This window comes from Camellia sinensis, chromosome 2 (assembly GCF_055761805.1).
Source record: "Camellia sinensis isolate YWXY chromosome 2, ASM5576180v1, whole genome shotgun sequence".
Taxonomy (NCBI): domain Eukaryota; kingdom Viridiplantae; phylum Streptophyta; class Magnoliopsida; order Ericales; family Theaceae; genus Camellia; species Camellia sinensis.
Genome location: NC_138962.1, coordinates 123230163 through 123374341, shown reverse-complemented (window position 1 = coordinate 123374341; position 144179 = coordinate 123230163). Strand labels below are relative to the sequence as shown.

The window sequence follows — 144179 nt, the reverse complement described above, 5'->3', positions numbered from 1 at the left end:
TCCCCTAACTTCTTCATGTGATAATCAACCTCCCTATTTGTCCTAGCCTTTGTAGCTTTCCACATCAATTCCTTTAGCTTTTTCCTCTTGAACTTCTGTTTCAAGTTGGTGTAGAAGTGGCTCAAGCAATACCTATGCTCAACTTTAGGCAAAACCTGTGTAACAGTGTGCACTAATCCTTTTTGTTTGTCTAAAATGAATGTCTAACCAATGTCAGTGCCATCTCCTATGTCCTCTATTAATTGGGTCAAAAACCATATCCATGAATCCTTACATTCAACCTCTACTGCAGCAATGGCAATGGAAAACATGTTGTCATTTCCATCAAGACCAATGGCTTGGCCTCCATATATGCTTTTCAAAAAACAACTATCTAACCCAAGAACAAGCTTGCAACCTTGGAGAAAACCTTGCTTCTGTGCATCTAGTTTGACATACAACCTCTTCAAAATAGGCCTAAGTTGTCTGTTAGGCCTTTCTACTTGATCATCATCTTCTTCAACTATAGGCTTGTCCAATTTGATCACTAAATAGCTATTTGGATTATAATGTTTGACTGTCTCACATAGAAGTGTAAAATTAGCCCGTGGTCTGTGGCAGCCTGAAGCCTGTCCACGGCCTGAGGCGGGCCCAACCCGTTTAGGCCCGAGTCCAAGCCTAGCCCGAGGCCTTGGGCCTGGGCCTAGGCCATCATTTTGAAGCCTGGGCCCGACCTAAAGCCCGTTCAATGCCCACTCAAAAGCCCGACCAGCCTGACCCGCCCAAGGCCCAGTGTTATTTTTAATGGAAAATAATAAATTTTTTGTGGAAAAAATAAAAAAAATAAAAAATATTGTTCAGGCCCGCCAAAGCCCGAGCCCAGGCCCAGGCCTAGGGGCTCTACCCAAGGCCCTACCCACTGGCCTACCCAAAGCCCGAATACCCCTGGGCCTGGGTGTAACGCCCCAATTTCCTATGCCCAACTGATAACACAACCATCATGTCTCCTTAAAGGAAAACATAAATAATTCTCCACACTTGCATTACATGATACAATTAATTCTTCAATGCGATTATACGTTTAATCCAAAACCAAATAAATAAACAAATAGATACCCCCAAGGGTTTACAAGTTTCCAAGGCCTAGGCCCGGTTACACAGAACGGTTATTCAAACCCACACAAATACAGCCCTTGGCTTACAAAACAGAGTCACGCAAAATGAGAGCATTGTACTCCCAACACATATACTTCCACGCCCTTAGTTGGGTGGAATCACCACATCTTTTCCTGCACAAAAATCCCGTAGGGTGAGCATAAAGCCTAGTAGGAAATTCTTAACAAATTATATACATTTAATACAAGTTTCAAGAGATGAAATGCACATGCCATGCTATGCCCTTTTTGAAGATAAATCACATTTTTATCTTTTAAAAACCATCATGCTTAATGATGTCATGCAATTTCAATTGTTCAAAACTTAACAATTTATTTCAAGGGTGGTAAATACGACTCTGGTAATCCCTAGGTCGGTGTCTGCAAGTAGACTATACAAGTACTACCAAATTGTCATTTTTACCAGTATTAACCGGAAGGCTCGACACCTATCTGCGCAGGTTTTCGGTCTTTCATCCCGGAGTCTCAAGCCAACTTATTCAATATCATCTACACCCCCTATCAAGACTTACCAACGTATTTACCCTAAAACCATTTCATGAAAACTTGTTTCTCAACATTCTTTTCTCATTGCCAGTTTCAAATCAACTTTCAAAGTTTAATGTAATCAAATGAATTGATATGCCAATTTCACAAGATGAATATAAATACTTTTATTCCAATTCATCATCCAAGGAACAACACAATTCCATCTTCACAAGTATCCTCAACAATTAGTCATTTCAAGACTATTTCAACGTTTTGAACAATAATTTCCAAAATGAACAATAATTCTCATATTCTATGAAATTCATCGTTTACATAAATATAAATAAGAAATTTTTCAAACATCCATTTATTTTGACACACAAAATAAATATAACAATATTATTCATGGATTTTCAATCTCTTTTTAAAATCCTCAATTTCTAGGTTTTCTCACCAAAACTATAAAACCCAAATTTTTTGAAAGAAAACATTCCAAAATCATCTTTTCTTCAATTAATGAAGATCAAGACCCATAAGATCATTTTAAAAGAACAAGAGACAAACCCACTTTCAAAATTACTCAACTTCTTGAATCAACAATCAATTTTCAAAAACTATCAAAGGATGATTTCGAAAATCATTTAGATCGTGCAAAAATATATATATAACTCAAAGAAAATTCCTATCTCAAGTTTGAAGAAGAATAGATATGAAACCCCAAAATCAACGATGCTTAAACTCGATCTTCACCGCACACAATGAAGCCTTCGAGATGATAACCCACTTTGATAAAGAAGTAATAGCAAAACTCAAATGGATCTTGAGAAATCAAGGTTTTTGATCTAATTTGTGTAGAGAACTGTAGAGAGAAGGGAGATGAGATGTTTTTAGAGAGAGAGAGATATATAAAAATGATCTGAAATATCAGATTCACAAAGCCCCGCTCAAGCGTCAAATACACCTTCCCAGTACTTTAGCAGACAGGTCAAACTCCTGGAACCAAACATTCTCCGCTCAAGCGCATAAACGGCCACTCGAAGCGGACAAGAAACTTCGAATGCATTTTGCATTTTTGCTTCGGGGGCGCTGCCTCTCGACCCCGCCAGGGCGCTGCCCTCGGACCTGCCAAGGGGCGCTGTCCCCTGGACTCCGCGAGCTGACCGAGCAGCTCTATCCTCGACATAGTCAGCGAAGTGGCAAAACATGAAAGATACGCTACAACCTGATACAAACATGAGACATTACCTGTTCCAAACACATCGTTACAAACCCAATAACCAAAATAAGGGGAATGTGGGAAACTAGGATACGTAACACCGTTCAAAACCATACTAGTTTGAGCCTGGAACACCACAAAGAGACGGGTCAAAACTGGGATCGCTATATTGGACTTGGCCTGGGCCTCGTTTTTTGGCCCGTGGGCCAGGCCGGCCCGATTTTTGGCAGGAGCCTACAAGGCCCAACATGGGCCGAGCCGGGCCAAAATTACACCCCTAGTCTCACAGTAATCCCAAAGTTTAGCATACTACTTCCTCAAATCCACTTCAATTGTTTCCTTTGCTTTTCTTTTTGCTTTACACACTTGACTCTTACTTACATCAACCATTAGTTCTCTATGAATGTCCTTTTGCATGGCTAAGATATCTATATTAGGAGAATTCCTCAATCTTTCAAGGTATTTTTGTGATAAATACCTTAAGGTAACTAGATGGTTGTCATAAGTCCTACCACATGAATGAACTGGTTGTAAGCTTTTGACCTGAAATGTGCTTTCGTTTTGCATTGGGGATGCATGAATTCTAAAACCACACTCTTGTTTACACACTGCAGTAATCCTTTTATTTTCATTTCTAACCCACTTCAAATCATATCTCTGGTGCACTTGCCATTCCTTCAATGCATTCCTAAAAACTTGTGCATTCTTAAATTTCATCCCCACTTTTAGTTTAGGTTTTACCACATCCACATCCTCATTAAATTCTGCAAACCTATCATCCAATTTCTCTTCATCTGATGATCCATACAAAGTATGCATCTCAAAATATTGATCTGAACACCATTCATTAGAACGTGAAGCATTTGGTTCATTTTCTACATTTGATTCAACCCCTAAGTTTGTCTCAACATCCATATTTGATTCTACTCCCACATCTTTATCAACATAAGCAAATATATCTTCATCTTCACTCCCTTCTAGCCCATCATTCATCCACTTTGGATCTGTGCTATCACCACAATCAAAGTCATTCATTTCCTTATCACCCCCTCTTTTTCTTCTATTTCTGTCCAATTTCCCCATTCATCTTCTTCCATTTCAGGCCCATTTATCCCCTATGCATCCAATTTTATTTGTGCTTTTATTTGTGAAATTTGTGGCCCTTTTATGTCTTCTCTATTTGGACTTAAGACCTGAAGTGCCTGATGACCTTTCTTCACATATAAAGCAACCACATTCAAACCCATATAATGGAATAACATATCAATTGTATCCCTATCTGAATTCATCTCCCTAAGACCAATGTCTGGTATTTCCCCAGGAACTTTGTAATACAGTTGGCTAGTAGAGGGATAACCTAGGCTCAAGTGCAACTTCTAAAAATCAAAAAACACAACTTTATCTGGATCAAAGTACTGAAAGTAATTAACTTTTCCTTCCTTATACACTATATTTGGAGGGTTAGTAAAGTAACCTCCATGATGTAACTCAACACTAAAATCTGTTGCCATCACCTCACCCTAATTAATACATGACACAAAAGACAAAAATAATACATAAATAAATCAATGCCTGAACATTACAAAACACAAAAGAAAAAAAAGAAAAAGAAAAAAAAGAATACATAAACAAATAAAAACCTAACAATAAACAGATATATTATCTCCCAATACACAATAAACAGTTAGGGGACCACTATCAACCCCGCCTCCATACACAAAAATCATAAAAACCCAAATATTTTATATCCTAGTCATGTATCAAAATCAACAAAACCCCAAATTTGTAGCCATTTTTGCATAAAAAATAAAAAAATCCCCAATTTATTATTCCAGATATATCTATCTTCATATACTTAAGTAAAAAAAAGTTGATAAAACACTTATACCCCATAACTTTGTCGACACACACAATACAAACTCTACCAAAAAAGCTAACAATAAGACAACAACCTTAACAAAAAGCTAACAAAAAGCCAACAAACATACATCGTAAAGAAATCCCTACCAATAAAGCCCCCCCACTTTTTTTTAATTTTTTTATTATTTTTTATATCCGCAAACATCAAACATCAAACAAGTCATTTTCCAAACAAATTATACAATAAATTAAAAAAATCGTAACCAAATCAACAAATAGTCACAAAAAACATCAAACATTCAATAAATTTAGGGTTCGTCGATTATTACCTGGAGTAAAATTTCCAAAAGCAGATTCTTTATAGTCTCAATCGACTGTTACTGATTCGATTTGCAAATCCTTTGAAACCCTAACCCATGTGTGTGTGTGTGTGTGTGTGTGTGTGTCTCTCTCTCTCTCTCTATATATATATATATATCTATCTTACTTTGAAAATCATAATCAAGCAACCGAAGGGACTGTGACATGTAAGCAATATAAATATCTAAGGGTATTCTAGTCTTTTCAATAATTTTGTTACGTCCCGTCAGTTTTTCACTACAGTCAAAACTACAGTGTGCTTATGAGTACATTTATCAACGTCAGGGAGGTAATGTGAAAGCGCTTCAAATCACAGGGGGTAAAATGTAATTATCCCTAGTAAATATTAATTCAAAGAATTAATGTTATCAAATGACAAATGCGATACAAAAATTAATTTCTTCTTGTACAATTGCAATTGCCACTTAGAAATAAGACTTGAAAGTTAATTGAGAGAATTGAGAGATTTGTTTGCGAAGGAAAATGAAATGGCAAGGGGTGTATTTATAGTAAAAAGTTGGGGTTAAAATATATAAAAAATGAATTTTGTTAGTTTGAATTTATTTTGACTGTTTGGCATTGGTCAAATGACCGTTTGATTCATTTTTTAAAAATTTTGACTGTTCGGGAAGTGGGAAATTTTTAAATGTTGAGGACGAGGCTTGGGGTTGAGCCAACCCGGCAGATAGGGTAGAGGAGTCAAAATTGGGGCCAATCGGACCAAAAAAATGTAAGGCCCTAGAAGGGAAGTTCGAGCTGGGCTTGAGCTTGGTCCAGCTGGGTCTGGTTCAGGTTGACGGGTCATTTTTACACCCTTAATTCTACCCAACAAGTATAATAGGAAGTTTTTGTTTTAAAATGGCAATCAAACACCCCAAAATAAAAAGAAAAATATAACTTTTATGTAAATTAATTTACATGAAAAATATCTTTAGGTGTAAAGTATTTTATTTCGAAACAATCGGAATTTAAGAAACTTTTTTTTTGAAGAAATCATTGTATACATCTAAGATTGTGTAAAATACTGTTAAAATTGTCAAAATCATTCAAACTATACCAAATCATATCGAACCGTGCAATTTTAAAGCCTAGCAAGACGGAGTGGGTTGAAGATCATCGCAGGCTATATCTGTGTGGGTGGCAGTTTTAAAATGGCAACAGGCGGTCAAGCGACCCACCTGCCTATATATTAGTGCATTTCAACTAGATATATTTTAATAATGCATTTCAACTAGATATATTTTCATGGCAATAATAATACATTCCTCTAAAATTAAAGCTTCCCTTTTTGGGAAGTGGGTTATAATTCACTTTTCAGATTATAACCCACTTCATCTCTAAAAGAAAAAATTATTTATAAACAGTTTTTAATCAAAAAATTAATTATAGCCATCTTTCCAAAATAATCCTAGCAAGGTCAAAAGTCAAAAAAAAAAAAAAAAATAAACACACACACAAGACCAAAATAATACACCAGATGGACCCCATATACACGTTTGAGCTGACAAATTAAAACATTTCCGTTTAATAAACATGAACTCACACACACCCAATCACTTCTCATTTGAGCCTAGTGCTCCCTCTCATATCAGATCACGCCTATCGCCTCCCCCTTCCTCACTCGCTGAGTCGCTGCCGGCCCACATCCGCGATCCCGATCGCCGCCTCTCGCCTCGCCGATTCGCACCGCCGCTCGCTGCTGGTGCACTCTCTCTCTCTCTCTCTCTCTCTCTCTCTCTCTTAAATCTTTGTGTATTGTATAGTTTTTTATGGGACTTTGTATAGATTGCAAACCTCCTACTTTTATTTGATTCAATCATTTTATGGGTATCTTTCAACTCCTTTTTTCAACCTTTCTTTTTTATATTTCATCTTCTTATTCTTGTTTTTGTTTTTTGTTTTTTTTTTTTTTTTTTGTTTTTTTTTTTTGGGTGCTAGTTTTGTTTGTTCAATGTCATAAACTGATGGTTATTGCTGGTTTCTGATTCTTCATATATATATTTTTCTTATTTACTGTCTGTCTTTGTTCATTCCTAATTTATGTTTTTTTTTTTTAGACCTGTTTGTTTTGCTAGTTTAGTATTTGTTGCTTTATTGGATTGTTATTACATAATTTGTTTGGATCGTTGGATTTCTAGTTTGCTGGTTTGTCAATGTTAAATGTTAGATGAATGGACAGCTATTTATTTTTGACCATTTTAGCTAATTTATAATCAAAATTTTTTTTTTTGAAAAATATTTGATTCAAATTTTTTAATTTGAATTAGTTTTTTTTTTTTTTTTTTTTTATAATCTGCCTGAACCGCCAAGTCAAAACTGCCATTATTTGCTAACCACTCCACCAGTTTGTGATGGAAAAATGTTGGTTTCCAATGACAAATTTGCCAATCCACCACCCGTCAAGTAGTTTTTCTTTTAGCCTCAAACTGCATCGAATCGCACTGCGCACACCTCTATGTATATCATCATATCTCAAGCTCAAATGAAATTGAGATAAAGGTTTGTGGTTGGATGTGGTTATTCCCAGTTGAAATCATATGAATTATTCTCTACGAAGCTATCTCACTTGTTTAGCGCATTTCAGGAAATATTTCATCACATTTAGGATAACACGATAGCTTTACACCCTTGCATTGATCTACCGTTGTTCCTGAGGCACCCGGCATAATGTGTGGGCTTAATATAGAGCTATTTAGTTTTGAGTAAGCTCAACAAAGTACGCCACTTTAAACTACAATGCTCTCTGGTATGAAAAGTGCAAAATTGTAACCCATTTATTGATCCCAAACATTATCAATGTTAAAGAAAAGTTCGAATTCCAATTCTTAATCTTTAACCCAGCCCATATTACCTAAAACACAGCCCACCTTTAACCCAAGCCCAACACTTTGCCATCAAACCCTGGATCCTAACTCTATATCCTACCCAACAACCTGACCCAAAAACTTGAGCCACGAACACATAACCAAGCAAACCCAGCCACAAAATTCCTAGCCCCAATCCGATTTGGCCCACTTACCATTATAGCAGTCCATAATTCTCATTAACCCATCACATAAACACAGGTCCTTTAAACCCAACTCGCTATAACCCAACTCTTACACTTAATCTAGCTACTACCTACACCTAAACCTGCTATCTAGCTCCAGCAAAAATAAAAAAAATCTCTTACAAATTTGCTCCTTCATCTTCATGATGACCCTATGTTACCTGGAACGTGGATTGGTCCGGTAAGTGAAACGGGAACGGGAATGTGGTACGTCACATGCACTAAAATGTGGTACGATAGGGGTAGATTTGTATATATTACACTTAAGAATTTAAGGTACTTTTAAAGTAATTTTCTTTTGATTATTAAGCATCCAATAAAATGTATTTCTTTTTCTTTTTTCATTTTTGATGTTTTTGTTTTGTCAAAACTTAACTCACCTTAGATTTTAGTTCATTATATTTGATTTTTTTCCCTTCTAAGGTAACATTTAAGGAATATATTCGAAAATTTTTTTGGAATCGTTTCGAATCACTAAATTTATCGATTTAGAATAAAAGTGTACCATATTTCGGAACGTGCGTACCAATACGTAATTTGCTATGGTATTAGCATTTTCTGGTACCATAGTGATAGAGTTGTATTCAAAGTTTGATATCTTTTCTCAAGGCCAACTCTAAGCCGAAGCTATAAGTAAACAATGGTTTGGTATGACCAAAAGACAAAGTAGATGCGTCAAATGCAAGCAATTTTGAATAAATTGTTGGTCCATGTTTTGGGAGATGTTGTGGGAATTTCTCAAATGGGATGTAAAACTCCAATTGACGTAGGATGCCTTAAGAAAGAAAGAGAAGAAAAAAGGGAAGAAGTGGGCCATAACCCTAACACAAACGGCCACAACCTAATACTTAGTATTTCATTAAATCAAAGCTAAATAGGGAAATGCTATGGTGTGGGGTGCATACCATATGCACCCTACCACAAAAATTCATAACATCAACCACAAAATGCGAAACCTCGCCACAAATTGGCTTAACAAAATGTCCAAAATTTTGTGATTGATGTTGCAAAAAATTTGTGGCTTGGTTACAACATTTTTTATTACGCCAATTTGTGGCAAGGTTACGTATTTTGTGGTTGATATTATGAAATTTTGTGATAAAATAACATATTTTTTGTCGTAGGGTGCACATGGCGTGCACCTCTTCCTAGCTAAATAATACAATTTAAACCCTAATACTTATAAGTCAAGAAACCTAAGCAAACTAGGAAACTGAATCCTAATAGAATAGGAAAACAAATATTATTAAAATCCTAACCAAACTATAACTCTAATTAAAAATAAACTAGTTAAATAAATTAGGCAATAAATATTAAAGACAACATTATAAAAAATCCATAATGCACACGTGCAAGAAAATTTCCTGCAGGAAGCGGTTCTGCCAAAAAAGGGCTGCTACTAAAAAACAAAAAAGCTTGTACGTTTGGATGCAACAAAAGTGTTGGATCTTATTGACGCCCCCACCTGATTATTTCATCACAAGAAGAAAGATAGATTTTGGTAGTGTTGATAAATTTCTTCATGCATTCAATCTCACTTTAGTGGATCCTGTCAACCCCTTGGACACTAGAAGTAGATGGTGTGGGAAGAAAATAAAGCAAATTGCATATTCGAAGTATTTGATTGTCTAGCATGGACGAGTTCAATACTTAAACGGGAACTCGAGGTCGAGTTCTTTTTCTTAGCCTGGGAGAGTGATGAGCTATGATGCACGGACACATGATACGGCACGGACACATGATACGACACGGACATGCGGACATGCAAATTTTCAAAAAATGAAGGACACGACACTCTGGGACACGTTTAATATATATAATTTTATTTATTTATTATATATCTAAAATTTTTTTAAAAAAATCATCGGTTCCTATAAAATTACAATAATAATAAAATTAATAAACACATTACCTAAATTTTTTTTAATAAAAATTGATTTTTTTCAAATAAAAATAATTTGTTGTATAAATTTTAATAAAAACATGGATATAAATAATAAAACAAAAGAAAATAAAGGAAGGAAAAGAGACACATCGAGGGGAAAAATAAAAGGAGAGCAGAAAAAAAAGGAAAGGGAGACAGAAAAGGGAGGAGGGAGACATAAGAGACAGAAAATGGAGGTGAAAGATAGAATAAACGAAATCAGAAGAGAAGAGAAAAAGAAGACAGAAGAACAGAGAAGAAGATAAAGAGGAGAAGAAGAACAGAGAAGACCAAGTCGAAACAGGTTAGGGTTTGTTCTCTCTTTCCTCGATCTGTCTGTCTCTTTCCTCGATCTATCTCCCTCAAGCTCCTCTCGATCTGTCTCTGGCTCTTCTCTCTTTCTCCTCTCCAATAGGTCTAGGGTTTCTTCGATCCACCTGCGTGTCTGAAACTTGTCATCGCGTGTCCACTGCATGTCCGACAGGAAGAATTCCAAAAAAAAAGGGGACACATAAGGGAGAGCGTCGGACATGGGTCCACAGTGTGTCCGACGCGTGTCCGACACTCGTACGCAGGCCTCAGGGATGTGTCTGTGCTTCATAGGTGATGTGGAATGTGTGTGCACCGTGGATATTTAATAATTCTATCTTTAATATTTATTGTCAACTTTATTTCAGTATTTTATTTTTAATTATTGTTTAATTAGAGTTTTAGTTTGGTTTGGATTTTAATAATACTTGTTTTCCTATTCTATTAGGATTTAGTTTCCTAGTTTGTTTAGGTTTCTTGACTTATAAACAATAGAGTTTACATCATATTATTTAGCTTTGATTGAATGAAATACTGAGTATTAGATTGTGGCCCTTTTCTTCCTCTTCCTCCTCTTTCTTTTTTAAGGTGTTCTACATCAACATGTCTTTGATGTCCTCTAATTGTCCATTTGAAACTTGTGTAGCATTGATGCTTTTGAATTAATGGACATGTTTTTGAATATAAAATTTTTAATATGGGTACTTGCTTATTCTAACATGACCCATACATTCTGTACAAGGTACTGAAACGTTGTTTCAATCAAATTTCAGTGCCATTTGATCAAGCATGAAACCTTGATACACATTATCATTAGGATTGTTATTTTTGTTGATTATTAATAATACACTGAATTAATAATAATTTTTATATACTCTATTGGCCTCTTTATTCTCAGATATGTGAGTATGAATGAGAAAAACACTACTTCCGTGCTCAGGCGCATTTTAGTGAATTGTGCGGCCCAGGTTTGTTTTCTGGCAGCAATGTTCCTGACATGACCCTTTTTAGGCCTTAAACATTTTTTATTCTTTGATAACACACTTATTTTATGCTTCACCAATATGCTTGAAGATGGAAAGGTGAGCGAGAGCTTAAGTAGTCCAGGATTTCTTTTCCTTTTCCTCTGATTTGGATGCATGGTTGCTGTTGGGATATAGAAAGAATGCTAAACTTGTAGTGCACACTAGGGGTACTCACGGACCCGGCTGACCCACCAAGACCAACAAACCCGATCCAGCCCACTCACTTTTAGGTGGTTCTAACAATATGAGCAAACGGAAGTGGTTGGAGATTTTCAAAATCCACTCATGTTCACAAATGGCGGATGGGAGGTCACCAGATCTGCCCACATTCCCCCCCCCCCCCCCCCCGCCCTCCCCAAAAAAAAAAAAAAAAAAAAAGAAGAAGAAGAAAGGAAAACGATGTTGTGCTTTTATTCTTTGGATGTTAAGAAAAAGCCCTTTGATTTAGTAATAATATTAGCTATTTGTGAAATATGAAAATTGAACCTTTGTATTTAAAGTAAAAATTGAAGAATAAATAATTTTGGACTCAAACAAGGTCCAAAATAGTAAAAAAAATTATTCTAAAATAGTTCCAAAAAAGGCCTAAAACAGTAGAGTCCAAACACCACATTGATCCGCTAATCTGTACGGCCTGCTCAATCTGCATCCGCTAACTAAGCGGACGGATGCGGATTGATTTTCTTAATCCACCTAATTTCGGACGGATGGTGGATGGGAGGCCACCCATCCAACCCGATTTGGGAGCACCCCTAATAGGTGCATGTGTTATGGGTGTGGAACAAATGCTAAACTTGACCCATTAGTGGTATATTCACTCACTACAGATATAAAAAGTAACACGAGAACATCTAAACAAAGTTATAAATTTGGCTTTGGATTGACTATCTATAATTTTTTTGTTTAACGCATGGAAAGATTTAATATTTAACAGTGTTGATGATGTTATCTCTCTTTTAAGTTCATTAGAGTGACTTGAGTATTCGAAGTTTTTTAACAGTCATAAGCTATTAATTTTCAGACTCATTTTATATAAGATGATTTACCAATGGAATCAGAAAGGATTTGAGCACTTGAGTTGAGCTATTGAATCATAATGAATTTCATCCAATAGTAATTTTTTTTTCTTCTTATTTCTGTATTTTACTCATTGTAGATTGCTTATGTTTTACCATTAGACATAATTAAGTGCAATACAGGAAGAAACATAGAACCTGGGAGAGAATGTACCGTGTAAGCTCTTAGGACACTCTCTTTGTTGGAATAGAGACATCATACTATGATAAATGAATGCCTGACTGTATGTATGGCATTGAAAGGATAGTGGAGAAGAGAATTTGGAATAGAATTATCGAAAATGAAGTTACTTTTTGACCAGGGTGATTTTAAGTTATTATTATTATTATTATTATTATTATTATTATTATTATTATTAGTTTTACTTGGCTTGTCTGTGCTTTTACTCCTCACCAAAGATATTTACCTGGAGTTGTTGTTAAAGAACTGCTTAGTACGGTAGTACCTCATTATTGTAATGATAGTTATATCTCTGCAGGCAAAAGAATATGGGAGATGTGTAGCAGAAAAGGTTCCACAAGTTGAACAGGACATGTGTTTGAAAGAATTCCTCGCATTAAGGAATTGCATGCAGAACACGGTATCATACACTAACGGGTGGCATGATAGAGTGCCAAGGAAAAATAATGTTTTGCTATTCTATTTTATGCATGCATTAATTTATATGTACTTGAATTAATACATTTTTTTCTTTCTTTTTGCTTTATAGCTCAGAAGAAAGTTTTAAGTTTGTGGTCTTTGTCGGTAAGGTTTATATTGATACAGCAAGCACCATCAGTGGATCTCAGAGATTATAGTAGGTGGAGCACACAAAAAAAAAGGTTTGCACATATCAGTTGAAGAAGAATCTACCATTATTTATTGGGAACGAGATCCTTTTTAACTCTCACATATTTGCTGCTTTTGACTGATGCCCTTTTTCTTTTTCTGGTCAAATTCTTTTCTTTTTTCAGCGTGATTGTTGCTTTATAAGCTTCCTTGGGACTTGTATGCTATAATGGTTCTTTTACCCTGCCAATTCCTGTTTCAAGTTTGAAAGGAAAGGAACTACGAAACATGTTTCGTAAAGCATCAAGTTCCCAGTTTAGTACTGGTTTTAGTGGATCTGGTGCTCTGTCACATGTTTATATTCAATATCCACCTTTAAGATGTAGCATTCCTGGAGCAAGAGGTTTATTTTATGATGATGGAAATAAATTACTAGTCTCACCAACATCTGATCAGGTACATGGTAAATAAGAAAATAATAATGTTAAGTGACTTTTGGTGTCCAATGTCTATTTTTGCAGTAGACGATACATTTTTATTTTTATTTTTAAAGTGATATATTTAGTTTTCTGTATTCCTATTTGAACAACATTGCATTCTTTTGTTTTCTAGGTCTTTACATGGAAAACTTCCCCCTTTGCTCCTCTTGTTGCTTCCACATCGTTTCCAGTAAACGAAGGGCCGATTATATCAATTCGATATTCTTTAGATGCAAAAGTTTTGGCTATTCAACGATCAAACCATGAGATTCAGTTTTGGAATAGGGAAACTGGGACCACTTTTAGTCAGATGTGCAAGTCAGAGTCAGAGAGTATACTGGGATTTTTTTGGACTGATTGTCCTACCTGTGATGTGGTATTTGTAAAGACCAGGTATGTGGTTGAAGAAATTTCCTTTCTACTTTACTTTGGATGTGATTTTTTGAATCTATATTACATTGTCAATGTGATTAGAATTGTTACATCCAGTAGATATGGTTTCTTTACATGTGGTTCTTTCTACTGCTCAATGGTTTAACCATGTGTCTAAGTGGTTTCCTTGTCATGTTCCTAGTGTTGCTTTTTTGCTTCTTGGTGTTTGCAATTAGCACGGTTCTATTATCTGGAAGGACCCTCCATTTTGTAGAGGCTGATTTGCCTCCCATAGTTCTGATTCTGTATAGTGAAATTACAGAGTGTGGGTATCTAGTTGCCATGTGTTTGGCCTCATCAGTGCTACACTATCAACTACATTGACAAATGGATCTCTAAAGTGGTGAGCCATCATGGTGCCAAGTCATCTCCATAGCATGAATAATGGGGTCTAAGCCTAACCTAAGCGAGGGCATATAAACCACTAATGATGGTTAGCCTGGTGCACTTGGTGTCCTGGTCTTGATCCATGGGGCCAAGGAACGAGTCTACATCACCTTTCAGTTGTACATCTGCTTTGAAAGATAATAAGACATCTTAAGGTATCTTCCAGGCATGCCCAAAGAATTAGTAGGATGGACCAATTATTCTCCGCTTGACCACACCCACCTTGCTTGGTAGTCAGTACCCCTCAACTCAACTAAGTAATTCTCCACCAAGGCATGTTCCGCTCTATGCCTCATTCTCCAATGGTTATCTCCAGGAAGTAGCATGGCCAGATATGACCTAGCTTGGCTCCCCACGTCAGCTTGGTCAACTGGAATTCTTCATTCCCAAACCTTAGGCATCTCTAGAGTTCTTTAGACTTGCACTTTGATGTTGTATTGTTAGCCTAGGTTTGGAGGACCCTCCTACAATTGGTGTTGCAACATGAGGGCGCCTTGAATGTACACATGATGTACTCACGGGATCACCAGGGACTTGTGGATTGGTGGCTAAAGTTGAGGGTATCATCAACGCTGCTTGGCTCACTCCTTTGAGGTTTCTTTTCTTTGACCAGTCTTTGAGAAGAGAAAGGCCTCCACATGGAGTCAAGTGAGTTGAGATTGTCACATCCCAATTTTTCAAAGATTAATTATTCGGAAATTAATTAACCTAAGCGTGATGTTTTCAACAGAAAACTCATTTTCTTACTTGGTTCATTCTCAAAATCATTTTTTCTTAAGTTAATTTTTAATTAATTCTCTAACTTTTGGTTTACCTCATAAAATGTGTCCAAATGCCTATGATTGAATAACATTAGAAAATGTGTCCGTTTTTTCTTTATTAATCTTTCTTCGAATTTGTCATAGAAAGTGTTTTTGGGATTTAATTGACTTGTGGGAAATGTGCCCAATTCATTAAGAAATAATGGTAAAATATTTTTGAAAAGCATGTGAAACACTCAATTTCATGAATCAATCACACTGGCATGCATTCCCATGAAATGAAATGTAACATAATATAATAGAGGAAATGTTTAAGTTACAAATCCAAGATTAATTAATATAAATAATTTGACAAAAAGGTATAAAGGCACCTAATTAACCTTGGGTCTAAATTTAACAAAATAAACTGTCCTGTCGCTCTAACAGGCGGGGACGTTCATTAGTACCTGCACAATGCAGGGTGGTGAGTAATGACACTCACCCAGTGTTATTAAAGGTGATAGGCGCACTGAAGCACCAAGGTTCCTAGGGCCTAGGCAAGGTGTGGGCTTCATCGAAGTGAGTCTTATGTTGACGATAAAAAATAGATAATTTAATATAAGCAAATAATTCAAGGCTTAACATAAATAAAATGTAATATTACATATTTTAAAATATAAATACCAACAAATACCAATATATTATCATTGACAAATAATTCACGGTTTCACAAAAACACAATCATCTAACTCATAAATCATAAACATTTGAAAATAGCGATAAATCCGAAGTGTCTTACAAGATAAGTATAGAGAAGAAGGAGATGGATATTGAGGAGATGAAGAGAAAGAATAATGACAACTATTATTATGGATGAAGGGAAAGCTCTATCCAACCAATGTCTTTGTATAATTAGGCCTCAAAAGTGTTGGGTCGCAATGTATGTTTAACGGTTTAATCCCTTGTCACAACATGTAAACAAAAAAATAATGAGATTAAGTGAAATTTAGGCCTCAAAAGTGTTGGGTCGCAATGTATGTTTAACGGTTTAATCCCTTGTCGCAACATGTAAACAAAAAAATAATGAGATTAAGTGAAATCAAGGGTTGTAATTGTAATAAACAAATATTTTAAAAGAAGTGCACAAGTTGTGCTTCTTGAGCCCAAGTCCAAAGCGCACGCTTCATGTGCCTTTATGGGGCTTGTTTGGCCTGGCCTGAGATGTTCCGAAGTGTTTGATTGTGCCTTGATGAGCCTTGGGCCTAGGCGCACTCCTAGGTGCACCTTTACTAACACTACACTCACCCGACAATATTCTCTTATCTTCATTATTAAACATTCGGGTGTAGTGATAGAATATATATGCAATGCACATGCCTGGCTCCCATATTCTTTTACTTAGTCTCATTAAGTTCATTTTATTTAATTAACTCACATTGTATAATTAAATAAAAGAAATAAGCTGAAATCAATAACTGCCAACAGGGTGTCATAACTTGCCAATAGGGCAATAAACCTGGCCTTGCCAACACATGCGTGTCCAAGTCGTAAATAAGTACACACTAGGTCTTACCCTAACCATGCGTTGATGAGCCTTGGGCCTAGGCGCACACCTAGGCACGCCTTTAATAACACTGCACTCACCCAATAGTAATCTCATGTCTGCATTATTAAACATGCTGGTGTCGTGATAGTATTTATAATGCAATGCACATGCTTGGCTCCTAGATTCTTTTGCTTAATCTCATTAAGTTCATTTTATTTAATTGACTCACATTGTATAATTAAATAAAAGAAATAATCTGAAATCAATAACTGCCAATAAGGCATCAATAACTTGCCAACAAAGCATTAAACTCGGCCTCGCCAACACACAGTGTTCAAGCTGTAAATAAGTACATATTAGGTCCTACCCTGTTCACGCTCCAGGGTCCCTTCGAGCCGCGTGTCAAAAAATCCACAACACCCTCTTCACAAAGGCTATTATTCCTCTCAACTACGCGGTGTCCAAGGGTCTAATCTGCCGATAGTTGGATTCAATATCTCCCTCAAGCATACTGGACCACAATCTAGGCCAAGCTCGTAAAATCAATAATACCAGGGCATGCCTGAAAAAAAAAAGTATAGTTACCTACACCGATTATTTAATACTTAGTTAGATTCCCATCTTTTCCATACTTAGAATTTTTTTTCCAACATTTGCCATTTTCTCAACAAGTGCTTTTTTTAGCAATTTTTTCAAATTACACTTATGGCTATAATGATAGTAATATATTCCAAGTGTAAAAAGATCAGCTTGTCCAGAATGACCCAAATTTTCAATTTACACTAATAAATGCCCCAAATTCATTCAAATTTTCAAGTGAGTCATTAAAAAAACTTGTCATAAAATAATCATTAAAACATATAGGCCCTGTTTGGTAGAGCTGCGGGAAAGTACTTATAGCTTATGCCTTAACAGCTTATAGCTCATAACTATGAACATAAGTTGATTTCTGACTTATAAATTAAGCATCTTCTGCCCACTCAAAGAATAAGCTGATTTCTGACTTACAAAAAGCTATAAGCTGCATTGTTAAGCTAAACCAAACACATCAAAATAGCTTAAATTAAGCTGAAAGCTTAAATAAGCAGCTTTTAAGCTGCACCAAACAGGCATATAGTTTCGTAATACTAGTTTAAAAATTATAGCAAAAATACTAAAACTAACTCAAATCAACCCGTCTTTTAAACTAAGTTAACTCAACCCATGCTTAATCTAACTAATTTTTACCAGTTTCTCACACTTTAAATAATTACCAAAAATTCAAAGTTGTCCCAATCACATGTTCTTTGTAACATTAGTCTTCTAATATGCTATAGGTTACACTTTTTGAGGTTTTACACGAAAGCCCTAAAATTAATTAAATAATTACTTTCTAGATTTCAAACAAGGTACAACAACATTTTACCCAAAACTTACGAAATCATGCAACAGTAACACTTTCAAGGGTTTCATAGTGATATCTTAACTGTAGCTGAATAATGGGTTAATAAGCATCTAGGAAGCATGGATACAGATACAAGATACGGATATGGATACGGCGATATGACAATCTAAAAAAATTGGATACGGGTACATCTGGGATACGTTTGTAAAAAAATTGTTAGCATTGAGTTCTACATAGATTGTTGAGAGACCACATTGTAATTTTATAATGCAAAACACTACCTTTAAGAAATAAGTATTAATTTAAGGCAGTAGCTTCTTTACTTTTTAAATTGTCAATAGGTGTTCCAAATATTTCATTTCAATATCAAATCTAATATGTTTGTATTACAATAATAGAACAATCCACAACTTGTCGTTGTGCTTTTCCTTTTGGCACTGGTAAAAATATTGTATTACTATTGTTATATTCTTTTGTTAATCCTTACTTTTTATGTAGTTACAGGGGACATGCACGAAAAAATAAGGATACATCAATTGGATAAATTTTAATAATAGAACAGTATGATTAGTTGATAATATTAGTATTAGTTAATAATTTTTTGAAATATTCCTGCGAAAAGTTTCATTATTACGTTAATTATATGTTCTTCTTATCAAAGAACTAAATAAAGTATTAGGAATTTAGGAGTAATACGTGACTTGGAGTATCCGATACTTCAAAATTAAGTATCAGATACGTATCCATGAGCATTGGTATGCTATACGGATACGTTTCCCTTTTTGAAGTGTCCGTGCTTTATAGATAAGCATGGATGGAAATTTAACTTACCACACTCAAAATTATGGATTAATGGGGCATGAATCTCATGGATTGAAATCGATGCAAAACAAATCATGAATATAAAACTGACACATACTTTTCATGCTTAAAATCATGCTATTAATTTTAAATAGAAACCTTAAGCATGCTTCTAATGCAAACATGAGAGGACCCCTACCTCTTGAAGAGAAGATCAACAACAAAGAGAAAAAAAAAAAAAAAAGAGAGAGTTAATGGTTGGAAAAATGAAAGCAAGTCTTATGCTTCAAGAACACAACAAATCTTCAAAGTGTTCTTTAATTTTCTTCCAAAACTCACTCAAAAACTCTCTATTTAAACTCACAAGTGTATAACTAGAGGCATAAACTCACTAATTTTTCACAAGATGCAACAATAGGAAATCAAGATTTAGGTTTTAAGCTTGTATCAAGCAACAATGGAAGAAAGAAAATAAGAAAGATTGAGAGAGAGCAAACCACGGGTTTGGTGTGAATAAGGGGCCAAAATGCTCTCTATCACACCCTAGATGGAAGACTAACATTAAGATTAACTTATGGTATTAACCTCCATTAACCACTAATTAATTTTCTAATCTAATGTCCAAAATTGATCTTGAATTATGAAATCAATCTCAACCATACAATTCAAACTAAACAAGATTATGTACGTATAATCCTACTCATACAAAAGTAAGTTTGTTTAGCACAACAATTAAGATGCCACGACCCCATCTCGCTCCAAATGGGACATTGTGGTGACCAACCAGTGGTCATAGACCACCAAAGCCTAACTAGACAAAACATGTAGGGCTTGTTTGGTTTGTGTTTGTAGAGTAGTTTTTGAGATAAAAAGTACGAAAACTTGTTTGGTTTATCCTTTTTTAGAAATGGTTTTGGAAAATTGTTTTTTGGAGAGAGTTTTAAAAAAAGTGATTGATTTGATGTGTATGAGAGAGAGAGTGATTTTGGAAAGTAGATAACCAAACAAAATTTTGAGATTTTTTTTGAAAAAATTTGTTTGGTTTGATTACTCTTGAAAATTTGTTTGTAGAGAATTTTTTCCCAAAATCAAACCAAACAAGCCCGTAGTGTTCTAGTGGCAATTGGGGAAAACTTAGTTTCAAGTAGCAGAAGCCATTTTTTTCTATGATTTAGTCCAATCGAAACATCCATTCCCCCCCCCAAAAAAAAAAAAAAAACAAAAAAAAAAAACCACCCATTCAGAGCAAGTGCATAAATATATAATGAAACATGCAACATTCTTGATTACATACTTAATTCTTTTTCTATGGATACAACTGCTCATAAAGGATATTTCTTCCAAAGCTATGTACAACCTCTCTAAACATGACTTCTGGTTCACTAACATATACACATAAACTTCAACAAGCAAAATCCTCCATGTCACGTCTTCTTCACCTAAATACATGTACGGGAGGGCGGGTGAGCCAAAGTCCAGTGAATTATGACAAAATGGTAAGACGTCAATAGCTTTTTCAAAACATTAACTTGTTGACTAGAGTTTTATACAATTCAAAAACATATATTTTCAAGAGCTTTAATAAAAAATTTATATTTTATGAAGAGTTTTAAGCAAGCCAAAGTCATATTTTATCGAGAGCTTTAATCAAAGCAAATCATGTCTTATCAAGAGCTTTAACTTTTCAAAGCATGATAATGTACATCCAACAGAGCAAACAAGACAAGAAAAAATAAGGGAACTAATCGGCCGAGAACCGATTAGACATACCCACCCCTAGGTGGCAAGTAAGATCTCTATTACCACGCTACTAGCACGCTTAGGGTCCCCTAGTAGCTAAAATCAATCTGAGGATGCCATCTTTATACATTTGGTACAAGAATATAGGATATTTATTCATAACAAAGCATTTCAAGGTTTTATTCGGAAAAAAAAAAAAAAAATGCATTTCGAGGTATACAAAACACAACATAATTTGATTTTCAAAACAAGAGTTTAAACATAACTTTGAAATAATACTACTCACTAATAGCTCTAAAGAATGGGATAATCTTCAAAGATTCAACCTACACGAGTACAAATACAATCCTCATTGAGATACAACTTAAGCCAATGCAAGACTAAATTACTTGAGCCTAATCCAAGTGTTTCATTCCTAATTCGATTTTCCTTCCTTACTTCACGATCTTTAGGTTCATTTCTAAGCCTTCTTTAAGTTCATTTGATATTCTGAGTGCTCAAATGGAGGCGCCCGATACATTGAGATAACAAAAAAGAAGTGAAATAGAGCCATCCAGTCAATGCCACACGTGCAGATTGGTACATGCCCGTTAGGGCATTGGGTCCCATGTGTGAGGTCTAGAGTGGCATGTGCGGCCGCATGTGTGGCAAACTCCTACTGCACGTTTAGTTTTGCGCAGTCTTGCCCACTTGTTTCTATTTTGTGAAAAACCAAACCCCTTTTGTTTTACGGCATGTATACAATAAATTTCTCACTCCAAAACCCTCAAAAATCATATGAAACTTATGGACTTCAATATCTTTGCCAAACTCTAGATTTAATCTCTCAAAAACATGAAAACCTCACCAATTCCTTCCTAACTTCGGTTCCTTTTATCTTTTCCCACTTCTTCCATTCAATTTCTATTCAAGATGAATCCTAGCTTAGATTTTATTAGTTATGAAAGTATTACCATGAAATATTCAAAGAAATCTTATCTTTTTGTTGTCTAGAATTGATTCCTATGTCAAGAATTTGAGCCTTCCTTCCCTTTCCTCTTTTCTTCCTTCTCTTCTTCTCCTCTTGCTTTGGCAGATATTCTTTCTTCTCTCATATTTTGTGTCTTATGTTAGGGAGAGACAAGTGTATTTCATTGGTTGATCATCATCTTCTCTAGTAGGTGTAATTTGAGGTGTATGCTTCACCTCTTTGTGTGCTTCACTTGCTTGCTTCCTAATCTTTGCCCATTAGGTTAGTTAATCAAGTTTAGTTCTAATTAATCAAGGTTAGTCTCTAGTCTTCATTAACTCAATCTTGATTAGGTTTAGTAAATCCGACTTAATTAGCACTAATCTTGGTTAAGGTTTGGTACAATATATAGAAACATCCTTCACATTAGACTAAAGTCATTGGGCACCTTGGTTAGGACATCTCGTGGCATCTCAAATTCGAGTTAAAAAAATCATTCCCTAACTCTTTTAACACAACTTAAGGATGTTTATCTCTAATAGCCTTCTAACTAGAGTATGCATTTCCTAAGTTTTCATCTAAGCAATTCATAGCAAGACTACCAAATGCATAATGCAAGGCAATTGAACAAGGACAGGTCATTAAAGAAGTTCTTATGCATAAGGCTTCTTAATTATACTATTTCTAAGCTCCAACTTGGGCATTTCATAACGAGGTGGCTGGTTCGACTTAAAGCATTCAAATATGATTATGAATACGATTATGACATGTGGTATTAATTTGGGGTGTTATAGATGAACCTATCTTGTTCGATGATTGTGTAAGAATGATTAAGGAAGTACAAGAAAAGTGCATCCCTCAAAAAAGGGAAGTTGACCATAAAGAAAGAGAGAGTGGGCTGATGTTGGAGCTCCTCTTGGACTCTAAAAATTATATATATTGCTTTCTTTAAGGGTTCTGGGCTTCCCCCCCAAATTCCTTGCTCAAATCTATGCAATATTAATACAGAAAATATATATTTTTTGTACTAGAATTTTTTGAAGTTTGCAGGTCAAATAAAATAAATAAAATACACTTAGTTAACACAAAAATAATAATTTTTGGGCTCGGAGTCCGTCTATTGAATCTCAAATTGGATCAGACCCATGTGTGCACGAAAGCATTGGGATTCCCAATTCAAATTAACCAGTAACACTTTATTAACATTCAAACGTCTAATATTGGGCCCGATGTCCATTTTTCGGATCTCATGCCAGTTGGGATCGAGTGCATGCAAAACGAGGCAGTCGTTGCACTGCCTTTCACAATAAGAAAAGTAATTCTAATTTAACAAGGTTGACCCTATGATTATACTAACACATTCTACTAGGCTTAGAGGGTTTGTCCCTCGGGTGTCGGGTTGGCTGGAGAATTGGTGCATGCAAATCGAGGTGACCAGATGCACAAAAGATAACTGACAAAAGTCTAAACTTAAATGAATAAGGAAACTTGTGGGTTTAATTATAATTAATTAGCCAAGGCCCTTGTGGCAAGTTGGTGTGTAGCTTCACCTTAGGGTGCAGTGAGGAAAGGTTAGAGATTCGAGCTGATGGACCAGCAGCAACTCCTTTAAGTGGTACACTTATGTACACTAACTTTACTAACAAATCTAACTACCTAGCTAGAATTTTGACCAAATATATATATATATATATAAATATAATTAATTAAACTTAATTGGAGTTGCATTAAATTAATTGGAAGTTCAAATTTTCCCTGGTCATTACAACCATAATGGAATGATGCTCACGGCAACCTTCTTGTGCTTGGTGAGCATGCAAAACATGCCTTCTTCAATATTCTACTTGTTAAGGACATGCATGGGATCCCATATCCCCTTGTCCATATGCTTACTTACATAAGTGGGTCATGCCCTCCATAAGGGGATAAATATGCTTACCATAATTCCCCATGGGCCTACAATACACAAAGAAGAATGAAATATTAATTAAACTTCACATTTTTGACATTGTAGCATTATCTATTATGTTAAATGGACTCTTCCAAGTTGTGTAGCTAGGAAAGTGGCTTTTGAATATGGCTATCTTCTATTGACCTTTACATGGGCAAAAAATAGTCCCTCTCTCCCCTTGTTTCTCTGACACTATAAACTATGATGCAGTTATTAATTTAAAAACAATTTGGACTTCTCTAACCGTGTGTATGAAGCTGACTCTTTTGTATAATGGGTGCTTGTATGTTCTGCTTGAGCAAGAGAGTCTCCATCATAGTTTGTGGGATAAAAGAGTACAAGAATGTACCTCATGTAAGATTGGTGTTTTTTTAAACAAAATCATTTGTTAATGCTTCATCTAGCCTTGAGCCACATTCTGGAAATATAAATTTATGGTAAGATGCAATAAATACTCTCTGTCAAGTGATGTATCATGGTTATGTCGCTTTGCCAAACCTAATGTGGACCAAGACAACACCTCTGACTTTTCAATTCATTAGGGGAAAAACAGTAAAATAATATTTCAGCGAGATTGATGAACCTTTTGGATCTTATAAATAGAAAAATCATGGTTAAAGGACTGTTTTAGTGAACCCTATTGCCATTGACGAATTTTGTGTTATGTAAAGATCCTATGTTCATCATTTAACAAAAAGTATTTATCTATTAGTGGAAGCAACCTTGTTAAGGAATAATACAATTGCTTTGCTTATTGATAATTTTCCATTCCAGTTAATTATGCAGTATTTAAGGAGTTATTACATGGAACCTGTCATGACCCCATCCCGCCCCAAACAGAATAGCAGTTGTGACCGGCTAGTAGTGCCTAACTACCGAAGGCCTAGCAGACGACAAGACAAGACTGGACTAAAAACATTGGGGCTTATGCGGAAACATTTGTCTATCAATTATCAAGAGTCCATTCAGAGCATGTGCATAAGTTGTATGAAAACAAAACAAGCAAGCTTCTTATTTTATTTATCTTGACAATTACAAGTCCGAACAACTAAAGGAGAAGTACAACATTTACAAACATACTCTAAACAAAAACCAAAACATATATACAAGGCTATCGTCTCTAAACCGTGTCTCTCAAAAGTACAAAACAAAAGAAAAAGGCATCTAACTTGACCTCTCGTCTTGAACCTATTCTTCATCATCATCTACATACATATAGGGGAGAAGGGTGAGCCAAAGCCTAGGGAACAGTAATATAGTAAAGTAGTAAATGAATGAACATCGATGATTTTTAACAAAACCAAGCAAAAGATCATGTTTCCAACATAATATAATTTTATCAAGCCAAAACAAGCTCAACTTGCAAGCATATACATAGCGATGAACATTCTATGGGTTTCGAATCAGGAGTCCACATCAGGTGACAAGAGGAGCTCAGTTAGCTAGAGGTTATTGGCATGATTCCCAATAACAAACAAGATCCAAGATGTCATCTTAATACATGATGCAAAAATATAGGATGCTCATTCATAACAAAACAATATTATAGCTTTCTTAAACATATCATAGGTTTGCATTTCGAATCATAGTTTTAACAAACATAACTTTACTACACTATTACTCACAAACGGCTCCTTGAACACTAGGTATTCTCTTCCGAAGCTTGACCTACATAAAACAAGAACAAAGCATTGAAATATCTAACTTAATATGCATAAACATAGTAATCCGAGTGTCTAAGCTTGGCTAGGTGTTTTCCTGAACTTCTCTCAAGTGTCGAGCATTATTCTAAATCTAATTCAAGTCATAAATGAGTGTCAAACAAATACAAGGAGTGTCCAATGTGAGAAAGGGTCATAAAACACAAAACAAAGTATTTTGCGCATGTGCGGGGCTCAAACCGCACGTGCGGGACAGGCCGGGCATGTGCTTATTTCAGAATTGAATTGGTGAGTTGGGACCTAGCCTACGGGGCTCTCAGCTACACGTGCAGAACTAGGCAAATCAGCCCTGTTCGAATTTTCTTCATGTTCGAAGTGTTCTCTCTTGGTTATAAGGCTAGGGCTCATGCAAATTCAACCTAAAACATGAGAATTTAATGATAAATATAGAAGTATGATTGTTTTCCAAATCAATAACTTCAAAACATGATTTAGTTTCAAAATTTATGGATCAAAATCGAAGTTTTATCAAGAATTTCATGAACATGAGTTCTTACTCAATTCTTTCTTTCTAAATTCTCAAAACATGAAGGTAACTCATAAAACTTCTTGGAAATCACATGAAAATATGGCGGTGGAACTTCTCAAGGGATAAAAATATCAAAACCTTAGCATGAATCAAGATTATTAAACTTGTCTTTCATGGTTTTCATACTTCTCCTACTCTTTCTCTCATTTCCTCTTCATTAGGTCAAATTAATCTTAGTTTCTTCTCAATTTCTACTAGTAGGTAGGATTACTGCAAGATTTAGAATTCAAATTTACCTCTTGGATGATCAAAAATGATGATTTTGGTTGAAATTCTTGAAGCCCTTTTCTTTCTCTCTTGTTCTTGCTCTTTCTCTTCTCTTCTCCTTTTCTCTTCTAGTTCCTTCTCTTTTCTCCAGCAGAATTCCTTTCCTTTCTTTTGTTTTGTTGAGTTAAAACAAATATTGGTATTAAGGACAAAAACTAGGCAAGGCAAAAAGGGTGAGGTATATGAAAATCACACTTAATTAACACTAATCCGGTTTAGCAAAAATTCATATACCATGAAATGGACGAGCGCATTAGACTAGGATTTTTAAGCTCCTCAATTAGTGCAATAGCACATCCTATGATTTTCAATTCAAGTCTAAAGTCATCCCCTAACTCAATGGGCAAAACAAATAAGTCTTAGACATAAGGTTCCAAACTAACTTCTTCTCATTTCCAATTCTAATAAGTCCTATTTCACATAAGCATATAATACAAGGATAAATGCAGTAATAACATGATATGCATTATGCATGAATGGTTGGTTGTTACATTCTTCCCCCCTTAAGAAGTTTGGTCCTCCAAACTTGCCTTACCTTGTGTTGTAAACAAATCCTAATATCTCATTCTCATTTCATCCTCTCTTTCCCAAGTACCATAGCATCCCTTCCAAATTCTCCTTGCATTCTACTTTCACCATCAGTATTGCTTTGTTCCTCAATTGTTCTACTTGGCGATTAATGATCTGAATAGGGCGCTTTTCATATTCCAAATCTTCATCAATAACCAAGTGGCCATATTCTATCACGTGGGAAGGATCCCGAGCATAACCTTATAACATGGAAATGTGAAATACATTGTGAAGTTGCTCCATCTCTGGCGGTAATGCTAATCAATAAACCATTGGGCTAATCTTTTCCAAAATCTCAAACAGCCCTATGTAATGTGGAGTCAATTTTCCTTTCTTCCCAAAACGAGTCTGGCCCTTCATTGGAGTAATCTTCAAAAACACATGATAACCAACTTCAAATTCTATGTTCCTCCTTAAATCAGCATAGCTCTTCTGACAGCTCTAGGCAGTCTTGAGTCGGTGTTGGTGTAGCTAATGTTACTTTCTCGATCTATACTTTCTATTCTTCTTGAGAAATTCTCTATCTTCCCCCACTCAAATTTTCTAGCTTTCAAAAGACAAGTGAGTGGTGGGGGAGGGGGATGTTACTTTTAGGGATAAAGCCCCTATATTTTAAAGTTCAACCCTACCCTATAGGCTATAGTAGAGTATCTTTTCCTTATTTAAGCTATATCAATATAGCCAGCTAGAAAACTTATCCACTTGTTTATTCTTGGCATAATCCTTGTAAATAATTGGTATCAAATTTTCAGTGATCAGGTGTGATCGATCTCATCTGTGTAAGATTACAAATTTCTCTTTCAACATGTCCAAGAATGGGCTTTGTTCTTTAACTTGAAAGGAAATTAAATGCAGCTACTCCAAAGTAAATAATTTTGTTCTCTGCTTCAGTTTATCTTCAAAGTCTAATTGTTTGATTTGGTCTGTCTTTTAGTTCCATGAACTTTGTGAGAAGCGCCGCCCCCCCCCCCCCCCCCCCCCCCCCCTTTTTTTTTTCCCGTCCAGTTCCATTTCACTAATGGTGTTTGATTACAGTGGGCTCGATTTGTTCTCTCTCGATTCTGAGTGGAAATCACTCCATTTGGTTGAGACAAAGAGATTTAATGTTAGCTGGTATGTCTATACACATGAAAGTCGAGTGGTTCTTCTTGCTTCAGGAATGCAATGCAAGAGTTTTATTGGATATCAGGTATTGCTATTTGCTTCTTTTGAAACTGTAACTTGATTGCGGAACTGTTTATTAGATCCAAATGTTCTTAAAAAGTAAATGCAAACTTACAGTATGCTGTTTTATTTTTATTGGAATTTTTTCTTTTTAAACTTATAATTGCATATGGATTATCTGAGGTGTGAGCATGATGTGTCAACTGGGTTTGAAAAATTAGTGGCTGAAAGAAAAAAAAATCTCTATTATTAATTTCCTGCTGGAACAGATTTTCATCTTCTTGTTAAATAATGAATTTCTTAGGTGAAGATTAAATTTCTTGGAGTAGTATGTTCATCTATTATCACAGCCCTGAAGCCTGTTTCTTCTGTTAGTTTGACTCAGTTTATTTTTTCTGTTTAGCTTTCATCTGCAGGGATTATTCGTTTGCCAAGGTTTGAGATGGCAATGGCTAAATCTGAGGCAAATAGTAAGCCCGTCCTAGCTGCTGCTGATGTCCATATTGTGACAGTGTAAGGTTTCAGTTTTTGTTTTTTTCATTGAGTTCCTTTTGAGAGTAGAGTTAAGTTCAACCAAAATTTAATTCCAAATTCTCTTGTCAATTCACAGTTATGGTAGAATATATTGCTTGCAAGTTGATGGAGTTGCAATGTTACTCCACTCATATAGGTTCTACCGTGATGCAGTTGTACAACAGGTAAAACTCTTGCTGCGGTTCCTCAATCTTTTGGTCCATTTAAGTTCAGCACCTGGAAATTGATCCAGTGGTGAGATGGTAGCGTTTTGAACTAATGTGTGTTAGGTACATGTTAACAACAAGCATTAAGCTTTACCATTTCAGTCTGTGCATGATAAGAATTATCAATTGAAAGAAAATTCCAGATGCTGTTCATGAATTTGAGGGACGTGCTTCTGTATAATTTTTAATTGATGAAGAACTGAAATCTCATGATGGGCTTGGTTTGCTTGCTGAAGAATATAAAGGCAAATGCTTCTTGTTGATACTAGTTAAAATGTAAAGTATGAAAGATTAGAGAAGTAGATGAGAGGAAAGGGAAACTAGACATAATAGGTATTAATTAACCCTACACTGTAGCACATTTATATTAGACTAAAAATATATCCATATGACAAGAGTACCCTCACTAGTATAAAATAGTGACAACTATACTATTCTAACACTTTCCCTCAAGCTGGAGCATGGAGGTCAAACATGCCCAGCTTGGTAGACAACAGCTGAAAAGAGGGCCGAGCCAATGGCTTGGTGAGAATGACACCAAACTAAGAAGTAGAATGACGATTGGAGTGGTGTCCGTGCTTTGTAGACTACCTGCCCAATCAGTATCGCTAAGGCCAGTGGTAGACAAGGATGAAGATGGATGATATAAGAGGTCACGACCCGGAGCACTTTTCAAGTAAAGCAAAATACGACACACATCATCAAAATGCGGTTATGGGGAGCATGCATAAACTAACCAACCACACTAACAACATAAGTAATGTCCGATCGCATAACCGTGAGATAAATAAGCTTGTCAAGAAGGCGACGATAGCGACCAACATCGGGAAATAAGTCACCATGCTTGCCATCAAGTTTAATGGAGGACTCCATAGGAGTGTCATTCGATTGAGCACCCAAAAGATAAAGTCTCAGAAAGGAGGTCAACACATTTCCATTAGAGGGAGAAGACCTGTGGCAGAACGAACAAGCCGCCTCAATCCCAAGAAAATATCGAACATTACCCAAGTTTTAAGCAAGTGCTGACTTAAATAACGTTTTAAGTTGGTGATACCAGCAGAATCACTACTAGAGAGAATGATATCATCCACATACACAATCAAAACAACAGTACTGGCTAAAGAGTGTTGAAAAAAAACAGAGTGATCATGGGTATAACGTTGAAACCCATATGCAAGGACGACACTTAAACAATCAAACCAAGCACGAGGCAACATGTTCAACTCATACAAAGCCTGGAGGTTGATCCATATAGACCTCCTCTTGCAAGTCACTATGCAGAAAAGCATTTTTGATATCTAGTTGAAATAAGGGCTAGACTGACTAACAACCAAACGAGAAAAAGTTTAAAGATAATCAACGCCATAGGTCTAAGTATAACCTTTAGCAACCAAACAAGCTTTAAGGTGCTCAACAGACCCATTAGATAGATACTTAACAATAGACCTAACAACAACCAACAGTAGGTTTCATAGGATGAAGAGGTGTAAGTTCTTAAGTCTGATTTTGGTGAAGTGCAATCATTTCCTTATCCATCAAATGTTTCCACCCAGACATGGACAAGGCATGTTGATACGAGGTAGTAAGAGCAACAGAGGACAAACTACAAGCAAAGGAATAGAAATAAGGAGAAACTTGAGCATAAGAGACAACACGTCGAGCTTTGGACCGTTGATAAACTTGCCAAGGAGACTTAGAAACCACATCAAGAATTGACAAAGGAGACTTAGAAACCACCTCAGGAGATGAAGACTCAAAAGGAACTGGAAGAGTAGGAGTTGGAAAGGAACACTCCTTCACAAAAAGAGAGAAGATCCGAGGACAATTGGGGACCATGCAACAAAAAAAAAGAAGCAAGTAGACTTAAAGAAAGTGACATCAACACTGACAAGATATCAATGAGACTCAGGATAATAACAACGATAATCTTTTTGAGCCCGAGAGTACCCTTAAAAGACATTTCCTAGCCTAAGGGGATAACTTATCTTGACTAGGGTTAAGGATATGAACAAAGGCCACACAGCCAAAGGAGGAAGAGGAAATGGTGATTCATTAGGATAGAGTAGGGAGAATGGAGAATGATTTTGTAAAACCACCAAGGGCATACAGTTAGTTAGAGAACAAGCAGTAAGCATGGTGTCAGCCCAAAAATATCTTGGAACCTGCATATTAAACAGTAAGGTATGAGCAACATCCAACAAATGTCAATGCTTGCGTTCATTAACACTATTTTGTTGTGACGTTTGTGCACAACTAGTCTAATACATAGTACTACGATCAACATAGAATAATTGAACAACAAACTATATGTATTCTTGAACATTATCAGATCCAAAGACCTTAACACATTTACCAAACTAAGTGCAAATGCCATATAAAATTTGAAAATGATACTAGGTAAATTAGATCGCTGCTTAAGTAAAAATAACCAAGTCATCTGAGAATAATCGTCTACAAAAATAACAAAGTAAAAAAAAAATCATTAATAGTAGAAGTATGAGAAGGACCCCAAATATCCATGTGGACTACTTCAAATGACGCAAACTCGCAACTAATAACTCAATTAGGAAAGGAACTATGATGATGCTTGCCAAATGGACAGGCTTCACAATCAAGACTAGAAATAGGACTCAAATCAGGAACTGCCAATTTAAGCTTTGCCAATGATGGACGACTTAAATGGAAATGCCACTGGAAAAGGGATACAACGGCACTCAAAGCTGATGAAGAAGCATGAGAATGATTAGAGTCTAAGTAGTATCAGAAGTAGTATAAACTGCCTTTCTTATGTCCCAAACCAATCTTCTTGGTCTTGAGGCCCTGCAAGATACAAGCAGGAGAGAAAGTTACAGAGCAAAGTAAAGCTTTGGTCAAGTGACTGATGGAAAGCAAATTAAAAGGAAAATGAGGAACACAAAGATTAGAGGGTAATGAGAAAGACTCGGTGGGTCGAATAGTACCCTTCCGACTAACAAGATAAGACGACTCATCAGCAAGAACAATACTGTGTGTAGCAGGATGTAAATAATTGCAAAGAGACGCTTACCAGACATATGAGAGCTAGAGCTAGAATCAAGGATCCAAGGTTGACAAGAATGAGCTGCACAAGCAATATTACCAGAACTAGCTAAAGTGGCATTGGAAGAAGAAGGCAAAGTAGCACGGAGAGACTGGACCAAATCAGAAAGCTCACTGAGGTGAGTGTTAAGTGCACCAAAATCATACAGAGGAGCAACATGGTCAGATGAAGTAGAAACCTGGTGAGAGGATGAAATTGCATTGGTAACTTGATGTATATAATTAGGCTTACCATGCTTGTGCCGACAATATGGCTTGGTATGGCCATTAACACCATAATAATCACACTTCCGATCACTGTGGCATGACGAACCACCACCACGAAAATGACCTCCATGAGAGGCACTAGAAGAACCATCATAATGAGAGATCTCACACACACCACTATGTGAATGACGACCTCCAAAGCCACCACGAGAACCCCCATGAGAATAACCACGACCTCCACTTTGGGGAACCAAAGTAGAGGAAGACAAAATGAGTGGTAGATTCTAGTATAGAAGAACTGTGACCCAACAAATAACGCAACAATCGAGAGTAGGCATTGGCAGCGGTACGCAAAGTTTCAGTAGCAAGAATTTGGTCATTGATTAGAATCCAATCCAGAGAGCAATGAGGCAATCATAAACGCCTCTCAATTACTCTTTTGTTGCACTAAGTGAGTAGTAAGAGGCCGATGCTACGATAACTGATCCCACAAATTTTAGAAGTACTATAATATTTGGATGACGAGCGCCCAGATTGCTTAGTGGCAAAAATGATTTAGGGAGCAAGTTTCAAATCTACCTCGAGGTTTCATAAAACTTGACGCTAGTCGCCGCATGGGGTTCAAACTATGCCAAAGCCAACCCATCACAACAAAATCTTCACTCAACCAGTCATCATAGGACTCATCCTCGATGGGAGGAGAGTTGGTAATAAATTTCAACTTAAGCTTCCCACGCAAAAATATCTTCTTTACATGTGCCCAGGCCTAGTAATTCTGCCCAGCTAATTTCTTTGTACTAATGGACTTTGGCACCTCATCATCTTTAAGGATAGAGGGTTTTGTTTCAGCCACGAGTTGAAGAGAGATCACAACTCACAAACAAATAATACGAACTAAAGAGACCCAATTAGGACGCAACAAGACAAAACATTGGAAGAGCTAGAAATATAATACAACTCCAACAAGGCAAATCAATTTTTAAAAGGCTTTATTGAGGCTTGCCTCAATGTTCACCTTGCCTCGAGGTTGAGGTAAAACGCATCAAGGCTTTGATTTTTAGACTATACTGCCCCAAGGCTTGCACATCACAGTTTGAGATATACGCCTTTTGTGCATGAGCATATAATGAGTACGCACATGAAGTGGTTGCTTAGGCTCTTGTTAAACATAGTCTAGTAGATGGTTTAAACACAAAAATTAAAAAATAAATAAAAATAAATTAAAAAGAACCCTTTTTGCAACTATATGCTATAGGAGTAAATGATCAATCAAGAAAAAAACACCAAGTTAGGCTTCATTTGGCAACATGGGTTTGTAGCCAAAAAACCACTATAAATTGTCACATCACTCTCTCTACTTTCTATACGTCTTTCGTAAACGGCCAAGAAGCCAACTAGAATAGTCAATTCCCAAGCAAGGCCTTAATGCTCAAGTGAGAAGCTCAATCACTAAAGTTAAGGATATCAATTTTACTTTCGATGAAAGTTTCATTCTTTGCAGTGAAATGTTCAATGTCTTGAGAAGACAAGTATTTATACCTTAATATTTAATTTTTACTTATTTATTTATTTAAATTTATTTTGGTTTCATTGGGTTATTTTACTATTTTGAAATATTGAACTTATTAAATATTAAAATTTAAAATTTAAAATTTGAAATGCTTACGTCTCGATGCCTTGAGGCTTACGCCTCACCTCATGAGGGGTAAAGCATCTTGGGTTACGCATTTGCCTTTAAAAACTTTGGGGCAAACTAGCATCAACGAATGCTAGAAGAGCCAAAGAACCAAGCAAAAAGCAGCAACTTGCTGGAAGTGCAGTACGAACACAAGGAGAGAAGAACCCTTGTATTGTTGAAGTATACATACGAATTCAACAAAAGGGCAAACGAACCTCCAAAATGTACTCCTACATCCAGTCGGCACCTGTAGGTTGGTTTTGAGCAAAGAGAAACACCAAAAAACTCCTCAAATTGCAGATCAAAAATATTGGACTCCTTAGGCCAAAAAATTTCAAACAATTAAAATCATAATCAAACAAACTCCAAACAATCCAACAAAGGTCACCATAAATCTTAGAAAATCAAGACGAGTCGGATCATGTGTTCAACGAACAATGATGTCTGTACCAGCACTGACGTCACGGTACCAATGATGACATCAGCACTACAGTCACCTCACTGTGATCTCCAGATTCTATGAGTAAGTGCTAGGAAAGGATCGGTTACTCTGATACCAAGTTAAAATGTAAAGTATGAAAGATTAGGGTTTGGAGTTAGAGAAGAAGATGAGAGGAAGGGGAAATTAGACATAACAGGTGTCAGTATTAATTAACCCTACACTGTAACACATTTATATTAGACTAGAAATATATCCATTTGACGAGTACCCTCACTAATATAAAATAATGACAACTATACTATTCTAACAATACTTATTCTAATTTAATTCAGACAATGCCTTTAAACTGCACCAATTAACTCTGCCAGAACATCAGAGGAAAAAAAAAAAAATGAAAATACAACAGCAACAATAACCGACTTAAGATAGTAGGTTTTTTGGCTAGTTACCAAACATTGTTGAGTAATATAAGAAAATGATAGATCTTCCTATATGACTCCTCATATGCTTAGGTGTAGCATTAGCTTTGTTGGTATCTCGTGCCACATTCTAAGGCAAAGCTGCAGTGTAGAGTCCGGGTTGGTACATGCTTATTTCGGTGTCTGTGTGTCTTATCCATGAATTGGTAGGATAATAATGGAACTGATGATTTGGTAGTAAACAATTTCCAATTTGAAGAAATTTGAATGTGATCTGCACACTATTGGAAGATTTATCTAAGATATGGCAGTGTTGTTTTTGAAACTCTCCTTAATTTGTTTGAGAATGTTCCTTTGATATGCTTGTCTTTCTTAAATGTTAGTGTGGAGAAAGTTGTCCAAGTTTTGTTAGTAACCAAGAATTATGGATTTTATTACCATGTGACTAGTGTTGGTCTTTTATTTTTGTAAAAATTTATGTATTATTGATTGATGTTTATTGATATCTATTACAATGATTCATGATTCCTATATATAGAAGAGGGTGAGTGTGTAGTAGGTAAGGAGTAGGTGAAGTGGAGGTGGTAGTGGTGTAGTGGGTTAGGTTTAGTGGAGTAGGTGAGGTGGTAGTGGTGTAGTGGGTTAGGTTTAGTGGAGTAGGTTTAAGTGGGTGAAGTAGGTGGAGAGTAGGTGGATTTTAACAGCCCCCCGCAAACTCAAGGGGGATAGGAACTAACCAACTTGAGTTTGGAGAGAGTAACAAAACAAGAAAATACATAAAAATAAAAGAGGATAAGAGATACTGTATGGTCGTGTCAGACCATTGGTGAAGACACTGGATGGTGGTGTCATAATGTTGTAGAGGACACTGTATGGGGGTGTCATAACCATGTAGAGGACACTGTATGGTAGTGTCATAACGGTGTAGAAGACACTGGATGATTGTGTCAGACCAATGTAGAAGACAGTTTATGGGGTCATGTCGGACCGTTGTAGCAGACAATGTTGTGACAGTTGTTGTGACAGTTTACGGAGTCTTGCTGGACCCTTGTAGAAACTAACCGGAATCAATGTCGGGACAGTTTACAGAGTCTTGTCGGACCCATAAAGGAGCTAACCGGAATCAATGTCGAGACAGTTTACAGAGTCTTGTCGGACCCATGAAGGAGCTAACCGGAATCAATGTCGGGACAGTTTACAGAGTCTTGGCGGACCCCTAAAAGGTCGCAACCTCAAAAGGTGTGCCCAATCTTTCAAAAGGCGTGCTATCAAAAGGCGTGCCCAATCCATAAAAAGACGTGCCATCAAAATGTGTGCCCAATCCATAAAAAGACGTGCCATCAAAAGTTGCGCCCTCAAAAGGCGCGCCCACTTCATCAAAAGTCGTGCCCGACAGAAAGCGTTGAGCCATCAAAAGGTGAGCCAGAGACGCGGCGAGGCACGTGAGCGACAGAGTGGTGTGTCGGCCGCGTCGTCAGTGTCGATATAAACCAATGCGGAGGCGGAGGAAACCAAACTAGACTGATACCTCTGAACTTGTTATTCTGAAACAATCTGTAAATACTCTGTATCCAACCCTTCTCGGAAACACTCAGCAACCCAAAAAACATGGCCTCTTCTTCCCGTTCAGCTACCCAGAATATGGCCTCTTCATCCCGTGGTCTACTCACTCTCTTTCCCGACCTCAATGAGTCAACAAGAGAGAGAACTGGTGCGGTGGCCAGTGAACCTCAACCAAACACCTCTGTGTTTGCTCCGTTGAACTTTCCGATGCGGTCGGTGGAGCAAAAAATGGCGGTGCAAACTGATATTGAGGCCAATCAGTATACTCTGAAGTCATGTGTGGAAACCATGACTGCGGTTACAAATTTGTCGAACCGGCTGCAGAGTAGGACAAATGAGGTGCAGCAGTTAAACGCCCAACTGGCTCTGCTCCAACGCATGTATAAGGATGCGCGAGCAGAGTTAAGTGTGCTAAAGGCGGAAAATAAGGAGCTGAAGCGGAAGGCCACCGTGATGTTCCGATTTGGAGGTCCACCGTATGCTGTAGTGGAGGAGCAGGGAGGAGGCAACTTGCTTGGTGGTCTAGGAAGCACGGAGGCAACACCGGCAAGGACCACCCAGGACGGAGGCAAGAAGAAAAGACCGGCGGCTGAGTAGAGAAGAAAAATCCCACTGTGGGTATGGTAGTTTTGTTTTTGTTTGTGTGGTTTTTTTTTTTTTTTTTTTTTTTTTGATGTAAAAGTGTGATCGGGGTTGATCCCCTGATATGAATAAAATGACAAGGTTGTGGAATGTTGTTGGTGTTATTTTGTGGTGTTGTTTTGTTTAATAAGAAAAATAAAATAAAAGAAAATAATGGATAAAGAAAATAGAGAAAAATATTTGTGGATGGGTGATAAGAAAAACAGCAGTGTGATTTTATTATTATTATTTTTTTTTTTTTGGTGAAAGAACGTGGATGAAATAAATTAAGAGAAAGGAGAGATATGATTAAAGTGGGTTTGAAAGTGGGAAAAGATGAGAGAGAGGGAGATAGAGTGGGTGCATGATGATGATGTTGGGTCCATGGAGAGAGAGAGAGAGAGGGATGTCCAAGAAGCTTGTGCTTTTGACAGTTACACATTACCCAAGCTGTATGTGAAGATGCATGTTACTGTCTTACACTTCTGCAGGCTTGGTATTCTTTGTGGGGCACTTGCAACACGTGACATTGAAAATTGTATTCGAAAATGATGACATCTCCAACATGAAACGTCTTGGAAGCAGCCCAGGCCTTGTAATCAATATTCCCAATGATGGTTCAACCAGCGGAGTCCCCAACCTTGTACACTGCTGCCATTGAAACCTTCAAGCCAGCAAACATGACTACCAACAACAGAGCCACAGCTCTACACCCCACACCCAAATCCATGGCTAAGAGAGAGAGAGCAAATCGGGAAAAAAACAGCAGTGACGAGCAGAAAAGCAGCGCCAGAAACGCCAACGACGACGACGAGTAAGAGTACAACCACGGATATGTGAGAGGCGAGGTGAACGGCGATAGAGGCTAGACGATGATGCGGGTGCCGCCGCCGACATAGCGGAGGAGGGGTGTAAGAAAATGTTGAAGAAGTCAAGGTATGTGTAAAAAATAAGCGGAATAGGTTGAGGTCCGGCGGGCGGCCAAGGCGAGGTTGCCGCCCGCCGGTGAAGCGAGAAATACTAAGGTCTTAACCTTGCTCTGATACCATGTAAAAATTTATGTATTATTGATTGATGTTTATTGATATCTATTACAATGATTCATGATTCCTATATATAGAAGAGGGTGAGTGTGTAGTAGGTAAGGAGTAGGTGAAGTGGAGGTGGTAGTGGTGTAGTGGGTTAGGTTTAGTGGAGTAGGTGAGGTGGTAGTGGTGTAGTGGGTTAGGTTTAGTGGAGTAGGTTTAAGTGGGTGAAGGTTTAGTGGAGTAGGTGAGGTGGTAGTGGTGTAGTGGGTTAGGTTTAGTGGAGTAGGTTTAAGTGGGTGAAGTAGGTGGAGAGTAGGTGGATTTTAACAATTTTCTTTAGCTAACAAATGCTACGTTGTCAATATTCAACTGAACTATCAATAAATAAGTAAAATAAAATTCTAAATGCCAACAATTGCCAACAATGAATCAATCTCTGGCCAGCTCTATGTAAAAATGCTATAATGCTCTTTTTTAACTCAAACAATAAAGGTGCCCTCCTGCAGTTATCATTTGTTAAAAATGATAAATGTATGCTTAGGCAAACCTGTTTTAGGTACTTGCATGGGAGTTAGAAGGGAGGAGGTGTAATTAGGTGTTTGATCATGTTGTTGATCAAAGTAATTTCATACTTCTCTACACAGTTGTCATTGTCTGTCTGAATGGTCTTATATTCTCATTGCCAGCATTTTTCTGATATTAAATAGTTTTCATGTCTTTGGATTACCTAATGTAGTGGAAAAACTTTTTTCTTTTTTGGGTGGAACCACAAGGTTAATGGAAACTATATTCGAATTCCGTTTGTGTTACAAATAATTTTCTCATGCATGCTTGTGTTTTGTGTATTTGTACTTGTGGAACCAAAGTAGTGAAAATATTTTGACTTCACATCCAAACAGGGGCTTTTTTATGTTCTCTGTCGATAAATAATGAATTTTTTATTATTGCATTTTCAGGGTTCATTGCCAATTTATTCAAGCAAGATTGCTGTGAGTGTGGTTGATAATGTCTTGCTTGTTCATCAAGTGGATGCAAAGGTTGTCATACTGTATGACATATTCTCAGATTCCCGAGCACCTATTTCTGCTCCACTTCCACTCTTGCTAAGAGGTTGTCCTAGGGTCGCCACTTCATCCTCTCAATCAATTAGTAGAGATGCAGAAACTTTAGAGGCTAAAGATTTAAGTGATACGGAAGCAATCGTCTATGGAGATGGCTGGACTTTTCTTGTTCCTGATCTTGTATGTGATGCTGCTAATGGACTTTTGTGGAAGATTCATCTGGATTTAGAGGTAAATATTGGGTTTTTGTTTTGGCATATTTTTTGTTACTAGTTGGCGTAAGTGGGGGTTGCATTATCATTGATAGAAATAATACAGCAACGCAATATACAATGTTTTTTCAAGAAAATCTCCAACACGAAATACAAAATACTACTACTTTTCTATTCTAGCAATCATAAACACATCTTACATTTCATGAACCAGCAAACAAATTGGCCCCTTGTCTTGAAATTGAACTCTATGGGTTAGCCGGTTAGAAAGATTGCTTTTTGTCGTCTCTCGTTTCCTTCTCTGTAGCACCAACACTGCCACCACTTTCAAAGCTGGAACTGAAAACAAATCCACCTTCAAGTTTTCCCTGCGAAGTTAATTGAAAAATAACATTAGTAATTTGTGTGGGTACAGTACATATGATTCTATACAAATGTGAACATCTTCGCAAATAGTGTTTTCCATAGTTCATTTTTGAAATAAATATTTAACCGCTAGAGAGTAACCAACCTTCTCCACAAAGCAATCCTCCGCAACAATGTTTGAAATGTAATTCTTTTTGTAGTAAGGAGATAATTAGTGTTCAAAACAAAATGTTCTTTGAATCCTTTCTTGAAAATAATTCTAAAAATTTTCATCTCACTTGCATTTGTGTTTTATAAGATTAGAACAAACAAATGAAAACTCAGAATCTATGAAGCACGAGCACAGACACAGACATGGATACAGACACAGACATGGTGATTTTAAAAAATTGGAATACGAACATGGCAGGGGACATGACAAATTATTATTATTATTATTTATTATATATATTTGATATGTAGATTAATATTATGTTACCAAATAATCAAAATTAATAACAACTAACATTAATTCAATATATATAAACCACTACATTTAAACAAATTGATAAATTATCCATATTTGAACAGGTGTGTCCCTATCGTGTCCCTTGCAAAAAATAAAAAAAATTTATTTGGTGTCCTTGTCGTGTCCCCAGCGTGTCCTTGCAAAAAATAAAAAAAATAATAGTGATAAATAAATAAATAAAGGGACATGCCATTTGGCGTGTCTCGTACGTGTTCCCTTGTCTAACACTGCTACAATGCCTATTTTGATGTATTTGTGCTTCAAAGCTCTAAATACTTTAAATGTTTCATGTCAAACAAATGAGAATAGGACAAACATATGAATGCTGTTACATGTGACAGATTTAGAGATAGATCAATCTGCCACACTTCTTATTGGAGTATAAGAAGTTATCTTTAATGCATTACATCCCTTATTTTTGTAAAAATCTTTTTTATTTTCTGATGAAGCATACACATACTGATCAAATATCGTAAATTGAGTTACACACAATAATGTCTTTTCTTTTATTTGGGTGAATTAAGTCATAAAATAGAACAAGAAAACTATACACAGATACAAGGGGCATACCCTAGGCCCTAAAAAAAACTATACAAATGCCAGAGGCACAAGCAAGAACTAAAAGGCCAAAAGAGAGGAAAACCAAAAGAAAGAGCAATAGAGCTACCAAAGATCAAGGCTAAACCAGGGAAATGTTCATAGACCACATGCAACTACATTTTTTTTTTTTTTTTTGGGGGGGCGGCTATCAACACCACAAAACCTGGATAGACAACCAACAAACAAGGCCATAGGTAAATTCAGCACTGCAGCAGCACATCTATAGTATTACCATGAAAACCTCTCCTGGACTATGACACTTCACCAACAGTGCTAGAGCAGCCAACTATGAAAGCCACGGGAACAAAAGAAAGAAGAGGCAGCTGCACCAGCACACTAAACAAGCAAAAACAGAGATTAATAAATGTTTTGATCTTGACAAGATATACACATTATTATAACCAACAACTTTCTTTGACTGAATATAATGATATTCAGATAATGTTGACTCCTAACCCATCATATATACTTGTTTAACACTACAAGAAGCGTCAATTGTTTTTGCAGCTCCTAATGCCAAGCAGTGTGTGCTCTCATTACAAACAAATGACAAGGGTAAATTAAAATATATGGACAGTTGTCTATGGCAACTGTAATTAGAGAGAATCATGCTTACCAAACAGCAGAACAAAGTCAAGCCAACTGCAAACAGGTCTTTTATTGTGGTTGATGCATTTTGATATAATATTACACAAGCAACAATCAAATTGGCAAGGAAAAGAAATCACAATGAATATTGTGAGGGTGCACCGAAATGATACAAGGGTAATAGTATGAACATCCAAAGCCGTTTTACGAAAAGGTGTAATCAGCCATTTTGTCAAACAAATTGAGTATATAATAGAAAGGGCTAAGACTTATCAATAAACAACAGTACTTTGGTCATTACACCGTATAATTCATATCAAGTGATTTCAAATAATCTTGGTATATGATAAGATTTTACTAATTCTCTCTTAATCCAAAGGCAATCTATATAATGCCCTTCTATATAAAGCTATATAATTTCTCCAATTCTTTTTTTCAGTATGTTTCCTTTTGCATGGATGAGTTCCAATCCATCACATAAGATTTCTATTCAGGACTGAGAGGGGGCCCTCCTGCAGATGCAAATCCACATCAAAGACAATAACAATATTTATGGCATTAAATAAAGACTACCAAATGATTTTCTTCATTCACATTTTTTTCTTGGTGGCTTAGGGTTTAGGTTTTAGGGTTTTTCAATGCTTTGTTTTTGAATTTATTGTAGTGTCTTTAAATCTACAAAGCTAGCAATTTTGTTCAGGTATTTATTGTATGCCCAACACAGATGGCTAATTTCCGAAGAAGTAAGCGTGCAGGTTTTCATATGAACATATTCACAAACACCTCGTAGGCATGTTCAATGGCTGCAAACCTATAATCAATATATAAATCACAACTCAAACAGTACAAAGAAAACATGTTCCAAGAAGGGAACATGTAACTTCTTTGTTAATTCTAAGAGCAAACAATTAAGAGACGTGCAATCTTAAACACAAAGCAGACATGTAATTTCTTGGTTAATTGTTAACAAACCTTTGTGGTGAGTTAGGAATGGAACCTGATATCCAATCTTCACCCGAGCAACACCTCAATAGTGAACCATTGTTTGAAAAGAGAGTAGAGAACAAACATCATCACTGTATGGGAATGCCAGGAAACCCAAACCTCAGGCATAACATAATTCAAAAGAAACCTTCGCTTGTTTCTCTTCTCTGGTTTTCTGCAGCATGGACAGATCCATTGTCATGTGCTATAGGCCTCAATTAAGGCAACTTCTGTGAAAAAGAGCAGATTTGTGCGGCCTGAATATTAGAAGGAAAATAAAATAAACAAAAAAATTAAAAGAAAAAACAAACAAACAAACAATTACAAAATGAAAACACAAGATTACCTGAAAGGAAATCGACAATAAACTCTTAACACTTCAATTGTTCAACGTAACCCATGTAACATCCAACAATAACCTAACATCACCAAAGGAAGCAAATTCAAAACGAAGATTGGGAAAAAAAGAAGGGAATCATAAAAGAGTTGCCAGAAGAAAGCAACATAAATCATCAAACAAGAACTGTAGCTAGGGTTTTGATGTACGTCGATGATCTCATCTCCCCTGAATTTGTTTATGGACAATGAGATCTGTGAAGCAGTGAAACCTCAAATAGTAGTCTTTGTCGGAGCTGCGGAACTGAACAATGACTGCAAGGAATGAGTAAATGGAGAGGGGAGAATATGGAACGGTAGAGAGTGAAGATGAAAGGTGGTTCACCGAACGGTGCGAAAAAACATAATCTCAAGTTGGCTGCAATTATTTGTAACACCTGGCTTGAATTCCACAAACACAGCACACGTATACATCGCAATTTTTCTTGGAACAGTACAGGCAGCAGCTATCTTGGTTCATCTGTTATTCTATTTGCACAAAATGGGTATATTAGGTATTTTAATGCATAAGACTCACCTAAGAATTTTTGTGCTTTTATATAATGCATATAGATATGTTCTGTTATTCTTGAAGTGAGTGTTGATCTTTCCTTTGCAGGCTATTTCTGCCAGTAGCTCTGAAGTGCCATCAGTACTAGAATTCTTGCAGCGACGTAGGTTGGAGGCATATAAGGTGGTAGCATTTTCCACATGAATATTTATATGGTCTTATTACAATTGGCCTTATTTGCTTTAGGGGACACTGGTATGGAAATGCAAATAATGTTTCAGTTTTTCTTCCATGGTTTTCAAAAGACACATCCATTAATTAGATGCAGCCATTGTGTGAATTGCAGTCATTGGTGAAATTTGTGCTGCTATAATTGAATTTTTTTTTATTTTTATTTTTAACTTTTGGATCATTATGATTATCCTTTATATGTTATTATGAATGGATTTAATTTGAGTATTTTTTTTTTTTGGTTCCAATACCCTTGTTCTGGATGTTGAGTGCCTAATTGCCTGTAGACATGGTAGTTATGCAGTGTCACTTTTTTTCTTTTTCAGGCTAAACAATTATGCTTGACAATAGTAAGCACTATTATTCTTGAACGAAGACCAGTGTCCATGGTTGCTAGGGCAATAGATATATTAGTTACCTCTTATTCAAATTCAATCAAAATGGGCAGTTATTTGAAGGGAACGAAAGCAGAGAAGAGTTCACCTTCTGGTGTTCCACAAACAAATAGCTCTAGTACTATTGCTGATGATTCCACCAGTAGAGTAGATGCCTCTGGAAAATCTGTCAAACATGAATCTGCTGGTGGAGTGCATAACGAATCTATGAATAGATCTGTAACTTTCTCAGCTTTGGATTCTGAGGATAATGCTAGCATTGAACCCCAAAAAACCAGCTCAGGTGATCTGCATTCTTTGGGTGGTAAAATGGGTGTTGAAACCCATAGTGCTGGAGTTCATCAGTCAACTTTACAATCTCAACTTCTTGGTCCAGGTGACAACCCATTGAATGCTAATGTTACTGACCATCAAGAGTCCCAAGTTACTTCAGCAGCAATTTCTCCAGACGAAATGTACAGCTTTGTATTTGCTCCTGTAGATGAAGAGATGGCCGGAGACTCTTCTTACTTGGTTGCTGTCATTATTGAGTTCCTTCGCAGGTATGCTACTAGCTGTTTTGCGTTAGTGCAATAAAGATAAAGCAATGACCAAATGGACCAGAAAGCCTAGCTTAAGGCATATAACCCAAGTTATTATTGAACATCAACATTATTTTCATTATACAGACCTTTTTTTTTATTTATTTTTGTTCTGGCGGTACCTTAACGTCTTTGTCTATTTCTGTTGTTGTAGTGCTAATTTGGAAAAGATTAAAGTACATCCAAATATTTATGTGTTGACCATACAACTGTTAGCCCGCAATGAGCGATATGCAGAATTGGGGCTGTTGATCATAAACAAGGTTTTCCCTTGCCTGCTCATAATAATTTGTATGCTTGGTAGTGATTAAATGCTGCTATTTTTCTGCTCTCATTTGATGTTGAATTTCAAAGCTCTGTCTGTTCTGTTACAGATGCTTGAATCCTCGAGAGAAGTCGCAATGCAACTGCTGGAATCAGGTCGCCAGAATATCCAAACAAGGAAGTTGGGTCTGGATATGTTAAGGCAGCTCTCCCTACATCATGACTATGTTTTGTTGCTAGTTCAAGATGGATACTATCTTGAAGCTTTACGGTATGCACGGAAGAACAAGGTAACTCATCCTGTGAACTCCCCTAACATAGAAAAATGAAACTAATTTATATGCACTTAAAATAGTCCTGCAAAACTGAAGCTGGGTTTATAATTCCCATTCTTCCAAGTTGGTACTTAATTATAACCTCATCTTGTCATCATCCTATCCTGCCCCAAATGGAGTAGTGTGGTAATCAGCTAGTAGTCTTTGACTACCAAAGGCCTATCTAAACAAAACAAAACAATAAATAAACTTGAATAATAATTGGGAAAAATTAGCAGAAGCATTTCTATCAACCATTACAATTCATTCAGAGCAAGTGCATAAGCATTTGAGAAGAAGCAATTTACTTCTCAAAAGTATCTCAAAGAGTACATAGCTTTACAAGAAGTACAAAACATCACAAGAGAACCGATCTCTTTCAAAAATTGAATATTTACAAAACTTCGAGAACACATTCAAAACATAACTCCCAACTATATTGCATGTATAGAAAGTTTAACAAAAATGAGGTCACTTAAGCTTGCTCTTCATTACCTACATACATATAGGGAAGAGGGGTTAGTCATAGCTCAATGAATAGTATTATAACAAAGAGGTAAGATGAATGGATACAAACAACTTTTATCAAACACTAGCATTTCCAAATCATATCTTAGTCATAAGCTTGCATTTCTCAAACAATGATGATGTGCATTCATCAAAACAAGACAAGACGAGGGAATAACTGGTTTGGGTACCAATTAGACGAATCCACCAACAGGTGGCCTGGAAGATCTCAATCACATCGCTACTAGCATGCTTACAGTTCTTTAGTAGCTAGGACCAATTTGATGATGTCATCTTTATACATTTCACATGTAAATATAGGATATCCATTCATAACAGCACATTTCAATGTATACGAAAACATATTATATTTTGAGTTTCAAAACATAAAAGTTGGACATAAAATTGAAGTAATACTATTCACCAATGGCTCTTACAAACGGGGATGATCCACGGGATTATTACAAGAAACAATGTCCATTGAAGCTCTATTCTAGTTTGTACAAATCTTAAGTTTAGGTTAATTTAAGTGTCACTTTAGTTCAGTTCATTTCCCTTTGGCACGAGTTTTGGGATTCTAATTAGTCTTTCCTATGTATTAAAACAATTCGTAAGGGTCTTAGAATGTTTTAAAAAGAAAAAACACTATCTAGAAAGCCTAAAAGAAGTTAGGAAAGAAATGGGTACAACCCATAACCAGTAGATCCTCTTGGTATATATATATTTGATAAACTACCTTAAAAAAACAAAAAATAATGATTTAATCTTCAAAATGAAGATCAAGCTCTAGTACAATGTCAGTCTTATAGAATTCAATCTTATAGAAGAATTAAGAAATATGGAAGAGCAAGGGAGAGAGAGAACAAACTGTACGACAATAAGAAAACACATAAGATCATGGGGTTTTCCTAGTGAGCACAATTTGGGGCCTGGGGGTGTGCTCTCTAGTTCTCAGATTCAATACTCACTAGTCCCAATAAGCTCCTTAGGGCCAGTCTATACAGAGCGTTTGCTTTGACTTTAAATGGAGTCTCTACAAGTGGGCGATAGGATTGGTTCTCCAAGCTTAGTCGAGCTGTGCATAAGCTGGCCCGGACACTTAGTTCTAAGGACACCTAGTTATAAAATATATATATAAGGATAAATAATTATTATTATGTAGTGTATATGAATATTTAGGTCAAAGATAATACTTTCGGACAATTACAAAAAAAACACTAGGGTTTTGAGGCTTGTAACAAAATGAACTTTGAGTTTTTAATTTTGTCAATTTAAACCGCAATTTTTTGATTTGCTTTCAATCTAAACCAGTTGCCTATTTTTGTTAAGTAAAATCGACAGAAAAAATAGTATTTTAGTTATTAAACCCAATGTGAGTATACACAAAATTTCTAAAATATCACTTTTTATTGAGTTTAATGAGTAAAATATCATTTTTTTTCCGTTGATTTTGCTTAACGAAAATAGGCAAATGGTTTAAGTTGCAAACAAATCAAAAGTTTGGGATTTAAATTGACAAAATTAAAAACTCATGGTTTAATTTGTTAAAAGGGTCAAACCCTAGGGTTTTTTTTTTTTTTTTGTGTGGTAATTTCCCCTAATACTTTTGAAGTCTGAAGGAGATAAATAGGTATAATTTTTCATAACTTTTGTTTTATTATTAAATTTTAAGTTATTTTATTCAAACTTTTAATATATTCCTGTGTAACTGTTGGAAAGTGTTTGATTAGTGTTGCCATTGGTGTTTGACACGACACATTACCTTCTAAGAAGTGTTTGTGCTTCTTAGCTTGGCAGACTAAAAGGATTTCTAACATGGTTATGTGGTGGGCTTCAGGTGAATACAGTCCGACCTTCATTGTTTCTTGAAGCAGCTTATACTTCAAATGATTCACAACATCTAGCTGCAGTTTTGAGATTCTTTTCAGATTTCATTCCTGGGTTTAAAAGCACTCCAGATCATAATACATACTGCCGCGTTCTTGCTGAGATGAATTCTTCTGTCACTGCTTGAGGTATCTGATAAATGGACGATTGATGTATCGAATTTCAAGTCACAGTTCCTGTAATGCTTTGTTGCTAGCAAGGTTTTTGAACACTCTCTTGTTGGGATCAGTAAATCAGATACTCAAATTTTATGTTTAAAAATATGTGGAAATGTGTAGATGGCAGAATACAGGCTATCCCTTTGTTTGAACCAGGAAATAATAGGCAAACTACCTGCGTTTCTTGTGTTTAATTAAATCATAGGTGATTTCTATAATCTGATTCGGTACTGAAAATGGTGGGTATCATTATGTTATATGAAAAATTGAGATAAAAACAAATAAATAAATAATGAATTTCAATCAAATTCTTGTATTATAGGATAAATTATACTTACACCCTCTGAGGTTTGGATTTTAATACATCACCTCCTGACATTTGGAAAATTACACTAATCTCCTGTCATTGTAATTATTTAGATGGAATGAAGACATTGAACTCATGCACTCTTTCTTTTTTTGTTTTGCTTTACTTTCTTTTTTTTTTTCTACTGTCCTTTACTTTTTTATTTTAATATAATTTCCTATGTTTTTCTATTAGGAGTTGTTACTTTTATATATGTAGGATGATGTATGAAATGAAATTATGAACCACAGGGGTGGACATGTAATTTTTAAAACGTCAAGGGATGGGTAGTAATTGGACTAAATCTCAAGGGGTGTCAATTTAATTTATCCTTTATTATAATTAGGGTGATTGAGCCGATAAAGTTTAATCTTAAAAGAATGTGACATTTAAGAGTCAAATAACTTCAAAATATTTTATTAATGATGAAATCCAATTTGAGATGAATTTAAATAAAAATATAATTTTTTTCAAGAACTTCAACATTCATAATCTTAAATGCCATAACAATTGTTTAGAATAAAATATCCATACATTAAAAGATAATTAAAGTTCAGTTTTGAAATTATAACTTCTAAATTTAGACTTTAAATGCCACGAATGAGGTCAACTCCAAAATGCAAATTACATAAATATCTAACTAATATAAGCATGTTAATTAAACAAAGTAGGTAGGTTTATATGCCGATGTCTAAAATAATAATAAAACTCAAAAAGGGTCCGGATACACTCGGTTTTTAAAAATATAAATAAATAAATAAATACAACGGCTCACCAATAATCATCTAAGACATTTGAAATGAATAAATTACATGATAGAATCACATTATCCAAATTCCCATTATCTTTGTTAAAATGATAGTAAGGGTAATCAATTTCTAAAATATTTCAAAATTCAATACAAAATCCATACCATTGAAAACAATAAAATATCTCATCCACAACCCAGTCAACCTAGTCGAGTCTAACTAGAACACACAGTATTTATTTTCATCATTCACCCTTAAATTTCATAAAAATAGATGCTTTCTTAAAAAGTTTCATTTTTAAGTTACAAACATTTCAAGAAATTACTTATATAAGTCAAATCATAGATTTTATATAAGTCAAATCATAAATTTTATCACATTCATCTATTATTATCATTTAGCATGCAAGTATACCCAAATCTCTTATTAAAAATTCAAGAACATAATTGATGATCATAATTAAATTATTCATCATCTCTAAACTAACAACAGTACCAAAACTCATTCAAATTCAATGAACATAATCTTCTAACATTGGTATTAAACTAGCAAGCAAACTTTTAATAGAAATTAGTATATTAATCGTTGTGAAATTTAAATGTATTGATGAATGCATATTATTTTCTTCATCTTAGTAGCCACTAGCCCACTAATTTCATTTTAGTAACTTTATTTCTTGAATTAAAATGAAATAATACAAAGCCCTAATTTTCTTTAAACTAGTGACATGGTGTAACAACCCCGACCCATGATTAACTGTTAAGCTATGATTAAGTATGCCAAATAAGTAATTAAGATGAAATCCTGAGTTTATTACATGTGTGTTGTATTATCTGTGTTTATATCCGTCTCCTGTAGAAATATCTGTTTGTGTTTCTGTTTTACTCTGCGAATTGAAGGCCTTATCGGCATCCGATCATGAAATTGACTTGGTATATGTGTTATTTAGAATTTTTAGAACATTATGATAGGTTCAATTGAAATTCGAACGAATTAATTAGGATTGAATGATGTGAATTAGTTACCTAAGCTTAGCTTAATTAAATGCCACTAATCAAGCCTATATAAGGCTTAAGTTGATTTTAGAACCTCACTCACACTCCTATTTCATCATTCTTGAGGCTTAAACATGAGAGAGAAAGGGAAAAAGGAGACTTGAACTCAATTAAGGAGAGTTGAAGAGAATTTGAAGGAATTGAAGAAGCCTTAGGAGAATTAAGCTTCCACACTTGTGAACTTAAGCTTAAGGTAAGAATTCAACCCATGAATTAAGTGTTTGGCTCAATAAGAGGATGACTTCAAGAGAATTGAAAGAGTAAATACAAAAATTAAGCTTAGATGATAGAATTGAGCATGGTTCATTTCATGACAATTTGAGTTTGAATTTCAAACAAATCTCACATGCATGTGTCTATCTTACCTTTATTTTGAGAATTCATCTTGTTTGATGCCACTTTATATCAATTGATCATGTTTTGGAAGCTTTGAAGTCAAGTTAATGTATGCATGTTAAGGGTTCAAAGTTTTAAGGTTTGTTTTGTGCAATTGGCAAAGCTTTGGGCCTTGATTTCATGAAACGATCTTTAATTCTCCATGTTTTGCAAGTTTCCAAGTGTTTTCTCAACCTTTGGGTCCCAATGTTGAGTTTTGAGGCTTTGAATTCAAAGTTTGCATTACATACATCAATCTGGAAATTCCAGATTCTGCTTTTTTGCTCAAGCGACAGAATCTGCGCTTGAGCAACCCCTTTGTGTTTTGCACCTCCTCTCGAGCGGCCAAAAGTTGGCTTGAGCGTAAAATGCATACTCTTAGAAGTTCACATATTTTGCAGACCGCCTGAGCGACAAGAGTTGCGCTCGAGCGAGGACCTCAGTCTTATGATTGAGCGGCCGTCCAGCGGAGAATTCACACAACCAGCACTTTTGCAGAGTTTACAGACCGCTCGAGCGAAGGAAGTTGCGCTTGAGCGAGGCTCCTTTTTTCAGTATATTTGCCTAAGTGTTTTGAAGGGCATTTTGGCATTCTCATCGCATCCTAGGCATTCCTAAGCCATATTTAAGACATGATGATGAGGATAAGGACTAGAAACACACTAGGAACGAAATAGAATAAGTTAATGAATTCTGAGTGTGTGTCTGTTATGTTTATGTAGGTCACGCGCCACAAGTTATTTGATTCATCTGCTTTGTCTGTTCTGCAAGTGAAGCCATCTGTAAGGTAATAACTCTGTAAATTTATGTTTAACTTTAATTATTTTCTGATGATATGAAATGATCAATTTTTTGAAATGCTATGTTTTGTATGAATGAATGATTGTCCAAGTTTCTGAAATGTATTCGTGGCATTCTTAGCACATGGCCTTTGTCCGAGGGTAACAATACCGTGGTCTATGAGCACAAGGCCCTTACCCCGGGGGTAATAATACTGTGGTCTCATGGCCCTTGCCCGGGGGTAACAATATCGTCGCTCAAGTATGTTACAAGTTCCCGGTACCGAAGGTTCCTTTATGGAATTGACAAGTATGACCCTTAATGCTCTGTATTTGATCTGTTAGCGCTATTGGATGTACCACATATGATCAAGCATGAACTCTGATTTCTGTATATGATTTGAACAATAATATGAATGTGAATCTATTTCTATTTTTTGAATTATTATGGGACATCATTCATTCAGCCTTTTACTCTGTTATTATTCACTGGGCTTTCGCTCACTATTTATGTTATATATGTAGGTGAATAGGTGCGTGACCAGGCCTAAGCTATTGCTTGGAGAGTTTTGTTTGTTATCTAGCCACCGTGCCTCCCAAGGAGGTTCCCGTCTAAGAAGTCAATTTTGTGAATCATGTTGTAATAACCCGACCCTCTTATATGCCTTACATCTTTATTATATGAGTAATTACATGTTTAATGTGAAATTCCATGTGAAGTTGTGCTTACATACGTGAATAGTTTAATTAGGATACTATAGCTGTTGGTCATTGGAGAAAATCTATTAAAATGGAGATGTTTGGGCTAGAAATTGAAAGCCTTAGAGGCGCGATAACCCGAAATTGACTTTACCATTATGATTAGTATGATTTTTAGGACATAATATAAAGTTTTGTAAAAATTTGGTTCGTAATGAATTAAATTGATTTAGATTTAGGCCTTAATTAGCCTAATAAACCCATAACTCAAGAGGGAGAAATACATGGAGGGTCCTATATAAGTCTAGAGGACTTCATTTTCAACATAAAAAGAAAAAAAAAAGAAAAGAGAGGGTAGAAGAAGAAGAGCATCCAAGACTTAGAGATTCAAGAGAATAAAGGGGATTTGAGAAAATATCATCTTAGGTAAGTGAAAATACTCTAAATCTCTCTTAAATTAGTAACATCAAGCATTAGATTGAAGTTTTATACTCATGTGAGTTAGGGTTTTGAGATAAGTCCATGGAATTACCAAGAGCCATTACATTTATGTAAATTGAAAGTTGATTCTTGTGTTTTAAGAGTATTTTGAGTTAGCTTTAGAGGAATCATCTTCTACTCTTTAATTTTTGCACATATTGTGAACTCCTCATATATATATGTGTGTGTATCTATTTTGCTTACCATGAGGAGATGAAGAATTGGGTAGAATATAATTGTTTGAATTGTATATGTTTTGCTAAAGTGGAGTTATAATCCATTTAGAAATGAAAATCATGTTTAATATGATCTCATGTTATGTTGTTGAACGAAATTTTAGTTGTATTTGAGCCTTAAGATGCCTTGAAAAGTTAGATTTCTGATAAATTTCGGACTGCCCAGAACAGAGCTAGAACCGCACGTGCCAGGGGGGGGGGGGAGGGGCAGGGCCTTTCGTGTGGGATGCACAGCCTCACGTGTGGGGCTCACAGCTGCACGTGCGGAAAACAAGGGAGGCAGACTGAGGTATACTGTAATAAAAGCACGTGTGGGCCGCATGTACGGCTAAAGGTGGAAAATTCTGTTAATTTCTTTCACTCTTTTCGATCCTTAGAATGTGTTAATATGTCCATTTGATGCTTTTGTAATGCATTTAATTGTATGGAACTTAGCGAATTGAACATTTGTTAAATAAGAGAAAACTAAAGAATAGTGTTGTACTTACGAGTAATGTTCGATGTGTAGGACACGTGTAGGAGGGGACCGTTGTTCATCTACATCACAATGAGTAATAGTAATATACTTATATGTTTCTTACACATATTGTACTCACACATGTTATTCAATATATATTCTATTTTGCTCTCAAATAGCTTATGCCAAATGAGTTATGTTTAATAAAATGAGTGGAATAATAGAACGTTGGTACATAATATATGGGCCTAAGGCCGTTCTGTATTACATTGGGCCTAAGGCCGTTCAGAAAGGGAGATGTAAATAAGGTTTACTTGAAATTTATGAAACTACATTGCAAGATTTATGTTTGTGCACACAATCCTTTTGCATTGCTATTATTCACTGAGCCTTGCTCACCCTATTTTTATGAACGTTTTTGTTGGTAATTAGCCCGCAGGTCAACCCTAGGTCAGCTGCAGGTGCCTTTTGCTGGACCTATTGTGCCGAGTCACTTGAAATGGCCTTTTGTCTTTTTGGGCGGGTTCCTTGTATTGGCATGTGTAGCTAGTTTTTGGTCGAACTGTCTTAGATACTTTGTCAATATGTAATTTTTGGGGTCACTTGCTACCCTTGTATAGACTTATATGTGTGAGCTTAATATAAGCATGTGTATGTATGCTATATTGTGTTAAGATCCTGTCATTTAGACACAGCTCAATGGATGATATATTTTGATATTACATTTGCTTCTGTTTAGGCCCCAGGGTTGTATCAAACTTCAATGGAGTTTTGAGGCCTAAGTCTAGGCTGGTCATGTCCAAACTTTTTGGGGTAGGTTTGGGTCATGACAGTTGGTATCAGAGCACGAGTTGCTATCCACACACAGGTCCATTGAGTTTCACAGAGTCTAGAAAAGACGTAGGATACATGCATAGTACTTCTTGATGCATACAAATAATATATGGCAATGAGGTTCGTATATGCAATGATTAACGTTATGTGTTATAAAACTAACGTATCTTGAGTATTCTTGTGTGTACTATAATTGATTGATATGCAGATTATGGTGAGGATGAGGATGAATGATTCTGAGGATGCTACCTCCGCACGGTTGGATATGACGAAAAGGATGATTATGGAGATGGCAGAAACTTTGAGGCAGTAGCAACAACAACAACAATCACCACCGCTACCGGTACCAATACCACCACCAGTGGTACAAGATCATCAAGTTGAGGACCGAACAATTACGCTCACGAAGGAATTCAAGGAGATGAAGCCACTCTCGTTTAAAGGGAGAATTGAACCAATGAAAGCAGAAGGATGGGTGTTGGGCATAGAAAAGTTAGTTGAGGTCTTTCCGTATACTGAAGCCCAAAAAGTGTAACTTGCTGTCTTCACTCTTGAAGACGAAGCACGGAGGTGGTGGATGCTCACAAGAATTGAACACCAAGGGTTAACATGGGCTCGATTTTTGGAGCTGTTCTATAATAAGTATCTTCCACAATGCATGTGAGATAAGAAACTGACCGAGTTTGAGACTTTGAGACAAGGGAATAGAACCGTTGCAGAGTATGAGGCTCAATTTGCTAAATTGGCCCGTTTCGCACCACATATGGTAGATACGGACTACAAGAAGGCAAGAAAATTTGAAGGAGGATTACAGACTGCTATTCTCGACCGGATCAATGTGTTAAAACTACCTACGTATGTGAATGTGTTGGAAAGGGTAGTAATCATCGAGAATAATATTGCCACCCAAAATCGAAACTCAGAATGGAGGGGGAAAAGCAGAATACCCAGGCTTCAAGGGGTTTAGCGGCACCATCGAGCAAGAAATTGAATTTGGGAACTTCTAGTACATCAGTCTCTACCCGGGACACTGCACCAATTTGCCTGGATTGTGAAAGAAGGCATTGTGGGACTTGTTATCGAATAACGGGGGCATGCTTTAAGTGTGGCAAAACAGGTCATTTAGCAAGGGATTGCCCACAAAGAGATCGACAAAATGGAAATAGAACTGCCACAATTTCAGCCGGTTAAACGCCAACCCCAATCACAAAGGCAGCTGCAAAACCCGCCAATGTTAAAGATGCTGTTAGGCAAGGAAGAGTGTTTGCGTTAATTCCAGGTGACGTGCAGAATATTGAAGCGGTAGTATCAGGTACATTTTCTGTTAATGATTGCTCCGCACATGTGTTATTTGATTCGAGCTCTACCCACTCTTTTGTGTCAAAAGAATTTGCTGGCCATTTAAATAGGCCTATGAAACCACTACCTTATGTTTTGTGTGTGTCCACACCATCGGGGCAGTCTATGATATGTGCCTCTATTTATCCCGCGTGTGAAATCCTAATTGGGGATGTTCGGGTAGATGCCAATTTGTTATCTCTTAACATGGCTTATTTTGACATAATCTTGGTGATGGATTGGTTAAGTGATTGTCATGCAACTATTGATTGTATGTCTAAACAAGTTACCTTCCGACTCCCGGAACAGTCTGAGTTTATTTTTAAGGGGCAATGGGTGATTTCTCCACCTTATTTGATTTTCGCAATAAAGACATGTAAACTATTACACAAAGGTTGTCGGGGGTATTTATGTAGTGCCTTGAGTGGACAACCAGCAGATGGGGGTTTGGATGCAATTCCCATAGTTCAAGATTTTCTAGATGTTTTTCTAGAGGAGTTACCGGGTGAACTAGTTGATTGCGAAGTTGAATTTACCATTGATGTAGTGCCGGGAACACAACCCATATCCAAAACTCCTTATAGAATGTCGCCGGCTGAGATGAAAGAGTTGAAGTCCCAGTTGCAAGGCTTGCTCGATAAAGGGTTCATTTGCCCGAGCACCTTTCCTTAGGGTGCACCTGTTCTTTTTGTAAAGAAGAAAGACGAGACCTTTCAGTTATGTGTGGACTATAGAGAGCTCAATAAGGTAACCATAAAGAATAAGTATCCTTTGCCCAGGATCAATGATTTGTTTGATCAATTACAGGGTGCACAAGTTTTCTCCAAAATAGATTTGCGGTCTGGGTACCACCAATTAAAAGTCAAAGCTGAGGATATCGAGAAAATGCCTTTTCAAACCCGTTATTGACATTATGAGTTTTTAGTTATGCCGTTTCGGGTTACCAATGCGTCAGCAGCCTTCATGGATCTAATGAATCGTGTTTTTAAGCCCTATTCAGATGACTTTGTGGTTGTGTTGATTGACGACATTCTTATTTATTCGACAAGTACAGAAGCTCATGAGAACCATCTATGGTTAATTCTTCAGACCCTTCGGGATAAGAAATTGTATGCAAAATTAAAGAAATGTGAGTTTTGGTTACATGAAGTGGGATTTCTGGGACATTTAATAACGAAAGAGGGTGTTACTGATGGTCCGCACAAGATCGAAGCTATTGTGAATTGGCTGACTCCTACTAATGTGTCGGAGGTACGTAGCTTCGTGGGTTTAGCCGGATATTACCGAAGATTCGTTAAAGACTTTTCTAAAATTGTTGTGTCGCTTATCCAATTAACCCAGAAAGGTGTTTTGTTTGAATGGTCAGAATAGCAAGAATCTGCTTTTCAGGAGTTGAAGATGAGGTTAACTACAACACCTATTCTTGCCTTACCATCTGGTACTAAGGGATTTGTGATTTATAGTGACACTTTTTACAAAGGATTGGGCTGTGTACTTATGCAAAATGGAAGGGTCATCACATATGCCTCTCGTCAACTTAAACCCTATGAAAAAAATTATCCCACGCACGACTTTGAGCTAGCTGCAGTGGTCTTTGCTTTGAAATTATGGCGCCATTATTTGTATGGTACTACATGTGAAGTTACACCAATCAGAAGAGTCTTAAGTACTTCTTTATCCAAAAGGAGTTGAATATACGATAAAGACGGTGGCTAGAGCTTATTAAGGACTACGACCTACAGATCTATTACCATCCCGGTAAAGCTAATACTGTTGCAGATGCCCTTAGCTGAAAGGGTATGGGGAATTTAGCGAGTCTACTCACAAGACAGAAGGAACTACTATGTGATTTGGAAAGAATGAATGTGGAAGTTGTGTCACATGGTTGACATGTGCTAGTGGTAGCGATATCAGCTCAACCAACATTATTTGAAGAAGTCAAACAACGACATATGGAAGATGAGTTTCTACAGCAAATTGGTGATGAAATGTAAACGAAGCCAAAGTCGAGATTCAGTGTTGAAATTTCAATACAAGATATGTGTTCCGAATGTACCAGAGATCAAGAGAAGAATTATGGAAGAAGCACACATGCCTCGTTTGGGAAGTGGCTATTTTAATAGGCTATTTGACTTTTTGACTATTTTAGTAGGCTATTTTAATTTTTGTGTTTGGGAAGATGGATTAAAATATTTTAAAATGATTGCATTGGAGGGAGTGTTTGATATGATGTTTTGTTATTAAATTACCAAACTGCCCCTAGACAACCAATCTGGCAGCCGTTGAACTCAGCTCGGTAAATGGCTGACGTGGACGTACGGACTGCATGTCAGTCCTTGTTTTGTCCAAGTTGAATTGTAATTGAATTATGAGGATTGTAACTTTAATTGAATAAATAAATAAACAAACCTGTACCCATTGTCATTTAATTGAAAAAAAAAGATTGCCTTTTTAATTGAAAAAAAAAAATAAACAGTCCTGGTAACAAAAAAACAAAAAAGATTGTCATTTATTTTAATTGAATTGTAATTTTTAACATGTACAGATAAAAAAAATATATCTAAAATTTATACATAATTAATTACATATATGAACAAATCTTCAGTCATTTGTTAAACCTGACCCATTAATATAATTTATAATTCTTTTAAAATTTATAATTTATTAATAATCATCAGTTTATATTGAATTTTTTTTAAATACGTAGTTTAATTTTGTTAATTTTTTAAATATTTTAATTTTTAAATATGTTACAATTTTTTGAATATTTTTAAATATTTTAATTTTTAAATATTACGATTTTAATTTTTTAATTTTTAAAATATTTTATAAAATTAAATTCAAACTTTATTTTATAAAAATATTTTTAAATATTTTATTTGAATATTTTAAAAATAGTTTGGTTATGACTGTTGATAAAAAATACGGATATCGAGTTATGAGTGGTGTGTTTGATTATCAATTATAGGTTGAATTAGTTTTGAAAATTATTTTGAAAACTCATCACCAAACAAATTTTATTATTTCACATGTCAAATCAAATTTTCAAAACTCAATTTAACACTCTATTCAAAAATCATAACCAAATGAATTTTCTACACTCAAATCATAATTCCACAATTCACAAACTCAAAATACAACTTATACTCTCAAATCATATTTACAAAATTCTACCAAACGTAACCTAATTTTTTTTATAAAAAATTTTTATTTTTTATTTTTGTATTTTTTATGATGTTTCAAATGGCCCTTAATTGTCTTTGTCGGATGACAACGACAACTGTCCCAAGTGACAGTCCACTGGGAAAATCACACTGCTGTGTGTATAACTCATATCCTTTGATATAGTCAAAGGGTAAAATGGTAAATTCACCCCGTTTCTAACCTAGCTGCAGCCATGCGTGCACTGTTCACGCTTTTTGGCTTATTTCTGAATTGAGGCTATAATAGCCTGAAGTTGCGTTTCCCAAACAGCGCCACAATTCCAAGTTTGCGATGCATCCCGGTAACACAAAGATGTACCAAGATTTGAAACAGAATTTTTGATGGCCTGGTATGAAGAGGGAAATTGTAGAATTTGTCTCAAGGTGTTTGCAGTGTCAGCAAGTAAAAGTGGAGCACCAAAGACCGTCGGGTTTACTTCAACCCTTTCCAATTCCAGAGTGGAAGTGGGAACATTTGACTATGGACTTTATTGTAGGTTTACAGCGAACTCCTCGAGGTATGAATTCCATATGGGTTATTGTTGATAGACTAACTAAGTCAGCTCATTTTCTACCTGTAAAGACACAATACAACGCAGATAAACTGGTTACCATATATGTGGATGAAATTGTGTGACTACATGGTGTTCCAGTTTCAATCGTGTCCGATAGAGATCCAAAGTTTATATCAAGATTTTGGCAAAGTTTACAGGATGCTATGGGAACAGAATTGAAGTTCAGTATGGCCTTCCATCCTCAAACGGATGGTCAAACTGAGAGAACCATACAAACATTGGAAGATAGGCTTCGGATGTGTGTTTTAGACTTCAAAGGTAGTTAGGAAACTTATCTGTCGTTGGCGGAGTTTGCCTACAATAATAGTTACCACTCAAGCATAGGAATGACACCTTATGAAGCTTTATACAGAAGCCCATGTCGTTCTCCTGTGTGTTGGACCGAAGTCGGAGATAGATCGTTGTTTGGACCTGAAATTGTTCAATTGACCATAGAGAAAATTAAAACTATCCAAGAAAGGTTGAAGACCGCACAGAGTAGACAAAAGAGTTATGCAGACCACCGGCGGAGGGATTTAGAATTCGAAGTGGGTAATCACGTTTTTGTGAAAGTCACACTAATAAAGGAAAATTCAAGATTTGGCAAAAAGGGTAAGTTAGCACCCCGTTATGTGGGTCTGTTTCAAATTCTAGAAAGAGTAGGTCCGGTAGCCTATCGTGTTGCTCTTCCGCCAAACATGAAGCAAGTGCATAACGTATTTCACGTATCAATGTTACGGGGCTATCTTCAAGATCCATCCCATGTTATAGACTACCAACAAATTGCCTTGGATGATAATCTGATTTATGAAGAGAAACCGATTAAGATTTTGGACCGAAAAATAAAACAATTACAAAGTAAAGTGATCCCTATGGTGAAAGTGGAATAGCAAGAATATTATGGAAAAGAAGCTACGTGGGAGAGAGAAAAGGAAATGAGATAACAGTATCCAGAATTATTTTCAACTTGAGGTAAAATAAGTGTGAGGGACCAAACTTATTTAAGGGGGGGAGAGTGTAATAACCCGACCCTCTTATATGCTTTACATCTTTAGTTATATGAGTAATTACATGCTTAATGTGAAATTCTATGTGGAGTTGTGCTTACATACGTGAACTGTTTAATTAGGATACTATATCTGTCGATCATTGGAGAAAATCTGTTAAAATTGAGATGTTTGAGCTAGAAATTAAAAGCCTTAGAGGCTCGATAACCCGAAATTGACTTTACCATTATGATTAGCATGATTTTTAGTACTTAATATAAAGTTTTGTAAAAATTTGATTCGTAATGAACTTAATCGATTTAATTTAGATTTAGGCCTTAATTAGCCTAATAAACCCATAACTCAAGAGGAAGAAATACATGGAGGGTCTTATATAAGTCTAGAGGACTTCATTTTCAACATAAGATGAAAAGAGAGGGTAGAAGAAGAAGAGCATCCAAGACTTAGAGATTCAAGAGATTAAAGGGAATTTGAGAAAATACCATCTTAGGTAAGTGAAAATACTCTAAATCTCTCTTCAATTATTAACATCAAGCATTAGATTGAAGTTTTATACTCATGTGAGTTAGGATTTTGAGATAAGTCCATGGAATTACCAAGAGCCATTGAATTTATGTAAATTGAAAGTTGATTCTTGTGTTTTAAAAGTATTTTCAGTTAGCTTTAGAGGACTCATCTTCTACTCTTTAATTCTTGCACATATTGTGAACTCCTCATATATATATATATATATATATATATGTGTGTGTGTGTGTATCTATTTTGCTTACCATGAGGAGATAAAGAATTGGGTAGAATATAATTGTTTGAATTGTATATGTTTTGCTAAAGTGGAGTTATAATCCATTTGGAAATCAAAATCATGTTTAATATGATCTCATGTTGTGTAGTTGAAAGGAATTTTAGTTGTATTTGAGCCTTGAGGTGCCTTGAAAAGTTAGATTTTTGATGAATTTTGGATTGCCCAGAACAGAGCTAGAATCACACGTGCGGAGGCCCAAGGCCGCACGTGCAGGGCTCACAGCCGCATGTGCGGAAAACAGGGGAGACAGACTGAGATATACTGTAATAAAAGCATGTGCGGACTGCACGTGCGGCGGACCTTCCCGCACGTGCGGTGGGGACTTCCGCATGTGCGGTGGGGACTTCCGCATGTGCGACTAAAGGTGAAAAATTCTGTTAATTCCTTTCACTCTTTTCGACCCTCAGAATGTGTTAATACGTCCATTTGATGCTTCTGTAATGCATTTAATTGTATGGAACTTAACGAATCGAATATTTGTTAAATAAGAGAAAACTAAAGAATAGTGTTGTACTCACGAGTTATGTTCCATGTGTAGGACACGTTCAGGAGGGGACCGTTGTTCATCGACATCGCAGTGAGTAATAGTAATATACTCATATGTTTCTTACACATATTGTACTCACACGTGTTATTCAATATCTATTCTATTTTGCTCTCAAATAGCTTATGCAATATGAGTTATGTTTAATAAAATGAGTGGAATAATAGAACGTTGGTACATAATATATGGCCTAAGGCCGTTTTGTATCACATTGGGTCTAAGGCCCTTCTATATCACATTGGGCCTAAGGCCATTCTGTATTACATTGGGCCTAAGGCCGTTCTGTTCTAAGTGGGCCCAAGGTCGTTCAGAAAAGGAGATGTAAATAAGGTTTACTTGAAATTTATGAAGCTACATTGCAAGATTTATGTTTGTGCACACAATCCTTTTGCATTGCTATTATTCACTGAGCCTTGCTCACCCTGTTTTATGAACGTTTTTGTTGGTAATCAGCCCGCAGGTCAACCCTAGGTCAGCTGCAGGTGCCTTTTGCCGGACCTATTTTGCCGAGTCACTTGAAGTGGCCTTTTGTCTTTTTGGGCGGGTTCCTTATATTGGCATGTGTAGCTAGTTTTGGGTCGAACTATCTTAGATACTTTGTCAATATGTAATTTTTGGGGTCACTTGCTACCCTTGTATAGACTTATATGTGTGAACTTAATACAAGCATGTGTATGTATGCTATATTGTGTTAAGATCCTGGCATTTAGACACAACTCAATGGATGATATATTTTGACATTATATTTGCTTCCGTTTAGGCGCCAATGTTGTATCAAACTTCAATGGAGTTTTGAGGCCTAAGTCTAGGTCGGTCATGTCCAAACTTTTAGGGGCAGGTTTGGGTCATGACACATGTGAAAGATGTTTTGTTTTGTTTTTGTCTATCTGTACATAGGGATAAGTCCCTTATGATACTATCTGTATAGTGATGCATGACATATGGAAGTTGACACAATTTATATATATGTATGATTTAAATTTTCTGTTCCATGTATGTATACACAGCTCTATGGACATTGTATTTTGTATATTTGCTTCTGCAGCCCTTTATATTTTGTGATTCTATTCAGAGGCCTTTGGTAATCCAAGGATTACTGGCTAGTTACGATGCTAAACTTATAAGGGCGAGTTTGGGTCTTGACACATGGAAATCATGATTTTGAGCTTCTACATACATGAATATTTTTAAAGGCGGCAAATCAAATATAATTCATTTTAGTAACTTTATTTCTTGAATTAAAATGAAATAATACAAAGCCCTAAAGAAATCATGATTTTGAGCTTCTACATACATGAATATTTTTAAAGACGGCAAATCAAATTTAATATTCTCATGAATAACAAACTAGCACAATGAATCATAACAAAAACATGGATTAAGTATACTAATTCATCAAATAAAATAATTGTAATAACGTGCTCTTTATACATTTCAAACGAAAGAGATAACATCCCTACCTTATTTTACCACAATGGCTTTGTTTGGGAAGACAGTTGGGTTAAAATAACCCATTAAAAGACAAAATAGCCTAAAATAACTAATAAAACAAAATATCAGATTTAATTCATAATTATTTCACTTTTTTTTCACACATCTATCAAATCGACTAAAAAAAAGAAAAAAACGAACCAACTTCTCAAATACAATTTTTTTAATTAGGCTAAAATAGCCAAAAATCTAAATAGTCAACTTCCCAAATAAGGCCATTAACATGAAATCCTCATATTCATTAATGATGAATATATAAATTTTCATTCCATCAATAAAAACAAAAAGATTTGAAAGCATCTCTTATTACCCTATCTAATGGTTAAATTTATACAGGCTTCATCTGAGAACTTTGGCTATTTTTGTTATATAAAGAAGATGAAAAAAATTTATATTTAGTCATTCAATAATGCTTGAGACCACTAAAAGTGGTGCTCTAAAAGTACCACTAGTGATGTGGCAGTAGACGGGACCCACTGCTTGTGTCTTGTGTTTTTTTTTTTTTTTTGGTTAAAGTGCTTGCCAACTCATTAGTGGTGCTTTAGAGCACCACTTTTAGTGGGATGTATCATTACCCTTTTTTTTTCATTTATTTTACTTGATAAAAATAGAAAAATAATTTAGATTGAAAGCAAATAAAAAATTTAGGGTTTAAATTAATAAAATTAAAAATTTAGAGTTTATTATAGGGTTCAAACTCTAGATTTTTTTTTATTTTTGTAATTCTTTTGTAATTTTTTCAATTCTATTTGTATATCATTACTCTTAAATAAAAATGAGAGATTATTGCATTATGTTTGATTTGGATGCAATAAAAATATTTAATTAGTTTTTACTATTAACTAAAAAAAGAAAATAATTTGAAGTGGCATAAGTGTATCTTCGACAAATATGTTATTTTTTAGGTGACTGCTTAACAATATTTGACATTTTTAATTTCTAAACACTCTCATAAAATTCTTATTTACTTGAGCAATATTTGGTATTGTCCTATCCAACACTTACTTAAACTTTACCAAATACATATTTATGCACTTATATATAGGAGGGAGTTGGGTTGTGCTAAGAAGCATGGCTCTCATTTTTGTCAAATACATAGGTTTTTTTATTTTTTATTTTATTTTATTTTATTTTTATTTTTTCTAACAATAATAACCTTATCATAAAAAGTAAAAAATTTAAAACTTTACTAAAAATAGTTGTAAAAGCAGCTAAAAAAAAAATTGGATATTAATATTTGTTATCATTGAATAACAATAAGTGTTAATATGACAAATTTATGTACAATACTTCGTTATCATTTCATGTGTCACAATTTTAGTGATATAATATAGCGACCCTGGGTCTCTACCCGACTATCATGATATTCTGGATCCAAATCTTGTTGTTTGATACAGCTGGTTATGTCTTTTTTTTTCCTTATACCTCTTGAATTTGAGTGTTGGAGTGACTTGAGCGTGTTTAGAACAGGTTGGTTGCGTTTCGGTCTAAAATCTTGTTGCCCAAATTTTTGGCCTTCCACTCGAGCGAGACTTCTTGCGCTCGAGAGGAGTTTGTAACCTTTCAGTATCGAGTGTCTCTGCAAAAGTGCTGCAAGAGTGTTTTTCACACTCGAGCAGCGTTTCTTACGCTCGAGCGTGTCTGAGTTCGAGCGGCCCTTTTGGCGCTCGAGCGGCTGTCTGTAATCTATGAAACACTGGGTGGGTTATTGTTGCTGTGTCTTACGCTCGAGCGTGAATCCCTACGCTCGAGCGAGATTCGTGTATATCAGTTCGTAAAAGCGACTTTTTACATAACCTTTTCATCTCTTTTTCATCCAAACCCTAAGTTGAGAGCTTTTCTCTCTAGAAATACCTCATCTCTCTATATTTGACCTAGATCTAGTGATCTTCTCATCCCCCTTCCTTAGATAAAAAGATTGGGCTCTTTAAGATCTTCATTTCCATCCAAGAAGAAGAGGGTTTTGGCATTTTTGGAAGCTTCACCTTTGTCTAGCCCTTCTCCTTGGACTTCTACTTTGAGGTAGGGAATTCTAGAGTTATATATATATATATATATATATGTTATGCTACAAAATGTTAATTTTAAAGTTGCAATGAAGTAGTTGTGTTAGTTTTAAATTTTGTACTAAGTGAGGAGAGAGAAAGAGGGTTTTCAAAATTGGATTTCTAAAATCTCAAATCTTTTGTCCTTCCTAAGGGGCTCTCTTTTCATTTGACTCATAAGATGTGATTTGGGTTGGTTTTCACCTAGAAGTGGATAAATGTTAGATTTTTGATAAAAGCACTAGAAATTGGGGGATTTTGAAAACACATGGAAATATTTGTGAAACTCTTTACTCTTTTGTATTATGATGGTGGGTGAGATGATATTAGTGCAAAGTGTTAAAAATGTTGAAAGTGTATGTTGTTGGGAGTGATGAATGTTTTTGTATCATGTGCATGAAACTTCGTAAGATCTTGGAATTGTGTTGAGAACATAGTTTGCCTTGAAAGGATTTATTGGCTGTAAATTGTTGTTGTGAGGAATGGCGGGCACATGGGCATTTTGTGAAATGACTTGAAGGGAAGAAATGAGAAATGATTGATTGATATTGTTGTAGAGATATTTTGAGAATAGTAACTATTGCATCTTATTTCAATTTATTATTATTATTATTGTGCACCTTGACATGTTTTGGAAAAACATTTATTTTGAGAAAGACCATGTTGTAATGAGAATTATGGAAATGTGTAAGGGGTAAATATGTTGGTAAGTCCGGATAGGAGGTGTAGATGAATTTGATAAGTTGGCCAGAGTGTCCAGGGTGAAAAGACCCGAAAGCCGCGCAGATAGGTGTCAAGCCTTCCGGTTAATACCGATAAAAATGACAGTTTGGTAGTACTTGTAGAATCTACTTGCAGACACTAGCCTAGGGATTACCAGTGTCGTATTTACCGCCCCTATTGATTAATGATTGGAAATTTTGGTAAAACAATTGAGATGGTAAATAATTGTTGAAGAGATTGAAACCTTTAAATGTGCATGAAATGGACTTTTTATAAGGATGCATGGCATAGCATTAACAATTGCATTGTTTAAAGAGTATGCATAACTGTATATACTTTGTAAGAATTCTCTACTGGGCTTTGTGCTCACCCCTATGGGATTTGGTGCAGGTCAAGATGTGGTGAACCCGACGAATTGAGGGCGTGGAAATGTTGTGAGAAGAGTAATGTGCACTTTATTTTGTCGTGAATATTTGTAAAGCCAAGGGCTATTTTTGGTATGGGTTCGAGAGACCACTTTTGTGTAGCCAGGTTATTGCCTTGGAAGATGTAAGCCCATAAGGGCATTTCTTTATTTTACTTTCACATAGAAGTTCATATGTTTCACATGCTATAAATTAAGGTGTTTTCATATCTTTGAATGTACGTTTGCATGTGGAACTTTTGTATAAACCTTGGATATTTTTGAGACAGAGAAATGGAGAATGATAGAAATTGGGAAATGTGCATGATTGATGTATTATTCATGTTGGGTTTATTTCGGGGCGTTATAACTTGGTATCAGAGCTACCAGGTTTGAATACTTGGGGCTCGCGGGGAGTGGTTATTATACCACAATGGATTCATTTCGCATGATTAGGAAATGTCTTGTTTATTTGTGACTATGCGATAGCATGCTTATGTGACTATGTGGGTATGGGATTAGACTTTTGGGATGTTATTTGCGCCTATTCGTTTCCTTGAGGTCTTTTTAGAAGTGTACTTGATCACTACTCATTCTACTAAGAATTCTTGGTTTCTCATGGGACAAATTTCATCACTGAAGGATGATTCGTATATGTTTGTGTGACGAAGGTGCTTGTGTGGAGTGAATTAAAATGTGGTGTAGTAGGATGCACGAGGTTGCTTTAGCTAACGTGTGAATCTAGTAGCGAGCACATTTGGAATCGTGTGCTTAATTATTTACCTTGCCTCTCAATTAGGATGTCAGGAAGAGTTCGAACCCAAGGTAGTAGGGGTGGAAGGCGAGGTCGAGGTCGCTAGGGTGTATTTGAGGTGCCGGTCCAAGAGCTCCCGGTACAAGAAGAGGGTTTAGGCCAAGCCGACATGGCCAAACAAGTGGGGCAAACCGAGGTGCCGGGTCAAGCCGGCCATGCCGCAATAGGGGCCCTAGCCCAGGAGATGGCGGGGGCATTGAGGGAGTCCATGAACATACTAAGGGCGGAGACCCAAGTGAGGGAGAATGTCGCCGAGACTAGACCTAGCTTCCTCACGAGGGAGTTTTTAAGGGCCAAGCCGGATGAATTCCATGGCGGCCTCGATCCAAAGAAAGCGGACGAATGGTTGGAACAAATCGTGAAGACATTTGTAATGCTTCACATAGATGATGGCGAGTTGAGGGTGACCCTTGCTAGTTATTATCTCAAAGGTGACGTCGGCCAATGGTGGGAATATGCAAAGGGCCGGATAGCACCAACGTGGGAGGCATTTGTGACGGCCTTCCAAGACAAGTACCTACCTCCTACGGCTCGGGAGAGGTTGAGGCAGGAATTCAAGGACCGTAAGCAATTGAATATGTCCGTGGCCGAATTCGAAGCGGCCTTTTCTAGTTTGTCCCTGTTTGTACCGGAGTTGGTAGCGACGGAGGAGCGTCGTTGCTTTGAGTTTGAGCAGAGGTTGAGGACAAAGATTTTGTTCAAGGTTGCTGGGAACATGATTTGAGAGTATGATTGCCTTGTGGAGGCGGCTGCGCATGTGGAGATTACGATGGAGGCTGAGGAGGAGAGACTTCGAAATTTGAGGTCTAGGGGCCATGGATCGCAGGGAGATTATAGGCCCAATAAGAAGAGTAAGAACACCTTTCCATCCCAATCCCTGCCCCAGCAGCAACAGTCTAGATCCACCTTTCCCTTGCCTAGTGTGGGCTCGGGAAGGGGTGCACCGAGTGGGTTTTCTTGCTTCAAGTGTGGCCAACCGGGTCACAAGGCCTTTTCATGTCCGCAGAAGGGGGGAGGACAACAGATGTTGCCACCACCACCACCTAACCGATCCCAGAGCCAGTCTCAGTCTCAGAGTAGGGGACAGGGGCCTACTTGTTTTCAGTGTGGTCAGTCAGGGCATATGAGGAAAGCTTGCCCACAGTTGGGAGGCGCATCTGGCGCGTCTGTGTCGAGGCAGACCCAGAGTCATCAGCAGACTCATTCAGTCCAGACTTTGAGAGTCCACCAGGGAGCCGCCTCGGCTCAGTCAGTACAGCAGGCCTATGCTCTGAGGGATGAACAGGTTGACTAGAGGCCACAGGGGCGCGTGTATACTGTTACAGCGCCAAAGCAGTTGCCAGGACCTTCGGTTGTGAGAGGTATATTTATTGTGTGTAATTCTTTGGCCAATGTGTTGATAGACACGGGTGCATCCCATTCATTCATATCTGCTGCATTCACATCTGCATTGGGGTTAGAAGTGGTACAGTTAGCGTCTCCACTCAGAGTTGAGTCACCGGTTGGGGGTACAGTTGACCTAGATCGGGGGTGTTGTGACTGTGAGATAGAGGTTGCCGGGCGTAGACTCCTGTTTTCTTTTGTGTTGTTAGACATGTCCAGTTTTGATGTTATTATAGGCATGGATTGGTTGTCGTTGTATCGGGCTGTGATTGATTATTTTCCACAACGAGTCACAGTGTGCACTTCGGGTGGCGATTGTTTTTATTTTCTGGGGGATAGGGTTGATCGGATTTTATCACTGGTGTTTGATCCTTGTAGTAGGAACGAGCTTAGCGGCCTTCTAGCTACTCTCTTGGATGGTGAGAGTGTCGGAACTCGAGTCGAGTTGCCAAGGGTAGTGTGTGAATACCTGGAGGTGTTTCCCGAGGACCTTACCAGTTTGCCACCCCACCGGGAGATTGAGTTCACTATCGACTTAGTGCCTGGAATAGCACCCATTTTTATGGAGCCGTATAGATTTGCGCCCGCGGAGTTGCATGAGTTGAAGTTCCAACTCCAAAAGCTTTTAGACAAAGGCTTCATTCGCCCTAGTACGTCGCCTTGGGGAGTGCCGGCTCTCTTTGTAAAGAAGAAGGACGGGTCGTTACGGTTGTGTATCGACTACCGCAAGTTGAACAGAGTCACTATTAAGAACAAATACCCTTGACCCAGGATAGATGACTTGTTCGATCAACTTAGAGGGTCTTGTTGTTTTTCAAAGATAGACTTGAGGTCGGGGTACCATCAGTTGAGAGTTCGGGAGGAGGACATCTAGAAAACGGCCTTTCGTACGCATTATGGCCACTACGAGTTCCTAGTAATGCCATTTGGGTTGACTAACGCACCGACTTCTTTTATGGATTTGATGAACCGAATATTTAGGGAGTACTTGGATCGTTTTGTGGTCGTCTTCGTGGACGACATTCTTATCTATTCGACCTCCGAGGAGGAACATGAGACTCACTTGAGGATAGTGCTTGACTTACTTAGGGAGCATCAGTTGTATGCCAAATTTGAGATGTGTGAGTTTTGGCTCACACAGGTGAGGTTTTTGGGCCATGTCGTGTCAAAAGAGGGAGTAACAGTAGATTCCTCGAAAATAGATTCTGTGCAAGATTGGGAGCAACCTAAGAATGTCTTTGAGATTCGGAGTTTCTCGGGGTTGGCGGGGTACTATCGTCAATTTGTAAGAGATTTCTCTAGATTAGCCGTGCCTTTGACTAGATTGACTAGAAATGGGGTTAAATTTGTGTGGAGTGAGGCTTGTGAGAAGTCCTTCCAGGAGCTCAAAACTAGATTGACCATGGCACCGGTATTGATCATTCCAGAGAGAGGATTGGGGTATACTGTCTTTTGTGATGCGTCTCGGGATGGACTTGGTTGTGTTTTAATGCAAGAGGGAAAGGTTGTAGCGTATGGCTCCCGACAGTTGAAGACTCATAAGAAGAATTACCCTATCCATGATCTAGAATTAGCCGCAATAGTCTTTGCCTTGAAGATTTAGAGGCATTATTTGTATGGTGAGAAGTTTGACGTTTTCTCCGACCATAAGAGCTTAAAGTATTTGTTCTCCCAGAAAGATTTGAATCTAAGACAACGTAGATGGATGGAATTTTTAAAAGACTATGATTTTGAGTTACACTATCATCTGGGGAAGGCCAATGTAGGGGCCGACGCCTTACGCTGAAAAACTGTGAGTAGTTTGACGAGCGTGGCCCTTCGGGAGTGGAATATGTTGGGTAAAGTTGGTAAGTTTGGGTTGCAATTGGGGGAGTCCGAAGAAAGTGCTACATTGTTTACCTTGAGTGCTCAACCTGTTTTGATTAGTAGAGTTATAAAGACACAACAAGGAGACTAGGAAGTGGAATTAATACGGGATAGAATCACCAATGGAAAAGAAGAGAAGGGTTTGAATATTTGCTCGGATCAGAGTGTTCGTTACTTAGATCGCCTGTTTGTACCCGAATCTTGTAGAGAGGAAGTGCTTCAGGAGTTCCATCACTCACACCTTACCGTACATCCGAGAGGTACTAAAATGTATTGAGACCTTAACCGTCAGTTTTGGTGGAGGAGTATGAAGCGGGATGTCGCATCCTTCGTGTCAAAGTATGATACCCCTGTTCCGTGGTATGCTAATTGGTCATTAATTTGAGTATGATTATGTGATTAATATAATTTTGTGTGCCATTATGTGAATATATGCGGTTTTGAATATCTATCTGTTCACCATAGGAATATCTGTTTGATTATCTGCTTTGGAAATTAAATTGAAGGCCTTATCGGCCATAGAACTTGAAATTGATTGTATCATTGTGATTGGCATAATTTTTAGAGCCTACGGTGAAGTTTAATTGAAAAATTGATTCAGACCAGATTAAATTGATTAAACTGATGAATTAGAGCCCAATTATTTATTATTATTAAATAAATATTAGTGGGGCTTGTTGTATGAAGGCACTACACTCTCCTTTAACTCTTTTGAACTCAAAAATCCGAGTTATACAATTGTGAGAGAGAGAGGGCCGGCCATAGTGAGAGAAAGGGAGAGAGATTGTGCAATTTTGGCTCAAAGCTTGGAAACCTTGAAGATTTCCCAAGAATTTGTTGTAGATTGTGAGAATCACGGCTCCTAGGTGAGTATCTCATGGATGTTGTTTGGAATTTGTAGATTCAAGTTTGATTAATGGCCAAGAACATGAATTAGTTTGATTATAAGGAAATTGAGTTGAATTTGTTGAATTTGAAGTCATAGAACACATGAATGTAGAGGGTTGCTATGGATTTCCATGTTTGAGCTTAATTTGTGTAATCTATGTTGAAGTTTGATTGAAATCCATGTGTATGACCAATTCTTCACCAAATAAGTTGTGAATAATGTGTATTTCTCACATGCAAGAATAGATCATGAAAGTGTAAGCTTTGCATGTTTGAATTTGATGTGTTGGTGATGAATTTGGATTAATTTGAGACATGCATGTAGGTAATACAAGAAATTGAGATCCATGATGATGTGTTTTGGTGTTTATATCATGTTAGTACAAGTATATGTGAAATTGGAGCCATAATATGCAAGAAATGTGGTTGAAATGTCGAATTTGAGCTCAAAAACACAATTTGGGAAAACCCAGAAATTTGATGTCCGCTCGAGCGGGGAAATCGCCGTTCGAGCGTGAATTTCATGCTCCCAGTATTTTTTGTAGACCATGATGTCTGCTCGAGCGGGGAAGTTCACACTCGAGCGGGGAGCTTTGTGGAATAAACTTCCGCTCGAGCGTCTAAGTTAACGCTCGAGTGTAAAAATGATACATCTAGTACTTTTTGCAGACATGGTGTCCGCACGAACGGGGAAGTTCACGCTCGAGCGGGAAGCCATGTAGAGAGGCCTTCCGCTTGAGCGCCAAAATGAATGCTCGAGCATAATTTTCACCTATCCGGTACTTTTGTAGGCCTCTAGGGTCCGCTCGAGTGGGGAAGTCCACGCTCGAGCGGGGGCCCTGTTTTCTGAAATTTTGAAAATACATTCTGTGTTTTGTTTTCTGTTCTCTTTCACTTCTAAGTACTCTTAGGCATGCATTGAGCATTGTAATTGAGTTAAAGAGATAAGAATAAAGCCTAAAGAGGAAAATGTGAATTTGGGAATGGATTGAATGGTTGTTGACCCTTTTCTGTTCATGGACTGTGTAGGGTCGAGCTCCAAGGCAAACCAACCAACCGATCACTGTAAGTACTATCAATATTTGAAACTTATCAGTTGTCCAATTGCTTATTTCCTTATAAGCCTTGTGATTTTGCCAGTTTGAATTATGGACAAATGTTTGATACGAATGAACGAATGGGCCGAAGGCCATTTTGACGAGAATGAATGGGCCAAAGGCCGTTTTGACATGAACAAATGGGCCGAAGGCCGTTTTGACATGAATGAATGGGCCAAAGGCCGTTTTGATATGAATGAATGTTCCAAGGGCCATTTTGACATGAATGAATGGGCCAAAGGCCATTTTGACATGAATGACTGGGCTGAAGGCCGTTTTGACACAAATGAATGGGCCGAAGGCCGTTTTGACATGAATGGATGGGCCAGAGGCCGTTTTGACATAAATGAGTGGGCCAGAGGTCGTTTTGATAGGAATGAAGAATAAATGTTAAATAAAAATGTGAATTGGGCCCACGACCGTTCAAAGTATGTTGTTCTACATATCGTTTGTGTCTTTTTATTTGATATTATTCACTGGGCTATCGCTCACGCTCATTCATGTGTTTGTAGGTGAGCCAAGAGAGGTCCAGACCCAGCCCCAGTGAAGTCGATGTGGAACAACCGAGTTTTGGAGAGTCAGCCCATGTGTCTCACGCATGAGACTCGCCTTCGCCTTTTGTCATTTTGTTTTATGTTGTCATATTGGCGAAGTCCCTGTATATGTTGTACATAGTTTTCATGGGTTGACTTAGTTTTTGAATGATCCCGTTTGTACAGAACTTATGCTACTGCATTTCTGTTGTGAGTTATTAATGTATATATGTTTGGTTGTATGGATGTGCCATGTAAGCACAGCTCTATGGACAAAGTTTTGAACTGCTTCTGTTTGGCCCCCAATATCTCTGTTAAAAATACATTTGTTTTGGTTTGAGGCCGTAGGTAATCTCATGATTACTGGTTGTTTATGTCCTTAACCCACGGGGGCAGGTTCGGGTCATGACAGAGTGGTATCAGAGCACGAGTTAATAACTCACACACTTGTCCAAAAGAGCAATAAGCGTCTAGAAAGATCTAGGATGCATTCATGGGATAAGTATGACTTTGATAGTATCGAGAATCCATCTGAATGTTTCAATGTGAACAACTATGTGTTATAAATTCGTGAATTGCTGCTTTGCAAATTATTTGAATAAGTATGCTCTGTAATATATGCATACCTGTGAATTTTTTGTACAAAGTATAATGTAAGCTTAATTAGATGGTGAGAACAAGAGGTGATGAGATAGAGGAATCTTCTACTGCCAGACTAGACAGAATGGAAAGACTGATACAGGAAATGGCAAAAACTTTGAGACAGCAACAGGAGTGGCAACAATAGTGGCAGCAACCACATCCGCCACCTCCACCTCCGGCACCACCCGTGCCAGATAATCAAAATGATGACCGAATCATAGCTCTCACCAAAGAGTTCAAGAAAATGAAACCACCACAATTCCATGGTGGATTAGATCCTTTGAAAGCTGAAGCTTGGGTCCTCGGCATCGAAAAACTATTTGAAGTGTTCCCGTGTTCGAATACACAGAAAGTGCTTCTAGCCACCTTTATACTAGAAGACGAAGCAAGAAGATGGTGGATGTTGATGCATGAGAATTACAAAGATGCTGATTGGGCAAAATTTTTAGAAATTTTCTACGACAAGTACTTCCCGCAGTGTGTTCGGGATAAGAAAGTAGCTGAGTTCATGGAACTAAAGCAAGACAGTATGACTGTAGCTGAGTATGAGGCCAAATTCACCGAATTGGCCAGGTTTGCACCACATGTAATTGATACTGACTATAAGAAGGCGAGGCACTTTGAAGGTGGGCTCCGAAGTGACATCCTAGAAAGAGTGAATATCTTGAAGCTAGAGACCTACATTGGGGTGCTAGGCAGGGCTATCATATCAGAGGCTAACATAGCTAGACAGACCAAGTCAACAACAGAATGGAAGAGTAACAAAAGGCAAGGCTTCTTTTCGAAGAAGAAATTTTCAAAGAAGCAAAATATGGGCTCCTCAAAAACTTCAAATTCTTCCCGAGACACAGCTCCCATGTGCAATATTTGTAGCAGAAAGCACCGTGGAGTTTGTTACCATGTGTCAGGAGCCTGTTTCAAATGTGGGAAACAAGGGCATATGGCCCGAGATTGTAATCAGAATAGGGGAAAGATAGCTGCTAGTTCCACTGCATCGATCCCGAAACTGGGAAATACTTTGAGATTTGCTACCACAGGGGATACCGTGAGACAGGGGAGAGTTTTTGCGCTTGTTCCGGGCGATACACGAAATGCCAACACAATTGTCTCAGGTATTATTTCTATATGTAATCAGGATGCTTTTGTATTAATTGATTCCGGATCCACACACTCTTTTGTGACATATGCATTTGCATCTAGACTGAATAGACCTTTAAAATTACTGCCATATTTGCTATGTGTGTCGGCTCCATCTGGGGAATCTGTATTGTGTGAATCTATATATCGGTTTTGCGATATGCGTGTTGAGGATGCTATCCTATATGTAGATTTACCACCCTTGAACTTTAGGCATTTTGATGTAATTTTGGGCATGGATTGGTTGACCAAGTATTGTGCCACCATCGATTGTGTGTCAAAACGAGTTGTATTTAAACCACCAGAACATAAAGAGATTGTGTTTGTGGGTGTAGTGCCTCCACCTTATTTGATATCTGCAATGAAAGCATGTAAACTGATCAGGAAGGGGTGCCAGGGTTATTTGTGCTATGTGTTGTCTGAACAATCTGTGAATGTTGAATTGAATGATATCCCTATTGTTAGAGAATTTCCAGATATGTTTCCAAATGAATTACCAGGGGAATTGGTTGATAGGGAGATAGAGTTCACCATTGAGACTGTGCCAGGCACCCAACCTATTTCTAAAACTCCCTACAGAATGGCTACAGCTGAAATGAAAGAATTGAAAGAACAGTTGCAAGATCTGCTTGACAAGGGGTTTATCCGACCTAGCACTTCGCCTTGGGGTGCACCAGTTTTGTTTGTGAAAAAGAATGATGGAACTTTGCGTTTGTGCATCGATTATTGGGAATTGAACAAGGTAACAATAAAGAACAAATATCCCCTACCCCGTATTGATGACTTATTTGACCAGTTGCAGGGATTACAGGTGTTTTCTAAGATTGATTTGAGATCCGGGTATCATCAGTTGAAAGTTAAGGCAGAGAATGTTGAGAAAACCGCGTTCAGAACGAGGTATGGACATTTTGAGTTTGCTATTATGCCATTTGGAGTGACTAATGCTCCGGTAGCGTTTATGGACCTAATGAACCGAATTTTTAAAACCTACCTTGACGAATTTGTTGTGGTTTTTATTGATGATATTTTGATATATTCCAAAGATAGACTTGAACATGAACATCATTTGAGAACTGTCCTACAAATACACTGGGAAAGAAAATTAGTTGCTAAACTAAAGAAATGTGAGTTTTGGTTGGATAAAGTTATTTTCTTAGGGCATGTGATCAACAAAGAAGGGATTTCAGTGGACCCAGAGAAAATTGAGGTAATTGTGAATTGGCCTACACCGGCAAATGTAACGGAAGTCCGTAGTTTCATGGGCTTAGCTGGGTACTACAGGAGGTTTGTGAAAGACTTTTCGAAATTAGCTGTGCCTCTTACCCAATTGACACGAAAAGGGCAACCGTTTGAATGGAACGAAGAAAGAGAAGCTGCTTTTCATGAATTGAAGACAAGATTGACCACTGCACCAATTTTGACACTACCTTCAGGTACGGAGAATTTTGTAATTTTCAGTGATGTGTCTTATAAAGGTTTGGGTTGTGTGTTAATGCAGAACGGAAAGGTTATTGCTTATGCCTCCCGACAGTTGAGGCCACACGAGAAGAATTATCCAACACATGACCTAGAATTGGCCGCAGTCATTTTTGCTTTGAAAATCTGGCAGCATTATTTGTATGGAGCAAAGTGTGAAGTCTTCACGGATCACAAAAGTTTAAAATAATTTTTCACATAGAAAGAGTTGAATATGCGGCAGAGAAGATGGATGGAATTGATAAAGGATTACGATCTAGAGATTCAGTATCACCCCGGGAAAGCTTATACAGTTGCTGATGCCTTGAGTAGAAAATCAACGGGGAGTATGGCTTGTTTGCTTACTGAACAGAAAGAGATCTTGCAAGATTTTGAGAGGTCTGAAATCGAAGTGATAATGTGTGAACAGGGCGGATTGATAGCCGCCATTACAACCGAGTCGGCAATTATTGATGAAATCAAGCAGAAACAAAAGGAGGATGAATTCCTCAAGAAACTGATTGATGAATTTGAGACAAATCCGAAGGCAGAGTTTAGCATTGAGAATGAAATGTTGATGTTTCGGAACAGAATGTGTGTCCCAGATATTCCGGAACTAAAGAAGAGGGTTTTAGATGAAGCCCACAGATCTGTATTTGCCATGCATCCGGGTAATAATAAATTGTATCGGGATTTGAAACAAACCTATTGGTGGCCTAAAATGAAGAAAGAGATTGCAGAATATTTGTCCAAGTGTCTTCAGTGTCAGCAAGTCAAAGCTGAACATTAGAAACCAGGCGGTCTACTTCAACCTCTCCCTATTCCTGAATGGAAGTGGGAGCATGTGACCATGGATTTTGTTGTTGGCCTACCTCGGGCTTCTCGAGGTATGGATTCTATTTGGGTTGTAGTTGATAGACTGACTAAATCTGTACATTTTCTGCCTGTCAAAACTACATTTACTGCTTATAGATTGGCTACTATTTATGTTGATAAGATTGTTCGTTTACATGGAGTTCCGGTATCTATTGTGTCGGATAGAGATCCGAAATTTGTATCTAGATTGTGGAAAAGTTTGCAAGAAGCTATGGGAACAAAATTGAGATTTAGTACTACATTCCACCCACAAACAGATGGGCAATCAGAACGAACAATACAGACTTTGGAAGATATGCTTCGGATGTGTGCCTTGGATTTTCAGGGGAGTTGGGAAGATTACTTGCCACTTGTAGAATTTGCTTATAATAATAGTTTCCACTCCAGCATCGGTATGGCACCATACGAGGCTTTGTATGGTAGGTGTAGATCACCTATTTGTTGGACAAAAGTCGGGGATAGAGCTTTACTTGGGCCTAAAATTGTGCAAGACACTTCTGAGAAAATCAAGATCATTCGGCAAAGGCTCAAAACAGCTCAGGACCGACAAAAGAACTACGCGGATGTTCGAAGGAGACCTCTTGAGTATGAGGTCGGTGACCATGTGTTTATTCATGTGTCACCAATGAAAGGCCAAGTCAGGTTTGGAAAGAAGGGCAAGTTGTCGCCCCGTTACATTGGGCCGTTTCAGATTTTGGAAAGGCTCGGTCCAGTTGCTTATAGAGTTGCTTTGCCACCGGGATTTGAACAAATCCATAATGTGTTTCATGTGTCGATGTTGAGGGGTTACCTCTGAGATCCGCTTCATGTGATTGACTATCACCGGGTAGCTTTGGATGAAAATATGGAGTACACTGAATGGTCGGAACGAGTTGTTGACCGACAAGTGAAGCAACTAAGAAATAAGTCCATCCCAATGGTGAAAGTTGAATGGAAAGAACACTATGGGACGGATGCCATGTGGGAAAAAGAGGAGGAAATGCGACTACGCTATCCACATTTGTTTCCCGACAAAGGTAAATTAAGTTTGGAGGACCAAACTTCCTAAAGGGGGGAAGACTGTGATACCCCTGTTTCGTGGTATGCTAATTGGTCATTAATTTGAGTATGATTATGTGATTAATATGATTTTGTGTGCCATTATGTGAATATATGCGGTTTTGAATTTCTATCTGTTTACCGTAGGAATATCTGTTTGATTATCTGCTTTGGAAATTAAATTGAAGGCCTTATCGGCCATAGAACCCGAAATTGATTGCGTCATTGTGATTGGCATAATTTTTAAAGCCTATAGTGAAGTTTAATTGAAAAATTGATTTGGACCAAATTAAATTGATTAAACTGATGAATTAGAGCCCAATTATTTATTATTATTAAATAAATGTTAGTGGGGCTTGTTGTATGAAGGCACTACACTCTCCTTTAACTCTTTTGAACTAAAAAATCTGAGTTATACAATTGTGATAGAGAGAGGACCGGCCATAGTGAGAGAAAGGGAGAGAGATTGTGCAATTTTGGCTCAAAGCTTGGAAACCTTGAAGATTTCCCAAGAATTTGTTATAGATTGTGAGAATCAAGGCTCCTAGGTGAGTATCTCATGGATTTTGTTTGGAATTTGTAGATTCAAGTTTGATTAATGGCCAAGAACATGAATTAGTTTGATTATAAGGAAATTGAGTTGAATTTGAAGTCATAGAACACATGCATGCAGAGGGTTGCTATGGATTTCCATGTTTGAGCTTAATTTGTGTAATCTATGTTGAAGTTTGATTGAAATCCATGTGTATGACCATTTCTTCACCAAATAAGTTGTGAATAATGTGTATTTCTCACACGCAAGAATAGATCATGAAAGTTTAAGCTTTGCATATTTGAATTTGATGTGTTGGTGATGAATTTGGATTAATTTGAGACATGCATGTAGGTAATACAAGAAATTGAGCTCCATGATGATGTGTTTTGGTGTTTATATCACGTTAGTACAAGTATATGTGAAATTGGAGCCATAATATGCAAGAAATGTGGTTGAAATGTCGAATTTGAGCTTAAGAACACAATTTGGGAAAACCCAAAAATTTGATGTCCGCTCGAGCAGGGAAACCGCCGCTTGAGCATGAATTTCATGCTCACAGTATTTTCTGCAGACCATGATGTCCGCTCGAGCGGGGAAGTTCACGCTCGAGCGGGGAGCTTTGTGGAATGAACTTCCGCTCGAGCGTCTAAGTTAACACTCGAGCGTAAAAATGATACATCCAGTACTTTTTGCAGACATGGTGTCCGCTCGAGCGGGAAAGTTCATGCTCGAGCAGGAAGCCATGTAGAGAGGCCTTCCGCTTGAGCACCAGAATGAACGCTCGAGCATAATTTTCACCTATGTAGTACTTTTGTAGGCCTCTGGGGTCCGCTCGAGCGGGGAAGTCCACGCTCGAGCGGGGACCCTGTTTTCTGAAATTTTGAAAATACATTCTGTGTTTTGTTTTCTGTTCTCTTTCACTTCTAAGTACTCTTAGGCATGCATTGAGCATTGTAATTGAGTTAAAGAGATAAGAATAAAGCCTAAAGAGGAAAATGTGAATTTGGGAACGGATTGAATGGTTGTTGACCCTTTTCTGTTCATGGACTGTGTAGGGTCGAGCTCCAGGGCAAACCAACTAACCGATCACTGTGAGTAATATCGATATTTGAAACTTATCAGTTGTCCAATTGCTTATTTCCTTATAAGCCTTGTGAGTTTGCCAGTTTGAATTATGGACAAATGTTTGATACGAATGAACGAATGGGCCGAAGGCCGTTTTGACGAGAATGAATGGGCCAAAGGCCGTTTTGACATGAACAAATGGGCCAAAGGCCATTTTGACAAGAATGAAGCCGTTTTGACATGAATGAATGGGCCAAGGGCCGTTTTGACATGAATGAATGGGCCAAGGGCCGTTTTGACATGAATAAATTGGCCAAGGGCCGTTTTTGACATGAATGAATGGGCTAAAGGCCGTTTTGACATGAATGACTGGGCTGAAGGCTGTTTTGACATAAATGAATGGGCTGAAGGCGTTTTGACATGGATGGATGGGCTAGAGGCCGTTTTGACATAAATGAGTGGGCCAGAGGTTGTTTTGATAGGAATGAAGAATAAATGTTAAATAAAAATTTGAATTGGGCCCAAGGCCGTTCGGAGTATGTTGTTCTACATATCGTTTGTGTCTTCTTATTTGATATTATTCACTGGGCTATCGCTCACGTTCATTCATGTGTTTGTAGGTGAGCTAAGAGAGGTCCAGACCCAGTCCCAGTGAAGTCCGTGTGGAACAATCGAGTTTTGGAGAGTCAGCCCATGTGTCTCACGCATGAGACTCGCCTTCGCCTTTTGTCATTTTGTTTTATGTTGTCATATTGGCGAAGTCCCTGTATATGTTGTACATAGTTTTCATGGGTTGACTTAGTTTTTGAATGATCCCGTTTGTACAGAACTTATGCTACTGCATTTCTGTTGTGAGTTATTAATGTATATATGTTTGGTTGTATGGATGTGCCACGTAAGCACAGCTCTATGGACAAAGTTTTGAACTGCTTTCGTTTGGCCCCCAATATCTCTGTTAAAAATACATTTGTTTTGGTTTGAGGCCGTAGGTAATCTCATGATTACTGGCCGGTTATGTCCTTCACCCACGGGGGCGGGTTCGGGTCATGACACAAAGTGCCTTACTTATCAGCAAGTCAAGGCCGAGCATCAGAGACCAGCGGGTTTGTTACAACCCTTACCTCTAGCGAGTGGAAGTGGGAACACGTGACGATGGACTTCATAGCTAGGCTTCCTAGAACACAGCGGGGTAGCGATGCCATTTGGGTGATTGTCGATAGGTTGACTAAGTCCACATAATTCATTTCGATGGGCACTAGTGATTCAGTTGAACACTTGGCAGAGTTGTATGTTAGAGAAATGGTTCGGCTTCATGGGGTGCTGGTCACCATTGTGTCAGATAGGGATCCTCGTTTTACCGCGGTTGTGGCAAAGCCTTAAAGAGGCATTGGGAACCAAGTTAACCTTTAGCACCGCTTATCACCCTCAAACCGATGGGTAGTCAGAACGCACCATTCAAATTTTAGAGGACATGCTTAGAGCTTGTATCTTAGATTTCAAGGGGTCTTGGGAGAGGCATTTACCGTTGATTGAAGTTGCCTACAACAATGGTTATTAGGCTAGTATCGAGATGGCACCGTTTGAGGCCTTGTATGGCCAATTGTGTAGGTCACCAGTCTGTTGGGCTGAGGTGGGGGATGCACCGTTGTTGGGTTCGAAAATTGTTAGGGAGACTACTGAGAAGGTTACTCTTATTCGGAAGAGATTAGCCATGGCTCAAAGCCGACAGAAGAGTTACGCCGATAAGAGGAGACGACCCTTGTCCTTTGAGGTGGGCGATCATGTGTTTCTTAAGATCTCACCTAGATGGGGTTTAATGCGGTTTGGAAAGAGTGGTAAGTTGTCTCCAAGGTTCATTGGACCTTTTGAGATTTTGGAGAGAATCAAAGAAGTGGCCTACCAGTTAGCCTTACCGCCCCAACTTGCTGGGGTTCACAACGTGTTTCATGTGTCAATGCTTAGGAAATACGAGCCCGACCCTTCTCATGTGTTAGATTGGATTGATTTGGAGGTAGATGAGGACGCCTCTTATGAGGAGCGACAGGTTCAAATTCTAGATACCTGGGAGCAAGTGTTGCGGGGTAAGACTATACCGTTAGTGAAGGTGTTGTGGAGGCACCGTGGGGTTGAGGAAGCAACTTGGGAAAGGGAGGCGGAAGTCCGCTCTAAGTATCCGGATTTATTTGAGCATGTTTAGTTGATTTGCTTTAAATTATAATGTTTCCTTATGGTGAATCGAAAATGTGTTAAATTGATGATCAAATGTTGTTGTACGTATTGTTAAATTGGGTATGAGGTTGTATAGGCATGATGTTTTGCTATGGGTGCCTTGCTTTATATGCCTTGTATAAGCACATATGGTTTCGATGAAATGATGATGAAAGGAACGATAAATGATAATTGAACATAAATGTTACGACTTGAGAATGTGGTTGAATTGATTAAAATTGCTACAACCTTGGGTTGGTGTTTTGTTTAAATTTTGGGGACGGAATTTCCTATGGTGGAGAGGTTATAGCGACCCCGGGTCTCTACCCGACTATCATGGTATTCTAGATCCAAATCTTGTTGTTTGATACAGCTGGTTATGTCTTTTTTTTTTCCTTATACCTCTTGAATTTGAGTCTTGGAGTGACTTGAGCGTGTTTAGAACAGGTTAGTTGCCTTTTGGTCTAGAATCTTGTTGCCCAAATTTTTGGCCTTCCGCTCGAGCGGGACTTCTTGCGCTCGAGCGGAGTTTGCAACCTTTCAGTATCGAGTGTCCCTGCAAAAGTGCTGCAAGAGTGTTTTTCACGCTCGAGCGGCGTTTCTTACGCTCGAGTGTGTTTGAGTTCGAGCGGCCCTTCTGGCGCTCGAGCGGCTGTCTGCAATTTGTGAAATATTGGGCGGGTTGTTGTTGCTATGTCTTACGCTTGAGCATGAATCCCTACGCTCGAGCAGGGTTCGCGTATATCAGATTGCAAAAGTGACTTTTTACATAACCTTTTCATCTCTTTTTCATCCAAACCCTAAGTTGAGAGCTTCTCTCTCTACAAATACCTCCTCTCTCTATATTTGACCTAGATCTAGTGATCTTCTCATCCCCCTTCCTCAGACAAAAAGATTGGGCTCTTTAATATCTTCATTTCCATCCAAGAAGAAGAGGGTTTTGGCATTTTTGGAAGCTTCACCTTTGTCTAGCCCTTCTCCTTGGACTTCTACTTTTAGGTAGGGAATTCTAGACTTATATATATGTTATGTTACAAAATGTTGATTTTAAAGTTGCTATGAAGTAGTTGTGTTAGTTTTAAATTTTGTACTAAGTGAAGAAAGAGAAAGAGGATTTTCAAAATTGGGTTTCTAAAATCTCAAATCTTTTGTCCTTCCTAAGGGGCTCTCTTTTCATTTGACTCATAAGATGTGATTTGGGTTGGTTTTCACCTAGAAGTGGATAAATGTTAGATTTTTGATAAAAGCACTAGAAATTGGAGGATTTTGAAAACACATGAAAATATTTGTGAAACTCTTTACTCTTTTGTATTATGATGGTGGGTGAGATGATAATAGTGCAAAGTGTTAAAAATGTTGAAAGTGTATGTTGTTGGGAGTGATGAATGTTTTTGTATCGTGTTTATGAAACTTCGTAAGATCTTGGAATTGTGTTGAGAACATAGTTTTCCTTGAAAGGATTTATTGGTTGTAAATTGTTGTTGTGAGGAATAGAGGGCACATGGGCATTTTGTGAAATGACTTGAAGGGAAAAAATGAGAAATGATTGATTGATATTGTTGTAGAGATATTTTGAGAATAGTAACTATTGCATCTTATTTCAATTTATTATTATTATTATTATTGTGCACCTTGACATGTTTTGGAAAAACATTTATTTTGAGAAAGACCACGTTGTAATGAGAATTATGGAAATGTGTAAGGGGTAAATACGTTGGTAAGTCCGGATAGGAGGTGTAGATGGATTTGATAAGTTGGCCTGAGTGTCCAGGGTGAAAGACCCGAAAGTCGCGCGGATAGGTGTCGAGCCTTCCGGTTAATACTGGTAAAACTGACAGTTTGGTAGTACTCATAGAGTCTACTTGCAGACACTAGCCTAGGGATTACCAGTATCGTATTTACCGCCCCTATTGATTAATGATTGGAAATTTTGGTAAAACAGTTGAGATGGTAAATAATTGTTGAAGAGATTGAAACCTTTAAATGTGCATGAAATGGACTTTTTATAAGGATGCATGGCATAGCATTAACAATTGCATTGTTTAAAGAGTATGCATAACTGTATAGACTTTGTAAGAATTCTCTACTGGGCTTTGTGCTCACCCCTATGGGATTTGGTACAGGTAAAGATGTGGTGAACCCGCCGAATTGAGGGCGTGGAAATGTTGTGAGAAGAGTAATGTGCTCATTATTTTGTCGTGAATATTTGTAAAGCCAAGGGCTATTTTTGGTATGGGTCCGAGAGACCACTTTTGTGTAGCCAGGCTATTGCCTTGGAAGATGTAAGCCCATAAGGACATTTCTTTATTTTACTTTCACATAGAAGTTCATATGTTTCACATGCTATAAATTAAAGTGTTTTCATATCTTTGAATGTATGATTGCATGTGGAACTTTTGTATAAACCTTGGATATTTTTGAGACAAAGAAATGGAGAATGATAGAAATTGGGAAATGTGCGTGATTGATGTATTATTCATGTTGGGTTTATTTCGGGGTGTTACATATAATGAGTCCCTGGTCATATTTATTATGAATAGAATATTGATAGATAATGATTGAGTTTTTATTATTATAATGTTTTAGATTATTTGTTTGAAAGGATAAAAATAAGTCATAAATTTGTTTGGTATAATTTTTTATATTCTGTTTTTAAAAAAATAGGGAGTTATACTTGTTTGGATACACGTTATATGCAAATATATAACATCCACTCAAAATTTATAATTAAGACAAAAGAAATAGAGTTATTTTGTCTATATGTATTAAGAGTCTTAGATAAGTTTCAAAAATTATATTTTACAACTTAAAAATATTTCTCATTTTCTTTAATTAGTTGAAAAAATGCAATAAATTATAATCTGAAATTGCCATCAAACACAAGTGGTGAATTTTTTTTATTACATAATTAATTTATAAATGTTATCTTTTTTTTTTAGGTCTCCCACAGTATCCCCAGGTTTTTTTGGACCCAGGACTAATCCGCTAAGGAAGCTGTCGGGCGCATATGTGGGGTTCTCTCCCAAGGGGTTTGCTGCATCCACAAAGGCTCGAACTCGAGACCTTTGCTTAAGCGACCCAAGTCCCTTTCCACTTGGACCAACCCCCATTGGTTATAATGTTATCAAAAGAGACAAATTGTAAACAAAATATAAAAATTATGAAATTTTCCAAACAAAAAAAATAAAATAAAAAAATACACACACACAAACACAAAACAAAAGACAAGGGCAAAAAGGAAAAACGAAAAAGAGAGCCAATCTATTGTAGCATAACCAAACTCTGTCTTATATATAACTGTATAAATTATGTGATATTTTTAATTTATAAATTTTAAGATTTTGTTCGAGAGTCATTTCACCTAGTTAAAGAAAAAGTGAAGTTCTAAAATTTTAAGTCATGTATTATGAAATAATAAATATAATTTCATTAACTAGTAATTTAAGTCTATCGAAGTGGTGTCTTATTGATTAGGAAGTGATATTTAATTAAATAGTAAGTAGAGTTTGATTGAGTAGCAATTGAAAACTCATTGAGTAATAACTAAAGTCCAATAGAGTAGTAAGTGAAAATTCATCGAGTAGTAAGTCAGGTTTAATTGAGTAGTAAGTAAAGTTGAATGAAATAGTAAATGAAAGATAATTAAGTAGTAAGTGAAATCTTACACAATAGTAGTAGAAACTTATTAAATAGCAAGTAGAGTTTAATTAACTAGTAAGTGAAATATAATCAAATTATAAGTGGAATCTCATTGAGTAATAACTCAAGTCTACTTATCATGAAGTAGTAATTAGCAAGTCAAGTTTAGTGAAATAATAAGTGGAATATATTTGAGTAGCAACTAAAGTTTAATATAGTAATAAGTGAAAACTCATTGAGTAATAAGTGAATTCTAAGTAGTAAGTGAAGTGTGATGAAATAGTAAGTGAAAGATTATTGAGTAATAAGTAATGTCTTATTGAATACTAAGTTTTGCTAACAAGTGCTTCTAGGACACAAATAAAAGACCAATATATATATATATATATTGTTTTTGAAGAACATGAGACACTTTTTTACTGAATTTAATGCACTTTTTAATATTTTTATATATTTTCAAGATACTTTTTACATAATTCCCAACATTAAAAATGCCTAGAGAGCACCTTTTTTTGGTGAATATGTGTGTCACGACCCAAACTTGCCCCTATAGGTTTAGCGTCGCAACTGGCCAGTAATCCGTAGATTACCTATGGCCTCAAAGACAAAATTTCAAAATATTTGATTTTATCGGGGCCTGAAGCGGAAGCAAAACAAAAATGATAATGTCCATCGAGCTGTGCGTACATAATCAACTGCAGTAATTAAAACATTCTTAACACACTTTCATAAATACATGTACGAAGACATATTTTATATCATATCTCACACGCTACGTAAAGGACTTCTGACCAAGTACAAAGATTATCCCAAGTTTGACAAAACAAAACAGAACAAGCCTCTACATAGAGGCATTCTTGGGTGGCTTGACGAAGAGGCGGACTCTTGGGAAAACTCTAATGTTGATCCTCCAATTGCTTACCTACACCTACATATATATAAATAAAAAGTGAGCTAACGCCCAATGAATAATACAAAAGTAAAGAGGTTATATGACTGAGATTCTTAATTAAGTAATTCATAGTTATGCATAATACATGTGAATCCAAGTCAAAACGACTTTGGGTCCAAGTTCTCATTTATACAGAACGACCTCGGGTCCAAAATACTCATTCATACAGAACGACCTCGGGTCCAAAATACTTGTCCAATGATATTACAGAACGGTCTCGAGCCCAATCATAATACAGAATGACCTCAGGTCCATCATTTCCATATTCATATCTATGCACATATTTATACTGAACGACCTTAGGTCCATCATTTCCATATTCATATCTATGGGCATATTTATATTGAACGATCTTAGGTTTATCATTTCCATATTCATATCTATGCGCATATTTATACTTGTGATCATGATTGCATTTGTATTAAGACGGCCTTAGGCCCATTTCGTGTCCTTGACACACATATTAGATAGCCTTAGGCCCATTTCTTATCAAACATATCCTTTGTCAAATATACATAACGGCCTTTAGGCCTATTTCATATTCATTTAGAACGACCTTTGGTCCATGTAATCAAATATACAGAACGACCTTTAGGCCCATGTCATATTCATTCAGAACGACCTTTGGTCCATGTAATCAAATGATTTCGTCCTATTCAATTTCATTACAGAGTCTAGCACAATCAGATGAATAGAATGCTCATTCATTCGAATTCACAAATCCAGAAAACTTACACATGATCAGTATTTAAAAATAGCATATATGAACATATCTTTACTAAACTATTTGTTAGAAATTGGGCGCCTATGTGGCATGACCCATGAACCTTTTGAACCTTATCCATGTAAGTTTGAATTTGAATTCAAAACTTATTTGGATAACCACTTATGATATCTATATCTATCATATCAACTGATATGGATAGATTGATATATATGGTTATATATCAGATTATATATTTTAAATAATATATTGATATCAGATACGTTTTGTGGTTTTTACCCATAACATTTTTATATACTCTCTCTCTAACTCTCTCTCATTATGAGAATGATCCAGCCTTTGCACTGTGACTTGTGTGGGTGATACTCATATTGTGGTATCACTTCACTGCTGAGAGTTCGTTGTTCGCATTCTTGAAGCACGCGATTTACCCACAAGATTCTTCGCATCAGGTTCTATCACTTAAGGTATGATCTGATATTTTTATCCACTGCTTTATACTTGTTTTACATTGATATCAGAGCCAATATGGGTATTTTCGTGTTTATTTTTATGCATTAAAATATGTGTATAATTTTATATAAATATATATACATGTTATATGCATGAAAATTAACAAAGGAGGAAGATGAGGTGCAGGGTTTCTGCACTTCCACTCTCATTAGATTGAGAGTGTCATACCCCTCAATTTTTATGTTCATTAAATGTCATTTTTGAGACCATAAATGTTTTTATTTTGAAAAATGGAGTCCGGCAGTACTAAAATTAGACCAGAAAACACCACGAAAGGCGACGCTCGATCCGTGCGCGCCAGATGACGCCATCAGTGGCAGGCACACGTTGCCACGTGCTTCCACGCGCTGCCATGCGCCAGGCGCGCTTCCCATGCGCTGTCCGCTTTTTCCACGCAAGCGTTAGTCGCACCGCTTTGAACCACGCCACGTGCGCTACCCTGCGCGAGCCGTGCACTGAGCCGCTCGCCGAGCCGAGCCGTGCTGTTTTTCGCGCCAGCTTGGCTGGTTTGACGGCTGGGTGTAAGGTTCTGTTTGTTTTTTTTTTTAAATTCAGAATTACGTTAAATGGTCATAAGTAATTCGTTATAACTTTGTTTTAAGCGTGGTTGGTATTGTTAGACTCAGAATTATATTTTTTTATCTATAGTAAAATTTTCAAAATTTTATGAAAATAAAAAATATTTTTCCTGAAATAATAATTCATTATTTCTGCTTTAAAATACTTCTGAGGTTGCATGGCTAAGTTTTTGGGGCTGAAATTTTTATAGTAGACTACTATAATAGTTTACTATTTACTGGTATAAGTTTCTGGGGCTGAAATTTTTATAGTAGACTACTATAATGGTTTACTAATTACTGGTATAATTGTTGCATTTTTTCAGATTTTGGAATATTTATTTATGATTTTATGCGTGTTTATTAATTATTTAAAATTCCATAAAATACCAAAAAATTTCAGAAAAATTTCAGAAGTGATTTACTTTCTGTTATTTCATAATCTGAATATTAAACACAACACATTGTTATTTTTTGCCTAGAGTTTCTAATATGTTGTAATTAGAATAGCATGATTAATTTTTTTTATTTAAATTCCATTATTAAATGTAACATAGCATGAGTTGATTGTGAATCTACATTAAGATGCTATTGTATGGAATTAGAATATTTTATCATGCTTTTAGACATGCCATAGTCAGTGGGAGGTTGTTCGGTTGAGAGAAATCTTTGTAGATTTACTATCGAAAACTAATATTTTGCGCATAAATTAAATTAATTTTTGGATAATTGTTACCTGTGGCGCAAGAGATGATTACGAGCATAGCGGATTTTCGATCTTGCGACTTGTGTAATATTGTCACTATTTAATTTAGATTTTTGCGGCAAAATTATATTATGCTAATCAAAATTAATCCCAATACGAATTTCTCTCTAAATTGACTTAGCTTATAGAAGTTAATTTGATTGACCTAGACTTAGTAGAGATGTTCAAATATGAACAATGTAATCTTATTCTTTGGATGAGCAAAAGTCTTGGAGACTTTAGGTCAGACCTTAATTGAGCCAAAGGAAACACGACTCAAAGTCACCGCGGTTTTGTTGCCTTGTTTGGCACAATAAAAACTAATGTGTGCACTACGGTTAGCGGCACGCAATGTGTGCACTATGGTTAGCGGCACGCTACGTAGTTTTGGTTGGCGAGTTTTGGAGTTATGAAATTAGTAAGCTCTCAATAGATCTGTCTATGATCTTGACTATTGAGCTGTGTGGATTGACATTGTAATTTGACTTGTAATGATGCTGCATCATTGGATGAAGTAACATTCGAGAGTCACGTCATCCAAGAAATGCGAGCTTAAATGAATTAGTCATTAAGTGTAAGATGAGTAGCCAGAATGAGCAGTGTTTTGCTCTCTATCCAACTGTTGGGAGTGGATGGAGCAAAATTTCATGCACTATAATAGTGTGCATTAATGTATCACTTGAAGTTAAAAGATTAGCGCTTAGTAGCAGAAAAATCTATTAACACTAAGTGAAGAGATTAGCGCCAAGTGGCTGCAAAATCTATTAGCATTGCCAACTTGTCTAAGTCTGGGCACTTACTGTTTCTGTAGTTAAGCGTGAGACATGAGGAGGTGTTTCTTTGTATAATTCCTTAGTTAGGCTAACGTTTTTTTTTTAACGTTTACCACTAAGTGTAAACGTTGCAGCATAGTAATGAAAAGGTCAAGGCCAACAAGGTTATAATGACTCTAAGAATTTGACACATCGCTTGTGAGAGCATTGTGTTGAATTATACTCTTTAGCATCATTCGCGCTTAAGTTACTTCAGGAGCTATCATAGATTGATAGCTTATTCCCTCTTTCTTGTGGATAGTAGAATTAATTGCAAGTAACTATGAAGCGAGAAACAGAGATGGCAAGAGGAGTATCATCATCTTTTAACTAGATGCAGTAAAGTGTATGGAGAATAAAATTGACTTGAAGGTGCAGGGGATTTGCACTTACTAGTTAAATTTGCGACTTAGGCGCACTTGATATCTCTATGACACCCTTTTATGATCTAGTGAATATGAATTAGTCGTGAGTCATTACCTAGTTGGGCCTAAGCTTTTAAAACTTGTCTTCAAGAACTCACACATTAGGATGATTGGAATTAGTTTATGACATTGGTCATGAACCGGTGGCTTATTATACTTAATCACATTAATGAGAAGATGACATGAATGGTTTGAGTAGGCCCTCTCGGGCCCATTCGCTTGTGACATTCTGCTCTCATGTGAATGTGTAACTTTGTTCGCAATGGTTGTGCACAAGTAAGTAGGAAAGCCGCAGAAGGGCATTTGTATTGGCTCATTTAGTCCACTATGATATTTGTGACTGGATATGTGTAAGGGTATGATAGCTAGCCCCAAATCTCGACACATTTATAGATTACGATACGCATCTTAGTCAAGACTATTTGATCCCCCATAAGTTAAAAAGTTTGAAATGATTTTTTTGACATTGCACAATGGTCGAGATCAATTAGATAAGAGTTTTCGTGCTTTTAGTTTGACCAAGGTGGCGAGTATCTATTTGAGTTATTTTTATAGATTACGATACGCATCTTAGTCAAGACTATTTGATCTCCCATAAGTCAAAAAGTTTTGAAATGATTTTTTGACATTGCACATATGAGGTCGAGATCAATTAGATAAGAGCTTTCATGCTTTTAGTTTGACCAAGGTGGTGAGTATCTATTTGATTTATTTTTTAGAAAGCTCTGTAAAGAGAAATGGATGCTTAGAAAATTGATTATTCCTAGTACTCAGCAACACAAAAGTGTAGTAGAGATAAGGAATTAAGTATTGTTAATGTTAGGTGGATGATGACGCAAAAATGTTTCCTAATTGGGAATTGCACTTTAGTTTGTTGCCTATATCCCTAACTAAGGGCCTTCCATATCAATTTTTAACACTCCATTTGAGTAATGGGTTAGCGGAGAGCCATCTATGGGTGATCTGTAACTGTTAAGCAGCTTATCTTTGTTTTACTTCTCATAAGGTTGCGAAGTTAAGACCTAGGGTTCTATAGCGCATTATTGTATGCTGTCTTGTAAACACATAGGGTCATGTGGCGCATTATTGTATGCTGTCATGTAAACCCTTCGAGTCATGTGCACATAGGTAAGCAACTTTGTGGTAGTGTAACTAAGTCACATAAAGTTTTCTTAGTAAAGGTGACGTGAATAGAGTTTTGGAACTCGATAACATAGAGAATTCTAAGCATAGCGCTTTATGTAGCCTAGTTGAGAATGGAGAGAAATTTCCAATATCCTAGGGACAGTGGGGGCGATGTGCCTACTAGTGGATTACTTCATTAGAGAAGAATACTCTATATTCTTTGTTGCGTGGTAGCGAATGTGAAAATTTTCCACGTCATCACTGGGTGATTGAGAGAGAAACATGCATGATTGCTTCGCAAGATGATAAAGAGCCTAGGATAATCCCAAAGGCTCTAGTCCCCTGTTTTTAGAAAGTGGATCAATGTTGCGCAGTTTAAGACAAAGTCTTTGAGGATTTACCATTTCTATAATTTTGGTTGACTTTCCATTATGACGCGAAACTGTTCTAAAGTTATGCATAATTTGGATAGCGATTGTTGAGGCATAAGGCTCGCTAGATATCGAAAAGTCGCACCATTGAGGAAGGTGTAGACCAAGAGAAGACTTTCTCCTGGGGAGTGAGGTTATTTCAACTTAGTCTATGATTGACATAAGTTCAGAACATTGATTTGTGGACGTTATGACCCAACTTCTCGTTGGAGAATCGGATAAGTAGATCCATAGGGATTTACCTTCTGCTTTTATGGTGAAAAATTGGGAGCGCAAAAAGGTTGCTAGTTCCAATAAATCTTTTACAGCCTAAAATAGTTATCCAAATAGTGGTTCTTAGATTTCGTCAAGCCATGATAGGCCAATGATGATCGATGAAGACCACTGAGGCATGATCAATGGTCCAAAAGAAATTTTTCCTTACTTAGTCATTATGAGCCAGGAATTTATAAGATTGTGGCCACCTAGGGTGGGTAGTCCTCTGTTTTAGATTTGATGGACATGGGTGATATAATTTATATGCTCGGATGTACGATCCTTAGGGATTGTTTTGGAAGAATTTCCGGTTTGTCTTTGATGACTTACATAAGGAATATCCTAAAATGATTCTAGATGCAAAATTGCAAACCCATTGACTTAGCTATCGGTAAAAGTCAGAGCCTTAGCTATTGAGTGAATCCTCGGATTGTCTTTGGGAGAAACAGATGACCTATATTCCTTGATCTTTTTTTTTTTGTTGTGGGAGCCTAAAGTACGCTATGTGGGCGTATTCGGCATGATAAGTGTTATCTTTGGTAAATGGTCAGCTGAGTAGTTTAGACATTGACCTTGCTCATTAAACTGTGGATAGAATGCTTTACTAGTAGTATATTAATTTGCTCCTTGTAAGATTCAATGCGCTAGTTGGGCACATCTTGAATGAACACAGATTGGTCAGCAAAATATCTTTAGAGAGGTTATTGTGCAAGAGGTAGTGATCTTGAACCTCTTCATGTGAGGTGCAAATGGTGGATTCCATTGTATATGCTTATCGCAACAGGTGTTGATATGGCTTATGCTTGGAATCTAGAATTGCGCAGACTGTGGTTGTGTTTTTTAAAATCAATCACTTATTTGTTGTGAGATGATGGGATGTTGACACTATTATGGTTTGTGTCATAATAATTAGCATATGATGATGTCAGCAGGCAAGATTGGCTCACTCACACGAGCAATCGCCCTTGGCGCTTGGGAGCGAGCAAGGATGAGACTAGTGGTTTATTTTTTATTTAGAGCCAAGAGAGGCTTAAATTATCCACTATGTATGTCGCCTTGGTTACAACCAAGATGAGGTTGTGTTAAGGACCAAACATGGATGTTAGTACCCACTTTTCATGTTGTGCCTGTTATGATTAGCCAGATGCGAGATCTCATTTGGCGCCTGAAAGGCGAGCAAATAGAGAATTCGGGTTAGGCACTAGAAAGCGACTAGACTAAGATCTGTACGGTGTATCAAGTATGACGTCACTCTTTTTTGAAAGAGTTACTTCACCATAACATGTATTCATACTATATGTGTTTGGCGACCGAGTAATGGGGTGAGAGAATGGATCCCTGTTTCCTCACCACGTGAGTCTTACGTGTCATTATTGATATGACTTTCATTTATGTACCCTTTTGTGACTTTTGACTATGTCATAAGGTAAGGGGTTGATGTTCTGCTACTTTGGCATGTTGCCTGCGATCATGTATGATTCGGCCTTAAGGGACATCACTGAGAAGGCGGTCAATCCTAAACTAAATGGCATGAGGGCAAAAAGAAGATCATCTAGTATTACACCATTGTTGTATATTCATTGCCGGCAACTCACATCGCTCTGTATGAGAGGCAGATTGAGTATGAATATATTGCAAGAATTGAAAGGGTAAAACATGCTCTTTTTGAGGGATTAGAGATTTTTTTTTTTTTGGACCGGTGTAATTAGATGGGTCTGGGGTATATGAGACTCTATTTCTATTCTTTTTGGGTTGATGTCTCTATGCTGGCTCGTTTTGAGTTTCTAGTATAGAGCTCTCACATGCAGGTGTTTCTCAGCGGTCGCACGGTTCATTGGCTAGTATGTGATTGTTTGATATTTGGGGAGATTGAGATAGAGATGTGGTTGTGTCATGCAAACCCATGTGCGAGTGGGAGATGTTAGAAATTGGGCGCCCATGTGGCATGACCCATGAACCTTTTGAACCTTATCCATGTAAGTTTGAATTTGAATTCAAAACTTATTTGGATAACCACTCATGATATCTATATCTATCATATCAACTGATATGGATAGATTGATATATATGGTTATATATCAGATTATATATTTTAAATAATATATTGATATCAGATGCGTTATGTGGTTTTTACCCATAACATTTTTATATACTCTCTCTCTAACTCTCTCCCATTATTAGAATGATCCAGCCTTTGCACTATGACTTGTGTGGGTGATACTCATATTGTGGTATCACTCCACTGCTGAGAGTTCGTTGTTCGCATTCTTGAAGCACGCGATTTACCCACAAGATTCTTCGCATCAGGTTCTATCACTTAAGGTATGATCTGATATTTTTACCCGCTGTTTTATACTTGTTTTACAGTATTACTCATAGTGTTCAGATGCCTGGTTCACCCTTGTAGTTGACCCCACACAATTCATAATACACATAGAAATTGGGTCACAATACAATTTATTCCGTTCTTAACTTGTTTAATTCTCTTAGGCTTCTTTCTTACTCTTTTAATTCATTTATAATGCTCAATGTATGCCTAAGAGTGCTTAAAAATAAAAGAGAATGGAAATCGGAACGTGAAACAGCTTTTCAAACTTTTTTGAAACAGGGTTCCTGGCTCGAGGGCAACATTGGTCGCTCAAGTGGACCCCTTGATCCGCAAAAAATACTGGTTGCTTGCATTTTACACTCGAGCGGCAACTTTTCCGCTCGAGCGATGAAGTCGATTTATTGGTTTTCTAAAATGTTGTTTGTGCTTCAAAACATAACTTTAAATGATCCAAGTTACATGTTTTGTCCCATATATCAACCATACAACTTCTAACATGATATAATGCCAATTCTACAAGATTTGAAGCTCAAATCTCCAAGGATTCATCATACAAGCCCAAATTATTTCAAATTCATTTCCTTAAACTTCATAACTCATGCTCCTAAATTCTACATTTTCATGGATTGTGCATGTATGTGAAATGTAGACTCTAATTTCATCTCAAATGGTAGAAATGACACTCAAATTTACGAGATTCAACAAAATTATGTATACATGTGTGATTTGGTGCCAAATTCTCCATGTTTCAAAAATCATCTTTCTTTATTTTATGAAACATAAATTGAAGATATGAAACACTTTCAAAAATATTTGCATGTATGAAATTTAATTCAAAATCAAACTAATTTTCGATTCCCAAATATAAATTATAATTTATTTCCATATTTGTCCAAATTTAAATTTAATTCGTGTTCTTCATATCAAGCCCAATTCCAAACCAACAAATTTTAAAACATGAATTGAACTTTCAAAATAATTTCAAGACTTGGGTTCATACATGCCTTGTCTAAAAACACACAAACTCTTAAATAATCAAGAAGATATGATCAATTTTAAATCATTCATATCAAAACTCCTTTAATTTAAAAATTAAACTCATATGTTCACAAACTCATAATTTGCCAAAGCTTAGTTCTTGTTTCATTAAAACATGAGATCAATTCTAAGAAATCTATGATGCCTGTAAATATAAACTCAAATACTCATAGAATTCCTTCATGCATGTAACAATGGAACTTGATTTCATCCAAGATTATAAAAATCAAACTCAAAATAATTAATTTCTAAATTTATTCTGGAACGCCCTAAAAATTTTGGCAGGGTATATCTATTTATGCTACAAAACCCACTTGATAAATAAACACATATGTATAGCTAACTATTCCATACATCTATTTCCATTAAATCCCATATGCCAAATACATGCTATTCACATCTCAATGCCTCAGTTCCAATCCCAAGCATACATTTTACAGTAAGTATGAAATGGAAGCCAAACAGATAATAAGTGCTCTACAGGCTTACAAATTTATCCAAGAACATTCTTGGTTACACAAAATGGAGTTTCAACTCAATGCAAATATAACCATGGGCTTACATTCAACAAATAACAATAAAACAAAAATGAAGCCTCAACTCTGAGTCCTCCCAAGTCAATGCCTTGGTGGAAGCATAGCACCTGTACCTGAAATGGTTTCCCATATAGGGTGAGCCACAGGCCAGTTATAGCGATCCCGGATTTACCCTTGTTGTATAGTGATCCGGACATGTGTCCGTGGATGTTGGTAGTTGATCATTATCTTGTTTACATCCTTTTTTACCTTGTATTTGAGTTATAGGATGTGTTGGGCAGGTTTGTTACAGGTTGGTTGAGTTTAGAAACCAAAACTAGTTGCCCAGATTTTGGCCTGTCCGCTCGAGCGGGGGTTTTGATGCTCGAGCGGGGAATACACCCATCCAGTATTTCCTGTGCAGTGTTGGATGCTCGAGCGGGGGATTGGACGCTGGAGCGGGAGGTTGTGGGTTACGCTCGAGCGGGGCTTCGAGCGCTCGAGCGGGGACCTGTTGTGTCGAGATGCTGGGAGAGTGCATCCGGCGCTCGAGCTGGAGTTTGGCCGCTCGAGCGGGAGTCTGTGAGTGCCGCTCGAGCGGGGGTTTGGACGCTCGAGCGGGGCGACTAGGTTTAAGTTCCGAGTTTTCACTTTTCAAATCACTTTTTCACTTTTTCTTCTCTCTCCTACTTTTCCACAAACACCATTGTTGAGCCTCTCACTCTAGAACTCTACCTTCTCTCTAGGTTTTGATCTAGTAGGAGTGACTTGTTCATCTTTGGCCTTTACAAAAAAGTTTTTGATCGTCGAGGGCTACATTTTAATCTGAAAATTTCGGGATTTGGAGCACGTTGGGTTTTGTCATCTTCTCCCTTGGGGCTCCGGATTTGAGGTAGGGATATCCTACTCCTCTCTATGGATTTTGTCTTTAAATTTTAGTATTTTGAGATGTTGGGGTTGGTTTGATAATTTTGTGAAAGTTTGGGACTTTCGTGTAATTTTACAAAAGTTGGGGTTTTATTTATAATAAACCTATATGCATGTTTGGCATAGAAAAATGGAATAAATGTTGAATCATTGATGAAAATGGGACCTTAAGGGTTGTAATGTTAATTATGGAAAATGCCCTAATTATATTGTTTGATTAATTGGGTTAATTAATCGTGAGAAATGAGGTTATGAAATAGGAATGTTGAGATTGGGAATGTATGGGGTTAAAGGGTGTAGTTGAATTATTTATCACTCACCGAAATGAAATGTTGATTGAATATCCATTTGTGCATTTATTTTCTGTTTAGAAATAACTGCTTTGGGCTATCGGTGGAGGATAGTCGTGATTGTTGTAGACAATGCATGATGATTAGGCAAACGAAAACTAATCAATGGGATGTGTCATGGAATTTGACGGTTGATAGAATACATTAACTGTATGTATTGAATGATGGTATATAGAACCAATGTGTTTGTATACGTTGTGTGTAGAGGAGGAGATGGGGGATGTACTCCGCAGTTTAGGGGAAGATGGGGGGTGTACCTCTAAACCGGATAGTATTGGGAGAAGATAGAGGATGAACTCCGTAGATACAGCTCTTATGCTTGTCTAGAGAAGTGAAGATAGAGCTCATATGCTTATCTTTGTGAAGTGTAGATACAACTTATATGCTTATCTGTGAATGTGGGGATATAGTTGTTATACATATCTGTTGAGAATGTGGATATAGCTTATATGCTTATCTGTGAATGTGGGATATAGTTTTTATACCTATCTGTTGAGATGATGATAGAGCTAATATGCTTATCTGTTGAAAATGGGAAAATGAAAAGTAACTTGGACTCATAAGTCGTATGACATAAAAATGTGATTTATGTGGATGTATCAGTGTTGACTATCTATCAATTGCTAATCTTTTAGTCATTGTTCATGGTTGGTTTAGTGTATTTCTACTGGGTTGTGGCTCACCCTATATGGGAATATCATTTTCAGGTGCAGGTAGCATGCCACCTCCAAGGACATAGCTTGGGAGGCTAGATGCGAGCAGATTTTTACTGTTCAGTTTCTTTTGATGTATTACATGTATATTCAAGCTAAGGGCTTAATGTGTAGATGAGTTAGCACTCTTTTGTTGTAACCAAGTGTTAACTTGGAAAGCTGTAAGCCCGTAGGGCATTTTGCTTTTGTTGTTAACATGTAATACTTTTGTAATGAAACTCTGATGAATAGAAGAATGTGGATATTTCGTATGTCAATGAATGTTTTATTTGTTGGGTTTAATGTTATTATTTTGAGGGCGTTACACCAGTAGAGATATACTACACAACATATGAACCATGACAAGAGTAAAGAGGAGTATGGTCATGCCATGCTCATGATAAAACAATTTATCTCTCTTTTTATAAAGCATGCAATGCTGAGATGCAACAACAGATATAGAACCATTTCCATTTTAAACCATATCTGTTACATGAATACAGGCTCTGTGAATCTCTAGGTGTGTGTGTGTGCAAGTAGGCCCTAATGCACTACAACTATCATTTTTACTAGTAAACCGGAAGGCTCGACACCTAACCGCGCAGCTCTACACTCCCTACCCAGATTCACCAAGTATTCATCTTTTCGCAAATAGTTACATTTCCAAACATTTCTAAAAAACAGATGCATTTCCAATGAAATGAATGTAATGCAATGTCGAATGCAACAAATGAGGAATGTGGTTTAATTTACCTAAGTCTCATGCATTTCTACAACAATCATGGCTATCCTCCACCGATAGCCCAAAACAGATATTTCTAAATGGATATTTAAACAATTAAATTCCAAAAATTTTGATAAATACAATCTATTCAACATCTCATCAAATATGAACAACTACGCTGGTTTTTATATTACAATCACGTCTGGTAACCTCTCAAGGTTCATTTTTAACCGTGTCGGTTTTATTCCAACAGATACATTAAGCAAAATAATACCGTTAATGCCCAAGAAAACATAATTTTCTTTCCAAACTTATTCTCCAAGCATTATTCAATTATGACATCATATTTTGATTGAAAGCCCCAAAAGTTAAACGTAATTCCTTTGTTTTATTTAAAAATGCTCTTTTGACCGCAAACCGGTAAAAATTTCAAAACCAATCGAATCGAAGTCCATTTTTTTTTAAATTTAAGACATAACTCTTTTATAACCTTACAAACATATTCCAAGTTTACACTTTAGCAATTTGAGTATCAACTTTTTATTTTTCTCAAAATTTCTCTTTTAAGCAAATAAATCACAAAATTTTCAAAAATTCTAATTAAATTATATACAACTCTAAACTCTATATAATCAAGTAAAAGTACATAAAAAAAGTGTAGGAAAAATCCTACCTCAAAAGCTAGAAGAGGAAACAAGCAAAAATTCTAATTTTTGACTTTGTCGGATTTTGATCTCCACTAGTCAAAACGTTGCTCTCACCAAACTCTTTACTTTGGTCTCAAGAACATGGATCTAAAATCCAATATATTTTGTTGGATCATAGATTTTGTGTGATGAATGTTAAAAAAAAAAGAAATTGAGAGAGGCAAAGAGCAAGAGAAAGCCGAAGGAGAGGAGAGAGGGTAGGACGTCTGTTGCTTCAAATCAAATGAAGAAAAGAAATGGACAAGGGGAAATGGAGGGGTAGCCCCACATGGGCTCCTCTTATCATTAATATTATAATATATATATATATATATTTTTGTTCAAATAACTATATATATATATATATATATTAGAATTGCTGAATTTGTAGAAATTTTAAAGCCATATAATTACTTCCTCACTACAAAATATATTTCATTTGATGGTGCACACCATTAATATTTGTAACTCTCTCAAGATTATAAAATAAATAATAGTAATAATAACAACAATAATATATGGTTACAAAGGAGTCATGATTCAGTCAATTGGGTCCAAAATGAATGGAGTTTAATAATTTAAAATAAATCTCCAACTGAGATTAAAATATAAATAAATTTTAAAAGACTTAAGGTGCTCCCCACCATTCACATAATTAAACATGAACCAACATGATTAAATATGAGTTAATCAAATAAGTCTCACAAATTAAATTTATATCTCATTTAATACTCAAGACCCAAGAATAATTAAAATTCAAAAAAAAAAAAATTGCCATAATAATAATAATAATAATAATAATAATAATATTTCAATTTGATTCAACTCGTTACATATTCCATATCCATAAACCTAGATCAATTTCTTCACCAATTTGTTAATTTCTTTCAATTATATGATGTTGATTCCAAACTCATCTTTAATTTCAAGGGTAATATAAATATCACAAGAAATCAAGCATGATTTCATACCTTAAACTTTATTTCCATCATGTTTGGTTAATTTTCCTTTCTTTTCCCTTGTTCTTCCTTGAGCTCCATCTTTCTCTCTTCTTGACATAGACCAACTCCCCATTTTTTTTCTCCAGCAACTAAGTACATGGAACACTCTCTCTCCCCCTGACACTGGTTTGCTCCCAGCAGAACACCCAAATGGGCCTTCATTCAAATCTTTAAACACATGATGCACACCTCTCTTGTTGACACATATTGCACACGTACTGTAACGAGTTGAATCAAATTGAATTTAAACTTTAATCTCAGTTGGGAATTTATTTTAAATTATTAAACTCCATTCATTTTGAACCTAATTGATTGCATCGTGACCCATTAGTAACTATGAAATATTGTTGTGGTTTTATTATTATTTTTTGATTACCATAAAAGAGTTGTGAATATTTATGATGTATACCATTAAATGAGAGTTATATTTTGTGATAACAAAAATTATACCATTTTATAATTTTATGTTACAAAATTTTATAATTTTGCTAAATCATAATTTTAATTGTAGATATTTTTATCAATTTTGAGGATAGAACCACGTGGGGTCTGCTAGCCATGCCTTGTTTGGGTGATTGGTTTGCCACTTGCTTAGCTTTTGTTTATATATACTTTTTTAATCAATTTCTCTACCAGCACAAGGCAAAGAAATAAGGAGACTTGGATTGCTTTTATTTGTTTCCATCAAACACCTCTCTCTCTCGGTTATCTCTCTCCTTCTGAAATTTTTTTCTTTGGTTATTTTTTTTTATTATATAAAATCCTTGATTCATCAAACCTGTTAGGTTTTAGACCCTAGTTCCATAGATCAAATTGTAGAGGGTTCTGAGGGCTCCGATTTAATCTGAACGAATCGAAATTTTGTCGCCGGAAATTTTTATTTTCTTGGAAGCTCTTGGATCTAGGTAAGGATTTTTCCTACACTTCTTTATGCACTTTTACTTGATTATATGGAGCTTAAAGTTGTATATAATTTAATTAGAAGTTTTAGAAAATTTGTGATTTATTTGCTTAAAAGGAAAATTTTGAGAAAAATAAAGAGTTGATGCCTAAATTGCAAAAGTGTAAACTTGGAATATGTTTGTAAGGTTATGAAAGAGCTATGTTTTAAATTTGAACAAAAACGGACTTCGATTTGATCAGTTTTGAAATTTTTACCAGTTTGCGACAAAAAGAGTATTTTTAAAGAAAACAAAGGAATTATGTTTAACTTTTGGGGCTTTTAATCAAAATAGGATGTCATAGTTGAATAATTCTTGGAGAATGAGTTTGGAAAGAAAATGATATTTTCTTGGGCAGTAACGGTATTATTTTGCTTAATGTATCTATTGGAATAAAACCGACACGGTTAGAAATGAACCTTGAGAGGTTACCGGACTTGATTGTGACATGAAAACTAGTGTAGTTGTTCATATTTGATGAGATGTGGAATAGATTGTATTTATTGAAATTTTTTTGAAATTTAATTATTTAAATATATGTTTAGAATATTTGTTTTGGGCTATCGGTGGAGAATAGTACTGATTGTTGTAGAAATGCATGAGACTTAGGCAAATTGAACCACATTCCTCATTTGTTGCATTGGACATTGCATTACATTCATTTCATTGGAAATGTATCTGTTTTTGAGAAATGTTTGGAAATGTATTTGTTTGCGAAAAGATGAATACTTGGTGAATCTGAGGAGGTGTAAAACTACGCGGTTTGGTGTCGAGCCTTCCAGTTTATTGGTTAAAATGACAATGGTAGTGCATTACGGCCTACTTGCAGACACTCACCTAGAGATTCACAGAGCCTGTATTTATGTAACAGATATGGTTTAAAATGGAAATGGTTTTATATCTGTTGTTGCATCTCAGCATTGCATGCTTTAGAAAAAGAGAGATAAATTGTTTTATCATGAGCATGGCATGAGTATACTCCTCTTTAGTCTTGTCATGGTTCATATGTTGTGTAGTATATCTCTACTGGGCTATGGCTCACCCTATAAGGGAAACCATTTCAGGTACAGGTGCTATGCCTCCGCCAGGGCATTGACTTAGGAGGACTCGGAGCTGAGGCTTCATTTTTGTTTTATCGTTATTTGTTGAATGTAAGCGCAAGGCTGTATTTGCGTTAAGTTGAAACTTCATTTTGTGTAACCAAGAATGTTCTTGGATAAATTTGTAAACCTGTAGGGCACTTATTATCTATTTGGCTTTCATTTCATACTTGTTGCAAAATGTATGCTTGGGTTTGGAACTGGGGCATTGGGATGTGAATAGCATGTATTTGGCATTTGGGATTTAATGGAAATGGATGTATGGAATAGTTAGCTATATATATGTATTTGTCTATCAGGTGGGTTTTGTAGCATAAATAGATATACCCTGCCGGAATTTTTGGGGCGTTACACGTACACCTTGATTCAAGCTTCCAGCACAATATCTATATACACACACACACACACACACCTGGTTTCTCAGTATACCCACCAGATTTCTTAGCACACTACACATACACCCTCAAATTTTTGACCACTCAATTTATGATTAAAATTAACTCAATTAGGCAACACTTGATCTTAATGCATCTTGATCAACAGATAACTTAATTAATCATAACTAATCACAAATCCCACAAAATTTAATTAGTCTAATTTGACTTCCATTATAGCCCAATTAATTATATTTAACTTTATCATTCTGAATTAGATTTTTAATCAAACTCCCAAAAAGGCTCCAAATATTAAATTAAATTTATTTCCATCCTCAATTTTAGTTTCTTAAATCATTAAGGCCTTCAATTTCAGATTAAACTTTAAAATCTTCACTAATAAGTTACATACTCGATTGAATACCTCATAAATAAATTTAATTCATAATAACCTTAATTCCAAATTCTCATAACTTAATTAACTCCAATTCGGACCCAATTAATCCAATCTCAATTTTACAAATCTAAATCGAATATTTAATTAAACTCTCATATAGTATGATTCTCAAAATTAAAATAATTCAATTCAACAATTATACTCTCTTAAGCCATTTAGGCTTTCAATTTCAAATTCTAAAATAAATCCTTATTAAAATCAAATACGAATTAGACTCCAAAATTCTCATAAATCCCAAATTACCTTAGAGTAACAACCAATTAGAATCCAAATATCCTTAATCAATTAAATACAAAATCTTGTACATGACGTGAAATCTAAGGCTTATGCTAATTAAACTCGATTAATTCATTACGAATCGAAATTTTACCAAATTTCACCGCAAGCTCTAAAAATCATGCTAAACGCAGATGTAAAGTCGGTTTTGGTTTCTGGCGCCTCTAAGGCTATAAATTCTCAATTCAAAGCCGCTATTGCAATCGATTTTTCTACACCCAACATATATAAATTCATAATCACACAAGAACTCACATAATCGAGAAGGTGATATTCTCTTGTTCTTTAAGAAAATAAGATTCGTTTTGATCTAAAAGTTTGTATCAAGTCTTATATTTTTGTGTTTGTTTTCATGAAATCTTCAAGTATGGGTACCCAGGTCCATGTTTTTGAACTCAGATTTTGAATAAGGAGTTATGATTTTAGCAATCATGTTCTTCATGTTCTTCAAAGGAAACCCAAATTTATAGATTTCATTATTCCTGAAGTGTGGTCATCGAGACCCACTCTTGTCCCGCCTTCGCACCTAGGCCAAGCATCTGTCTCACCTTGGCTTACCCTGCATGATCACTTGCACCTTGGTCTACTTTGTATGAGCACCTAGGTCAACCACCTTGTAACATCTTGGTAAGGCAGCCCACATCTCGACCAAGGAGGCCACACCTCAGCCAAGCCCTTCTGATTACAACAAGCTAGGCCATTTTGTCCCAGTTCATCGCTGTGCATCCATTCCTAGACCTGGGTTGTACCCAACATGTTTTTCTAACAACAAAAAACATTGATTTAACTCCTAGGACATGTTTTGCTTTGTTTTGATATGGTTTTGAGAAGAAATGTCAAGATCTATTTCACTCATTTGAAGCTTGTTTTGATAGTGTATTGCATAACCATCTTTGAGTATCTCTTCTTGTCTTCTTGAACACGTATTTGCAGGTCTTGAATCTTTTCCTTAATTCCCCTTCGACCGAAGAGTTATTGCGAGTGATATTTTTAATAAAGTTATATTATAATGTTTTGGATAAAAGCCTTGCTTTGTTTTGGAAAAATATTTGATCAAGCATGAATGAGCATCCCTTAGTTTTGTATCAAGTACTATGTTTGTTTTGATGACATTCTTTAAAGGTTCCTTGTGTGCTAAGGGACTTTAATACAACTAGTACCTTTATTTGAGATATCTCCTTTGCCACTGATGGGTAGGCTTGTCTAATCAATTTCGGGTTAGTTATTCCTTTGGTTTGTCAATGAATGTTCTTTCTTTGTATTACGTAGATGTTAGTAAACATTCTCTGAAGCTTTAAAAGCCTTTGATTAATGAACTTGGTTCTTCATTTGATTTTGTCACAAGCTATGATATGTATTATTTTGATAAATCTCAGATATCATTCATTCAATCATTTATTACTTATATCGTCTACTGAGTTTTTAGCTCACCCCTCTCCCTTATATACATGTAGGTGATGAATAAGAAAGCGATGTCGCCTAAGCTTTGTTAGAAGATGTGTTTTGTTTCATGTTTTTGTATGATCTTGAATATTATGCTTCTTAGCTTTGTAGATCATTTACTTTTGTATGTTTTGGCTTGAGAAGCCTTTTGGTAAAGATATAATATCAAGTTTATTTTATTTTTCTATCCAAGTTATAAAACCATATTAATATTTATGTCATTTCATTTAATCTATGCACAACTCTTATGGACTAGTTAGATTTAAATTTATTACTTCTGTACATGTATGCTCCATATTTATACTCTGTATGTGTGAATCTTTGTAAGTTAGCCTTCGGTAATCTAAGATTACTGGCCATCACAACATTATTATGTTGGGGGCGGAATGGGGTCATGACAGGCATAGTTTAGTGTTTATTTTTGGTGTGCCAAACAACCCATCAATAATCGTTGTATGATCATTTTAGATCTTTTATTCAAATAATTTTTTCATTCGACTATGTATTTGATTTCTGTGATTGAGAATGCATGATGATACAACTGTTTTACTTTCTCGTATATACAAACTGTGAGGTAAGTCATGCTTAGGAGAGATGAGCAGTGCCCCAACTCTAGTTTAGTGTGGACGATTCATGTTGACTAAAGATGATTCGTGCCTACATTTTGAATATACTCATCTTTTTGGCGATATTATCAGAACTTGTAACTAAGATACATCATCATTATTATTCAAGCCATTGATTTACTAAAATTGAATATTTAAATTATGTGATATATGATTAGTAGTAGTGGATTCGAGATCCTACGTCTCTCTCCATATTCGGACAACTCTTTTTATTTGCGCAATTAATTTATTTTTGATTTAAATCCCCATTAGTTAAAATCAATCGCCCTCTCTTCTTTAAATTAATTTAGAAATTACCAATTGAATTGATACAACTTAGCCCACAATTCTTATGGTATGATACCTGGACAATCCACTGTTCTACAAAATTAGTGTTTAGTTTAATTCTTTATTTTTTATTGAAAAATGACTAATTAACTTACTACTAATTTAAACGCCACTTACTACTTAATGAGGCTGTACTTACTATATACTCATTGATACTCTACTTACTATTCCATCAAACTTACTTACAAGTCAATCAAACATAAGTAGTGCTCAATAAGGCCCTATTACTATTGATTGGTAAGTAAAATGAGAACAAATTATACGCAAAGTCACTATGATTGGTAAGTAATAAATTAGAAGACAAATGCTAATAGGTGCTCTCTAGGTAAATTTAAAAGTCACATTGTGATAACCCAGCCTGTAATAAACTTAATTACGCATGTGATTATGTGTTTGATATGAAATTGTATGTTTTCTAAAACAAAACTTTAAATCAATGCATGGCTCATGAATCATGTTAGATAATGCAACATGATCAGATTAACATAAAAACAACAAAAGTATATCAAGAATCTAACCTCAAAACAAAAATCAAATGGTTCAAAGTCTAATAATCAAGCTTAGAAAATCTAACTTCCTCTAAGAACTTCTTCTTAGAGCTTCTCTCTCTTCAAGACAAAGATATGACACAGATATTGGTTTCCCAACAACTAACTGACTTAAACCCACTACTAGGACACGTGCCATAATTTGGTCAAATCTTCTTAAAAGGTGCTAGAATGAAAGGACAATAGGTAGGTCAAAGTGTATACAACAAGTAAGGTGGCATGGGCACTTCTGACAAGACAAGGATCCTAGATCAAAACATAAGCTTCGGACAGGTGAGGTCTCCCTGACCTTGGCTAGGAGGGTAACACTTGGCCTAGGTGTGACACACCTCGGCCTAGGTTGTACAAGTCATGGGACAAAGGTTGCTAGGTGTTGGCTAAAGTGCATAACTTGGCAAGAAGGTGCCCAACAAGGATGCAAGATTTAAGGATCAAAGATCTCGAATGCCTAGGTGATGCACACCTCGGCCTAGGTGTGAGAGTGGAGGTGGAGGTGGAGGTTAGCCAAGATGACCCTAGGTGTTGTCGCTCAATGGCCTAGGTGTGAGAGGTTCAAAGGTGCGATCTAGGTGTGAGGTAGCAAAGGTAGATAGCCTAGGTTCAACACAAAAAGCAAGGAACAAAATAGGGATCTTATACTTAGGCAAAAACACAATAGCATCAAAACAAGATAGAATCCCACACTCAGACAAAATATCACAGTTTACAAGATGCAAGTTTAACAAACCAAAATTATGTAAATTCTTATGAATATGACTAAGGCAAAATGAGAGTTGTTATAATGCCCAAATTCCTTAGAATAATCGCAAGTCTGGGTATCGATCCACAGGGACAATTATGAAATTAAACTAATTAATTGCCAGGTTCCTAAATTAATTTTGAAAAAAAAGATAGATGGATAATATGACTAAATTAGAAATAAAATGAAATTGAGAAATTGAATTGACAATTACAATTAGGGTTTTAGATATTGATTTTGGAAAAATCTTAGGGCAAAGAATTCACCACTAGCCACATAAATAAGATTTAACATCGGCCATCAATTGCAATCTGGTTTGAACTACCTAATGTTTCACAACTACAAGTTTGAAACATTGATCAAGAGGGTTATCACATTAAATGTACAGGCACGAATCATCTCAAGTAGCATGATTCATTCACTCTAAACTATGATAGCAACACGACTTGTCTCTCGTAGCATGACCCGTCTCATACTTTAAACATAAACAGAAAGAAAACGAAAGTATGGAAAATATTTAACAATTACAGAGAGTAAAATACTAGAAGAGATGAAAAGAAATATAATTGCAAACTTCTAAAACATCTATACATTTATTCAAATTGTTACGCAATCAAAGCCTAAGAAAAATCTCTTTACATGGCTAGGGTTTCATCAAAACCCTAGAAAATGGAAGACTAGCCACTCATGGATGAACGGGAAGAGGTAGAGGGAGAAGCCACTATGGAAGACATACTTGAAGCTCCAAGCTTTTTCTCTCCAAACCTTATCCTCTCTTTTTCTTTGGAAAAATATTAGAGGCTTCTTTTAGTTTTCTTTTTTCCTCTTTATACCTTGCAGGCCTCCAGAATAGGTTTAGAACGTCACATACACAAAACAAGGTCGGGCTGCATGTGCGAGAAATGTCACCGCACGTTTGGGAACAACCCTTTGCATGTGCGGATTTTTCAGGATGCTTTGAACTTCAGACGAGAAGTCGTACGTGCAAGAATGATGCTTCACACCTGCAGGAACGTCTTTTTAGTTAAAATTCCATTTTTTTTTGGCTCATTTTGTACTTCAAATGCATCAACCTGATTGAAATTAAACACTAGCAAAATGTACAAAATTGAATCAAGAATATAGTTAAGAAATCTCAATTATTGGCCTCAATGATATACAATTCGGTCTCAATCACACCCTTCTAACTTACAACTTGCTAGTTCTCGAGCAAGGAAACAAAGAAAGAAAAATAAAGCAAAATCTAGCGACATCCTGTTTCTTGGAATGAACAATTGCATTTAGCATATGCAACAAGCTTTTGAACTAGAAAGTTATCCCATGTGGACAAGTTTAGTTTCGTGAAGGTTTGCATCAATGATACCACAAACATTTAATATACAGTACACCTCATTCACAATATTTGAATCATTTTCTCAAGTTACACTCCCCAATATCTCACAACAATTAACAAAAGATATTTCATTTCATCTCATGAATTATTCAATTTTAGTGCTATGCATAGATCAATTAATATGAGCATGTGAAATATCAAGGGATATTCATATTGAAAGTAATAATTGCACCTTGTGTGTAATGTCAAGCTCAACAATCAGTGAATTACCATAAACTATCTAATCAAGTGTTCTCAAAGTCTCATGGCACAACCCCACCTTCCAATTTTTTGTTTTTTCCCCCATATTCTTTTAATAGGAGACTGTGCAATGTCTAGATTTCTTATGCTTTCTAGTTAACTCATGTAGCGAGTATTGGGACAATTACTCTCAAACTAGATGATTTTAGGGCATTAGGTGTAGAGACACCCTAACGAGCTTAATAACTCGAGTTAACAAGGCTACAAATCCAAACTAGTCATCTTTTTAATTAGTGACCGTGCAATGTCGAGGTCCCTTACCCATGTAACAAGTGTTAGACCAATGACTCCCAAACTAGATGGTTTTAGGGTGAAGACACCCCAACGAACTTATTAACTTGAGTTAAAAAGGCTACGAACCCAAACTAGCTACTAATTCTTTGATTTTATTTTTTATTTTTTAACTCTAAAGGATTGGTCACATTATGAGTCAAGAACACAATCCTAGATAACAAATATTGCAATTAACATAGTCAGAATTGTGCTCGTGAAAGACAAAGTGCAAAATTATCATTACTAATCAAATAGACACTCACTACAAACACACCCACATTAAGTTAATCATGCACACAAACCATAGATTGAGCAATATTCTAACATGTCATGAAAAACAGTACTTATGGTGGTGCAAAATATCAAGTGTGTTCTAGTGCTCATAATTCTCATGTGTGAATCAAGGTGTACCCCCATATAGAAATGCACTCCCCTTCTCCCCCCCCCCCCAAAAAAAAAAAAAAAAAAAAACTAAAATGACATTGTCGTCAATGGCAAACAAATAATTAAGCAAATCAAAGCAAAATTGAAATAAATGCAAAAGAGACACTATCACCAGATTGTGTCCCTATCAGCACCACAAATTTATATTTAAGTTCAAATATACAAAATAGAATGTATAGGACTCATGGGCCAAGAGCATTAGGAGATGGTGGAGGATAATGAACAAGGAGAGCCTGCAGCATAGTGTGAGTCTCGTTTGCATCCAATCAAGATTGTGCCTGGAAGCAATATTTTGAAAACCGGACCGATGAGCGAACCGGAAAAGGGACCGGGTGGACGGATCACCGGTTCAACCGTTGGGTCAAAGCGGTCAAACCGTGATGTCAAAATTAAAAAATATAATTAAAAATTATAAATAAATAAAAAAACTCAAATAAAAATAAAAATAAAAATTGTTGTATAGTATTTATTAATAATATTTAATAAAGTCATAATCGATAAAAAAAAAGTCACTTGTTTTAAAGAAATTAAATTTTTTAAACATTCCCTCCAAACAAATTGATTGAATGCTAGGTTTCATTTTAGAGGGAAATGAAATTTTCAACTCTCACTCCAATCAATATATTTCAAATAATTTGATTGAATCCCACAAAGAATTTTATAGGTTCTCTTTGAAATTTGTTTTCCTATAAATAATAATAGACTTTCATAATCTTTTTAAACTTTCAATGAGACTCTTCCTTATGAGAGGGAGACTCTTGAAGTAAGAATTTTTAGTCAAAATTTTGAAATATATTTATATAATATATATATATATATATATATACAAGAAAGAAAGAAAGAGAAAAGAAAGAAAGAAAATAATAAAAAAAAATAGAAAAAATAAACGGTCCAACCCACCAAACCCGGTTCGGGTCACCGGTTTTCCCGGTTCGACCACTGGGTCTTTCGGTTTTCTATCCAACCGGTTCGACCGGCCAGTCTAGTCTGGGTTTCAAACCATTGCCTGGAAGGCCTGAAAATATGTTTGCAAGGTGTGCACATGCTCATAATACTGAGCAAAATTAGTGTGCAATTTCGTTAGTAGCCGCTAGTGGTCTTGAAGGGTACTGTGGACGTGATCCATAAAGTGCTAAAGATGCATCTGACCATCCAGATAAACCTGATACTACTCTCTGGTCATAGACATTGGTTCACCTTGGGGAGGCACTGGAGGGGTAGGAGATGGAGGGTCATACATGTGAGCATCCCTCGCATCAATCGGGGCACCACCCTGTGGGTTAATTCGAGAGAAACTATATTGCCATTCTTGCTAGCCGAACTCCAGGATGGCAGTGTCGAACTCTTCATTCGGGTCAATCTCGAGGCCATTCATCTGGAAGAGGAGAGTGAGAAGGTTAGCAAATGGAAGATGCCAACTTGCATTCTGTATGGGTTGAGGCTAAACTTCTTTCCTCAAGAATTTATGCATGTGCCCCCAAATGTGCTAAAGATCAACTGATCGTCATGCTGATAGCAATATAAAACCCGCACGAACTCTTTGTGGTGTTTAACTTTGTGTCCAAGTGAAAGGGCATTCTTGTGAAGCATTGAGTCAATAAATAGTAGGCATGTAGGGAGGTTGCTACAGTGTAAGTAGGTGACAGAATTATCACCATGGGCTCCTGGCAAAAACTCTTGAATGAGTTGTGGTATAGGGGTGTTAACCTTAATGTTGGAAAACAGGTAGTCAGTCGGGTACCCCTCGTGGAAGTTTAAAGCCCTTGTAATCATTGAGGGTGTGATTGTAATTTCATGATCATCAATAGTGGAGCAGAGGTTTGGAGATGATACCATACGCTCTTTATACATGTTTTGATAGAAGAGTCGAACAAAACGAGGCTAGGTGGGAGCAATGATAGTGTAAAGGCTCAAATGTTGTTGGTCCTGTAGTTGCTGAATAGCCTAAGAGGTGGATGGGTCATCCCGAAAATACTGGATGTTGAATTGTGTTAGCTTGTGAAGTGGCCGATGAGCCCACTTGTAACGACCTCAAAATGCGTATCAGAAAGTATCTTCATTTAATTATGGGTTAATGTGCTTTAATTTAATTATATCTGTTTGAATTAAGGAATTATCTGTCGAGTTACGACCTTGAAACTGAAATTGCCGACTTTTAAGAGTTCAGAAACCGAAATTGAGTATATGGGTATGCTAATGGGAATTTTTAGAGCTATTTGGGAAGGTTAATTGAAAATTTATTTCATCTGATTCATTAAGATGTGTTTGGGTGGTTAACTTTGCACTACAAATTGAAGGCCTTAGAGGCTTCAGAAACCAGAACGGAGTACATAGTTATGATCAGCATGATTTTTAGAGTCATCTGGGAAGTTTAATTGAAATTTGATTTCGTTTGGTTCGTAAGGGTGCGTTTGGCTCTCCCTAATTGTGATAAGCTTATGTGTATATATATATATATATGATATATGAGTTGAACTCATCACTTTTGAGGCCAAAAATATTTGAGGGAGAGGGAGAGAACTGAGAGAGAGAGAGAGAGAGAGCACAGAGAGAGAAAGCTTCTCTAAGAGAGAGAGCTCAACATTCATGGGATTTAAAGACAAATTGAAGAGATTGAAGAGAAAGGAAGAAGATCAACCATGAAAGCTTAGGAAAATTGAAGAGAGTTAAGGGAAAAACAAAGATTGAACTAAGGTATGGAAATCTATCTTGAATCCTTATGATTAATTCATCAATTTCATGAAATCATAATGAGATTGGAAGATTTGAAGCCCATTTGGGTTAGGGTTTTGTATGTATTTAATTGAGCTAAATTTAAGAAATTAGAACTTGGGTCCTTTGATTTTGTTTATGACTGGAGCTCAATCTTGTGAATAACAGATGATATGAACTCTAGATTGTCCATAGAATAAGATTTATGCAAGGATCAAGTGTGTTTGTGGGTTGTGTTTTGGGAACTTTCAAGATTATGAAAAATGAAACATTGATCTTGAACTTGAGGCAAATATTGATTTGTTTAAGATGAAATTACACGTGAATGATATTAGTTTATCATGTTGTGGGGTAATTTTACATGTTTTTGAGTGATTATAGTTGAAACCTAGCTTAGAAAGTTGAAAAACAAGTGTTAGAGCCAACAGGGATTTTCGAGCAACAGATTTTGCCCAAAGCCGCACGTGCGGCGGGGTTCCCCACACGTACGGCAGCCCACTTCCAGCACCTAAATTGATTTTGAAATAAAAGCACCTTGTCCCTCACGTGCGGCCTTGATTCCTGCACGTGCAGGCACGCATGTTCTAGCCCACTTTCAAAAAGCATATCTCTCTCATCCGGACCCCGTTTCAAGTGATTCTTGAGCCTAAATTCATGCCCCAGAAGTCTAGTTTCCAATGGTGGTGGTCTCATATCCAAATTCTAAGTACACAAATAGATATGATCAAATTAGTGAAGGTTGTTCACTTTTTCTCTACTGGTTTTATGCTAATTCTTCATCTAACATAGTTTCCTTTTGTTTCCTCTTATTTCCCTAGACACGGATTATGACCTATTGAGGACTAATGATTTTAGAACCAACATAACTAATTGATTAAAGAGCAAAGAAAGGGATCGACTATATTCATATGTTGTGTAATGTAATTGTAATTGTAGGTCAAGACGCGAGGACATCGTCCAACTGCTACCAGGAGCCCATCATTATGAGTAATAATATAGTAAAGATATGTTTTTCATTATCTATCTTGATTTATGCATGACATGATTCTCTAAATGATATATTTTATCGAAATGCACAAGTTTCCAAGAAATGTGAAATAAATTATGAACAAGAAATGTGAATTATTTATAATATGATATGGTGGGCCCAAAGTTGTTCTGCTTATCCGTTTCGTTTATGCTATGGCATGATTGTTCGGTCTTTAGGACTTATTGACTTTTAGTATGGAACAAAGTGATGTACGGAACTAAGTGCTACAGTGGGAGTCACCTCTATTCGTACGAGTCACCTCTTGGGTCCATACATACATGAATTGGGCCGAAGGAGAGGTGGAGACATGTCGATGTTCCATCTACTCCATGATCAGATACAGTGATACGATATGATACGTTTGGACCTAAGGTTGTTTTGATATATGATTGGGCCTAAGGCCGTTTTGTTATACGTGGACCCGAGGTTGTTCAAAACATATGATATGAACACAAATGTTTTTATATCGCTATATGACTCATGTTACGATGTGCTATTTTATATGCATGAATGGATGTCCTATTTTGAAACGTGCTTCTAACCTTTTGTATAAGTCAGCGTACCACGTACCACGTAAAGTGTTTTGTAATAATTTCAAATACGTATTCCATTTGAAAAAGCGTGGATTATGATACGATAAATGTTCTTTTGAAATGATTTAAGATACGTTTCAGAATTGTGAAATATGTTTTCCTAATGTTAAGGACATCGTTCATTAACCTCTTTACTTCAATATTACTCACTGGGCATTAGCTCACCCATTTATTTTATTTATGTAGGTGAGCCATCGAGGATCAACACTAGAGTTGTATCAAGGTCCACCTTTTTGTCAAGCCGCCCGGGTTATGCCTCCGTGTCGAGGCTTTAACTCTGTATTGGAGAATTATGTATTTCATTGAGTCTTATGTATATGTGTGTGAGATCTGTATAAGTTCTGTGATTATATATGTAAATATGGAAAGCATATTTAAATGCTTAAATTAATCTAAGTCTTCATGTATACACAAACTCAATGGCATTGTCTTTATGTCAGTATTTGCTTCCGCTTAAGGCCCCGTATTTGAATAAATATTCATGAAATTTTGTTTTGAGGCCTGAGTACAAGCCGGTCATGACCTAAACTTTGAGGGGCGGGTTTGGGTCATGACAACACTCATCTTTGGGTTGCTTCAATGATGATGGCAGTGAGAGTGGTGGTGAGGGTGGCGGTAACAGTGGTGGTGGAACCGATATGGAACCTTTGGCTTTCGTGGAAGCCCGAGATGGTGCACGTCGACTCGTGTCCTACACACACACCAACAACATATACAAAGAATACCCATAAAACATAAGTGAGAATAAAATATAATGTCAAAGCACATGCTTCCCCACTGATTTCCATAACATGCAATTGGAATTCTCCATTCTCCATTTTTTTTATACAATAAGCTATTCTAACAAAAATAAAAAATAAAAAAAAAACTAATATTAAACTACTGTTAAATAAACTATTCTGCCACATATACAAATAAACAATACATTAGTCTATTATTATTTTTATTATTTTTTGATTTCTTTATATATATATATTTTTTTTACAGTAAAGAAAATTAATAAAATACTAATGTATAAAACTTAACTAAACTAAACAGTTAGTAAACTATACTGCTATACAACAACTCTACTTAAGTAAATTAATTAAGCTAAACAAGTAAAACAACTAACTAATTAAAATATGATGTTAACAAAAAAAAAAAAAAAATACAACACATCATTACTACTTTTTTTTGGAAGCTGGCCGCACGTGCGGTTGTCCATTCGTCCAGATTCCATTATTTTTATTTTTATTTTTAAGGAACACTATAACAAGACTTATATAGATCTACAGATTGACTACACTATGGTTGAAAATGAAAGATCTAAAACTAAAAAAATAAACTCACCTTGAAAAAGTAAGAAGAAAAAGGTCAAAAAGAAGAATGGAGGTCCGCCGAAAAGTTGTTGCTAGAGGTGGCCAAAAGGAGGTGCGGCGGTAGTGTGGTGGGGTGGAGTGAAGGTTGAGGAGGATGATTGGTAATGGTGGTGTTTGATGAAGATAGGAATAAGATAAGGTAGAGAGAGTAGGTTTGAGAAAGTAATAGGTGAAAGGTGAGAGGTTAGGGTTAATCTTAGATTTTTTTATTTTTTTTTTCACGCTATGCAGGAGTACTCGTTGCACGTGCCGGAACCTATGCACATGAGCCCTTCACACCTGCTTTTAAAGAAATGCTAAATTTTGGACATGGGTATTTCTCGTACTTGCGACAGTTATGCCGCACTAGCCCCCGACATTTGTAATTAAAGTAGGAGTAACTTTTGGACTTGGGAATTTTCTGCATGTGCAAGACTTTTTTTTTCCACCCACTGAAATACACACCCTGCTTATACCAAATCAAGCGCAGAAACAATCACTAACAACTTCTACCTTCATTTTTGCATTTGACAAGCAAATAAACCTTTTCAAACTTCCCAAACTGCTCAATCAAGCTATAATCTTCACGCAAAAATCACGAGTACTACTTTTCTCCTTAACCATGCATGTAAGTTTCTTTATTTTTCAACAGGGTGATAGACTAGGTTAATTTGGTATCCAAAATTGAGGTGCCAAAAGCTACCTCAACCTATGGCGGTGCAATACATATTGAAGCCGAGGTGGTTTTGAAGCAATCTCCACAGCCTTGGGTATTTAAACCAGACTTTAGTCTAAAAAATTCCAAACTTTGTGTTCTAGGTTTTGATGTTCGAACTCTAGTTTCCACTGTCTCAATTGGTCTCCTAGGAACTCACTACAAACACAATTAGGTAGCTATACCAGATGGTCAGATGCTGTTCGGGCATGACTAACACCAAAGGAGTTGTACTTTTGGATTTAAAGTCTCTAAGACATTGAGCACAAGATAGCAAAATAAAAATAAAAATAAGAAAAGAAAGAAAAGAGCTAAAACGAAATATGCCACTTAATCAGAGTAGAACGGATCCATCAAAGCAATGGACTCAATCATATCTCTATTCTCAATCCCCTTCACATAGGGTTTCAATTGTTGGCCATTTACCTTGAAGGTGTGGCCATTACGTAGATCTTTCACTTCAACGGTGCCATGAAGGAATGCGTTGACGATCGCGAAGAGACCATCCCATCTTGATTTAAGCTTACTCGGAAAAAGTCTCAACTTAGAACTAAAGGGCCACAATTTTTGGTCAGACTCAAAGGCTTTGCGACTAATATGTTTATCATGAAACGTCTTGGCTCGAGCCTTGAAGATTTTAGAACTCTCATAGGCATCATTCCTAATATCTTCTAATTCATTTAATTGCAACTTCCATTTAATTCCAGCTACGACCATTTGGAAGTTAAACTTCTTTATGGCCCGAAGTGCTCGGTGCTATAGTTCAACTGGGAAGTGACAAACTTTTCCAAACACCACCCCCTATGGTGACATCCCAATAGGTGTCTTGTAAGCAATGCGATAGGCCCATAAGGCATCAATCAAACGTGCTAACTAATCATTTCTATTTGGCCTCACTATCTTTTCAATGATGTGCTTCACTTTCCTATTGGACACCTCTATTTGGTAATTAGTTTGAGGTGGTATGTGTAGACGCGCCCGCATGAGGCCCTCGTGCTACAGTTCGGACTCGATTTTTTTGTCACGGTCCTTAATCTGAATCAAAGAGTCCAAATCCGGCAAATCATTTTGAGAAAACAAATTTTTAGAAAAGAAGTGTCAAACATGGACTGCTTTGCCAAATACAGAGTCACCACCTAAATATTTTTTATGGGGGAATTTAGGAAACCCTGACTCGGTGCCAAAGGCCATGTGTCCGTCATCACCAAAGTTGCCTCGGCTCGGGAGCTTGGGTACGATTGGGGAAGGTCAGCTATGAGCACCCCCTCTCGCCTGATCCGAAGATCGGCCTCTACTAACCATGATATCCAATTTTGAAAACGTTATGTGTTCTTATCCCGATTATTAGCCTAGAATTACTATGCTATGCGTACAGCAGAAAAGTATAGACTAGATTGCCTAATTTGGGAATAAGCATTGCATATCCGTTTATTTTGAAATTTGCTACTCGCAAGTAGGCTAAAACGCGGATTTTAATGAGCTATTCCAACTCAGACAATCCAACCTTCACCCACAGGCATTCAAGCAGTTATATCACATAAGCAGCTAGCCTCATGGTAATCATGCTATCATGGCAACACTCACATGCATGCAAGGATGCTAAAGCATAAATACTTACATCGTACTCCGTGCCAAAACAAAGAACTTGTTAGCAATCAATGCATGATCCAAGTCCATGTTTAAATGTCTAATGCAACGCATACGGAATGTCACTAGAGTAGGCTCGGCTAGTCTATGAATGACATGTGAAAGTGCACGAGTAGCATGTATTCAAGTTAGATTTGAAATACTAATGCAGTTAGCATGATGCGCCGAGCCCGGTGCATGCAATACTGATGAATGATGCACGCATGCATAGCATAAGGTATGCTAAATTAAACATGACCTATTACTAACCATCAAAGCAGGTAAGTAAAAGGGAGAAAGAAGTGGGGGTTGGAAGACATGCACACACTCACCCACACTTATTACAGATTCGCCCTCGCTCGGAGGGACCAAAAGAATAATACAATTCGAATAATGAATTAACTATCCTAGCTAATTAATTATTACAGACCAACTAAATTAATTAAACAAATTAATTAATTTAAGAAAGCAAGAAAAAGGGCCTCGGGAAGAGGGTTCAATGCACGCGTGCTCGGGTCTTGCTCGGAAGTCCACTGCCATGCGTAGGCTGCCTCTGTTTTCCCTGCTCTGTCCCTCTGAAAACTGCCAAAGTCTCAGAATTGCTTCCCTGGACATTGGGAGACACCACCGGCTGAGGAGAATGGTCACCGGCAGTAAGATGTGATCATCGGCTGTTGATGAAGCTATCGGCCACATATTTATGGTCGGTCGGCACTGAACACTGCCGGTCGGCCAAGAATGTCTGCAGAACCTGCAGTTGACAGCAGAGAGGGCAAGGCACAGCATGGCAATGCATTTTAAGTAATGTATGCACCGACCATATCCCTTATCATGTTTATGACTCAGAGGGACATGGTCCTTGGTTCTCGGACCATCAAGCGCGCATTTCAATGGGTGATAGCCCAAGAGACCAAGTTGTGCATTTTTCATTTCAAATGTAATGCAATGCACATAGTCAAACCAAGGGGCTTCTACCTCTATCATGACTCACTTCAAGAGGTGAGGCAATGCATGCACAATGCAATGCAACCTAGGCATGCGAACTAAGGATGCAACATGGCAATGCAATGTGTACATGCAAGCAACCATGCGAGGTGAGCATGCAAACAAGCAAAGAGATGGACTTAAACATGATTAGACAATTCTCAAACAAGCCTAAATCAGTGGCCAAAGTGTTCAAACATGGAGGCCAACACACGCACACACATGCACATGTTAAAGGGCTAATACTTAATCACAAAAGAGCAACTCTCAAGCACACTTGAAAGAGGCATAACATGGACAATTAGCATGTAAATTAAGCTTTGAAAATCATGCAAGAACATGGTGCCAAACCAACCCAAACAATGCAATCAAGGTATGTAAGCAAAGTCCAAGATTCAAAGCAAGCTAAAGGGGTATTGAACCACACCTAACAAGACCAAACATGGCATGAATTCAATGACCCAAAACAGAGTTTTAGCACATAAAACAAAGCCCAAAAGATTACTTAGATGGCATCTAAATAACTTGAATTCAAAAGCATGCACAATGACCAAAACATGGAGCATGCAACACAAACCTTTGACACATCAAAGGGACCATGAAATGCAAGCATACAAGCATATTAAGTGGACTGAAATTACATGGAAAATGGTCCCAACCCACTAAATCAAAGCAAGTAATGCATGTTATACACTCACACCCTTAAGGCCAACAAGCCAAAATGCAAAGGGGCTATACAATGCATGCCAAAGTCGACCCAAACAACTAAGGACAGACCTTAATCATGACAAAATAAACATGAAAGCTTCACAAAGCCAAGCCTAAAACATGCTAGAACAATGGTTTACAACCTAAGGCATGTTAAGGCAACAAAACGGCATTACAAGGTATGTATGCTAAGCAAGCATGGTGTACCAAAACCAACTTAAAACAATGCTATTTCATGGAAAAATAAGCATAAATAACAACTAAGGCATGGTCAACAAGAGCCTGAGCTAGGTGCTCCCTCAAGAGGCAAAAATGGTCCTTTTCAAGGACAACAAGGAGAGGGGCCCTCTCCTTCTTGGGACCTCAAGGCACCATCCTTACCACTGAAATCCCTCAAGATTTCAGTGGTGAGGAGGCTCAAACACCAAAGTCCCGGAGCTCACACAAAATAGCACAAAACAAGGGCCAAACAAGGCTTAAGAGGGGTCAAACAACCCCAAAGCTTAAAACACTCTTAACAAACTATTTAGAGGCCTTAAAAATAGAACTTTTATGTATTATATGCAAAGCCAAAAAACAGTTGCAAGATAGGTAAAAGTAGTGTGCAAAAATGGGGTAAAAAGGGACTAGTTTCTTACCCTTGAAGTCCTTCTTCACAAATGATGATCTTGTTGCCTCCTTGAGCTCAAATCTAGTCAAGAACACCAAGAACAACCCTCTGGTCCCTCAACAACCAAGAGAAGGTGTAACACTATGTGTTTGTGTGCAATAATATGGACAAAGACACACTAGACACACACAAGAGAGAGATATAGAGATAGGAAATATGTATCAACCCTAACCCTAATCCAGAGCTCCCTCTGAAATTTTTTGTAACCCTAATGCCAAGAGAGGAAGCCTCTTTTTATAGGCAACTCCCTCTTGTAAGGCTTCCAAAACAAGCCATCCAAGAGGGAAATCCCTCCATACACGTGTATGGAGGGGAGCAGAGTGGGTGCTAGCTATCACAGCTGGCACAAAATATCTACTAAAAGTAGATGAACAGTGATCGGCCATTCAAAATTGCCATTTTGGCAAAATAAATGGCCGACCGGCAATATACATTGCCGATGGCATAAAATCACTGGCCGGTGGCCTCAAGCCATGGCCGGTGATGTGTGGGGATGCCTCACAAGGCATTCCCTACCCCTCCAAGGCAAAACACAAGTGTTTGGTGCAAAACCAGACACAACACGGTCGAGTCAAGCGATCCTGAGGCAAGGCGTGCAACCGAGACCTCCGGGAACTCAAGACGAACACAAACAAGGGTAATCACCAAGTGTTCCAATGGTGACGTCCAAGTCTTGAGGACGGTCAAAAATGGGGTGTCTACAGTATGGAGTGCCAATTTTGTGAGTGATGGAGTATTTCTTAGTTACCGAAGCAAAGGATTGATTACAAAAGTGCGTACCCTGATCACTTATTATGGCCCTTGGAAACCCAAAATGACTAAAGATATTTTCATGCAAGAATTTGATCACCACTTTATGGTCGTTTGTTCGGGTTGCTACAGCCTCAACCCATTTTGAAACGTAGTCCACTGCTAAAAAAATGTACTTAAAACCAAAAGACGACAAAAAAGTCCCATGAAATCAATGCCCCATACATACAAAAATTTCAATCGCTAAAATGGGAAACATTGGCATCATGTTTCACCCGGACATAGAACCCATTTGCTGACAATGCAAATAAGTTCTACAAAATTAGTGGGAATCTTTAAAAATGGTGGGCCAATAAAATCCACTTTGTAAAACCTTGGCAGCCATTTTGTGCCTACTAAAATGACCGCCACATGTAGAAGAGTGACAAAATATGATAATACTATGCACCTTACTCTCTGGCAAACATCGCTAGATCACTTGATTCGAGCAATATTTGAACAACTTCGGATCCTCCCAAAAATAGTACCTAATCTGAGAAAAGAATCGGTCCTTGTCTTGCTTGGACCAACACGATGGAATTTGATAACAACTAGGTAGTTGATTATACGTGGATACCAAGGAGGTCTCACTCGTGACACAACAAAGAGTTGTTCCTCCGGGAACGAGTCTTGTAGGACTAATGGGTCACTAGTGTGGTCAACTAAGATCCGGGATAGGTTAGGTGGTCGGCTACAACATTTTTGGAGACTTTCTTGTTCCGAATCTCTAAATCAAACTCTTGTAGCAAGAGTATCCACCTAATGAGTCTTGGTTTGGTATCTTTCTTTGATAACAAATGCCGTAAAGAAACGTGATTAGTGAAGACTATGACCTTAAACCCATGAAGATACGACTGGAACTTGTCCAATGCGAAACCACTGCCAGAACTCTTTCTCAGTGGTGGTGTAGTTAAACTAAGCATAGAAAAGAGTCCAACTAGCGTAGTAGATCACGTATGGCATTTTGTCCACATGTTGGCCCAAAATTGCTCCAATTGCATAGTCGAAAGCATCACACATGATCTCAAATGGATGGGCCCAATCTAGTGACTGTGAACTTGGAGCTGAACAAAGGGTAGCCCTCAAAACTTCAAATGTCGCCACATACGGCTCATCCAAGACAAACAGGACATCATCGCCAAGCAAGTTACACAAGGGTCATAGAAGTTTGCTAAATTCTTTAATAAATTGGTGGAAAAATCCCTCATGCCCTAGAAATGAACGCATTTGGTGTACCAATGTAGATGTGGGCAAACTGGAAATCAAGTCGACTTTAGCCTTATTGACCTCAATAACTCGTAGGGAGACAATGTGACCTAACATGATTCCCTCTTGAACCATGAAATGGCTTTTCTCTTAACTCAAGACTAGGTTTGTCTCTGTGCATTAAGTCAACACTGTGGCTAGGTTTTGGAGACATACCTCAAAAGATGGGCTAAAAACAAAGAAATCATCCATGAAGACTTCTAAAAACATCTCCACCATGTCAGAAAATATGGACATCATGCACCTTTGAAAGGTCGTCGGTACATTGCATAGTCAAAAGGGCATCCTCCTATAGGCAAAAGTGCTAAAAGGACAGGTGAAGATAGTCTTTTCCTGGTCAGCAGAGTACACAAGAACCTGATTATAGTCAGAGTAACCATGAAGAAAACAATAGTAACCCTATGCTGTTAACCTTTCAAGGATTTGATCATTAAATGAAAAAATGAAGTGATCTTTCCTAGTCATGGAGTTGAGCTTCCAGTAATCAATACACACTCTCCACCAGGTGGTGGTTTGTGTGGAGACAAGCTCTCTTCTCTTATTTTTTACCATTATGATACCCGGCTTTTGGGTACCACCTATGTGAGACTCACCCATTTGCTATCAAAGATGGGGTATATAATACCCACATCTATCAACTTCACTACCTCTTTCATGTTGGGGTTTAACCTCATTTGCATTTCACGAGAAGATTTGGCATCCTCCTCAAAATGGATGCGATGCACACAAACGAAGGGATCAAAATCCCTCAAATCAACCTCTGCCCACCCTATAGCATTCTTGTGCTCCTAAAGGACACTTAGAAGCTGACTCTCTTGATTAACATTTAAGTCAGATGATATAATAACTAGGAGTGTCTCCTCAAGACATAGAAACGCATACTTGAGTGTAGTCGACAATGGCTTCAACTCAAGTTTGGGTGGTGCCTCAAGTGCTGGTAAAGCGGGTTTTCTAGACAATGAAGGTAATGGCTTGAATGAAGCCCGCCAAGGTGGAAAGTCTATAGTCGATGGAGTGTTAAGTAGAGCATTGACCTCCTCTATGGACCCCTTAGTATCAAAATTGTCTACCCAAAGTAAGATAGACAAGCCTCTAGAGAGTCCTTAACAAGAATGGAGGGTAAAGCCTCCTCTACTATCTTACTTACCACATCCACGAATAGGCACTCTTCTCCTTTAGGGGGTTATTGGGATGCTTGAAACATATTGAGTTCCACTTTCATATTCCCAAATGAAACATCTATAACCCTAGTGTGACAATTTATGCAAGCATTAGCAGTGGCCAAGAAGGGTCGACCCAAGATCACTGGGATTTGCTCTTTAGTGCTAGCTATCGGTTCTATGTCTAAAACCAAGAAGTCAACATGGAAACAAAATCTATCAACCTTCACAAGAACGTCCTCAATCATACTCGAGGTACCTTGAGGGACCGGTCAGCTAATTGGAGTGTGATAATGGTGGGCTTCAACTCGCCAAGCCAAAACTCCTTGTACATTGAGTACGACAACAAATTAACACTCGCCCCCAAATCTAGGAAAGCTTTATCAATGAAATGGTCCTGTATAATGTATGCAATGGTTGGGGCACCCGAGTCTTTTAGCTTTAGGGGTTTGTCACTTAACAAGATAGATTTTACTTGCTCCGTGAGCAGGATCTTTTGGGACACGTGTCCTAGATTTACGTTTTTGCGTACATAGGTCCTTCAAATTTTTTTCATAAGAGGGTAATTATTTAATCGCCTCCAATAGTGGAGGTTGATTTTCACTTGTTTAAAAACCTCCATCATCGTTTCCATGGATGTTGCCTTCTTGTTGAAAAGGGACAGTGTATCAAGGCATTGGGAAAAGGGTTTCTTAGGCATGTATAATGCCTTCGGCTCATTTTAAGTACTAGGGGCCAAGTAATTCCTTTTTGGTGTTTCTCCCTCACCCTTGCTCTCATTAGGTTTACCATCGTAGTCACCTTTCTTAGCCTTGGTTGCAGTAAAGGCAAAATTGGTTGAGGTTCTAACTCCCTTCCACTTCATAGAGTAATTACTACCTGTATCTATTTATGATGTTTTCCACTCCCACTCGACCTATCAACCCCTATATTGTCCTTTAAGGTTGGCTACAGTCTGACTTGGTTATTTTCCCTCATCTCTCCTATTCATGTTATTGGCCATTTGACCCAATTGGGCCTCAAGCTTGGAAATAGAGTGTGTGTGGGAATGAACTACTGGTGCTAGCCCTTAAGCTCTAAGAGAGCTTCCAACACCTGAGTCTTAAAGGCCAAGTTGGCTTGAGGAGCAAGCGTGGGTTGCGGTTGTCAGTAAAGTTGTGTTGGGTGGTATGAAGATTGATTGGAAAAATTATTAAAATTCTGCCTTGGTGGTGGAGGAGGGTAAGAAGTGCCTTGTGATAAGGGTCTCCATGAAAGATTAGGATGATTTCTCCATCTCGGGTTGTATGTGTTGGAGTCTGGATCATCACCCAGTCTGGAGAATCCTAAGTTGCATTCACATGCTCTTGGACTAACTCCACAAATTGTGGTGCCAAAGGGCACTCGCTTAAGTCATGAGTAGGGCTCGTACAAATAGCATAAGCCTCATTGAATTGAGGTTGTACTTGTTGTGTAGAGGCATGCCCTAAAGATAACAATTGGTACATTTTGCGGGACAATGCCTCTACTTGTTAGGCTAACTCGACATTGTGCCCAATCTTATAAAAGCCCCTCTTTTGGGGGTTCTAATAACAGATTGTCGGACTTGTCGGGCTACGGAGGCATAGTGAAGAGAATTATTATTAAGGTTTTCAAATAATTGCCATGCCTCGACATCACTCTTTGCCATAAATGTCCCACCACAAGATGAATCCATCATTTGGCAGTGATACTCAGTTAAGAAATAATAGAAGGTCTGGACAAGTTGCTAATTGGGCACTTGGTGGTGAGGACACTGTTGGAGAAGGTCATAAAGTCTCTCCCATGTCTCTCCCATGTCTCGTGGAATTGAACACCATCAATTTGAGAAAAATTTGTGATGACTCGCCTCAATTGGTTGGTCTTACCAATAGGAAAGTGCTTCCCTAAAAACTTTTGCTATAATTTGTCCCAGGTTGCGATAGAATTAGTAGGTAAGAAGTTTAACCAATGTTTGGCATTATCCTTGAGTGAAAATGGGAATAGTCTCAACCTAAGGGCCTCATCAGTGAAATTCTGGATCTTTACTATAGAGAAAATTTTCAAAAATTCGTGCAGATGCTTGTAAGGGTCATCATGAGCAAGTCTGTGGAATGATGAAAGCATTTGAATAGTGCTAGACTTAATCTCATAGTGGGAAACAGTAGTGTTCGGTAACTAAATGCATGATGGTGAAGTGTATGCAGTAGGTATGAAGTAATCCTTGAGGGTTTGATTAGGCCCATTCAGGATAGAATTTTATTTAGCCATCTCTATTGGTTCTCGATATGGATATGGATATTCAAGCCTAGGAACACGGGAAGAGACTCTAAGGCTTCTAAGAGTCTTTTCTAGTTCAAGGTCTAAATTACAAAGTTCAGGATGGCAAGAATGACGCTAGTGCATATACCACTCACACACACTAAGTTCTGACTCGTGTGCTATCTACAAAAGCAAAATACAAAAGAAAGAAATATTGATAGCGGTTAAAGAAAACGCTGTACTCGTTTTGTAGGTGCTTGACGTGTAGGCCGTTGTCGCCCACCTTCACTTCAGCTCTCACTTTTTAGCACTTTGGTGCTTTACTTGAAATGTGTTTGCTTTTAGCACTTTAGTGCTGCATTTTTTTAATTATTTTTTTATATATATTTTATTTTAAGCTTTATTACGCTCTGTTTTGCACTTCAATGAAAGCTCCACTCGCAACAAATTCTGCACACTTGGCAACACAAGAACGTAAATCCTAAACTAAAACTTAAAATAAAAATCTAACTTTAGATTAATTAATTTTGCCAGAAGTCCCCGACAACGGTGCCAAAATTTGATGGGTCATTTGGCACACTAAAAATAAACACTAAACTATGTCCAAATTCCTTAGAATAATGGCAAGCCCAGGTATCTATCCACAAGGACAATTGTGAAATTAAACTAATTTAATTGCTAGTTTCCTAAATTAATCTTGATAAAAAGATCGATGGATAATATGGCTGAATGAAAATTAAAATGAAATGGATAAATTGAATTGACAATTGCAATTAGGGCTCGAGATATTGATTTTGGAAAAACCCCAGGGCAAAGAATTCATGATTAGCCACATAAATAAGATTTAACATCGGCAATCAATTGCAATCTGGTTTGAGCCACCTAATGTTTCACACCTACAAGTTTGAAACATTGATCAAGAGGATTGTTACATTCAACGTACAGACACGAATCATCTCAAGTAGCACAAGTCACTCGCTCTAAACTACAGTAGCAACATGACTCGTCTCTTGTAGCATGACTCCTCTCATACTTTGAACATAAACACAAAGAAAACAAATGCATGGAAAGAATTTAACAATCACAGAAAGCAAAATACTAGAAGAAATGAAAATAAATATTATTATAAACTTCTAAAACATCTTTACATTAATCCAAACTGTTACATAATCAAAACCTAAGAAAAATCTCTTTACATGGCTAGGGTTTCATCAAAACCCTAGAAAATGGAAGACTAGCCACTCATGGATGAGTGGGAAGAGGTAGAGGGATAAACCACCATGGAAGACATACTTGAAGTTCCAAGCATTTTCTCTCCAAACACTAACCTCTCTTTTTCAATAGAAAAATATCAAAACCCTCTTTCATCTTCCTTTTTTCCTCTTTATACCATGCAAGCCTCCAGAACAGGTTTAGAATGTCGTGCATGCAAAATCAAGTCAGGCCACACTGTATCCCCTCCCAGGGGGGTACCCGCGCGCATTAAACAGTTTGGACCTTCGATTTCTTTGATCTAGTCTCACGAGTGCAATGTGAAACATAGATGAGAGTCCAGATTTGGCAACTTTTGTAAAAAATCCATTTTATTACAAATTCTTTTGCTAGAAATGGATTGCTTCATCAGATCTCAGAGTCGCCACCTAAAGTTTTGGGAAGATTAGGAAACTCGTGACTTGTGCCAAGGCCACTATTCATCGTAACCAAGGATGCTTGGCTCGGAACCTTACCTATGAGAGGGGAAGGTCATTAATTGAGCACCTCCACTCACCCGATCAAAAGATCGGCCTCTACTAAGCCATGATATGAATTTTATTAACTTCATATGGTCATATTCTGATTATTAATAATAAATCCTAAAATTTACAGTGTGAAGCAAACAAATATAGACTATGTCGTTCATTTTGGAACAACTTGATTTCATTACCTTGAAAATGTTTTGAATAGCACAGTCACGAAAATCAATTTTATTCCAAATTAAACAACACAACCTTCACCTACCGGCATGCATAGAGTTATATCAAATAAGCACATAGCCACATAGTTTGATGCTAAACATAGTAAGAAAATCCCACACTGGCGGGATGCTAAAGCATGAAACTTACATATTTACCAACGCCTCGTAAATATTTACAAAACAAAGTTAGTAAAATATGCATGATCCTATATATAAGATCCAAATGCAATTCACTCATGAAATGCAACTACAGATCCGACTTCGAATATATGACATGTGAATCATCTCAAAACCTGAGGTAACGCACAAAATCACATAATAATCAATTAAACTCACAGATGCAAATTTGGCCGGATCTTAAGGCATAAAACATGGATGCAAAGCAGGGATATGATGACAAGGATAATATAAGATGCATATTGACAGAATATGAAAAGCAAAAAAGAACAGGATAGAAAGAAGTGGAGTGGGGAATTATTACAACGCTTTGAATATTACAAATCCAAATGGAGGGAGAGGAAAAATATTACAACAAAATATATCCTCATAAACACTCTCTAATTAAAAGAAAAATAGAAAAATAGAAAGCTTCAGGGGGCCTCGAAGACCATCAGAGACTATTCTACTCGACACTAGGAGCATGTTGAGTTCTGTCCAGGAAAAAGTGGTTGGTCGGCCAAAAGATAATCTAGCTAGCCAAAAGATAGCCGGCTGGCCAACTAATTGGTCGGGCCAAAAACTCTATTTTGTTCAAACACCAAAAAAACAAACGAAAAATATGCAAGTGGCTCAACTAACCACTTCTAGTTAACTTATAACAGGTTTATAACATGAAATTGAAACAAGAAACCCAATATAAGAAAGAAAAAGCAAGAAATTAAAAGAAAATGAAAACAGTGAAAATTTTACCTTGCAAAGAAGGATTTGATTTTTAAACTTCCTTTTGATCACCCTCAAGTTTAGGAAGTGTGTTCTCAATTCTCAGTTCAAAAATTCAAAATTCTAGTTAGAATGGTGTTTTTGGGTTGTTTAACAGTATGTGTGTGTTTAGGGGGGAGGGGAGTTATACAACACTTTGTTTTCCTCAATTTCAACAATACTCACTCTCTTTCGAATCAAAGATCAAGAATTTGGCTCTCATAGAATTCTTGGGATGATTTTTGTATATAGAAAGATGGTATATCAATGTATCACTAAGCAATAGAAGTTTTGGTTCAAAGCTTAACTTCTCTCTTTTCCTCTCTAACTCTCTTCTCTTCTTAATTCATTCATCTTCCTCTTAATCGATACATTCTGATCCTCGAATGGAAGGTAAAGTCAAGGAGGTGGGAGACATGGCTGATGGGATGACAAGGGTGGTTGAAATGGATGCCCTTTTTGAGAAGAAGATAATCCCCCTTTTCACAATGGAGGCCAAGGGAGGATAATGGAGGGGGGTGGGTGTGTATCTCGTGCATGAATCTATCAAGAAACAATTGTAATGGCATACCCATATGCATTTAACAAGAATTTTGCTGAAACTGCCCTACTTCTGGGAAAATTAGCCGATCGACCAATTTATTGGTTGGCCAGCCAAAAAAACCTTGGTAGGCTAGCAAAAAACTTGCCTGACTGACCAAATAAGTTGGCTGGCTGGCCAAAAATGTTCGTCGTAGCTGACTATTTTGCACAAAACAGGATTTTTTGACAAAATTATCATCATTTCCTCCTATTTCCACACTGTTCTTTGTTTGATTCTCTCAGAAAAAGTTTCATTTTGAAGTTTAAAAGTGACCCTCGGAACACTACGAAAATATTCAGAACAAAGCATGAAATTTACTAGTTCTGCGCTAGTCTCAAGATCTATCACAAAGTCAATAAGTGTCAGAACCAAAATTTCTCTTATGCTTCTTTACTACATGATCAATCCATGGCTCAAGAAAATCATGAGAGAAATGCATGCCTGTGAGACTATCTTCCATAATTTCCAACTCTAGCTACAAATCATCTGCAGCTATAGAGTTTTTGGGTTTTGGTTAGGATCAAGGTACATATATCGTGGATAAATTAGTGCACTTTGGTATTAGCACCTCAAGCTTGGGCAGATGGGAAGGTGTGATGTATATGCTGGGCTTGAAAGTGGATGGTAGCGTATGGATGAGGTTGAGCTGGGAAGGTGGTGCAGCTTGGTCATGAAACGACAATGGGTTTGAGGTGGCCTTGGCTTTTTGGGGTGGAGCTATGATCTTATTATCAATAAGATCTTGAATCCCACGATGAAGTTGGATGCAACGGTCGGTATCATGACCATGTCGTTGGTGGAAGGCACAATACTTGGTGGGATCATGGCTACGTGGAAGTGGACTATGAAGGGGTTGGGGATCAAGGAGCTCGAGGTGCCCTCTTTCCACTAGAATTTCCATGGCACGGGGTTGGAGACATGTAGAAAGGGTGAAACCTTCTGGTTCGAGGTTGAGTTGAAGTGGTCGGTTGTGGGTCGATATTAGCAAAAGGGTTGGCCATTTCGTTAAAAGTGGTGATAGTGTTGATCTCTGAGTGAAAACAAGATGGTTCCAGAATTGGATGAACCACTGGAGGTGGATGAGATCTAGATGTCCCAGATGGGCGTTGCAATCTAGAAATAGCCTCTCTGTTGGTGGCAACCTTGTTGGAAATAGCATCCATGTGTCATTAAAGAGACAAAAAGCATGTTTGCTACATCTATAGCAGGTTAGTCTATTACTATTGGAGGTTGGTCCTTCACTATTGGAGGTGGATCCATTCACAGATTCTAGAAATTCTGGCTATCGAAGTATAGTGGTAGAGAAACTAACACAAGTTGTCCCTAAACCAAATCTCCGGTTTTACTAAGCCTACCAGCGTAAGTCCACAAAACTTGGGAGATATTAGACCGTTCTGAAGCTATAGTGCTATGACTACCTAGAAAAAATAAAACGAAACTCCAAATTAGAATTTCGGCAGCATTTCAGGTCAACTTATCATTCTGCACACTGAACTCAACCCCTCAAAATGATATGTCTAACTCATTGATCAGATTTGAGAACCCTAGATCCCACACATTGCACATAGAAGGAAAGAGAACAAACACCCTTATGAAGGGTAGGGTAACCCAGTCCTAGCTTTGAAATGGTCTTGGGTTTCAATATTCACACAAGTGGCATCACATATCCTATCATGGGGTAGCATCCTGCCCTAATTTGGAAGTTGCTAGAGCTTATTACATGCACTAGGTTAGTCTTGGTCAAAAGGGTACCTCAGCGAGACACCAATATACCTACCCAATCCGGCGGATCAAACGATATGTGGTGATCCCAATTCCAAAGCTTGTGCACCCACCATATTAGAGCTCATGACCGTCTATTCGCCCGAAGCCAAATAGCCATTCAGGATAATAGGTGATGAGCATAGGACTTAGGCACACCAATCCATGAAATGCAATGAACATATAATTGAAAATAAAAATCATATCATAGAGTTTAAGTCAAGGTTTCTTAATAAATCCCCAGCAGAGTCGCCAGAAACTATATCACCGCTTGGGGGGTACCCGCGCGTGTTAAACAATTCAGACCCTAAATTTCTTCGATCTAGTCTCACGAGTGCAACGTGAAACATAGATGAGAGTCCAGATTTGACAACTTTTACAAAAAAATCCATTTTATTACAAATTATTTTGCTAGAAATAGACTACGTCATCAGATCTCAGACTCATCGCCTAATGTTTTAGAAAAATTAGGAAACTCGTGACTTGTGCCAAGGCCACTGTTCGTCGTAACTAAGGGTGGTTGGCTCAAAACCTTAAGTATAAGAGAGGAAGGTCATTAAATGAGCACTCCCGCTCACCCGATCAAAAGATCGGCCTCTACTAAGCCATGGTATGAATTTTATTAACTTCATATGTTCATATTCAGATTATTAATAATAAATCCTAAAATTTACTATATGAAGCAAACAAATATAGACTGTGTCGTTCATTTTGGAATAGCTTGATTTTATTATCTTGAAAATGTTTTTAATAGTATAATCATGAAAATCAATTTTATTCCAAATTAAACAATACAACCTTCACCCACCGGTATGCATAGAGTTATATCAAATAAGCATATAGCCACATGGTAGGATGCTAAACATAGTAAAAAAATACACACCGGTGGGATGCTAAAGCACAAAAACTTACATATTTACCGATGGCCCGCAAATATTTACAAAACAAAATTAGTAAAATATGCACGATCCTATATACAAGATCCTAATGTAATTCACTCATGAAATGCAACTACAGATCTAGCTTCGAATATATGACATGTGAATCATTTCAGAACATGAGGTAGCGCACAAAATCACATAATAATCAATTAAACTCACTGTAGACACCCCATTTTTTTACGGTCCTTAAGACTTGGACGTCCGTGCAGGTACACCTGGTGATGAGTTTGTTTTCTTGCCAAGTGCTCGAAGTCCTTAGCAGAATGCCACAACTTTGAGCCTTTTAAACCTTACGTCCTTTTTGTCTCATTTTTGGACCATGCCTTGGTCTTTCTAGCCTGCAACATCTGATGGCCTGCCAGCCATCCTTATAGGCTGGCGGCCATCACTTTTAGGATGCCGGCCACTGATGTGGCTTGCCGGCTACTAGTGATGGTCGGCCGGCCACCAATGTATTTTGCAGATATTTTATGTCAGCTGTGCCAACTGTTTGCACTGATGCACCCATCTTCACCCACGTGTAGAGCTGGATCTCCGTGTAGGAATTTCATGTTTTCTATATATAGAGACCCCCTCTCTCTTGTAGCAAGGTTAGAAAATTTTGAACTCAAAAATTTTCCTCTCTCTACAAATTCTCTACACTTTTGCCTACAATTCCTACACTTTTGCTTACACCTCCTTAACCAAGGTCGATCACCTTTGAGTTGAGGTTTCTTGAGGCCTTCTTGGAGCTTTTGAAATTGGTTTTGGCTTGAATTGTTTCTTGGAATTACTCTTTGCTTCAAGAGGTATAATATTTGTTTTTTAGCTTGCTTTGCATACTTGCTTTTTTATCTTTTTCCCACTGTTTTTGGGCTCTAAAAAACTCTATTTTTGTGGGCTGAAATTGGGTGCTTTTAGGCCATTTAAGGTTAGGGGGTGTTTCATTCTTCTTTATTCCTTGTTTGTAAGGCTTTTCCACCTTTGTTTCCCACCTTCAAACTATCTTTTTTTGAGCTTTTGAACACTGAATTTCAGAGTATTTTTAGTGGTGAAAATCATGTTTTGAAGTCCAAATTTGGAGGGGTTAGCCTCCCCTCCTTGTGTCTTGTTTGCTAGCCTAGTTAGCTCTATATGTTAGCTTAATTTTCTGGCCATTTGTAGCTTAATTCCAACATGTTTTAGGCTCTGATTTGGACTGTTTTAACTTTGTTTTGGGTTGGTTAAGTCATTTGAATCTTGTATTGCATGCTTCTAGTATAAGTGTCCTCAGAAGGTTGGTGTTTTAGGCCTTTAGACACCACTTGTTTGAGTTCATTGCATTGTTTTAGTGTTTTTCTTACTTCATTTCAGCACTAATCATCTCTGCAACCTCCCTTCATTCTTGACTTTTTGCTTTGCTTTGAAAGTGCTTCAAACAACTTGCTTGTTTAAAGCATGAGATTGAGGTCATGTGCCTAATAGTTTAATCCCTTTGGGATTCATTACCAACGCATGAAGCTTCTCTCATGTTTAAAACAACTTGTGGTTTGATGCTCTTTCCATTAGAGGACTTTAATTCACATTTTGGACTCAATTGGATTAAAGAATGGTTGGTAAATTAAAATGAGTAACTAAAACTTTGGACTAAAAGTGAGCAAGATAATAACTTGTTGTGTTTAATCGGACATTAATTGAACACATGGAAACTTGAAGCATTTCATACTTACTAGTGATGAAATGATTCAAGTCTCCAAGGTCAACTTCTTCCCTTGATCATTTATGAAAGGAAGGAGGTTTGTGTCTTGTTTTGCATTTATTGAACGTGCACATTTGGCTTCACAAGCCATCATGCAATGAAATTGCATCCATTGATAGTTTGTGAACCAAAACTTGCTACTCCTTCGATTTTCTCATGAAAATGAGGGGTTGGTTGTACAAACAAACCCTTGAAATACCTTGTATATGCTATGTTTGTCCTCTGTTATGGCAAGATGAGCCTGTGCATCAGTGGCCGGCAGATGGCCGGCAGACCACCTCTATGGCCGGCTAATGGCCGGTAATCTTCAACCATGGCGGCTGGTGGCGGCAGCCTTTACCAGTGGTCGGCCAGCCACTGATGCAAAATTCAGTAGAGTGTTGATGAGGCAAAGCAGAGTGAGCAGCAGTGCTGGTGTTCAACTGTGCAAACAGAGGCATTCGGAGACAAAACGGTGGTCTTTTTAGGTGAAAGCTGAGCATGCGCATGCACATCCCTCGTTTCCCAAGGCATCGTAGTTAGTTGTTTAGATTGCACTTGTGTTGTAATAGTTAGTCTAACTAGTTATTCAATTTCATTTTGTAATTAGTTAACCATTTAGTTAAATTCATTTGTTGTAATAATTAGTTAAGTAGTTTAGCTATTTATTCGGTTTGTAACAATTAGCTTAATTAGTTTTAGCTTAGCTTTAATTAGTTCGCCAGTTAGCTTAATTTATTCATTCAGACTCTCCTTCGTGAGAGCGTAATGTAATAATGTGTATGTCTTCCAACCCCACGTCTTTCTCCCTTTTATTTATCCGCTTATGATGGTTAGATTAGGAGCATCACGTTTTAATTAGCATACTTCATGTTTGCATTCATTTGTATTGCATGCACCGAGGCTCAGTTCATCATTCTAACTGCATTGTCATTTCAATAACTCTTTAAATATGTGCTTAGACCGCATGCTATTTAAATCAATTCATATGCCATATTAGTAGCCGAGCCTATTAATTGCATTCTTCGTATGTGTTGCATTAGTCATATCGCATAGTTAGGAATCATGCATTTTTCTAACTCTTTTGTTTTATCTTAGCTTGGAGTACTAGGTGAGTTTTAGTGCTTTAGCATAATTGCATAAGTGTGATTGCCATGACTAGCATGCTTACCATAAGGCTAAATGCTTACTTGATAAATTGCATGAATGCTCATGGATGAAGGCTTGTTGCTTGAATTGGAATGGTTCAATAAATGTACGTTTAAGCCCACTTTGTCAAGTGGCAAATTCACAAACTTTAAGCCCACTTTGTTAAGTGAAAAATTCAAACCTCTTTTCAAAAAGCAAACACGAAATTGAATTGTTCCAATTTGAGCGAACTAGTCTATACCATGTGTGTGCATGTCACATAGTAAATGCTAGCCTAATAAACCGAAACAAGAGCATATAATGTTGATAAAAATCATATTATGATTAGTAGAGGCTGATCTTTGATCGGGCGAGTGGGGGTGCTCAATTCATGACCTTCCCCTCTTGTACCTAAGTTCCCATGCCGAGATAATCTTGGTGATGACGGACACGTGGCCTTTGACACGAGTCATGAGTTTCCTAAATTTTCCCAAAATAAAATATTTAGGTGGCGACTCTGTATCTGGCAAAGTAGTTCATTTTTGGCAATTTGATTCAAAATCAATTTTCTAAAAGATTTGCTGGATTTGGACTCTTTGGTGTTTATCAATTTCACATTGCACTTGTGAGATTAGATTCAGAACCACGGGAGTCCGAACTGTAGGACTTCTTTCCAGATTCCGAAAAGGGGGCGTGAAAAAGTCGAGCTACACTCACAGATGCAAATTTAGCCGGATCTTAAGGTATAAAACATGGATGCAAAGCATGGATATGATGACAAGCATAATATAATATGCATATTTACAGAATATGGAAAGTAAAGACAAGAACGGGATAGAAAGAAGTGGGGCGGGGAATTATTACAACGCTTTGAATATTACAAATCCGAATAAGGGAAGAGGAAAAATATTACAAGAAAATATATCCTCAGAAACACTCTCTAATTAAAGGAAAAACAAAAAAAAATCAAAAGCTTCAAGGGGTCTTGGAGACCGTCAAAGACTGTTCTGCTCGACACCGAGAGACCATTGGGTTCTGTCCAGGAAAAAGTGGCTGGCCGACCGGCCAAATAGGTAGCCAGCCAGCCAATTAATTGGCCGGGCCAAAAACTTTGTTTAGTTTAAACACCAAAAAAACAAATAGAAAATATGCAAGTGGCTCAACTAACCACTTCCAGTTAGCTTACAACAGGTTTATAACATGAAATTAAAGCAAGAAAAGCAATATAAGAAAGAAAAAACAAGAAAGTAAAAGAAAATGAAAAGTGTGCAATATTTACCTTCCAAAGAAGGATTTGATTTCTAAACTCTCTTTTGATCATCCTCAAGTTTAGGAAGTATGTACTCAATTCTTAGTTCAAAAATTCAAAATTCCAGTTAGAATGGTGGTTTTGGGTTATTTAACAGTGTATTTGGAGGGGGGGGAGTTATACAGCTTTCTGTTTTTCTCAATTTCAACAACACTCACTCTCTTTTGAAACAAAACTCAAGAATTTGGCTCTCATAAAATTCTTGGGATGATTTTCGTATATTGAAAGATGGTATAGCAGTGTATCACTAAGCAATGGAAGTTTTGGTTCGAAGCTTAATTTCTCTCTTTTCCTCTCTTTTCTTCTCTAACTCTCTTTTCTTGTTAATTTGTTCATCTTCCTTTCAATTGATACATTCCAATCCTCTATATAGATAATGAATGGAAGGCAAAGTCAAGGAGGTGATAGACAAGATAAGAGACATGGTTGATGGGATGGAAAAGGTGGTTGAAATGGATACCCTCTTTTGGGAAGAAGACAATTCCCTTTTTGACAATGAAGGCGAAAGGAGGATAATGGAGGGGGGTGGGTGCGTATCTCATGCATGAATCTATCAAGAAACGGCTGTAATGGCATGAGCTACACACATTCAACAAGCATTCTACCGAAACTTCCCTACTTCTAAGAAAATTAGCCGGCTAGCCAATTTAATGGTTGGCCAGCCAAAAAAACCTTGGCAAGTGGACCAACTAATTGGCTGGCCAGCCAAATAAGTTGGCAAGTTGGCCGTGGCTGACTATTTTGCACGAAACATGATTTTTTGATAGAATTATCATCCCTTCCTCCTATTTTCACAGTGTTCTTTGCTTGATTTCCTCAGAAAAAGTTTCATTTTGAAGTTTAAAGTGAGCCTCGGAACACTATGAAAATATTAGGAACAAAGTATGGAAAGAAGGTTTCGAAAGAGAGTTTTGAACGAGACTTAAACAGTTGGCCAAAACAGGCTTAGGATTGGGAGTAAAGCTTAAATTTCATCTTTCCATTGAGAATTATGTGAGAACACATTCTTGTTTTTGTCATCAGGTAATGAAAAGGAAGCGTCCAAGTCTTAGGGCCGGTCAAAATGGGATGTCTACACACACGTGCGGGAAAAACCCTCCTCACGTGCGGAGTTTTCAGAAAGCTTTGAACTTCAGACAAGAAGTCGGACATGCATGAATGACCTTCTGCATGTGCAGGAATGACTTTTCAGTTAAAATTCCATTTTCTTGCTCATTTTGTACTTTAAACGCATCAAACCTGATTGACATTAAACACAAGTAAAATGTACAAAATTAAATCAAGAATAGAGTTAAGGAATTTCAATTATTGGCCTTGATGATATACAATTCGACCTCAATGAATTATCCAAATCCAAAGACAAACTAGAATTAAAGTACAAAATTAGATGATATTTGATTAAAGTTTCATCTCGATACTAAGAAGAAAGCTTAGCTACTCATGGAAAGGTTGAACACTTCGAGGGTATAAGAGAATGCCTTGGATTGATGATTGTTCTTGCTTCTCTAACTTTTTTCACCATCTTCTCTAGGGTTTTCAGTCCCCAAAAATGTTATCAAACCCTCTTTTTATCACTTACAATCAAATTCTAAGCAAAAACATGTGCACACAAAACAAAGCAAATCTGCTTGTGCGTTTTAAATATTCTATTTGAGCGGATTGAGTGTGACGACCCCATCATGTATTAAATTTATGTCTATTTAATTTTGAATGTGATCTATGTGTTTAATGTGTATTTGAATGCCTATATTTTTGTTGTAGGAATATCTGTTATAATTTATGTTTAAAATATGAAATTGAAAGCCTTATTGACTTCAAAAATCGGAACTGGTTAGTTTATTAAGAATGACATAATTTTTAGAGTCTGTTAGGAAGTTTGATTAAAATTTCATTCAAATTAAATTAATTAGATAACATCAATTAAACTAAGTTTTTAATTTAACTTCCTTAAGCCTAATTAATTAACTTAAACCTTGATTAAGGCATCAAGCTAATCTAGCTTATATATATGTCTATTGTAATTAAGAGTTTGAGCTCAAAAATTTCATTTGGCTAAGAGTTACAAGTTTTAGAGAGAGAGGGAGCTCAAGTTTAGAGAGACAAAAGCTAGAAGTCGGAGGATTTTGTAAGGAAATTGAAGAAAAAAAATAGAGGAGGTCAATAATTTACTAGTTTAAGCTTAATTGAAGACTTTAGGTAAGCTTTTGAACCTTAATTCATGAGTTGAAGTCAACAAATATGTGTATTCAAGAGGATTATAAGTTTAGATACAAGAATTGAGCTTAGAATAACGGAATTAAAGTTAACTCATACATGCATGCATGATTTTGAAGAGTTCTAGCATTTTTTAACATGATTTTGCTATCTAAGCTTGAATTGAAGGTTATATCATACATGCATCAATAATTCATAAAGTTTTGAGGATAAATTTCATGTTTTGAGAATTTTGGGAAAGAGTATGAAGCTTAATACATGCATGAAAATTTGAGTTTCATTTTCAAGAATTTTTGAAAGATTTGAGCTAAAGATTTGAAATTGAGTACATGATTATGTTTTTGAAAGAGATTCTAAGTGTTTTTAAAGTTGTAAACTACCCATGCAAGTTTGTGATTTGAAAATATGTGTTTTGAAGCTCAACTTTGTTTTAGAAATTCTTGAATTCGGCTTCACTGCTCGAGCGAACAATCTATCACTCGAGCACACATCTCATGCATCTTGCATTTTTGTAGAAACATTCCACATAGCTCGAGTGACCAAGTTATTGCTCGGGCACACATATCATGCATCCAGTAGTTTTACAGAGTTTTGTTGTTAGCTTGAGCGACCATGTTGTCGCTTGAGCGACCATGTTGTCGCTCGAGCGACCTCAATTCATTTTGCATCATGGCTCGAGTGACCATCGAGCCTAGATTCGGACCATATAGCACATTTGCAGACCATGTGGTCCGCTCAAGCAACCGATGTTGTGCTTAAGCAAATTGTCCTGTTCCAACATATCTTGAAAAATTCTATCTACATTTGCATTCTCTTCCTTTCTAGAGCAATCTTAGGCATGAATTGAGCCTTCTAAATGAATCAATGAGTTAGAATAAGACTTAAAATAATTGAATAAGTTAAAGAACGATCCAATTAAGCAATGTAATCCAACGCGTATATGTTTTTGAATTGTGTAGGTTCATCCACGAAGTTGAGTTATCAACTAAATCATTGTGAGTAATATCTTAGTAAAGATATTTTCATGTACTTTTATTTCTAAATGTATTCAATGTGGTAAGTTTTCTGAACTTATGATTTTGTACTATGAATGAGCCTTTTATCTGTTTGATCCACAATAGATCTGTAAATGTGATTGACAACAATGAAAGCATATGATGGACCTAAGATCATTCTGTATATTGGATAAGATGGACCCAAGGTCGTTTTGAACATCTGATAAGTCTGATTATCTGTTATAAATTAACCAAATGGTCATTATACAACTGTAAATGATTGGATCCAAGGTTGTTCTGTTAAGTTATGATCAGTTCAGTTATGTACATCTGTTATAGGTTGGACTCGAGGTCGTTCCACTATCAATTGGACCTAAGATAATTCCGTTATGAATCATATATGATATGGAAATGCTTATGATTATTTTATAGAACTCTCTTTCATATAAGCTCTTTACTCTAATATTATTCACTGGACTTTAGCTTACTCCGTTATTTATATGTATATAGGTGAGTAGCGGAATGTCTAGCCCTGGTGAACTAGTCAAGTCTACCCAACCTTTGTAAAGTCTATCATGGAGTGCCTCTCAAATGAGGCTTTGTTTTCTTTTGCCCCTTTGTTTTCTTTTGTTGGCCATGTATGGCCATGGTTGTACTTAAGTTTTGAGTTTGTATGATAATGATCTTGTGAATGGTCTTGGACCTGTATTATCTTTTTTGTACATGAATGATTGTGAGTTATTCATATATAAGATGTTTTTGTCATGCCATATATGCACAGCTCATTGGACAAAATTTATTAGTTTGCTTCCGTTTATGGCCCCATATTACTAGACATGTTTTGAATTCTATCTGAGGCCGTAGGTAATCTTATGATTGCTATCTGGTTATGATCCAAACCTTTATGGGTGGGTTTGGTTCATGATAGAGTAGTATCAGAGCACGAGTTAATGACTTACACACTTGTCCAATTGAGCAATAAGGTGTCTAGAAAAGACTTAAGGTGCATCCATTTGATATGTATATGCTTTTGTGAATTAAGATTATGCGAATATGTGAATATGTGGTACATGAATTATTGTGCCTATGTGTATATCTGTAATTCTTGTGTTTATTATAATACAAGTTTATATAGATAATGGTGAGAACAAGGGCTGATGAGATAGAAGAGTCTTCTACTGCTCATTTGGACAGAATGGAGAGAATGATCCAAGATATGGCTGAAGCGTTAAGGCAACAACAGCAACTTCCACACCCATCTCTGCCAATGCAAGTACCACCTCCGATACAAGAGCACTAGGCAGATGACCATACAATTGCTTTGAATAAAGATTTTAAGAAGATAAAGTCACTGTTGATCTGGGCAGGAGTAGATCCTTTGAAAGCCGAAGCATGGGTTCTTGGCATTGAGAAATTGTTTGAAGTATTCTCGTGCACTGATGCATAAAAGGTTCAATTGTCAGCATTTTTCTTAAGGGCGAGTGTAACGACCCCAACATGCATATCATAATTATATTTATTTAATTATATTTTAATTATTAATTGTGATATATGCCATGTGATTGATTTGAATACATCTGTCTGATTTGAAAATTATCTGTTGTTATTTCCGCTCTGAATCTGATATTGAAGGCCTTAATGGCATCAGAAACCAAAATTGAGTACGTGAATAGACTAATTGGAATTTTTAGAACCTTATGGTGAGTTTGATTAAAAATTGATTCAAATTAAATAATTATGTTGTGTTTAATTCGTCTAATGTTCTAATTATTGTATTATGTTATCCTAGACATATATATATATATATGAGACATAAGTTTATTTTGAGCTCAACTCTTGCATCTTTGAGAACAAATCTGAGTTTACACCTTCTAGAGAGAGACACTTCATTCTAGAGAGAGGAAGTGTAGAGCTTGAAGGAAACTTGAAGGGTTAGCTTGAATTGATCAAGTTGTGCTAGAATTGGTGTGTTTGAATCCTCTAGGTAAACCTCTAACCTGAATTCATAAAGATAATTTGATTTAGAGTTGAATTCATGGAATATACATGATCATTTGCATGTGTTTTGTTGAAGAAGTCAAGAAGATGAAGAAGATTTACATGTATGCAAGAATATGTTGAGTTTTGCCATATTGAGTTTGAATTCTAGCTTCCATGTTGAATTGTGAGTTAATTTGTACATGCATGTTTCATTCATCATGTGTTAACCTTTAAATTCATGTTTTGGAAAAGGATTTTGTACATGCATGCAGCTTTTGAGCTCAAATTTGGTAAATTCATGAGTTTTTGAGAAAAGAGTTTGTATAACTTACATGCATGAGTTTTCGAGTTCAATCTTGGTGAATTTAAAGTGATTTTGAGCAAATGGTTTTTGAGGGGTCATGTATACATGTTTTCCAAAGTAACTTGCGTTTTTGAACAATCCATATATGACCCAAGGCTTTGAAATTGCATTTTTGGAGCTCAAACTCTTGTTTTGGAGAATTCAGAAAATGTATAAACCGTTTGATTGACCAAGTGTGCACTCAAGCAAATTTGACAAGCTCCCAGTACTTTTGCAGTCTTTACAGACGGCTCGAGTGACCAAGTCTGCACTCGAGTAAACCCTCTGTATATTGTTGGACCGCTCGAACGGCTAGGTGTTGGCTCGAGCACAGATAAGACCCTTCTAGTACTTTTGCAGACCTCTGTGACTGCTCGAGTGACCAATAATTGGCTCAAGTGAAGACCCTGTTTCAGCATATTTTGTAAAGATGTTTTGTGTTCGTATTTTTGTCCACATGTCTTTCTAAGCATTCTTAGCCACGAATTATGAATTATTAAGGATTAATAAGTAAGAAACCAACATGAGGAATTGTATTAGAAGGGATAAGAAAGGGTTATTCGATTTAAATACGTGTTTCTTGTGAATGGTTGTGTAATGTGTAGGTTAAACGTTGAAGTGGACTATCAGAATAATCAAGGTGAGCAATGTCTCTATAATGGTATTTTCGTATGAACTACTTTGAAATGATTTTGACTATATGATGAATTATGGAACCAACTGTAGCTCGACTTTTCGTGCCCCCTTTTAGAAGTCAAATAAGCCCTATAGTATCGGACTCCCGCGATTCTGAATCTGATTTCACAAGTGCAATGTGAAATAGATAAACACCAAAGAGTCCAACTCTGGCAGATCTTTTGAAAAATTGATTTTGAATCAAATTGCCAAAAATGGACTGCTTTGCAGAGATAGAGTTGCCACCTAAATGTTTTTAGGAAATTTAGGAAACCGATGACTCGTGCCAAAGGCCACGTGTCTATCATCACCAAGATTGTATCAGCTCGGAAACTTAGGTACGAGAGGAGAAGGTCATGAATTGAGCACCCCCGCTCGCCTAATCAAAAATCGGCATCTACTAATCATAATATGAATCTTATTTACATAATATGCTCTTGTTTCGATTATTAGGCTACTATTACTATGTGGTGCGCATACACACTAGTATAGACCTATTTGCAAGAATTGAAACACTTGATCTTATGTTTGTTTGCAAAATTGTTTCAAATATGTACCACTTGAAAAAGTGATCGTATAAAAACATTACTCAAATTATTCCAATTCAAGCAACTAGCCTTCATCCACAGGCATTCAAACAGTTTATCACTTAAGCAATTAGCCTCATGGCAAGCATGCTAGATATGGCAACAATCACACTCATGCAATTTATGCTAAAGCAAATAAAAGCTCACCTAGTACTTCAAGCCAAAAACATGAAAGAGTTAGGAAAAATGCGCCCATCATATATGGCACAAAACTTCTCTGTTTTTGATGTGGAAATTGCAAGCTCACGCATAAGATCATGCATCTTACATTGTTTTGGCCTTCTTGATTTGTTTTTCATTACAACTTGAAGCATGCTTTGAGAAATAAGCTCCATAGGGTAGCTTTCTGCTACCTCCTCTAGTGTTCTTCCCCTCACCTTTTCTACAAACCCTTTTGCCATCCAAAGTCTAATGAGCCTCTTTTGTTTAATCTCATAATCTTCCGGGAAAAGACAACAATATAAGAAGCAACACTTTAGTCGGTATGTCAAATTATTAAAGCTAAGCAACAATATAGTTTTTATTACTTCTAGCCCGAGGTTGTTGCTCAACTCCCAACTCAAGCTATTAAAAATTCTTCTCCAATCCGACTCCAGATATTTGGAGGACATGACACCCCCCAAAGCTACAATTGCAAGAGCAAGTCCTTTACATTTTGCAACAAGATCTTGAGCTAAGAATTTGAGATGCTGAGGACAACATCTACATGGATTGCTTGAAAAAGCTTTCATACAAAAGGGGTTTCACGCGTCACCCACACCCAACGATTTGATATAATGGACACGACTTTCTACCCCAAAAGAAGATGAAGTTACGTCCTATTTTCGAGTTGTAAGTATAACCTGACTTCCTAGTCCTTCATCTAGAAATGATACATGTATATCCCTCCAGAGGTTACTACTCCATACATCATCAAAGACAATCGTATACCTTTTCAATTGTAAGAAGTTTGTAATCATCTCTATGAGCTCTCTATGGCTCATACCACATAAATTCATTGGAATTGCTTCCTTGGCATCATGATAGAATTCTTTAATCATGCTTCTAAGTAAGTCATCAACTGCATATGTTTGGGAGACAGTTATTCGTGCATAGCAATCAAATTGTCTCTTGACAATTTGGCTATTGTAGGTGTTGGCAACTAGAGTGGTCTTGCCTGAACCACCCATTCCCACTACTAAAATAACCGTGCATTGGGGTTCTTCTTTGTCCATCAACCAGCCTAATATTGTTCATTTCCATCTTCAATTCCCACTAGATCATCTTCTTTAACAAATAGAGAAGACTCGCTAAGGTTTGCCAACTGCCTCCGATGATCATAAGGGCTTTGAGCTTGCTCCTCCTACATAATCGACCTCATAATGCTGGTTTCTTTATGGGATGGCTTTCATCATGCTGTTGATCTTCTGTAACTTTGTGGCTATTCAATGCCTCACCCACAAATTCTTTGGGGTGTAGACTATCTGAAGAAGGAACCTTGTGAATTTACCATGAGCTTTTTGCTAGTTCATGCAATATATGAACTTGTCTTTGATATCTTCAACCTCACAGGCCAAGTCTCTAACATTGGCCACCCATGTCTTCTCTCCTTCAGTTTGGACTGTCGTTTTATCGGCATCCTCCAGAAAAGATCTCATGCTTGCGAGCTCATGCTTGAGTTGGTTGAGTTCATCACGTACTCCTCCAATGAACGATGCTTTGTTTTCAAGTGCAGAAACTATTCTGCCAATCAAAAGTCCCATGACAACTAAGGCCATGTTTGCTTTCTACTTTTCCCACTCTTACTTCTTAGCACCCTGATGCACTTTCATGCGTTAAGAGAAAAACTTTGTATTACTCACTTTCATTTCTTTCACTTTGTTTTTTTTTTTTTTTTTGTATTTTTGGCGTTGGTGCAAATGTGACATCATTACATATTATAGGGATCAAGGATGGCCCCTACAAGACACCTTGGCTCTTCTAGGATCTATGGTTAGGCTCTATTAGTGCTTTGGTGGTGGATCCCTTCTTATAGGTTGGGTTAAATCAGGTCAACAACTAGTTACCTTGGGCCCTAGACTCACAGATGCAATGATGACACATCAGCATATCCTTTTTTTTTTCTCCTTCTATTTTTTTTTTTAAATAAAAAAAAGGATGGCCCTTACAATTTCAAAAACCGTTGTTACTATAGTAGTTGTAGACACCCCATTTTGACCGGCCCTAAGACTTGGGCGCTTTCTTTTGATTACCCAATGAGGAAAAAAGAATATGCTATCTCACAAAATTCTCAATGGAAAGATGTAATTTAAGCTTTAATCCCAACCTTTACTTGTTTTGGCCAAAATGTTTTAAATCAGTTTTAGCCTAAATTTTGCATATTTGTCCTGCAAAAATATATTTTATTAGTCCATTTTTTTTATATTAAAATTTAAATGTTTTTGTGTGTTTATATATATATATATATATATTGGGTATTTATACATATATTTATCCTAATAATACTTTTTATAGATTATTATATTATAAAGTGCACAGTAACCATTTGAAAAACTTGCCTCCACCGTTTGGTTTTTTGTTTGTTTGTTTGTGAGTTTTCTTTCCTATAAAAAGGGCTAGAGGATTGAGGGAAAGGAGAAAAAAAGAGGAATGAAGAGAAGAATTGAGGTGAGAGAATCAGAAAGAAAATTTGAGGGAGAAAAGAATCAGAAAAGAGAGCAAGAAAATAAGGGGAAAAAATAGTTTTTAAAATAGGGAAATATAAAATCTTAAATATTTTATTTTTCTACACCAAACATTTC

At 36.9% G+C, this 144179-nt stretch overlaps 3 protein-coding genes and 3 long non-coding RNA genes across 16 annotated transcripts; 3 read left to right on the top strand and 3 right to left on the bottom strand.

Annotated features, from left to right (window-relative positions):
* Window positions 1-6584: 6584 nt before the first annotated feature.
* LOC114302501 (C18orf8) lies at window positions 6585-47406 on the top strand. Of its 11 annotated transcripts, none has more exons than XM_028247537.2 (16): window positions 6593-6760; window positions 11239-11308; window positions 12921-13022; window positions 13152-13263; window positions 13396-13666; window positions 13823-14082; window positions 27742-27895; window positions 28274-28383; window positions 28481-28568; window positions 38603-38938; window positions 42960-43034; window positions 43409-43760; window positions 43854-44019; window positions 44213-44321; window positions 44433-44612; window positions 46981-47406. In XM_028247537.2, the coding sequence occupies exons 5-16, from the start codon at window positions 13499-13501 to the stop codon at window positions 47155-47157; spliced, it is 2175 nt and encodes a 724-aa protein (XP_028103338.2). In that variant the 5' UTR covers window positions 6593-6760; window positions 11239-11308; window positions 12921-13022; window positions 13152-13263; window positions 13396-13498; the 3' UTR covers window positions 47158-47406. The 11 variants fall into 11 exon arrangements, with proteins under 11 accessions (XP_028103333.2, XP_028103338.2, XP_082771669.1 ...); XM_082915543.1 differs by having other exon boundaries at window positions 6594-6760; window positions 13157-13263; XM_082915544.1 differs by lacking the exon at window positions 11239-11308 and having other exon boundaries at window positions 6594-6760; window positions 13157-13263.
* An 18900-nt stretch (window positions 47407-66306) lies between these two features.
* LOC114302515 (uncharacterized) lies at window positions 66307-66846 on the top strand. The gene has a single exon (XM_028247547.2). It carries the CDS (start codon window positions 66307-66309, stop codon window positions 66844-66846), a length of 540 nt encoding a protein of 179 aa, XP_028103348.2.
* Window positions 66847-94841: 27995 nt separating this feature from the next.
* LOC145819671 (uncharacterized) lies at window positions 94842-98555 on the bottom strand. The gene is made up of 2 exons (XR_014360445.1): window positions 98272-98555; window positions 94842-95039 (listed from the first exon to the last, which is right to left on the bottom strand). It is a non-coding gene; the product is annotated as an uncharacterized LOC145819671 (long non-coding RNA).
* Window positions 98556-99920: 1365 nt separating this feature from the next.
* LOC114302505 (uncharacterized) lies at window positions 99921-101604 on the top strand. Its single transcript, XR_003643422.2, has 2 exons — window positions 99921-100190; window positions 101291-101604. It is a non-coding gene; the product is annotated as an uncharacterized LOC114302505 (long non-coding RNA).
* A 5051-nt stretch (window positions 101605-106655) lies between these two features.
* Window positions 106656-114487, bottom strand: LOC114302503 (uncharacterized). The gene is made up of 2 exons (XR_003643420.2): window positions 114131-114487; window positions 106656-107120 (listed from the first exon to the last, which is right to left on the bottom strand). It is a non-coding gene; the product is annotated as an uncharacterized LOC114302503 (long non-coding RNA).
* A 696-nt stretch (window positions 114488-115183) lies between these two features.
* Window positions 115184-115570, bottom strand: LOC145819003 (uncharacterized). Its single transcript, XM_082912979.1, has one exon. It carries the CDS (start codon window positions 115568-115570, stop codon window positions 115184-115186), a length of 387 nt encoding a protein of 128 aa, XP_082769105.1.
* Window positions 115571-144179: the final 28609 nt, after the last annotated feature.

What these genes read in the sequence shown, in the direction of transcription:
- LOC114302501 (XM_028247532.2), top strand. Translation starts at nt 13,499, where the DNA reads ATGTTTCGTAAAGCATCAAGTTCCCAGTTTAGTACTGGTTTTAGTGGA. An exon ending in GTGATGCAGTTGTACAACAG is followed by an intron (nt 28,569 to 38,602) that starts GTAAAACTCTTG and finishes TTGCATTTTCAG; the next exon opens with GGTTCATTGCCAATTTATTC. An exon ending in AGATTCATCTGGATTTAGAG is followed by an intron (nt 38,939 to 42,959) that starts GTAAATATTGGG and finishes TTTCCTTTGCAG; the next exon opens with GCTATTTCTGCCAGTAGCTC.
- LOC114302515 (XM_028247547.2), top strand. Translation starts at nt 66,307, where the DNA reads ATGGCGGGGGCATTGAGGGAGTCCATGAACATACTAAGGGCGGAGACC.
- LOC145819003 (XM_082912979.1), bottom strand. Translation starts at nt 115,570, where the DNA reads ATGGTCGTAGCTGGAATTAAATGGAAGTTGCAATTAAATGAATTAGAA.